The sequence below is a fragment of the Mytilus trossulus genome, chromosome 1, assembly GCF_036588685.1.
Source record: "Mytilus trossulus isolate FHL-02 chromosome 1, PNRI_Mtr1.1.1.hap1, whole genome shotgun sequence".
Lineage (NCBI taxonomy): Eukaryota > Metazoa > Mollusca > Bivalvia > Mytilida > Mytilidae > Mytilus > Mytilus trossulus.
Genome location: NC_086373.1, coordinates 108,922,547 through 109,066,725, shown reverse-complemented (window position 1 = coordinate 109,066,725; position 144,179 = coordinate 108,922,547). Strand labels below are relative to the sequence as shown.

Genomic DNA, 144,179 nt, shown 5'->3' with positions numbered 1-144,179 from the left:
CAATTTTGTGCAAATCAATAAATAAAATCCTCAATAATTATACATACTTTGCAATTCGAATTTAAACAAATTCTAATATGGTGCAAATTTAAGAACTTTTAATAAAAATGTATTTCTTTAAATGAGTGAATGTAAATAATATCCAACAACACAAGTTTGTAAAACAAAAAGCTAGCTCTGTTTTGGATAGATGATGTAGGATACAAATATATCTTGTATCATGTCAGTTTATGTAGTCATATCTGACCATTATTCCTTGTACTGTAAACCAACTAGTTTATGGTGAGGGATTTATTTTCGCATCTTCAATGAATATAAGTGGTTGCAAATATGTAAAACTTGAATTTTTCCTGTTCTATCTTCATCCAGTTAATTTTACAACAACAAAAATTACTGTGAAATGGGTTGGAAAGGATTTACAGTAACAAGCAATAACCAAAACAAGAGTTCAATAAATATTCAATAAAAACAAAACATGAAATCAGACAAAATATACTAAAGCTACATGTATGCATCAATACAAATATGCGTTATTGTTGACAATGGCTCTAGCTATACACAAAGCTGAACATTTAATCTCAAGAAATAAGAAACAGGTAGACATTATATCATAGTTTAGAATAATAAATGTTATAATGACTTTGACATGTTATAAGGTTTCCTTTTGTTTCCTCTGAGATAGTTCTTGGTTTATTATAAAATTGCAGTTTGACAAGAGAACATGGTTCATGATTTATACATGCGTGTAAAATTTTAAGCAAAGTTCTTTATTAATTTTTAAGTAGTAATGGGTCAAAGCATTATTTAAATAATATCACGATACACAAAAGACATACTCTGTTCCTAGAAATACAGTCGAACCTGCTGTTGTTTGCACCTGTATAAAGGATAGGAGTAACTTAAGTTTAGTCAAACATGTTTAGTTACACTGGTCACATGTAAAAAGTAAATCATGGTTTGTTAAGAAATTGTGAAAATATTCTTAAACAAAACTCTGTATAAACTTCTCAAAAAGGACAAATAATTTTTCTTCCTTTGGCTAGCCTATATATACAGATTTAGTTATATGAACATAGATGTCTAGGTGCATTTGATTTGCCTGTCACGGGATTGTAAGTTACTCCTGAAGGGTTGCATTGTTTATCCCTTATGCAACAATAAAATTTAACATTATTATGAAAAGTAATTCATACCGTCTTTTGAAAGATTTAAATAGAACACCTTATTTTGATATTTAGAAAGAAAAGAGCAATCACGTAAAAGTAGGTTTAGGCCTTGCTGTAGTTGATTAAGTATGTGTTAAACAAATCCTAGGAACACATATACAAAGAGAACTTTGATTTGTTTTTAAACAATATTCTATTCAAAGTTACAGGAAACACTGAACCAAACTTAATAAATACAAGGTAAACATACAGTATTTTCCAAGAAACCTTATTTCTATTACATCTGGTTTCTTGAAAAATCTTTCAAGAATATTAATTTAAAATATAAATATTGTATCAATGCATTAAAAATAAAATCCCACTTTCTGGCTTGTGTCATCACCAGGATGAATAGTCCATATCTTCATTCCCAAACACAAAGAAGTATCCCAGTATAGTCAGGAATACCACAAGGTCACCAGCTAACACCAAAGCACAGGCTCCCCAGTCAATCTGAAAAAAACCATAAATTTTTTTTTACATTTGTCATTTCAGTGTCTTCTATAGTTTACTGAGAGATGTGGGTTCCCCCATATGTTGACATATAGTTGTTGGGTTCTTAGTCATTTGGTATTTGATTGAGAGTTGTCTTATTGTCAATCATACCACATCTTCTTGTTTCTATATAAAGGGTCTTTTTTGGCCCTAAATTAGGTTCAAATTATTGAAGTAACCACAAAATAATACAAACCTGATAAAACAATATGAAGTAAAGGGGTATTCTGGCATTTAAGGTGGTATGGATGTCTTTTGCCATCTTGGATTGTAAAAAACAGAGAACCTAAGGTCCAGATTTTCTATCAAGTTAGCAAAATTAAATGCATGAATGCAGATATCTAATGTGAATTTTCATTTAAAAGAACCAATTTATAACAATATACCTTATAAATATTAATATTTTTACAAGTGTAGACTGTTTTTGGATGTTTTTAAATATTTTTAAATAGGCATTTTAAGGGGAGTTAACTCTAAAAACTGCATTTTTTTGAAGGAATCTACACAGAATTTTCCTATTTTGTATTTTTGCTGGAAAAAACATATGGTGACCTGATCTTTTCTTTTGATATTCTCAAAGCATTGTCTGAAAGCTATCTTTTCCTAATTTCTTTACAATTCTATCATTTTGTTTAGGTTCTAATCACATAATGGTTATTTTTCCTGTATAATCCTTACAAAATGTGTCATTTTGTCACAACCTGGTAGCTTGAGAAAATGTGTGGTGACCTATCATTTTTATTCTACTTTTGACCATTTATCAATAGATACTACACTTTGGCAAAGTATGAACAAACTATCATTTTTATTTTAGACTCCCATACCCCCTCAAGAAAACTTTTACGATCCATGAAGGTCTTTGATAGCTTCAGACTTAGGTTTCTGTCTCATTGACATATATTTCAATCTCCTTTATTAAAATCATTCTTTTTGTCACACAACAATATATATGATCAAGGATAAGCAATAAGGTTTAAAACAAATTTAAATTAAAATATCATTATAATAGAATTTTTCATATCAAACTTAAATACTTGTGTGCATGAAGATCAGTGGGTTCTACAAATTTAAATGAAATAGAGGTCAACTATCAGAATTGTACAATAATTCAGTGGGAAAAACTCTATTCAAACTGCAATTTGAAACATTGTTTAATCCACTGGTTCATAAGCCTTTAGCATAAGCTTCGCAATAAGTTATTTTATAGTGTATGTCTGTTTTTTTTTATTTTCTGCTCTCAGTGTATTGTGTAATTTTTTCATATTACTCTCTTGTTAAAATGCATTAATTAATAAATTAGATAATGTTTTTCAGCTGACAGTTTATAATAAACACACAATTCAGCAAATTCATTATTTAACTTAATAATGTAATAATATTTAGTTTATTAAGTTACTCACTGTATTTACATGTGCCAATACAAGAGGAAGTCCAATAGCTGATATTACAATGCCTGAAGTTAAGAATATTGCAAGTTCTACACAGGCACTACTTGCTGTGTCTAAACTGTCAGCCATACGCCTAGATATTACTGTAGGTAGTGGAGACAGGAAGTAAAAAATTAATACAAACATTGGCCACCAGTTACTGAAATGTAAAGAAAGTTAATACAAACATTGGCAACCAGTTACTGAAATGTATAGAAAGTTAATACAAACATTGGCCACCAGTTACTTAAATATATAGAAAATTAATACAAACATTGGCCACCAGTTACTTAAATATATAGAAAGTTAATACAAACATTGGCCACCAGTTACTTAAATATATAGAAAGTTAATACAAACATTGGCCACCAGTTATATTAATACTTAAATATATAGAAAGTTAATACAAACATTGGCCACCAGTTTAAATACTGAAATATATATATAGAAAATTTATACAAATATTGGCCACCTACAACTTGTTACTGAAATATAAAGGTTTCAATTAGAAGGTCTTCTATAATAAAAAAGTACAAACAGAATAGACTGCAAATTAGTTCATCTACTTACTCATATAAAGCACATCCTAGTACTAAGAATGTCACACCAACTGCTGCAGCAAAAGCCATAGCAATCAATCTGTAAATAGACATACATCGCTTATATGGTCATCTAAGGTCAAATCAATACATGTAGTAAATTAGATGGCGTCTAGACTATAAATGCACACGAAACAAACCTACATATTATCTACCCAATGCTCTGTAAACTGTTTATTTAAGACTTTCGGTAGTTTGGATTTTTTTTTTTACAGTATTATAAATCAAATATGAGAATCAGAATTTACCCGGTAAGTCAAATCGGTGACCACGAATAAGACAGCTAGTGCCCCTTTAAAAGCATACAAAAATTAACTCCAGTTATCCTGTAGATGCACAAATAGTTAAGTACATTTACATATTTTGGTAACATTGTACTGTCAACATGGACATTTTTTTATGAGCATAATGAGTATTAACCATTAAAAAGTCACATCTCAACAAAGCTGTAGTAAAATTTGATATGAAAAATTAAAAAAATAAATAATACTGATGATAAATGTATTAAATAGAGTACTAAAGTTTTATTTCTGTTATAAATACTTACGCTACAATTGGTTCCATGAACAACAAAAGGAAGGAAAGAACATGAAATAGAAAATAGCAATATGTAGGATTTAGATCATCATTAAACTTTATATATATTTTGTATACTTTATGACTTAGTAAACAAATTTTGTTTGCAATATAAGATAATGTTTTTTGTCCTGAATTGAAAATAAAATATTCATATGTTGTGCAGTAGCATCACTGTATATGGTAAGGGCAGAGCTGACCACTCAGAAATATGTTGAACAGCACCACATTTTTTGTGTTTCTGTCTCAAGGTCAAGAGCCTGTAGTTTAGTGGTTATAGTTGGTATGCCTGTTATATTTGAATTTTGAAAATTGTTGTAATAAAAAGTAAGACTTCATTTTCTCAGGTCATCATTTCAGTTTTTCTCATTAATATTGAAGGCTGTACAGTTGCCTTTAAATGCTTACATCCACTTTATCGTTGCATTTGTTTATTAGAACTTTGGTGGATTGTTGTCACATTGGCAATTATTCTACATTTCCTTATTTTTCTATAAGGCCAAATAAAAATATATGTGTGGTTCCATTTATCCGACCGTCCCTAGTTGAAACCCCCTGACCCTAGAACTTTTTGTTTCATTTCTGAAAAATAAATTTTTAAACGATCAAATTTTGAGGATTGTGAATTTAAATAATTAAATTCCAAGATTGCTGTCATCTGAATTTCCATCTGAAGTATCTGTTATGTGTAAATGCAACAACTTCATAACAGAATGAAACAAAATTGGCTACAAAAAGGAACATGACTGTTTAACAAACAAACTCATGTAAAATGGCAAACTTCCAGTTTGGGTGTATATAATTCAGGAATCAATTTTTGTTAACACACGATTTTTTTCTGGATTTTGACACTCAAAAATAAAAAAAATAATTTTAAATTGCCAACCTACCTATCCTTTAATGAAAAAGGATGTAACTGGAACCACACATATTATTATTTGGCCTTATTTGATTTTTACTCAAGTATAGCTGTTGATTTTGTATTTACCAAAGATCAGTTTGTTATGACCCTGCCAAACATGATTTCATTCTTTATAATGTAGATTAACATAATTTTTTGTGTATTATTATAAATCTTGCCATAACACTTTTAAACATTAGTAATTACAATGCATATATGATATGCATTTCATACTATCAGGACTTTACAACACAACATACTTAACAATAAGGGCAAACTGACTCAGACAAACATGAATCATATATGAAACCCAATGCCTGGCGTCATAAAACTTTTGAGCGAGATTTTTTCGAACTCAGACTCAACGATTCAACCAATCAAAATACTGGATTTGGTGTTTTGAGCACAAATCTTTTTTGTAAACTTTTATGACCTTAACAGGTGTGTGAGCAAATATAACTAGATTTGGTTGTCTCTTATATAACCTGCTTCAAAGAACCTTCACGTTAGTTGAACAACAACATCATCTTTCTTGTATGAATACATGTACTTTACAATAGACAACTTTTTTTTGTTCGATGCATATCCTTCAAAAACTTTGGTATAAGTGAACATCACTTGTGAGTTAAGGGGCTTTGTCACTTCCTTTCTCATGTTGAGCGAGTGATGGGAAAACTATGATGCTATATTGCACAAATTATTCGGCAAATGGAATTCTTATAATTGACAATCAGCACTTGTATCATTAGGAAATTGTGATTAAGTACCTATAGAATAAACATAATAATTGCTATTTTATCCTGCACACATACAACCACTGAGACGCTTGATGAATGTTAATAGTGCAGGGATACAGGCAATCCCCTCTATCTGGCAAATGACGTTTTAATGACGCAACTATAATTGACGAGTTTTATCAATGACGGTGGTCTATTAATACATGAGTATTTATTTTGACACAATTTAAGGTAAGTTAATGTTGGGTAGTTTTGTTTCAAACCATGATAACTTTAAATATAATCAAATAATAGCATGTCTGTTAAAGTGTATTTTATATTATTATTCATTTATCCTATGCTATAGAAAATGACTCATTGTCATAGCACCCTGACCCGCTGGTACTTAAGATACTAAAATCAAATTATGTTAACTTGAATGTCATTACATTCGTCTTTTAAATATGTCATTGTTTTTACTGGGAATTATTATTTAAGAGACGCAAAGGGATTTTGTTTCGAACCTCTTATTCCTGCCATTTTTCTTCCAGGTAATACGATGAATATGAAGGAGTTCCGAAAATTATTCCGAACGGCATAAAGGCTAAAATCCCGGACGGGCAATGAATAATCCGGATGTTAAAAAAATGTGAGGCCCCATATTATTTTTTTAATAAAAATAAAATGTTCTTACGAAGTGCCCATAGGCGGATCCAGAGGGGGGTCCTGGGGAGCCCGGGCTCTCCCTTTCGTGGGAAAAATTTGGTTGATTATATAGGGAATCACCAAAAAAGCATGACTGGAGCGCCCCCCCCCCCCTTTTTAGGAAAAGTTCTGCGGATCCGCCACTGGTGCCTGTGTGTTCTCCATATGAAAGGCACAGTATTAAAGGGGCACTAGCTGCCAAATTCTTGTTCACTGATTTGACTCAAATTCTAATATATTGTTTATAACAATGTAAATCATTTTCCCAAACTATCAAAAGTATAAAATAAACAATTTACTGGACATGGTCTCAATATTAAGATGTAGCTTCATTTCGTAAGTATTTTAGCCAAGACGCCATCTAATTAACTATCGAGCTGACCTTATATGACCATCATATAAGCAATGTAAACATAAACATAGATATAAATAGAGTTAAGCAGCTCGTGCAATTAGATTTTTATAGGTCTGTTAAATTTTGTTTTATAAATTATTAATTATGTTTATCGTCGTTTTTTTTTTAAATAGCCATACTCAGGCAATGCATTCGTATGCTATCCTCTTTCTACGCGGATTTGGAATTCACATCAATACGGATTTTATGAGGTCGAAATTTTTCACTTGCAAGTGAATAATTCATTATCAATGTTTATTCGCTTTATTTGACAAAATTAAACCATTTAAACTGATAAAAGCAAATAATAATTTCACTATATCACTTTCATTATGATTGAACCAAAAAAAAATCATACTTTAGATTATTTATATATTTCGTAGCTAGTGCCCCTTTAAGGCATTCACGCGGCGAGACATATTTTGCTCGATATAAATCTGGTACCGTTGATTATTCATTTTATGATGAATTGATTTGAAATTCAGGTATAATGTTTAAGATAGGTCGACTATACTTTTAATAAATGAATCAACTATATTTGGAGTGTAGACATTCCGGTTTTGGATGCAGTTTCAGAAGAAGAAAAATGCTTTTGATATCATAAATTCGGTTCTCCGTCAGTTTAACTTTTCGACTCTGTACACTGCACTATCACGAAATCTTATAAAAACAGATGATTTCCTATTTAATCATACGGTTGTTTGAACAATCTGAGTGCAAACTTCATTTGATGCATCTGTCACATTGAAAGAAAAATATAAATATGTTATTTGTATCTGCTTAGATATACTAACTTTATGATTGTATTATTAAAACTGTACATTTCTCCTACATTAAGATGATCTATATGCGTTTATATAGGCAATAATTCAAGTTAATCGAGAGTTGTACATAGGCATTCATGTGGGCAAAATTGATCTCCTTTAATAGCTCATTTGTTTCAGTATTGTTATAAATCAGGCACATTTTATGGCTAAAATGTACAAAAACGTGGTTGGAATTTGGCTGAAAACTCTTAGCAAGTGGGAGCCCGGACATCGCACCTATTTTTATATTATATATTTATTAACACAAGTTAGATAATCCTTTTTGATTTAAGGATGCATATATATACTTAGGTGAGGTGAGGTGAAAATTAACAAATTAAGAAGTTAAAATTGATACTACAAGCTGGTAGAGCATCAATTAAGGATACAAATAAGCTAAAAATATTGATAGTAAAATTGAGAATGGATAGAGATATGAAAGGTTGTATAGCTATAACTGCATGAGAAATACATTAATGGTTTATGATTTTTGACTAGTCCAAATAATTTTGACGTCTGTGTTGTAGGCTAAGAACACCTACACCCTTTTTTATCGTGGATTTTTACACAGATTGATATATGCTCAATGTAAATGTCGATCACAAAGAAGCATTTGTTTCTAGTTTTAAACATAATTTTTTTTAGTGGATTGGTTAACAAGTTTTGCAACTTATATTAATCCCTTTCCACTTTGCAGGTTATTGGTTTCTATGAACGTATACATAGAATAAATGTGAAAAGGGCGACTTATGTATTTATAGTATTTCGTCTTTTTTGACAACCTTTATGATTGAACTCGCTAAGAATGAAAATATAGATTGCCCAAGTTGCACCGCTATTCACAAACAGTGGCCTTGAAAAGAGTAATTGTACACTCATTAATAATCTGCCTACGATAATAATGTATACTCTATATATATATACTATTCTATTCTATTCTATTCTATTCTATTCTATTCTATTCTATTCTATTCTATTCTATTCTATTCTATTCTATTCTATTCTATTCTATTCTATTCTATTCTATTCTATTCTATTCTATTCTATTCTATTCTATTCTATTCTATTCTATTCTATTCTATTCTATTCTATTCTATTCTATTCTATTCTATTCTATTCTATTCTATTCTATTCTATTCTATTCTATTCTATTCTATTCTATTCTATTCTATTCTATTCTATTCTATTCTATTCTATTCTATACACAATAGACAGTCACCCAAAATAAACGTCATAAAATCTCTATCCAGGCAAAGACACAGAAACTTTCAGCAATAACATACAGGAAACAGAAACAAAATTTGAAATCTTTAATATATTTATTTATTTCCTTATTTCAAACGGAAACGAATTATTTCTTTCCTTCCGAAACAATGTTTTCATGGAAATCATATTCAAACAATTACTTTGGGATAAAACACCTGTCACAATCGCCAGAATGTTGAATTGCCAGTGCCTAAAACATACATCTAGCTAATTGCAACAAACCAATAAGCCTTTTAAAAATACATTTAATCACATCTAGCCAGAATACAGATAGCCAGGAATCTCTTAAGTTCATGCAGAGTTCGGAATCTCATTCTGCTGACGGCAGACTTTAAAAAACCCCGAAAAGGATAGCAAAGATGAGCTATCTGCTTAGTCTGCAATCAATATCATAACATCATATAAGAGTATCAATAATAGTAAACACTTCAAAATAGCCCGAATTACTTTAGAATACCGGAGCCCTACAAGATTATCCATCACACTGTAGCCCCTGTAACAACCCCTTTCCCGGGGGACCCTGGTACTCGTGTTGGGAGTGGGGTGCTCCTTGTCAAAGTTATACAGAAATTCCTGAAAATGGGTATCTATATTATAAGGAGATGTGATATAATATTGCAATAAAAATAACCACTAAAGTTCAAATTAAATGAATGTAAGCAATTATAGACAAACCCCACGCCGTATAGTCAGCAATAAAGATCTATGACATGAAAAATAAGAAAAAAATATATTGAGAAAACTAACGGCATAATTCATAACAAAACAATTTATGGAAAACAAAATGACAGACATGAACCAACAACAACCACCAAATTGCAGGCTCCTGAATTGGTACAGGCCTATATAGAATTTGGAGGGTTAAAAACTTTTTAAATGTTTATGAGCGCTCAACCCTCCGGCCCCTTATCTCAACAACATAAGGAGAACAAACAACACAAATCAGTGGAAAAATACTTAACTGATCAGCAAAAAAACATCAAACAAAACTTTGAACAGGGCATGATAGGGTATATATCAATTCCTCATCCCTAACAGCAACGACAAAATAAATGCAAAATATACATCTGAGAGAACTCGTAGTTACATGAAACTAGTCCAAAGCCCCCTTTTCCATGTATTACCTATCAGCCAACAAGGAAGGAAAACAGAAACAGGAACCAAAATCTAAAAACCCAAAACACGCCATGCATAATTAACAAAACAGGCATATTTTTAAAAACTTTTAAAATATTGTAAAAAATTAGTATCCATATCTTGATTTGTCATTGGTTCGAAACAACTACTGATTTAGAATATTCATATGCCTGAATTTTAACTTCTTGTTTTTTTTATTGTCAGAGGGTTTTCTAAAACATATGATTTGTGCTTGTTTGAATTTTGGACTAAAGTATGTGCGTCATGTCAAATACAGTACTGAAATATCGGTGCCTGTCCAGGGGCGGTTTCAGCCATTTTAAGGGTGGGTGGGTGTCCCAACCCAGGATATTTGGGGGTTCTAAACACATGTCCCCATTCAAATGCATTGATCTACTTTCTGTTAGAGATGAACAGTTTAGAATATAGTGAAATTCATCACCTATATCTCTTGAGAGTTACAAAGTACACAGCACCTGTTCCTGTCTAATAACTCTACGCCATCTACCGGTTTCTATAGGTATAACCGATGATTTCCAGTTCTAAACCTACATAACGTTATTTTATCTTTATAGGGTAATAGTTAAGCAGAGGCGAATTTAGCGGGGGGACAGGGGCCGCCCCTTTCTTTAAGAAAAAAATTTGGTTGGTTATAAAGGGAATCACTGAAGCGTGACGGGATCAGGCCCTCTCTTAGGCAGTTAGTGGGCCCCCACTTATGAAAATTTCTAGATCCGCCACTGATAAGTCTTAATATTCTTCAAACTCAAAGTTTTTTTTAACTTGTAACATAATGCTTTTGAAGAATTTTCCATTTCTGATTTCCAAGTCTGCTGAAATTAGTAAAAAATTCTTTGTTTAATGCTCAACTTCAACCATTTTGGATTAAAACTATAGTTACTCTGATTTAACCAAATATTTGAAAATCCGCATATTTATTCAAGATATTTTTTATTCAAATCAACCATTCGAAAGAAAATCCATGTAGCTATAAAGAATATTTGTCAATTTACTATCGGGACTGTTCACAATGTTAGACCAAAAAGATACCATACGGTGTTCTAGAATATTTCATGTTAAGGATATATTTGCTTGTCATGTCAAGTTTGGGATTTTTGTCAGATTTTCGAACTCCTCTGGATTTATCCATTTGAATGCCTTAAAAAAAATTGCCCATTGACACCCATTTTTCGTTTTATAAATCTTTTACACGTATAATTATAGGCCATTTGTAAAAGTCTTATAAAATCTTATTTATTTTTCAATTGTTTTTGAGAACTTTAACTGATCAATCATACAGCTATGATAAGTCAAGAGAGAACATTTTCCCGCCATAATACCAATGGTCATTATCTCGAAAACAAGCACATTGCCCCCTACATTTTTTTTCTTTTTTGATTCTTCAATTGATCCCCTATCAATATTTTCAAGTGTATTGGAAAGCTAGTTATGTTGAAACTGAGCAGCGGATTTCCTTAATAAAAAATGTGTAGTTTCTTGATAAATGTCATAAATACGTAAACTTTTATGATGAATATTTTGTCTGCAAGTATAATAAATAAATCCCAATTTCTTAACCTTAATATGGTATTTTTTTAAACGTTTATTAAAAATTGGGACACGCTACAAATCATTGTTTACAGATAATATTTGAATAGCACACGGAATATTATTGATCCGTGTTTAACCGGATATTATACACTTTATCCAATACGTCGCCATTTTAACGCAGAAGAAACCGGCACGCACGCACTTGTACAATTTGCTAGAATTTGAAAGCACAAGAAAAATATAATGGCTGACGGAGCAAAGTAAGTTTTATTAATGATTTTCTAAACGGTTGATTGTAAATTAAGAGGACTAATTGCTATGTCAACTCCCACAAACTGATTTGCTTTTCGAATATTTTTTTCGATGATCAAATTCACTTTGTCATTGTCTTTGTTCGATCGAAAAAAGCTAGAAACTTGTGAAAAAGTTGTTGTTTACTGTTTCAAATGGAAGAAAAGTAAAACGGTATGAATTGTTCATGACTTTTCTATCCAAAAGTAACTGTTATATAATTTTTTATAAAAAATATTTGATCATTATAATTTTTTTATCCCGGAAATTTATATTTGAAAAATGTAGTGTAAATTCATGTCAGAACATATATATTTCAAATTGAAATTGAAATTTATATTTATCATTTACATTTTTCTTAATTTCCTTGAAATAAATAAACCGAAAATAAGTTCTATTTATAGAAATTAAGTCATTCTGTTTATCCATTCTCTAAGCGTAACGTGTCATTGGTTGAGTTCATTCCATTATTTACATTCATGATATCAGGTTCAAAACTGCAATATCACTATGTATTATATAAAAAATAACCAAACCTAAATTTTGCCATTTCAAACAATTCAGCAGCACCTGAAACACTAAAATGGATAGGTAAAGCTATAATGTCAAAAGTTAATAATTACAATGTTCATTCAGATAACTGAGTCATAACTCTAAGGTCAATTATAAAAAGTTTAATTTTGAACTATGAAATGAATGGTGATGTTCAATTGTTTAAATTTCAGCCAGACAGCAACCCATCAAAATTTAGATAAAACGTGTTGAAATAAAAATTTACACATCACATGTTTTCAATGTTGTCAGTTTTAATCTTTTAAAAAACAAAGAGATCTTACACTGTCAACGTATATTTGTTCCACCTAACAGAAGCTCCAATGGAAACTTTATTATAAACAATGTCATAATACCTGTTCCTGTCGAACAAATATCCTATACCATATATTCTGTTAGGAACATTTACTGTAATATGTATTCCAGTGGAAATAATATTCCAGAATATTGTTTCCATTTGGAACTTATATTATGAAGGAACTTCTATTCCGTGACAACACAAATGTTTATGTACCAAAAAGATTTAAGAATTCAAATAAACTACAATGTGTACATGTAGATAATTTTTGATTTGTAGTGAGGACTTGCAAACTGCCATCCTTAAACGTAAAGACAGACCTAACAGGCTCCTTGTTGAAGAAGCTATCAATGAAGATAATTCAGTTGTCTCCCTTTCACAGGTACAGTATCTTTTACTTTATTACATTTTTTACATCATCAATAAATTAAAAAACTCAAATTTGAGTGAAAGTTTGTGATTTGGAATTTTGAAGGTTCATCATGTGTGCCTTATCCTTCGGGTCAAGTAAAGTCATACATTTTGGAGTTCTTGAACAAAATTTGGATAAGGCATTGTGTTAAATGTACCACTAATATTTGAATTGAAATTGGGTGAGTGAGAATAAAAAATATATCATTTTGTAAAGTTCAATTAATGTTCATATTGCAGTCTAAAAACAGATTTTTAAGAAGGAGATAGAGCTTTGTAAATGTTTTTAAGACGTTCCTCATACTTATGGCGTATGGGGTCTTCTCCTTTATTATGCCCTGTCAGCAGCAAAGGGGTAATTAACAGACCTCACGATAAACTTGAGCTAAAGCTTTTGGAAATTTTAATTACATGTAGATTATGTTGACATGTAGACATCATTTTTAAAGACCTGAAAGGGATTTTACAAGCCTAGCCTGCTGGGCCTGTGGTAAAGCGTGAAGACTATATTAAAGGTCATACATGTCTGTACATGCATCCCAATATTGGTTTCCTAATTATTTGATTTGAAAATTAACTTGTAATTTAAATTACAGGGAAAAATGGATGAGTTACAGTTATTCCGTGGTGACACAGTACTCCTTAAAGGAAAAAGACGAAGAGAAACTGTATGCATCGTCTTGTCTGATGACACATGTTCAGATGATAAAATCAGAATAAACAGATGTGTAAGGAACAATCTACGAGTGAGGATAGGAGACATAGTCAGGTTAGTTGATATGAATATTGGTCTATCACTAAGGATAGAAACTTACATTTGTAGTCAGATATAAAGGTTACAAAATTTTAGAAACAGTTTTACAAAAATATAGTAATATGATTAGGCCATGGGAAAATAATTCATGGTTTCCCCTAACCCGACCGGGTCACTGTTTTACCGCCGGGTCATTCAATTTTTTTGTGAAAAAAAAAAAAAAAAAAAAAAAAAAAATTTTTTTGCAGAGACATCTTAAAGTGTGTTGGAAGTATGCAAGTTTAAAGTTCCGCTGTAGAAACAATACATATAGATATAAAATTATGCATGGTTAAAAAAAAAAGAAAAAAGCCTGCCTGCCGGGTCTTTAAAATTTTCCCATGTTAGGGGAAACCAACAATTAATTTTCCATGGCCTTATGTTTTAGACCATTTTGGTGGTGGTATTTCTGAATAAGTGCCCATGAATAAACAAGGGAATTTAACTGATATACATTTTCCTTCTTCTTTGTATGTCCTGGATGACAAGTAAATGTTACACTATATTTGGCATTAGTTAGTTTGTTTTATGTATAATGTATTTGATATATATACATGTACACTGCAATGTCACATTATAAAAGACTGTCATTTGATTTGAATTTTATCTGGTCTATGTGTTATGTATATGTTTTCCAATTTGTAATGTTCATATTACATTTTCAGTATACAAGCTTGTCCAGATGTGAAGTATGGAAAGAGGATTCATGTTTTACCAATTGATGACACAATCGAAGGTTTAGCAGGGTAGGTAGTGTTGACAATATTTGTCTCCAATAATAGGGAGGCATTAAAAAAATTCAATTGTTTGTATTCAGTAACATTTCTGATAAACTTAAAATTCTAAACCACTTCATCTTCAGACTTTTCAATCTGTTAGTGGTTTACAAGTGCTATATATGCAGTGGAATTTACAAGTGCTATATATACACATGTTTCACAATTTAAAATCGTAAAGTTTTATTAATTTTTATGGGTATAAAACAAATTGTTAATGTGATGCATTCATAAAACACATTATATGTAGGATATTTGAAAAAGTTTTGGTTTAAACATGTTAAAGTGTCATTTATGTTGAAAAACTGAGTTTAGTTACCTTAACATGACCATTCTTGTCACTTCAGTCATTTAAACCATGGCATGATCACTGGATTAACTACCATGTATTTTTTCTGTAAATCTTTGATCATTTATCATTTCAGTTTAACAATAATGACTTAATGTTGCAATATATAATTTCATTTAATGAGCATTTAAATTTTGTCTTGTGTTAGACGTGTCCAATGTTTATAATTATTATTTTTGATAATTCAAAACAGGACTAACACCGGCTCAATAGAGTAAGAAACATGCATTGTATCAGCTGTTTTAACCCAGAGTCTCCTTCAATATGTTATCCATGTATGCAATCATTGCTACTTCATCCTTCAAAAAGATGGTTATTAAAAATGTTCTCAGTAGTGTCATTTCATTCAAAAATCATGATACATGTATTTCTTATACTTCATTCTGCTCACATGCTGCTGAAAATAGTTCTTTGGAAATCCATTTGAAATATATTTTACTTGAAGAAAACTGATTGTTGTTACAAATGTATATTAAAAACATATCTATACTACACTTGAACAAATTTTTCATGTGTATATGTTATTAGCTTGAATGATCCTTTCATTTTCATTAAAAAAATACAAAAAGACAAAATACAATATCCAAAGGTAGTAGATGCAGCAAACCGATAATAATGACAAGGAGGTACAGTGTAGAGAAAAGGTTTATTTATTTTAGATAAAGGATACATATTAAAGGTTCATCTTAAGTTTTCTTTATGCAAGATTTTGCAAAGCAGGCTATGTAAATATCTTTTATCAATGATTTTTAAACAAGAAGGTGTTTCTTAGCTGCAATCTTATCAAGGGACAATGGCTCCAAGATAAGATGTAACAGAAACAGCCTTGCAGATTTTGAGTTTGCACATATTTCTTACGTTCATTAAGTATTGCATAATCTCTATAAAAATTATTCCCCATGAAAGAATAGTACTTTGAAGCTACTTACTATAAGTCCACTACACTTAAAAAATGTACCATAATGTCATCACTGACTTCAATTATATATGTGTGTCAAGGTTACGATTATAGTGTTCAGTAACATTCATCATTCAAACCTTGAAAAACAGTTATGACCAAACAATTTAGTGTAAACAATATTTTTATTGTGAATAATACAAGTATATTTTATAAACATATATGGACCATAATTTGCTATTGGGCTCCGTTTCCTATAACTATAGAAAAGTGATAAAATGTGAATTACTGTAAGAAAAGTTGCAACTACATCTAAAGATGCCATTATTTTTATCAACATACAAGTGTATGCTACTCTTCCCTAGAATTTTTTTCCAAATATACGAATTTCAAAGATTCTACAACCGTATTTTTGTGTCGTTTCTCGCGTTACTTCTTGCTTCTGAAGAGCATAACGCTGACTGATTTATAGATAATCGTCACCGGCAAATTCGTAACTTTTGCTTTCAAATAACAAAGAACATCGACCAATAAGAATAGTGAGAAGAAAATGCAGAGAACTATAAGTATTTATGTAGCAGATGTAAGAACAGTGGCGTGATTTTTGTGTCCGATTTCGTAACGCAATTTTTAGATGATGTAATCTGCTTTGTTTTAATAGAATTCTTAAAAACAATATGCAAATATGAACTCTCGCGAGATGTTCAAACAGGTAAATCCGAGATGATTTACATTCTTGTTTTGATCTTCGTAGTAATTAAGTAAGAAAATTACGTTATCGTTATGCGTTACATTTCACACGAAACAGAAGTCCAGTTATTTATTAAAATTGTTTTTGTCCTTAAGTTCTAATCATTTCCGGTCATACGTGAAACATGTGACTAACATGTGATAACGCCATTACGGCCGGATGTACGAAATACTAGGTCTAAACATTGTTTTTGTTTCCAACGGGATGTTAGCAAACATAATCTGTAGACTTGTTTCATCTTGTTTTAAAGAGGAAAATACAATTGTCATAGAGATTGCGCCGGTGGTTTGTTATTTTTCCTATGTGCATAATGTTACATACCTTCCTGTGTGAAAATAAATGCCCAATGACTTGACAAAATCGATTTCATATTTGACAGACGTTAGAACACACTTCGTTTCCCGATAATGACGTGAAGAGTCCTTGGAAAAATCAATCGAAATTACGTCTCTTATCATTGTACCAATGCTGGTTGGATTGATTTAACTTCAGCGGTAAATATTACTGGATATTTTAGGTGAATAAATATAATTTAATAAAAAATACATGTTAATATACCGTTACACTTGGAATGTACAAAGTTGGAATCTTTGTCACAGTTTTTAATTAATATTTTTTATTCATGTTCTGCAAACACTTACCAGAAACGCAATAAACTTGTCAAAGGAGAAGTAAACTTTTACCATGCATGACTTGAAAGGAAGTACTTTATTGGTTTTAGCCCACTAAAGTAGGTTAAAATGTGGAAACCATGTAGATGGTGTACAGGTCACAAGTATCACATTGTGCCTATTTTAAAGATTTTAATTCCAAGTTAAAAGTTTTTTTCTTTATTGGATTTAAAGAATGTTACATTGCCAATGATTTGGAATAAATTGTATATAACTGGAATATCAAAACCAAATATAAATACATTTTTTTGGCTTAAACATCAAGATACAACGATTATGGTATCCTGTATCAATGAAGAAAATATGGAAAATTCTGAATAAATTGTACTAATTGTTTTCAAAACAAGCACATATTTAGGAGTTTTATAGTTCTGTTACATTTAAGATGGATTTTAAGAAAAAGTATACTGTTCAGATTATTTTAAGCAGATTTTGCAATAAAATAAAAGTAAAAAAATGCTTTCGGTTTCTTATGGTTTCCTGTCAGGTTTAAACAAAACTTTAATATAACATTGAAAATAGATTTTAAATATTAACATGAAGCAAGTAACACTAGTAATGGTGTTTATTTATGCCTTTTGAATTATATTGTGCAAAATAAAGAAAATAAAGATTGGTTTCCTGTTTGGTTTCATGTCACGTAAACGGTGAATCAAAATGTATTAATTTTTTCTCGAAAAACTCAATTGTTCCATTCATACTATTCTAACACCAACACAACCCACAAAATAAAAGTTTAAATTTTAGAACTTATAAAAAAGGATACAAAAAGAAACCAAAGGCCGAATACCAAATTATGGTCTATATATACAATATTAGGATTCAGAAACAAGCAACACATGCTTATATAAATCAAACAACTACAGCATGCTTTGTAAACATCTGTATTGATATGAATTGCTATTTACTGAGTGATGTTTACACATATTGTGCATGAAGTACTGTATATCTACTAACAGTAGATACAGTTTGTTTCCAGTCATAAAATCATCCATAGAGTTAGAAAATGATGGCATGCGGATGGTTTATATTCAGTCTGGCTACAACATTCATGAATCTTAATTTAACTGGTTAGCTCATCAGAAGTTGGATTAAAAGGTATTTTTTCTTATACTTTGTGTGCAGGTATCAAACCTTTGATGCTAAAAATCTGAATAATAATGGGTTGTCATATTTTGCTTCAAGTGTATCTACAATCTCTGTTATAAAACTAGTTCATTGTGAAATTCTTTTATTACAGAAACATCTTTGAAGTATTTCTTAAGCCATATTTTTTGGAAGCCTACAGACCCATTAAGAAAGGAGATATTTTCATAGTACGAGGTGGTATGCGTGCTGTAGAGTTCAAAGTGATAGAAACAGATCCAAGTCCATACTGTATTGTGGCACCAGATACTGTTATACACTGTGAAGGGGATCCAGTCAAAAGAGAGGTTAGTTTGTTAATATTAACTGTGTATTCAAGATTGGTTGGGGAATTGGGAAGTTGGACATGCATTACATTTTAGACTTTTTTCATCAGGATATTTATTTGGAAAAGAAAAGTTATGACAAGAGAAACAAGCTTTCAGTTCTCTTAGAGCTACTAAATGCTTTGATTTGAGAAGATAGATATGATAGAAATAAATCAAGAAACATATTTGACAATCTTTGACAAGGGGGGTGAGAATGTTTAAAAATCAGTAAGGATACTGTTACTTTTTATACCAAGTTTTTATGCCCCACCTACGATAGTAGAGGGGCATTATGTTTTCTGGTCTGTGCGTTCGTTCGTCTGTCTGTCCGTTCGTTTGTCTGTCTGTCCAGCTTCAGGTTAAAGTTTTTGGTCAAGGTAGTTTTTGATGAAGTTGAAGTCCAATTAACTTGAAACTTAATACACATGTTCCTTATGGTATGATCTTTCTAATTTTAAAGCCAAATTAAACTTTTGACCCCAATTGCATGGTCCACTGAACATAGAAAATTAAAGTGAATGTTTCAGGTTAAAGTTTTTGGTCAAGGTAGTTTTTGATGAAGTTGAAGTCCAATCAACTTGAAACTTAGTACACATGTTCCCTATGAAATGATCTTTCTAATTTTAATGCCTAATTATATTTTTTATCCAATTTCACAGTCCATTGAACATGGAAAATTATAGTGCGAGTGGGGCATCTGTGTACATGTACTTTGGACACAGTCTTGTTTATTTATGTTAAAAAATGTTTCTAAAAAACAAAAGAACATGTAAAATAGAGTAAATATTTGTATAGGAAGAAGAGGAGGCCCTGAATGAGGTTGGCTATGATGACATTGGTGGAGTTAGAAAACAGTTGGCACAGATTAAAGAAATGGTAGAACTACCTCTAAGACATCCACAACTGTTTAAAGCTATTGGTGTTAAGGTTGGTTCAATTCTTTAGTCTATAATATATCCAAATACATATGGATTTAGCTATCCCCAAACAATAAGGTATACTATTTCAGCAAGAGGACTCCATTTGAAACTCCAATACATACAAATGAACTAAAATAAAAGAAAAAAACACACAAAACTCAGCAAGAGAACCCAATTTTAAACTCCAATACATACAAATGAACTTAAATAAAAGTAAAAAACACACAAAACTCAGCAATATACAATTTTAAACTCAATACATATAAATAAACTTAAATTAAAAAAAAACACAACACAAGACTAACAATGGCTAGAGTTTCCTTACTAGAACATGTGAAAAAAATAGGGGTTAAACATCTCGACCCTCCCCTATCAACTCTAGCCATTGTGGAATAAACAAACACAGTGCACAGTAAAACTTAATTTTAGATAAAATTTGAATACGATACAAGAATAGGTTACAGAAGAAACTATAAAGCAAAATCACAAAGATCACCATGTTATGCAAGATTGTTGTTGAAGGAGACAGAAAATCAACATATCAACCTAGTTGTAAGGTTTAAACAGATAAAAAAAAAATCAAATTGAAAATAAAAGATTTGTTGCTATCGCTTTTGAAATTATACAGGTTTTTTTTAACACATTTATTTTGTTTATAAGACTATTGCAATATGAAGTTCAAAAATATTTTTGTATTTTAGCCACCACGTGGAATTTTGTTGTATGGTCCTCCTGGAACTGGTAAAACTTTGATAGCCAGAGCTGTTGCTAATGAGACTGGAGCTTTCTTTTTCCTAATCAATGGTAGGTATTAAAAACATTCTTAAGTTGCTAACATCGACCTCAGTTGGTCTCTATTGGATAATTGTCTCATAGGCCACATCTGACTTTTATCTTGACAAAACTATTGATTTTTCATTTATTGTTTCAAGTATTGAAGTCAGGAGCTATGAATCTAGTCTGTGATGTATAAAGAAAAAAAAACTATACACATGTATACAGTTTCCCACTAACAAAATGAGATACAAAAAATGTTTTTTGTAGATATTCATTACTTATTGAAAAAAAACATTAAATAAAAAAATGAAATTAAAATATGAAATATATGCATAACAAGATAACAATGTAAAAACAGGCTTTTACCCCTGTCTCGTGAAAGCAGAGATGTAAATAGTATGTGGATAATTATATGTTTGAATATATTACTTTTAAGGTCCTGAAATCATGAGTAAATTGGCTGGTGAATCAGAGAGTAACTTGAGGAAAGCCTTTGAAGAAGCGGAGAAAAATTCTCCAGCTATTATCTTCATTGATGAATTAGATGCTATTGCACCAAAAAGAGAAAAGGTATGTTTGTATTAATTTTTGTTGGGTTAATTCAATCTAGCTTTTGATACATTTAGGCATCAGCTTTGCAAGGAAAATCATTCTTTATCTATTTTATTAGTCTTCTGTAATCAGAAACCACTAGTAATTAAACTTTGTCAGGTGTTTAACAGAAGTGTGCACACACTAGTTGGATTTGATCCCCACCCGAGTATAACCAAACACTTGAAATTGGGTTTTGCTGCATAGTACATTCATGTTCTGGTTCAGAATAGAAGGATGACATGTTTTCTTGGGTACCATTTCTTATTATGCTTAATATTGACTCAAGTGGATAAGTCTTCAAGTGCAATGCAGGATATTCTGTGAGTTAATTATTATTCATTGGATCCCAATTTTTGGTGGTTAACTGGATACTGGTGAATGTTCAACGATTAACAAATTTTCTAACGCTCTGTAAGCAGAGATTAGAAAATCAAAGAAATTAAATATCCACAAAAATGCAAGTTTTCCTTAATCCATAAAAATTGATACCTAGGAAATTAAATGAATCCACAGTACTCCTTTCTCAAGTATGCATCATATTTTGCCTTTTGAACATTTAGCTGTCATTAATCAATCAATCAATCAATTAAATCATAGTATATTAACATGAATATCATTTATTTCATTGTTAGACACATGGTGAAGTTGAGAGAAGAATAGTGTCCCAGTTGTTGACCCTTATGGACGGTTTGAAGCAAAGAGCCCATGTGATTGTAATGGCAGCAACCAACAGGCCCAACAGTATTGATGGTGCACTCAGAAGATTTGGTAAGATGATACACATATTCAAACATTAAGTTGACTAGTAGTTTTAAATTTGTTAAGGAGAAGCATTCAATGTTAAAAAGGAAATGAAACATTGACTTTCATTGAATTAAACATTTACAGACAAAAAAAAATATACTGTTAATTTTTGCAGATTTATTGACACTATGTATATTAAATGACATAGCAGAAACCATTTCATCTCATCCCAAAAACACATTTCCTTGTAGGTCGTTTTGATAGAGAGGTAGATATTGGAATACCTGATGCCACTGGAAGATTAGAAATTCTTAGAATTCATACAAAGAACATGAAATTAGCTGATGATGTAGATTTAGAACAGGTAGCATCAGAAACACATGGACATGTAGGAGCTGATTTAGCTGCCTTGTGTTCAGAAGCTGCTCTTCAACAAATCCGAGAGAAGATGGATCTTATTGATCTGGAGGATGAATCTATTGACGCTGAAGTATTGGATGCTTTGGCTGTGACAATGGATGATTTCAGGGTAACTATACCTTTAAAGTCTAATTTTTATTCGTAAACTTTTGCTGTTAAATTAATTTATTTTGTACTATTTTTTTTAGGAAAAAATACAATAAATATTGAAAAAACCTGAAACTCAAAAATGAGGGAATATTTTATTTTTTATTCATCTGTCTATTCTGTATGTTTCCTGTTTCTTACAATTGTTGACATTTTATAGAATATGATTAATGAATAAAATAAGTTGTTGGTTATATATAGTTCTGAAACATATATAAAATTATCTATTTCTTCAGTGGGCTCTAAGCAAGAGTAATCCAAGTGCTCTAAGAGAAACATCAGTTGAAGTACCAAATGTTAGCTGGGAGGATGTTGGTGGTCTAGAAAACGTTAAGAAAGAATTACAGGAACTTGTACAGGTATGTTATAAATGTAATCAATCTCCTGTCCAACAGGTTTTTTTTGCCTTCCAGCTTAAAAAATATTGTATGGAAAACATTGCAAATTTCTGTTAACAAAACAAGAAAATCAAGACTTGTCCGATTTTATGAAATATAGATTTTTGATTTCAATGAAAACTGTGATTTATGATGAATTAAATCTTAGAATCTTTTTGCTAAAGATTTTATATGATCATCAAATTCATGGAAAGGTAGATGTGATTTGGCTTTGTACAGTGAACAAAAATTAAAAAAGAAATATAAATTGAAATTTAAATACATTAAATTTTCATAAGTTTGACAATCATCCTACCTGATCAAGGCTTATTTCAAAGAAGAGAATATTTATATCCCCACTACAAAAAAGGGGGGTATACTGTTTTACCTCTGTCTGTCCTTCCGACAGTCAGTCCGTTACATTTTTCTTAGGAACTACAATACAAGGATTTCTGAAATTTGGTTTCAGGTTTATCTAAGTCAGCTATACCGTGTGATGCGTTTTCAGATTGATCACTTGACAACTTCCTGTTTACCGAACACTTGTATGATTTTACACATGATAGCCAAGTTGAAAATTTTCGTCACATTTTTCTCAGGAACTAAAATACAAGGATTTCTGAAATTAGGTTTCAGGATTTATATAAGTCAGCTATACCGTGTGATGTGTTTTCAGATTCATCACTTGACAACTTCCTGTTTACCGAACACTTGCATATTTTTACACTATTATTTTAATATTATCCACTTGCAGCGGGGGTATCATCAGTAAGCAGTAGCTCGCAGTTTCACTTGTTTTTTTTAATCTAGTTCCCTGAATTGTTTTAATCTAATTCCCTGTAATTTTTATCTGTCAAATATACTCTTTTTTCATGTTTGTAATACAATGAGTAAGTTCCTTGATATTAATCTTTGTCCTAAATTAATATCATTGTAACATTTATAAATTGAATTATATTTATAGTATCCAGTTGAACATCCAGAAAAGTTTTTGAAGTTTGGTATGACCCCATCAAAAGGAGTATTGTTTTATGGACCTCCAGGTTGTGGTAAAACTTTACTAGCCAAAGCTATCGCTAATGAATGTCAGGCTAACTTCATCTCTATCAAAGGACCAGAATTATTAACCATGTGGTTTGGAGAATCGGAAGCTAATGTCAGAGAAATATTTGATAAGGTAAGAAGACATGAAATAATTAAACTTGTAATAAAACTATTACAGACAGTTACAACATTCATGCTTCAATATGTGTCTGCATTGTTTACTATACACACACTAGAAGTACTATTGAATAGGCAGTATTAATATTTGGGATACACTCGGATATACAGCTACTGATTGGTGAAATCTTGTGATGCTTACAATATGTTTCTATATAATTTGATTACTCATACTACAAAAAAAGTGTACATTAGAAATGATTTGTACCAGGACTGTATGTATTACATTTCATGTCATGAGAAAGAAAAATAACACAAGCTTCAATAAATAGGTTGTCAATCTCAACACACATTTTATGACATGCTGTTTAGATATATGTCACTTTCAGCAACAATATGTAAGAGTATGTCATTGAGTGTTTGCATAAACTAGTAATAAAACATGCAATGATACATTTTATTATTGAGTGTTTAATAAATGCCTTGTTTAATTACCACATGTCAGGCTCGACAGGCAGCACCATGTGTCCTGTTCTTTGATGAGTTAGACTCCATAGCTAAATCTCGAGGAGGCAATGCAGGAGATGGAGGTATGTAGCTTGGCTGTATTAGCCCTGCTGTATGTCCTTGCTTCGATGCATCCTGTATGTAAAGTTGCTTGCCAGAGGATGATGACTGTTATAATTACTACATTGTCAGTTGTTGACAATCTTTTATGATTTAATCAATCTAAAAGGTTCTGCAAACGCAAATTCAGACCAATTCTTTAGAAAGTCATGGGTTTTATCCACATATTTCTTATTTTATTTGGGGGGGGATGGGGTTTCCTCATGGAATTAACCCCTTTGACAGTTTTAAAATTACCATTCGCATATTTATTCATTCTCTAAAGGTATTGCAGTTTTTGTCAAATATAAAGAAAATCAAAAGACCAGTTCTGATTCAGTCATTATCCTCTTACTGTATATTAATGTTGGATCAAAACTGACTAACAGAGGGTATAATGTTATAATTTGATTGGAATTCAGGCAAGATCAGCGGCTCCTTGTGTTTTGTTCTTTGATGAATTAGACTCCATAGCTAAGGCTCGAGGTGGAAACAGTGGTGATGGAGGTAAGTTCCTGTAAAGCAGCACTGAATTGTCTCCCCTGGCACCAGCAGTTATCTCCCCTACTCTGTTATAATCACAGTGGAAATTTAGATCAAGAAATATTATTTGTGTATGTTATTGTACTACAATTGTTATGTTCATTACTTCATACTTTACATAAGGCCATACCAAATGATATTCCTATTCACCAAAACTAGGTAAAGTAGAATTATCCAACAGAAAAAAATCTTCAAAATGAACAGAGAAATGTTTGACCTATATTTCAGTGGAAACTCAGGTTTATAATTCAAAAAGAAAAAATTGTCAAATAAAAACCAATCCTTGCATTTAACCCTTTTATAGGTCATTTACTTAAATAAAAACAGTCCAGGTTTGTGCCTTTGTATGTTTGGACTTGACACCATCTTCTCTAGTTTTCTATAAAAGAATAATCCATTCAAACAAATTATTTACTGACTTTGATACTGCTTTTTCATAACATATATTTCAAATGTTTAACCACAAATATTTACTTTCATGTACACTAATACATAGCATGTTTACTGAACATTCATGAAATTCATGTTACTGCATATTAATATGAAGCCTATTTTGCCTGCTTCTGGAAAATATAGTAACCAAATATAAATGAGATTATCTTTAACACTGATCAGGTGCTAAAACTGAATTGTGGATTTGAAGAATGTTGATTTATTTTTCCCTGTTGATTATAGGTGGAGCTGCAGACAGAGTTATTAATCAGCTTTTGACAGAAATGGATGGTATGAGTGCAAAGAAAAATGTCTTTATTATTGGTGCAACTAACAGGTAAATAGACTTAATGAACAAAAACCACACGTTGTTTTATGTTGGGCTTAGTTTTGATTAATTCATAAAAGGAGCTGACTTTTGTTGGGTTTGGCACTTCCTTTTTGACTCATTTTGTTAGAATATGGGTCTCTCATAAAGAAAAGTCTAAATTAGTTCATCATCTGTCTGTCATTTTGGAAAGCATCATATGTATTATAATACAGCTCATTTATTTAAGGAGTGTTTCAAAAACTAGAACTCCTATTAATTGGATTTTGTTTGGTTTTACCTCTTCTTTTTACTCTCTTTCTAACCTTTAAACATGCAGTTGATTAGACCAATACTTAATATAAAGATACATAATATAGTTATTATTGAAAAATGGCATTTATTATCCAATTTTATTTGATGGCAACAAAAAGAAAAAATAGATATTATAGAGAGTTGATGTGTGAATGAAGTTAGATGAGAAAAATAAAATCCTAGATAAATACTTCAAAAATAATTTACCTGAAAAAAAAATTCTCAAATTTATGGATTTTTCTTTCTTCAGACCAGACATCATAGATCCTGCCATACTCCGACCTGGACGTCTTGACCAGCTGATCTATATTCCCTTACCAGATCTTAAATCAAGAATTCAGATTCTTAAAGCAAACTTGAGAAAGTCACCAATTTCTAGGGTAAATACATAAAGTTAATACATAGGCTATATAGTCAGTAGTTGTACTCTAGAATACTTACAGTTCATAATATTACTCTTCTTTGATTATTTATTGTTGTTTAATGTTCCAAGCAATAACATTTATATGATTGAAAAGCTAAATTAGTTGTCAATCAAAAATGTAGTTTGTATAAATTTTAATGTAAAAAGTATGCAAATCAGTGATCCCTTGATTTTTTTTTACTGGTACGATATGCCTAGATAGTTGTTGATTTGTATAAGATTAAGAGACTTTAAATCCTTTTGCTTATATATGGTGATTTTTTTTTTCAGGATATTGATTTAGACTACTTAGCAAAGGTAACAGAAGGTTTCAGTGGTGCTGATTTAACAGAAATTTGTCAGAGAGCATGTAAATTAGCCATCAGACAGTGCATTGAAGCTGAAATCAGAAACGAGAGAGAGAGACAAGCTAATCCTGATGCAGATATGGTAAGTTAGTGACAATAGATAAGGGCAGCATTTCAGCTCGACTGCTCTTGAAATTGATTTTAAGTGGTAAATAACGAAATATCCAATTTTAATTACTGTCTTACAAGAATTATAAGTATTAATTGAAAGTCTGAAGTGAAAAGAAGTGAAGCCAATAAAATTGAGTATTATATAAATAAAATGTGGTATGATTGCTGATCAGACAGCCCTCCACCAGAGACAAATGATGTAGAAGATTAGAAACTAAACGTCATTGTACAGCCTTCAAGATTGAGCAAACACCTACTGCATAGCAAGTAATATTGTTTTTTTTATCTCATTGAATAGTGTTGCTAGCTGTTAGTTGGTGTAGTATTTTCTGTTAAACTTTCTGAAAACTAAGTGAGCACATTATAAAACTTATTTAATTTGGAATAAATCTTCCTTTCTAGGAAACAGAAGATTATGATCCAGTTCCAGAAATTACAAGAGCTCATTTTGAAGAGGCCATGAAATTTGCAAGAAGATCTGTTAGTGATAATGATATCAGAAAATATGAAATGTTTGCCCAGACACTTCAACAGAGTCGAGGATTCGGTGGCAATTTCAGGTAGGATTGTAAAGGTTCAAAAGACCATTTAGGTATCATTTACTAGAATATGGGGATGACCTATACCAGAATGATTGCCATATATCATAAGAACAATGTTTTATTAATGTTATTCATCGTTGAAAGTTGTAGATATATATGATATAAAGTGAGCTGTAGAGTTATACTTTACATTCAGAAATTATTGTTTCAATGATCAGAAGGTGTGTTTGCATTATTTCGATACCCACCCATTAGCATTATTTGTATAAATAAAAACTTGCAGTAATTTCTGAATTTACAGTAATTGGTTGTTTTGGTAGGTTGTACTTCTCAAAAGTGGGAAAATTCTAAAATTACAATTAAAAATGGCCAATTTTGTCTTCGATATACAGTTTAGAAACTTGAGTTTGTTAGAAACTGGTGCAAAGTTCTCCATAGAATATTTTTGGCTCGAAGACCAGTTTTGTGGAGAAAAGGAGGATTACAAAAAATCATTAAACTTGAGCTCTCCTTATGGAACACTGTTTATGATTGTCCATAAATGATTTAATTGAATTTATATTACAGCTTCCCTGGAAGTGGAGGATCAAGTCAGCCAAACCAAGGTGGATCAGGGGGAGGTAACTTCCAGGACGATGGTGATGATGACCTATACAGTTAAACGTTGTTAGACATTTCATGTTACATAATTTATTCTCAAAGTTGTTAATATTTTGGTGACAAAACAATAGAAACCATTTATCATTCATTCTGTGGAGAAACATGTCATCCTAAAACATTTATCCTGCTAAGAATGCACAATATTTTTAGTTGTTTTCTGTTTTAAGTTTTTGTAAATTTAAAAGTTAATATATGCTTTAGTTATATACTGAGAACTGGTCAAAGTGAATGTCAGGTTGCATGAAAGATATGAATGGGAATCATAAAAACAAAGAATTGGTGCAGAACATAATATTTGTAATGTGCATTTGTCGTTTTTTCATGAACAAATTCATTGTGAAAATATATTTATGTCTGAATATTTTTGTGAAATATAGAAAGCCAAGTACATGTCAGTTATCTTATATATTTTGACATAACTGAAGCAGGGTGAAGAACTGTGTCAATTGTCATCACCAGAAGAGGTTTTTTTCTAAATAAAAATACAACATCACATTTTTCATTGTTTATGTTGAAAAGAATTGAAAAATATGTCCTAAACTTGATGATCAGAATTGTATTCTGATCCAAAGTGTTCATAAGAAATCATCAAGAATGTTTAAATTGTACAATAAACTTTTCATCTGTTCGATTTTAAAATCAGCAGGTAGAATCAGTGACTGGGTCAAATAGTTATATGGTATGTTCTTGTAAGAACACATTTTGACAGTTGAATGACTAGGGAATGACTTATTTTGGTGATAAAAACCCTCACATTTGTCATGGTTGTTACCAGAGTCCTTTTCAAAAACAAAAAATCAATTATATAATTTATTTCATGTAGTGGGATTGATCATACTACAATTGCATAATACGTAATGGTCATCATTTTATTATGTATGTGTGATTTGTCTATATTTTTTCTGCCTACTGTATATGTGTATACTTACCTGTATGTTGGGAATGCAGACTGTTTTCAGAATACAGTTTAGCATCCATATAAATCTGTATTACTGTGACTTTTCTTGAAGTGTTTCACTGTCTGCTTAGCTTTTTATTAAAAAAAAATCCTACCAAATTGTACATTGTATCATAAAACTTATCTTTCCAAGTACTGTAAGAGTTTGTTTGTCATAAAAAGTTTTGAAATGAACTTAAATTAATTGGATTTTATAGTCATGAGTTCTTTGCTGGAAAAAAATACAGTCATGAAACTAGTGAAAACACATCTATATTTATGAATATGTTGGCCTAATGGAAATGTTGGTTTATGGTTGAATTTATTTTTATGGTCCTTAAAACATCTGTTGTGGGTTTTATGTTCCCAATTTTGTTAACCACTAATCAGTGAAGAGATACTGTCTAAAAAATGTGATTTTAACACTTGAGTATTTTGTATTATGTATCACAATAAATCCACCTGTGGCATATTGTCATTATTGACCTGCTTAATTTAGATGTTAGTGTTACTCCCCTTTAATAACATTTGTAAAGTGGTATTATTTGATACTAAGACTGTTCTACCTCAGGAATAGATTACCGTAGCTGTGTTTGGCAAAACTTTTAGGAATTTTTTATTCTCAATTCTCTTCAACTTTGCACTTTATTCAGCCTTTTTAACATTGTTTGATTCTAGCACTGTCAAGTCTTTCTTTTAAGTATAAAGTTGCTTCTGAGATGTATCATTTTCTCAAGATGGGAATTTGTCCTTATTTAGTTTCATAAATTGCAGAGGAAGTTAAAATTAATCTCTGTTGTTTTGGTGTTTCTTGCAGAGCCAGTTAGACTGAGTGGGATTTAATGTAATATATTAAATAGATGGATGTGTCTTAAATGTGTATTCTATGAATGTATATTACTCTTGACACAATTGAGTTCTTATATATGTGTCTTTACTTTATGTCAGCATCAAACACACAAAAGAATCCTACAATCATAACACCTTGACAATTTTCTTTATTATAGTTAGATAAATAGAAATTAACACTTGAACAGTCAACAATGTTCTTAATTTTGTATTTTGTTCTCCGTCCAAATCTACTCTAAAATTGAAATGAAAGCTTTTTGAAGAAACAAATTACATGATTGCGTTTGTTTTTACTGCAACCACTCAAATTCCGCAGTAAATCTGCATATTCAGTTCTATTAAAAGATGGGAAATCATGCATTCTGTTTATGAAAATATAAAGGTGACCAAATTATTATTTTCACTTGTTATAATGACAAAGGATGAAGGCAATATCTTTTTTGCCTGTGAATCCTTTCATTATTATGGAATTTCCCAAGCTGGAGTAGTCTTGTTGTATCTTCTGAATGACAATTAAAAATAGAGAATTATTCCATGAATATTTAAAAAAAACCAATATCAAAGTAATTGATAACTGCTTCCATTCCTGAATGGAGTTTAATGATACAACCAAGAATCTAAAATGTGTTGAGTAACTACAAAAAACATTGAAATATACAGATGAATAAAACAAGGTAAGATATCATGTTCTGCATGTTCATTGTTCTTCGTTTTACACAATTTTATTTCAAATTTCTTTGCATGCAGTTCTTCACAATTGTTTTAATACTGATATATAAACGATATATGTGGCAATATTTTCATGTGTTGTACAACTATATCCTAGATGTGTCTAGATATCACACTAACTTATGTATGGAATACTAAATTACTAAATCCATGGGAAGTAGGTTTTCTGAAATCAAAACAATTGATTCAATCTGAAGACCATTATTTTATACCGAATGAACCAAAATAAAGCCCAATAACTATTGACATAATGTATAAGTATTTTTATTTTCTCAATCCATTGTGTGAAATTTGTGAACTATAAGTTATCTATAATACTAAAATTACGAGGTCCAATTTATCAGCCGGATCACGTTAAAACGATGAATCAAAGAATTCAACTTTTTTTATAATTAATAAAGTACAATGGTGTAGATTAAAAATTACACCACTCCAGACCCTTTTGTTTTCCAGATAATTAATATTGCCAATAATTAACAAGTTCCGGGTCGAACCCGATACCGATACCAATTTAGTATATTCACCTGTTACTTTAACCTTATATGTACGTTCCGCATCTGACAGGCGCACCACCAAATGGTGTATTTGATTTTGCTTTAAACACGGGTCATAATCACAGGGGCGACACAACTAAATTCAATCATTGTCAAATTGTTCCCTATTGTAGTTTTTTAATTAGTAAGACTTTCTAAGATAACAATACGAATACTAAAAATTTGGACTTAACTTGAAATAAGGCGTATAGGTACAGTTTTCAATTTGTTAGCGGGCATGACGTAAAACAGGGAATCAAAGAATTGAACTTTATTGGACAATGCTGTTGATTAAAAATACTCAATTCAAGGACCTGAATATTACCAATAATTGAAGAGTTCTAGGTCAACGGGTTCAAACAGAAAGATTTGAAAGCAGAGAAACTGTATCTTATAATCGGCACGACTTTTATCAGATGATAATACCAATACTAAAATAAGGCTTACGCATAGTTATATACTTTAATTCAGTCACGGACCCGCGAAATCACGGGTGTGTTCTAGTCCAGTATAAAATGTAATCTAGATTCAAATTCGCCATTATTTAGTAAATGAACCAAAATCTGTTGAAAGTACAATTTAAAAGACCAAATAAAATGCCAAGTTTAAGAGCATTAAGGACCAAAATTCCAAGAAGGGGTTGCCAAAAACAGCTATTAAAGGTTATCTTTTCCTATAAACTTGGTTCTATAAATATAGTATTTTAAGCAAAATAGTCTTATTTTTTACGCAATTTTAGTTCTTGCATTCAGATCGTCCAAATGAAAATATATTAGTTTTCAGTGTTGGTATAACGTACTCTTTTACAAAGATGCATAACTTTTTATCAAATTACATACATGTAATTACTTATCAACGTTTAATTCTGAAAATCAGAGACAGTTAAAAAAAAGGGTCAAAATTGAAAACAAATCGTATCTTATCCATTCATATTGTGGCCTCATTTTTATGTTAAAATACTTGAACCCTCCATTTTTATTTTTTTCTCTCTTCCTTTAGAAATCGATCTGATCTGTTGTTGTGAATGTACTGATTTTGTCCCCCATATCCTTTGTTTTTCTATTCTTACCCATTTTATTTTCAGTCGTTTTTATCCGATCATGTACAATAATCTTTGGATAATAGAGCTCGTTTAACCTTAAATGATTTATCATCCCAGATAAATGCAAACATGTTATTTGTTGATTACATAACATATTCTAATCTGGACAAGGAAAAGACAAAATAAATGGTTTAAATAGGATGTAATCACTTATTTGAGGATGTTATATTTTCTAAGAGGGGTGAGAGACTGTATTTGCTATCTTTATAAAGTATGAACTATAAAATTTATGGAAGGCTTGTACTTTTTAAGGGTTATTCTATCAAGATCCATCAAAACGTAATTTTTAGAATTTAAACGTACTGTAGCCCAATTTCCGATTCCACTTGACACCATTTTCTTGAATAATTTTTAAGTTCCGGATTTCAGTTTAGATTTGAAAAATCATTCAGTAAGGATTTGAAAACTGTTACAGGGAATAGTGAACCTTTCTCTTTACGCGCCTGGCGCACAGTGACACAATGTTAATACTGGTATCTATGATGAGTTTATTTACAGTAATAAAATTATTCAGTATTGGATGTTATAATTTCATTAAATCGGAGACGCAAAGCTAGTAAAAGATGGAATATCAATTTATTAATGAAAACAAACATTAATCGCGAAAAAATCCCAGATCAGCTAAACGAATATTCAATTGAATTCTTCCAATTCTTTGAGGTTTGAATATCAAACAATTTGGAGATGTTTTAATATACGTTGGGTCAGATTCGTATTCCAAATATCCCCCTTTGTTTTAAGATATTTAGTCTTCTGATGTCAGAGGCTATCTAACTAAACGGACAGATGATTATAAACACCTTGAACATAAAATTCAAACAAGAGGATACCACTGATAATGCGTCTAATTTATGAGATTTTCTTTAAATTTTATACACAGTGGATTATTTTGAAAGGGATAATTTGCGCTGTACCACATGGGCGACATTTAATCTCAAATGATTTGATTTTGATACTCGGTATGTATTGTTATTAATCTCTGGACGGCGGTTAACTACATATATCTAGATAACTGTATTTTCGAATTTCATCAAAGTTCAACCATTTACAGAAATAAAGGATAGTATTTTGTTTGACTATATGGTAATGTTTTATGGACTCTGTTACAACAAACATACGGCATCCCTACTCACCGAAGGTTGATCCCAATAAAGCGAGAACCCTTAATTCCACCTTCTAAAAAATGTTGATGATAAAACACTGGTATAGGGTTCAAATTTTTACAATATCATCAACAGGCGAGACATAACTCTGTGATAACATGTTAAAAATACGGAGACAATCTAAGTTTAAATGTCTTAATACCCACCTCCCCCCCCCCCCCCCCCCCCCCCCCCAAAAAAATGACCTTTCCAACTTTTCTCGAAATTTCTTCGCTTTTCAGTCTTTTAACTCACGACTAGCCGATTGTTTATACCGGTTATATTGTCATTTCGCCATATTAGCGAAATGACTACAGAAAAAATTCGATAGATTAAGTACTTAAGATTGTTGTTACCTGTATTCTACATTGCAGGAAGGTACTATACCAAACATAGTTTTCCCATATTGATTACTAGAAAACTGAAAATAATTGGAAATAACCAATAGTCCATATTTTTTGCCTAAACTTGAGCATATTTTGAGTTAATAAATTTCGACAAGAAAGAACATTCCATATATATTTTCAACAAAACAGTAATGCATGTATAAACAAAGCATTTGCTTCAATGAGGATCAATTGAAACTTCGATTATGGAAAACTCTGTAGCAAGAAAACTTTCAAGACAATTTTTGTCTCGAAGATATTTGATTTTATTGCACTTATATATTCAAATATGTATGACTTGATTGTAAATAAAAAAAGGAAGGACTAATTTGTGCACATGGACATCTTATTCATTATGTTCCTTGGTACTTCTAGTCGGGTCATTTTAAATGATATAATGATTCCTTTTGAAAAAGACACGAGGATAATTTGCCAATAATGTTAATATTTCACAAGCACTGCTGATCTATTTAAATGCAAGTCACCTATCTCGGATATTAGCATCAAAGCACTTTCAGATCTGTTGGGATTGAAAGAGATGACTCCGATAATGCTTCTTCCTTAAATGTCCTTCATCCATCAATGGCATTGACTTGGGCAATATATTTTCGTCAATCACTCATGTTTGAAACTTCAAGTCTATACACCTCGATTGAATCTATACGGGTTCCAATTTATGTCTTTAAATAATGCTATTGCAGTCAACATTCCGAAATGTGTTATTGTTGGCCAAAGTACCATTATAATGCTTTGAGTCTAAATCAACCATTTAGAACTTTGAATGATAATGCATTCTCCCTAGGATTGTGTCACACGATTGCCAAAACGTGATACAGAATACGGTGGTACACTCTGCTATGTGATTTAGTCCTTGAGTTCGTTCATACAAATCATACTAAAAGACTGAAACTGAATGGATCTATGAACACCCATGTTAATCTAAATATTGCTCATTATTATTCTCCCAATTTATTTCTAGAAATACCATTTTGTAATAGTCAGTTATTGGGAACCGAGTATATTTAATATAAGGTCAGTTGGGCGTGTTTATTGTAGTGCACAGTCAGTGGGATTAGTTTATTTCAAATACACGATCAATGGGCGTAGCTATATATATACAGTCCGCCAAAAGGTAAGCACCACCTATTTTTATTGCATAGATTTTTTTTCAAATTCAAAAAATCAATTATTCCACGAAAAAAAGAAAACAATCAAATAGCAATTTTATGTATACCATAAACAAACCAGAAATGTAATTTTAGTGACTTATGAAGGTTCTATGCATGTAGGTTTTCCGTTCATAGAAATAGTGTAAATTACACAATTCAGAAACATAATTTAAGTTTCACTGTGATTTTATTTTTTTACAACAATTGATCATCCAATATTATTAAAATTTTCTACACATAAACTTTGGTATGTTCGACAAATTTAATGTCAATATTTGAGTCAATAGCATGTAAAACAACCTCACTTCCGGTACATTTTCATAACACGACGTATCATTCTCGATGCAAGCCTTCAAGCTTTAGTTTAGGAAAATCTGTTGCATTAAACAACAAATACCACTTTTAAATCGACAAAATATTGTGAAGGTGGATCTCTGTGATTGAGATTTCCGCCAATGGCATCTCAGACATATTTGATAGGGTTTATGTATGGGGACGTGGAAGGCTAAAAAATAGTGTAAATGGCTTGTTGCTCTTTGGACTCGGTAAAAATCCTTGCCCTTTGTGTTCTAGCATTGTCGTCCATGTACAAGGGTCTTGGCAATGTAGACGCAATTGGGGGATTATTAAAATGAGGGACTACAATGTTTTAAGGCACCAAATCTCTGAAAGTCTGTTCGTTTATGTTACCCTGCAGAATATGCGTACCCAGCTTATAAGGGTGTAATAAGCAACCCCCGTACTGGAACACCACCAGTACTGAATGCAGTCCTTGTGCAAACATTGTTTTTGGTCATAGGTCGTTTTGTTTCCCCGCGAAATTTGTATTATGGCGTCTACTGGCAGTAAAAGAAACTGACTACCATCTGAACAATGAGTGTTTTCTCAGCTTCTTATATTCAAGCATAGATAGTCATTATCCCATTAAAACCTGACGGTAGAATGCCTACCTGTAAATACAGGTCTCTATACAAGAAGACTTGCTCTTCGGTTGCCTCTGAGAAGTCGACTGACCAATGAACGAACACAAACACGACCAGCTGGCGAAACAGTGTATTTGTAAACGCGCAGATGACCTTTGATAAGAGGTTGTTTGACTGCTTTATCGGAGTTCAATCTTTTTGGTCGTAATGGATTTTCTAAGGGTATGTTGAAGGTAATTCATAACACCAAACATTAATATTTTTTTCGCAATAGTTATAAAAATATTGCCAGTTATATTTCGGTGGTGCTTAACTTTTGGCGGACTGTATATATAGTTTATTGTAAATACACGGTCAGTGGGCGTAGTTTATTTTTAAATACAATGAGTGGTTGTAATTCATTATAAATACATGGTCCGTGGGAGTAGTTTATTTAAATTTTACAGTCAGTGTGTGTAGTTTATTTTAAATACACGGTCAATGGGCGTAGTTTATTTAAAATAAACAATTTTGTTCTTGAAATAAAATACTACTGGTACACGGTAAACATACATATTTTGAATTGTTTCATGCTCTTAGACAAAATCAGGTCTTGAATACTCCCTTTCTCTCTTTGAATAATTGTATGTTGTGTTGGATTTATGATGTCCAGGCCTACAATTACGTTTTGATTTTCCATACTAAGATAACCATTGTTTTAGCTTCGTTATATAATATGCTAGTGACATGATACGACATAAACGTGGTCAGTAATTAAATATGGGGCATTGGCACCAAATTTACAGACTGTATCTTATGATGCCATATTGAGCGCTGTTATCCAATTGAATTTGAAATAAAGCATACAGTATAAATACAGATATAGGTTTCAATCAATGTTTACTTGTATATAGAAATTTACAGTTAGACCTTACTTTTCCTAGTGGGAACATTCCATTTCTCAACAGTATTCGATATGGTGTTCAAAAGTATGCATCATATGCTACGTATATATTTGTACATATGGAATTGCTTTCATACACATTTTTGTTTTCGAAAATCTGAATATGGAGTATATATCTTTCAGGTGCCCCGATATTCAAGGTTCTTCGTTTCATATCATAAATTCTCTGAAAGAGGATTGCTGTTAGCCTGTTACAGAGAAAGCTATTTGACCAAGGTTTCCCATGGCAAAGTCATAATCTTCTTTATGGATGACATTGTGCAGAAGCATATATGCTTGTGGTAAATTACACCCTGACTGAGCAAATTATAGTTCGGCTGTTGTTGATTTTACTGCGGATGAACCCTGGTTATTGGTAGGATTCGTGTTGCTCAGTTTTAGTTTTCTGTGATGTGTTTTACATACTTTTGTCTGTCTTTTGGTCGTTTGTTTTTGGCAGTGCATTGTCAGTTTGTTTTTTGAATTTTGAGTTTAATCATCCCTTAAGTCCATTCGCCTCACAATTAGATGTGACGAAAGGGGATAATGACAACTCCTACACAAAAACGAATGTAGAAGAAAGTAAACAAGATACAACATAAAAAACTGAAGACTGAGCAACACGAAAATATGAGATTCCCGGGAAGGCAGATCCGTATCACGAGTGATTGTCAGTACAGCGATGATATCTAAGTATCTCACAATCGGGGATGTTTTATATTTTTGGCATACATGTTTTATTTGAAAAAAGTAAAAAAAATATAAAAAATAAGGAACTTCAAACCGGAAAGTCTCTAATCAAATCCTTACATACCCTAAGATAGATGTTCTTTAATGGTCAAAAAGTCGAAAAGGCGCCAGTATAACATTTGAATAGACGTCATTAACGCTGGCACTTCGAATGCATGGTTATTAGACCGTTGGTTTTCCCGTTTGAATGTTTTGACACTAGTAATTTTGAGGCCCTGAATAGGTTGTTCGGTGTGAGCCATGGCTCCGTGTTAAGGGACGTACATTGACCCATAATGGTTTACTTTAATAAAATTAAAATTGTTATTTGGATGGAGAGTTGTCTCCTTTGCACTTATACCACATCTTCCTATATCTTTTTAACAACTTCTTTACTACCAGTGCTATCAAGTAAATCCTGTTTGGAGATGCAAGTTCTTCAATAACATAGCAACTGTGAGATATGTAGACGCTGTTGAAATGTTGCAATATTGGAAAAAGAAAGATAATCATTATGAAGCTGAAATCAGGCCGTAGCCAGGAATTTCAGTTTCGATGGTACCGCAATCAAGTGTTTCTGTTGTTCCAGGGTTTTCCTCTTATAGTTGAGGTGTTTATCTTGATTCTAGTTTGAACTCGCATTTATTTTAATGCCCCACCTACGATAGAAGAGGGGCATTATGTTTTCTGGTCTGTGCGTCCTTCCATCCGTTTGTCAGTTCGTCTGTCCGTTCGTCCCACTTCAGGTTGAAGTTTTTGGTCAATGTAGTTTTTGATGAAGCTGAAGTCCAATCAACTTGAACCTAAGTACACATGTTCCTTATGATATAATCTTTCTTATTTTAAAACAATTAGACTTTTGATCCCATTTTCATGGTCCACTGAACATAGAAATTAAAAGTGTGAGTTTCAGGTTAAAGTGTTTGGTCAAGGTAGTTTTTGATGAAGGCTCAAGCTGAAGTCCAATCAACTTGAAACTTAGTACACATGTTCCTTATGATATGATCTTTCTTATTTTAAAACAAAATTAGACGTTTGACCCCATTTTTTTGGTCCACTGAACATAGAAATTAAAAATGTGAGTTTCAGGTTAAAGTTTTTGGTCAAGGTAGTTTTTGATGAAGCTGAAGTCCAATCAACTTGAACCTTAGTACACATGTTCCTTATGATATGATCTGTCTTATTTTAAAACAAAATTAGACTTTTGATCCTATTCTTGGTCCACTGAACATAGAAATTAAAAGTGTGAGTTTCAGGTTAAAGTTTTTGGTCAAGGTAGTTTTGATGAAGTTAAAGTCCAATCAACTAGAAACTAAGAACACATGTTCCCCATTGGTTGATCTTTTTATACGACCGCAAAATTTGAAAAATTTTTCGTCGTATATTGCTATCACGTTGGCGTCGTCGTCGTCGTCGTCGTCGTCGTCGTCGTCCGAATACTTTTAGTTTTCGCACTCTAACTTTAGTAAAAGTGAATATTAATCTATAAAATTTTAACACAAGGTTTATGACCACAAAAGGAAGGTTGGTATTGATTTTGGGAGTTTTGGTCCCAACATTTTAGGAATTAGGGGCCAAAAAGGGCCCAAATAAGCATTTTCTTGGTTTTCGCACTATAACTTTAGTTTAAGTTAATAGAAATCTATGAAATTTTGACACAAGGTTTATGACCACAAAAGAAAGGTTGGGATTGATTTTGGGAGTTTTGGTTTCAACAGTTTAGGAATTAGGGGCCACAAAAGGGCCCAAATAGCATTATTCTTGGTTTTCGCACAATAACTTTAGTTTAAGTAAATAGAAAATAATGAAATTTAAACACAATGTTTATGACCATTAAAGGAAGGTTTGTATTGAATTTGGGAGTTAAGGTCCCAATAGTTAAGAATAAAGGGCCAAAAAGGGACCCAAATAAGCATTTTTCTTGATTTTCGCACCAAACCTTTAGTATAAGTAAATAGAAATCTTTGAAATTTAAACACAAGGTTTATGATCATAAAAGGAAGGTTGGTATTGATTTTTGGAGTTTTGGTCCCAACAGTTTAGGAATAAGGGGCCCAAAGGGTCCAAAATTAAACTTTGTTTGATGTCATCAAAATTGAGTAATTGGGGTTTTTTGATATGCCGAATCTAACTGTGTATGTAGATTTTAATTTTTTGGTCCCGTTTTCAAATTGGTCTACATTAAGGTCCAAAGGGTCCAAAATTAAACTTAGTTTGATTTTGACAAAAAATAAATCAGTTGGGTTATTTGATATGCTGAATCTAAAAATGTACTTAGATTCTTGATTATTGGCCCAGTTTTCAAGTTGGTCCAAATCGGGGTCCAAAATTAAACTTTGTTTGATTTCATCAAAAATTGAATAAATGAGGTTCTTTGATATGCCAAATCTAACTGTGTATGTAGATTCCTCTTTTTTGGTCTTGTTTTCAAATTGGTCTACATTAAAGTCCAAAGGGTCCAAAATTAAACTTAGTTTGATTTTAACAAAAATTGAAATTTTGGGTTTTTTTGATATGCTGAATCCAAACATGTACTTAGATTTTTGATTATGGGCCCAGTTTTCAAGTTGGTCCAAATCAGGATCTAAAATTATTATATTAAGTATTGTGCAATAGCAAGTCTTTTCAATTGCACAGTATTGCACAATGGCAAGAAATATCTTATTGCACAATATTGTGAAATAGCAATTTTTTTTAATTAGAGTTATCTTTCTTTGTCCAGAATAATAAGCAAGAAATATCTAATTACAATTGTAAGAATTTTTTTTATTTGGAGTTATCTTTCTTTGTCCAGAATCAACTTAAATCTTTGTTATATACAATATACAATGTATATTCACTTTTTACTACCAACTGATAAATTGTAAGATAATCTTTACCATTCAGTGATAACCAGCAGTTTTTTTACATCTTAATATTTTATGATGTAATTAAATGAGTAGTTATTGTTGCAAACTCCATAAGAAATTTTAATTGAGATTAGTTTTGAAATAAGGGAAAGGGGATGTGATTAAAAAAATTGGGTTCAATTTTCTCATTTGAAATTTCATAAATAAAAAGAAAATTTCTTCAAACATTTTTTTGAGAGGATTAATATTCAACAGCATAGTGAATTGCTCAAAGAGAAAACAAAAAATTTAAGTTCATTAGAACACATTCATTCTGTGTCAGAAACCTATGCTGTGTCAACTATTTAATCACAATCCAAATTTAGAGCTGAATCCAGCTTGAATGTTGTGTCCATACTTGCCCCAACCGTTCAGGGTTCAACCTCTGCGGTCGTATAAAGCTACGCCCTGCGGAGCATCTGGTTACTTTTAAGGCCAAATTATGTTTTTTACCCAATATGTCCATTGAACATAGAAAATGATAATGCGAGTGTGGATGTCGTGTACTTTGGACACATTCTTGTTTGTCGATCGATTTATAACTTTTTAACAGCGGTATAATACTGTTGCTTTTATGTATCGATGCATTCAACATAGGTATCAAACTTTTGAATTTTAATGAGAAGACATCATGCAAAAAGTGAAGCTACTTTTTCATTTTTTCTTTGAAGCCACTGTATAAAGTCTGTCTCGTTTGAATTATACAAGTGGGCAAAAAAACAGAACACCGTTGATTCTCATACTGTTTTAAACTACTGTTTTCAAATTGAAAATATTAAAGTTTGGTATGGAGAATAAAAGTGTAAAAGATACTCCTAAAGGTCTTTGGAATCATTTAGTATCTTTTTCTGATTGACGCCTTCTCTAGAGTCGGTAGTTTCACAGTTATTTTATAATGATGAGTACATTGATGTTGATAGTTTTGAAAGAGGTTGTGTAGCACAATTGTCAGACCAAGAAACGTAAGGTTGTTTAAAAGACAATACATGTAATGTTGGCATCCAGTATAGTGAAGGAAGATCCAGTTTTTCAACTTCGACAGAATTATTTAGTAATAGTATAACCAGGAAGATTTGGACTATTTGCGATTACAAATAAATTAAGATCAGACATTATATTTTAAGTGCTAAAGTGACAATTTGTTAATCCGTCTATCTAACCTTTTATATTTCTTTGTGTGTAATTAATTCTATTGTTAAATATATGTTTGTCGTGATGGAAATCACTCTGACCATGACAAGTTAATCCGTTGGACACTAATTCTTTGCTATAGAAACTGTTTTTATATATGCTTTTGTATGTCATTTTGTAGTCAGTTTAGGTCTTAGGTCTGGTACTGTCCGGACCTTGCTAACAAAGTTTAAAGTATTGGTATTCCGTCTTTGAATCACTATAACACGGAAAACGCCCGGTTATATATTGGTTGAGGTACCCGCGGCACGATCTTGAGCTAGTTCCCCCAAACTAGTAAATGGATACCTTCAGAATCAACAGAATGGAAGGAACCTGGAATTACCAGCCTTGCAGAAATGGACATCCGTTTCCGATAAGAAAAGAAAATACCTGTTTGGACTTTCTGTGCAAATATTGCGGTAAGACATTGAACATTTTCACCTACCATCGATGTTATGCAGCTAACGCTCATTGTTACAAGTGCAGACATCATGGACATTTTGCCCGTATGTGTAGTTTTCACGTGAAGTCATATGAAAACCCAAAACCGAAGAAGAAATCAAAGTCGAAATCCAAAATTCAGAGAGACCGTGACCGTATGAGAACGTTTATCGAGAAGAAACAAATGTCTCAATTTCCGTTTCAAGGACTCGAGGACAAGGAACTCTCCGTTTTTACGTGCTCCATACAAGACGAATCCGCTAAACAGAACCTAAAGAAGTTAAAAGTTTCTCACAGTAACTCGTTGAAAGAAATAGCTGTACTCAAAGGTGAAAATTCAAAATTGGATACCGTAAGAAAAGAAAATGTTATTTTAAAGAACAGTTTGGACAAAGTAAATTTGGAACGTTTAGAACATGGCCGGATAATTCAAACGATAGAACATGAGTTAGCCGATCATAGAAGTAGAACTGAGCATTTGGAAAGAGTAGTAGTTCAACTGGAAGAGGAAAACCTAAATTTAACGAACTCTAGACAACGCTTAACAATGGAGTTTAAAAATACTGACTTGCAGTACAATCGCATCTTAAATGATATGGAAGACGAAATTCAGAGACTTAAGGCAGAGAACGTAAACAGTAGACACGAGATTCAACATCTAGATATAAAACATTCAAACCGAGGTGCGCTTTCGACCTATGCAATTTGCTCGCGTGGCAATTCGCAGCAACGTCATCGGCGAGGAGGAGGATACCCACGACGATAACAAAATTCATTCGGCAAACTCGGAGACCGAGTTTAGGTGGAGTAGTGGCGAATATAACCAGGAAGATTTGGACTATTTGCGATTACAAATAAATTAAGATCAGACATTATATTTTAAGTGCTAAAGTGACAATTTGTTAATCCGTCTATCTAACCTTTTATATTTCTTTGTGTGTAATTAATTCTATTGTTAAATATATGTTTGTCGTGATGGAAATCACTCTGACCATGACAAGTTAATCCGTTGGACACTAATTCTTTGCTATAGAAACTGTTTTTATATATACTTTTGTATGTCATTTTGTAGTCAGTTTAGGTCTTAGATCTGGTACTGTCCGGACCTTGCTAACAAAGTTTAAAGTATTGGTATTCCGTCTTTGAATTACTATAACACGGAAAACGCCCGGTTATAATAGTACTAAAAAGATGCGTAACCAAATATTGATCGAGTCTGTGAACACTGTTTTGAAGTTATCAAAAAAGATTTGTTTGTTTCGTCTCCATAATTATGTTCCTTGTCATTGACTCGGTATAAGGAGAAATATTAATTGCTGAATGAAATAGTTTAAGTTTGGCAGTAAAATAATTGAAATAATTTATTAGTTTTTTTAACTATTTTTGCTCGGTTCATTGATAAACGGAACTTTTTCGTATTACACGATATACTAAGATATTGGTCCCATATATGCTCAAAGTGTTCAGTAATAATCAGTTCATTAGACATTGTAGCATGTCTCCTTTTCCAATTTTCTATTATTCGTCCTATCTGGTGGTTCAATGGATGTTGAAAATGCTAACTTACATTGCTGTTGAAATATTTCTCCGGGAGATTATTTGCTTTTGAACTCTCATATTATCGGCTTTGTTTTTGTGAACTTTCCGTTTCTATATAGCATGCCAGTTGCGCCTGTATATGGAGTATATATCTCCTATGACAGTTATAGCCACGAGATTCCAGAGTTTTCATTTTTTATTTCGTTTTTTATGGAGGTTTGTTGCTTACCATGAAGCATTTATACAAATGGTTCTTAGTGGTGAAGTTGAAGTATCCCTTTTATTCATGGCGTTGCCAGCTCGTCTTCAATTAATCAGTTTGAATGTCCGTTTGTAATCTTCTGTCTCTCTATTGGCATACATATAGTTTCCTTTGTCTGACAACACCTTGCTCATTTTAAAGTTGTATTGATTGGAGACTTATTTCTTTTTGACTTGGTCGAAATGTTCAAGTGATATGTAAATGGATCTGCACCTTGCTTAACCAAATTATGTCGTAGCCTTGGTCGAGTATTTTAGAGATGAAGACATGAAAATAACAAATTCGAAAGTTATTTATTTTGGTCGGTCGGATCAAATGTATTGTGTTATCATGTTAAAATGTTGCAATTTGTAGTTGTGGGTTCAGAGGAATGTATCATGGTTGATTGTTAAGAAATATATTCAATATGTTGACTGTTGAACCATAGCGACATGAGCCAGTGTTTTCTTGCAATAAATGGTCCACTTTCCTACGACAAAAACGCTTTAAACGCTTGATTTAATTTTACAACTAGTTTAGTAATGAGTGAAAAGTGCATATTACTTTAACTGCAGATAATACGGTATGACAAATCAATCGTTATATCAACGAGTCAACCGGTTTTCAGTATGGCTTTGTATCATGTTTATCGTCGAAAATTGTATTTTGAAATCTAGGTGTTATTTTTTTTTCAACTGGTGGTAATGGATTTCTGTCTTGTCATGGTTTTTATTCATAAATCTGTAATCTATGCAATTACAGGACGATCTGCTTAGATAACCTACATAGAGCATCATTTTAACTTGCTTTCTGGTTTGTTGAATGCACGACGCTTTTCCTAACCGTAAATTGCTTCGGTGTACGGTATATTGCAATATAACTATTTATAGAGACTGATTTTTTTTTAAATATCTATTTTCATTTACTTGAGTTTTGAAATCTAGGTGTTATTTTTTGTTCAACTGGTGGTAATGGATTGCTGTCTTGTCATATTTTTTATTCATAAATCTTTAATCTATGCAATTACAGGACGATCTGCTTAGATAACCTACATAGAGCATCATTTTAACTTGCTTTCTGGTTTGTTGAATGCATGACGCTTTTCCTAACCGTAAATTGCTTTGGTGTACAGTATATTGCAACATAACTATTTTTAGAGACTGATTTTTTTTAAATATCTATTTTCGTTAACTTGAGTTGTTAGGTTGTTGTCTCTTTAACATCCATCTCGCATGTCCCGAAATCATGTAACATTTTACATGCTTAAAACTTGTACCTTGTTTTTAGTTGTATCAAATTATTATTTAGTTACCCATTCTCTTTTACAGACGCAAAAATCAGTAAGTAAAATTGTTGAAGAATTTCTACCTTACTTCAGTTGATTTTTGTAACTTTTTTGTGTTCACTTGTGCTTTACCTTAATTTTCTTATAATTCTCATGTCCATAAAGAGCAAATATTTTAATAGCAAATAAAACAATTCACGTATTTACATTTGGAGATTTTCGTACAAGACCACTTCAGTTTTATACGGTCTTTTATAATCAATCTCTACAAAAACTAAGGGTTTGTTGTTTTCACGAGGTATTTAAAGATACGTCAGCGTGACAGCCCGCCCAGGTTGTACGGCAATACGACGTGTAATTTATTAGCATCTGTCATTTTAATTACATTAGTTTTAATGTAATATAGAAGGTCTCTGAATTAATTCGCAATATTGAACTAGAAGATCAACTGTAACACATTAGACAATTACACAATAGTTGATATGATTTGTAAAATTAAAAATAAAAAGTCTGCCTTTTCATAAGAAATCTATTTGCTTTATATATCCGGTGGGCTTGATAATCACGATAATTCAGTAAGCAAAGATTTAGTTCATTAAACTACAAGTTTCTCTTTGTGTGACAAACTCACTGGCTTGTGACATTTGTAGTCGGTCTTACACAGCAATTAAGTACGGGATTCCTTCAGAAAATATGCCGTTTATTTAACGCTGTGGTAGTTCTCGCATCTTGTGTGGTCCGCGCACTGTGGTGAACTGTTGCTTAGCAACTAATGTAAGCTGCTGTTACTTGAGCAATCCTATTTAAATCTGGCCAATCCGATAACAGACAAACACGATATCATCTTGTCAGTCATTACGAGGAGGCGGAGCTTAACGCAAAATCGGGAGTCTTGAAGTTCGCAAAGAATGATATCGGATGTATGGAGCTTACAGTGTTTTGTTTGGATTTTATCTTCTATGAGGACTTCAGAATTATGAAGAAATTTTCTAATATAAAGATGTACTTACATGCATTTCAAACTGTGTGATAATAACATCGATGTTAATTAATAGTGTATAAACCGAACAACATTCCACGTGGGTTCGAATAGCATTCAAATGACATAGTTTATTTTGTGAATTCCCCCTTCAAAAACGGGAAATCATGAGTATTCGAAGGAGGGGCACTAATTCACAAATTGATGAGGATTTGTTAACGAGGACTAGTTTTGTGGATGCCAGGATAGCGTATAAACAAGTCAAAAAGGTATGTGAAGCGAGGCATCTCCATGACCTCATTTCTATCACAACTCTCTGTGAGTTCTTTTTCTGTAATAACATAACATGTTGTGTAGTTCATTATATTAGTGGAGAAAAATTACATTTGTTAGAAGAAATTCCATGTATATTAAAACATTGTGAATTGATGTGTGTTTTAGCCTTAGGGTAATGTCATCTATTACAACATCACATAATAATAAAGTTAGATTTATCCATACTTTTTGGCATACTTTTTTGATGGCAAATAAATCTTAGTTCCAGATTTGTAACTGTAATTTAATATGGTCCATAATTTGTATGACAGAAAAATGTGCTTATCTTCATCCACTTTCAATATGCTTTTGTTTTCCCAATATTGTGTAGTTTGAAGTTATAATGTAACCATCAGTAAAGTGTGCGTCTACATTTTCTTTTTATATTTGCAGGGTAAAGCAGATGGGAATAAATGTGCGTTGTGGGTACGATGGCATCTGCAAAATTATATGTTCAGTATTGGTTGTTTCATACAATTACATTGTGGGAAAGTTTTGTTTATGGGATTACTATTGTTGTCGTTGTGTTGCATCGGATTCAAACTGGTCAAATTTGAAACTGATGTTGAAGCTCTTTGGGTAGAAGGTAAGTTATCGTGTTAAATGTGTATTTTCATCTTCATACATTCGTTAGGTATAATGTGAGCCAGTATATTCATTCACAAACAGCGCTTGAATTGATAAAAGCAAGTAAGCCGCCATCTTGTTTTGTGACCTAGAAATTTGATCTTGACTGTGTGTGGTCTCGTCTGTTATATTAGGAACGCTGAAATCATCAGAGATTGTTGACGGTTATAGTCGAACAATCGCACACTCACTGGTCATAAGTTTGATTATTCCCGCTCATTAAAGTCATTAGATTGGTTGTGATAAAATCGATAAACAAAGGACGTGATTACATCTACCTTGCAAATTATCAATATTCTCTAAACTGACTTTGGAGCATTTGTGTAATATCAGATTGGCACTCCTTTTTCAACAAGATTTGGTAACAAAAAAGTCAAATATTAATTACAAAAATAACAATAGTGCATTATCAGTTCATCTTAATCAGATATTTTGGTAACGAGATTACCGTTTTCTTGGGAGGTCTTGTGCATACGGGTTCTTTAGGCAAACCTCTAACCAAAGCAATTTCTTCATGGGAAAAATTGTAGTGTACATCTAATTTTGTATGCTTAAAACTTTTATATGCTAACATTTTTTTTTCTTGATTAAGGTTGATTGATTGATTGCTGGTTGCTTTTTTTAAGTAATATCTGGGAATATAAAGAAAAATCTGATTTACGTCACCTTTAGGGTCATACGTACTTTACTTAATGAAGTCCGAGATTGTGGTATGCTCAGAAAACAACTGGCTGTTTAGGAAAAGTTTTAAAGTTTTAAATAAATACAGTTGGAAAGAAACTTTAATGTCATTCAGTATATTAAATTCCTGGTGGTCTATCACACATGGTTAAGAACATTTTAATAAGAGAATCTAAAAGGCAGTTATATTTTTGTGTGTTTTATTCAATGGAGAAGAAGGACTGTCGTTACCTTTTCAGTCTAAAACTGGTTTTGTTGTAAAACATTTAACAGCATGCAAAGAAAGATTTTTTGCTGATAGTAATATTTTACAACTGTTTTATGTTGAACACATCTTTCTAGTTAATAATAAAATCATAAAGCCAAAACGCATATAATAATTATATAGTAGTATACTTTGTAAACAACATATCCAGTGCATTATTTAGTGTTATACACAAAGTCTGTTCTTGCAATCTTTTTGATTAAAATTTTGATGGCTTGGGCATGTGTGAGATATAAATTCTGCTTCAGTTGGAATACAAATATTTTTGTGTTATCATCTACAAATGAATTTTACACCAGAAATCAGAAATAACTTCAGAATTTCTTACATAATGTATCATCTACAATAAAATTTCTGAATTAAAGCATACATTTTATTATGTTGGCTCGGCACCCGTTGGCTCATAGAGGAGTAGGTAAGAATTGTATGGTTTGAATGTTACATTTTATCAGAGGTATATTAATTATTTTAATTTTCTCCAGGTTTCATTTATTCAATTAACTTTTTTTTATTTTGCTAGTAACTTTGGCGGATTAATTTAGCATGAATCCTTATTAGGTTTATATTGAAGTGTTTTTGTACTTCATTGTAACTTTTTGTTATATGTATATGTTAATTGTAGATCTCATATTGAAAAGACATGAAATATTTGATTCTAGACATTAATCCACCAACAATCAATCAATTAAAATGGAGATCAACCAGAAATTGGGGACATCTTTGAGCCAAAAATTTTAAAAGTATGAATAAAAGAGTTTCTGTTGTGGTTTTGCATTCCCAAATTACTTTTTTCTATCTCCCCTGTCAAGATCAGATATTAAAGTGAAATAAGGTTTTAAGATCATCTAAAGTGATATAAATAGTGAATATAATGTTGTATGACCTGGATTCCACTGATAATTTGACAATTGTAATTTGTGTACTAGTATTACACTTGATGGAGGTTTTTATGGCTGAATGAATCAAATACTTTGTATTCTACCTAGGTCATTGATAGTGTGACCAACTTTTGATAATGAATACCAATTTTCTTTCCAAGGGATGAAATCTTAACTTTAAATGAAAGAGGAGATATTATTTGTGTCATGTTGAATAGGCTTATAGACTCGTGGAGGGAAAAGATTTCCCGTAATTACACATAATAAAGGTGTCTTAAATACACAGTTTATTTTATATAAAATTTATTTTAGTAAAAATTGTCCCTGTTTATATAGAAATTGTTGTTTACATTCGGTTCATCTTTTATAATTTTTATAGTCAAAAAAGAAAGTTTTGTTCAGTACAATTTTTTATAAAATAATGTTTCAATTTCCATAATAAGGTCAATTTTTTAAAATGATAACTGATTTGCCCAGTATCAGCTAGTATTGATAGAAAACTAATAAGATTTTGATTTGAGTATTGGTCAGAAATATCTCTAAGAGCTAGATTGGTTGTAACAAAAGTCCTCAAACTAGAAGGGTTGTTACAAAAGCAATGAAAAGGTACACACCAATATGTTCAATGATTTTTTTTTGTAAGAAATGTTAAAAAGAAAAGATATGTTTTCTTTTTGTTTTGAATGGTCTTCATTTCTGTATATATAAGTGTGCATGATGCAAATTCATGTCATGCCCACTAAATTGACAGAAAGCCTGAAGTAAACCAGGAAAATGAATGAATTCCTATGCAACAAATGTTTATGAATGGGCTTTCTTCAAATTGGGACTTATAGATTATCCCTTTTTTCTTGGTCTTTCTTAAGGTATTGTCCATTAAACATTTATGCATAAAATCTCATTGTGGAATCCAAGGGGCATAGAGGTTGTACTCCCCCATTCGTCAAATTTGGCTTTTATATAACTCTTTGTTTTCATTATATATACATTTTTTATACAACCACAAAAATTGAAAAAATTTTGGTCGTATATTGGTATGACGTTGGCGTCGTTGTCGTCCGAAGACATTTGGTTTTCAGACTCTTACTTAAGTACAAGTGAATAGAAATCTATGAAATTTAAACACAAGGTTTATGACCATAAAAGGAAGGTTGGGATTGATTTTAGGAGTTTTGGTCCCAACAGTTTATTTTATTGTGAAATGTTCACAAATCTTCAATTATCAGGAATTACACCTCCTCCCCCTTTCAAAAATTCCTATATTCCCCCCTGTAATCCTACTTTTAGATGATTCTGTCTGTTATACATCTACACATTATCCTGATTTGCTGGTGTAGATAATTATTTGGGCTTCTTCTAATGATAAACACAAACTTTAAGGTTAATATTACTTTCAGAGAAATTTTTTATCATTAGTTTTAAGTGATTGCCAACAATGTGGTTTCTACTGATTATTCTGTTAAGAAATGACAGAAAAACATTTCAATTCTGGTATATACATTCTTTTCATTAAGACAGATATACACTGAGTTCACAAAAAAATGTACTATGAAAATATCTGACGGATTTGTTATAATCATTAGGAGGTAGCTCTCATTACACACTACTAGATAACCATTATGTGTATGACCTTCTACCATTAAAATTCTACAACGTGTCGACAGATCATTCAAATTCTGGACAATGTAAATAATTAATGAAATTGTAAAGAATTTGTATTTATTTCTAACTTTCTTTTAATCTGCATCTCCCGTTGCTTGAGTTATAATGGGATAATTTTGATAAGTAGTAAAAGTGCTGTGCAATTTTCATTAAATTCTGTTGGAATTTAGTAGATTTTATGCTTAACACACAGAATGATGTTTACAATACTAGGTAAATCAGAAATAGGTTAATCTGTCATAAATATGGTATATTAAAGGGAGATAATTTTGATGTTTTGAAAGAACCTATTTTTTTATCTTTTTTTTTTAGCTTTGTTTTAGCATTTTATCACTTTTTATGAATATAAGGAGATTTTTTATTAAATGGTGAGTTCCTATAAAGCATGGTATAACAAGTTTCCCAATTTCAGATCGAAAGCAAGGTGTAATTTGAACATAAATGGCCTTAGGTTGTAAATGTGTACCTTTTAGTGTTCTGTTCATAAACAAACACAAAAAACACAACTCCCAAAGAAAGAAAAGAAAGCCACGAGGTTGTTTATAGTGAACTGTCCACATTATTTGGTCCTTAGATTTCTCTTCCATGACATGTGTCGTTGACTTAGAGGTTCTACATCTATTTTAGCCATTAAGTTTCCACATAGATAAGTTTGTTGTAGGTTTTAATTTGTTTATAGATGATAATTTCCTAGGACATTATCCTCAGTCTAAGTAATGAACTGACAAAGAATTATTTTGAAGATTTTGTAAAAAAAAAATGTCCATCCCTTTGTGAACATTTTCATATTTCAATACATTTGTTTTGGAAATGAGGTCATCTTAATTTCTGATGATTCTTTGTCTTATTTCAACTTTTCTCATAGTCCTTGAAAATCATTTCAAAAGAAAAGTAAGTTCATGTTTTGGAAACATGGAAATTTTAAATAAGATTTGTTTTGTATATTTTGAAGTGTCACTCTTTTATGAATTAGTTTAATTTATCTAAATTTCTGCATGTCTATATCTTAAGAATAATCCTACATATGATAATTGTCAATCTCAAGCTAATATTTTGTGGATGAGAATCGCCTATATTGGTCTGTCAACTGCATGTCATTAAGACATTAATTTATATACCCAGGAGGGGGATACATGATGATCTATATAACCTGGAGGGGGAATTTATGATGATCTTGGTTGTTGTCTTCTCATTTTGATACAGATAGGTACATGTATGTTAAAATGGTAATTTTCTGTTTTCCTCCCGTCATCAAAGTAATGATAAATGTAGAATTAATTTTGAATGATGCTTTTGATTTATTATTACTGTTAACTTTATTTTGATGAAGCTTTGTGACTTGAAAATAGGTAAAAAATGTTATTACTAATGTATGTACCAGCTTTTACTAAACAATTTTTAAACTGTTTAACCAAAAAGGAAAAGACAAAATCAGAAAGATACTAATTAATCAGTTAATAATTCTTAAACCTGAAGCTCAAGTAAAAATCTTAACATTTCATTGAAAATATTATAAATTTTCCCATTAATCAGTACATGGTGACCAGTGGAGCATGTACAACTGGTCACATTCTTTGTCCTGTCTTAGTTGTATGACAGATATTTCACATTAGCCATGATGACAATAGATATAAGAAGATGTGGTATGAGTGTCAATGATACAACTCTCCATCCATGTCACATTTTATAAAAGTAAACCATTATAGGTCAAAGTGCAGTCTTCAATGCTGAGCCTTGGCTCGCACCAAACAGCAAGCTATAAAGGGCCCAAAACAATTACTAGTGTAAAACCATTCAAAGGGTCCAAACACCATATATACTTAGTTAATGTTCTCCAGGTTAAAATCTTACCAATTTATTTAAGTTTTACACCACAGACCACCCGTGTAGGAATATTGTTTAGTTATTTAGATAACAATTAGACATTTACAGTGAACTTGTATATCCCTTGTGTTGGTGTTCCTATGTAATTTCATATCTTACTTTTGTCTTGTTGAGATTTGCAGATAATACTTTTGTGCATTTAGTAGGAATGGTGGTATGCTAAGGAATTTTTTTGCTCTTCAATTTTTGGCCAAAGGCCATGATCTTTTTTAACCATTATACCATTGATTCTGTGCTCGACTAGTATCTCAAGTAAGATGGAATATAATTAATGGGTAATAAATGTTATTTATTACTATTAGAATGAAATCAGGTATAATTACACAAAGCATGTAAAAAGTTTTAAAATGAGGTGGATTTTGATTCAACCCTATCAAGTATTGTTGTGAAATGTTACAAGTTCTTTTTGGATGATAGCATGCATGGATGTAATTTCCCCCTTTTTTTAAATGAAAAATTTATAGTTTCTCTCTAAGTTTGTGGTAGAAGTAGGTCTTATCATTGTATAGAACTTAAGCTTTATAATTTTGTAAACGTTGGTGTTTATACCTTTGGAGTATAAGCTGGCAAGCTGATAGCTTTTGAGAGACTTGTATGAATGATGTTGTGTTGTAGACAGGTGAGACTTAGTCATTAGTCAGATGATAGCTAAAAGGAAGAGTATCACACATGAATCTTGACAGTTCAAAATTTAACATGACAACACCAACATTTCGCAAAAACTTGTTAAAATAAGAAATCCCAAATAATTATATAAAGCTCTTTAGCAAGTATACTAAGTAAAATTCTTATATTAAAAAGCAGGAGTATTTATAGATCAAAATGAGTTGTTTGTTTTTAAACAGAAGTTTTGAGAAATTATCAAACCTTTTGCATCCTGATTTTGTTGATTTTGAGAGTCTGTGTGTGTTTTGAAAAAAAGTCACAATGGCAAACCCACAAAATAAGAAGAAAATACACAAGTGTTAGGCATTGTTAAGGGGTACCACCCTCATGGTAGCATGTACACAGAAACATGATGTGAGATCTTACTGCCTGACTAAACAGAATCAATGTGTTGCATGCCAAATCTCCAATTACTGCCAAACATTCCGAACAACAAAACTTCTCCATTCAATAAAGTCTGTCAACTTTCTTTGTCAGAACTTTAAAAATTTAAATTTGAATAAAATGTATTTTGCATGTGGATTGATCTATCAATTAGTCATAGTAAATGGTTGTACTTCGGTAGAGGTGAATGAATGAAATTTTCCTTGAGAAATGGTATTTTTGAATAATGCTTAGCTTTCTTGCATGACAATGTCAATTTAAACATTGCTGTTAAAATATTTAATTAAATTTTTTGAAGGTTTTCATACTTCACTTATTCCAAAAAAACATAAAGTTTATTGTTTGTAAGAAAGTTGAAAGAGGGCAAGTTGTACAATAAATAGGTTAAGAGGGTAAAAACAAATAATAATTTAAAATGGTTGCACCAAGAACCACTAGTTAAACACCTTTTTAGCGGACAACTTTTTTAAAGTTAGTTTGACCAGGAAATCTGAGTTATTAAAAATTCAAGAATATTCCAAAAAATTTAAATGTGAAATTATAAGAGAAATTATAAGAAGTTATTTAATGAGCTGAGTGAAGGAGAAGAAAGTTTATAATTGGACTAGATTCAACATACCAAGGTTTACTTCTATTTGTTTTTCTGTTGTAAAAAGGGATTTGTGTAAAATGCACTTACTATGTACAAGGTACATACAAAACATATGACATTTTAGTCTACATCAAACACTGGGCCACACACAGCTAGTTCTGTCATCCAATCATATTAGAGGCAGTCATCCAAAACTTTACCGAGGTCATTGTCATAATATTTTCGCTATTGTACTCTTTCTTAACTAAATATTGGTTCTGTGCTATGTGTATAAAGTAAATATTTTAGAATTCAATGACATTCACAATTTTTTAAATAATTTCTCTCTGTACCTAGTATTTGAAAGACTAAATATAAATAACGTGCAATTCTCCTGTAAAATCATAACCAGTTAACAAACAGATTGTAGAAAAACAGGCAAAATTTGATCATTTACTAATACAACAATTTTCATGGTGATCTTATAATTAAATATATTATTAATTTCTTTCTTTTGGAATGCCTGCTTGTAAGGAGTTGATGTGAGTATATAATCAGTATTAAATTGATCTGACTCCTGATGGCCAGGAAGAGGGGGATATCTCAGAATGTCTTTGTTTCTCTTTAACAGGTATTGCTCTCAAAACTTAATTTGATAGAAACAATGCCACAATGGTATTGTTTATTCCGTACCTTTTAATTGAGTCCGTTTTTTGTGTCAGGAAAAGAAATTATTTGAAAAAAATGAAAGAGAATATGTCATAATTATTTTAGGACGTACTACCTACAAACTTTTAATATCAGTGATCAAACATGGTGTTTATGAATGTTTGGTCATCTTTGAAGTCAGATTGTTAAAGTATGGTATGTGAGGAATATTAAAAAGTGTACTGTCAAGGAAGTTCCTCTCCCCTTGTGTACTGTAAACAATGGTGCATGCACTCTAGATTCCACAATTTATTCTAACATTTTTAGGTTGCATGTGGATTATAAGTAAATTTGGAAATCAATACGCTATAAGATCCTGTCTTAATATGATATTTATTTGATGTAAAATTTTGACCAAACTATATTATTTTACAGCGGGTGGCAGATTAGAGGAAGAATTAGCTTATACAAAGGCCACTGTAGGTGTTGGTAGTGGTACCACCAGTGAACTTGTTATTCAAACACCAAAAGAAGGATCAAATATCTTAACACAAAAATCTTTATTGCTACATTTAGAAACATTACTCAGAGTTACAGAGATAGAAGTAGACCTGTTTGAAACGTAAGTAGACACACAACCTCAAATACATGTATTTATATTGAGAAAAAACTAAGTTAATGGAATTCATATGTTTATTTTTTGTAAAACATTTCAAGAACAAACAATCTAATTGGAGGATTGTATAATCTATCCACTGCTGTTCAAATAATGATAGTTTTTTTCATTTTAAGACTAGGAATATCATATGGTAAAATGAGTAAAAATAACATTCTGGAGTTCAGAATCTAAATAATAGGATCATTTTCATATCATTTTAAATATATAATAAAACAAATGAAATTTTCTATTTCAGGACATGGAAATTTAATGATATATGTTATTTAGCTGAATTCCCTATTTTTGATGACCCATTTATTGATGGAGTAAGTATTATACTTTTTATTTCATGAGTTATCTCCCTTTATTTAGAATTTTCTAGTTTACATTCACTTTTTTATGTGAAACTGCTCTGATTTTGTAGGGAATTAAGTTTGTTTGTTAAAACAACCAAAGGAATAAATGAATACTGACCTATATTAGAAGCTTTCATTTCAGTCCCTCAAACTAGGAATCATTTGATTTATCAAAACTTGCATGCCTATATGTATTGATGGTCAAGTACAAAATTTTCTAATCCTGAAATGAGGTTGTTAATTCTAAAGAAGATAACTACTGTATACTGTTTAAAGCTTTGTGAAGGGTCAATATAGATTTGAGTTTTCTAAGTGATGTGTGTTTTGTCTGTAACACTAGGGTGTAACTACTTTTATAATTTCCCCACTCTTTTTTAAATGAGAGCAAATATATATGCAAAAATGACTTTTTTCATATTTCATGTTCTGTTTATTTTTTATATTTATTTTTTATCTTCTTCAGATCATCCAAAAGATAACACCTTGTGTGATTATAACACCATTGGATTGTTTCTGGGACGGTGCTAAAGTTCTTGGTCCCCATAATTCAGTCTGGACTACTTTGTAAGTATACCTATAAAGTCTGTGTTCACCTGCATCTGAAATTTCAGGCTTGTTTCAAATGCTCAAAATAGCCAGATGTATTTGGAGTTTGTTTAACGTTGTTAAATTATTTCAAGGTTTTATTGTTAGTACAAGTTAATAAAGTTCCCTGTATATCTCTTTTTTAAATCAGCAAAATCTTTTATTGTAATAGACAAATATGACAAAGTAAAAGAGAACTTGTTGACAAATAAATACAACAGTTTTAAGTGTTGAGTAAAATCTCATTTTGAGCAGTTGTTGGAGCTTAGGTATCAGTTGAAATATATGTTGGCACCCCTATTATTGATAAAGAACTACTTTCTGAAGGAGCACCTGCACAATTGTTTACAAATGTGAATTGTGAATATTTTGTGAAACAATTCTCTTGTACAGAGTGATGATTTTACAAAGCACTTGCTGATGAAAACTGTGTTACATATGCGAGCTTGTTAACCTTATGTAACATTAAGGAAAGCTTGGTTAATTATCCCTCCTGGCATCTGTCGAATGATTAAATCTGACATTGGTACTCCTCTGTCCTGAATTCCTGGCACGATATTTACCATCCTGGGTGGTCATCTGGGGGTACAGGCCTTCCAAAATGTGTGATCAACAATTGAAGGCTTCATAACATTAATTTAGTAGGTAGAAATAAAATGTTTGTGGAATTTTTAATTGAACTTCAGGTAGGGCAAGTTTCCAAAGAAATGATTAAACTTGCAGTATATGTAGTGTATTATGACAGTAAAGTAGTTTTCCATTATGTTCTTGTAAGATTCAGAAAGGTTTACATTCTATAATGTGCATTTTTTTTACCCATCGTGTCCAGTTGATTATAAGTTTATATTTTAGAAAAGAAACACATTTAAAAATAGATAGGTTAAGGTTAATTAGGTCTTGAATATTAAATTTTGAAAATGAACCTCATGAACAAAAAAATACACAACAAACCATGCAATGAATAAGATAAATTTCTGCACTAAGAACATCTATATTTTAGTGGTACATAAGTTATTAAATACAAATTATTCCAAGAAAAGAAATTTTGTTGTATTTAATGGATAAAGATGATGAGGATTCACCTTAAAAGTTTTTACATAGAATTGAAATATTCTGATATTAAAATGAGAGAGAGAGAGAAAACTTAGAACCATCCTTTCTTCGTAAGATGAAAGAATTTTATAATTTTTGTACAAGTTGCTTGTATATATCAGGCACATTAAGTCAAATTCTAATGAAACAATATAAGTTATTTAAACTATGATTTTTTTTTCAATCTGTATAAATAAGATGAATGTGAACAAAGGCAGTATATTATGAAAGTTAAATTAGATTTTGACAAACAACAACCTGCTTGTGTTTACTTTAGAAGTCAGCTGTAAATTTCCTCCATCCCTTGATGTTCTTTGATTATATCTCTATAGAATCATTAAAGTTCTGGAGATAGAGATTTAACTGTAGGTAATGAATGAAACATGGTAAACTAGGAAAAGTTTGGAAGGAAATATCTTGTATTATGCTGTAGGCATAAATGATAACACCAAGTGGGTGGTCTAATATACACCTGTGATTTTGGTCAGACTTAAAACATTTGTTGTTGTTTTTCGAATGAAGGTGATTTATTGTTCTGCTCAAAATAAAATACCTGATTATGACACATATTTCTTTGACTTTTATCAATAAAGATTTGTTTCTTTATGGCAGAATGAATTCATTTTTTACTGTTTTAGTCTTCTTTGAAGTTCTTTTCTAAGCTCTAAACAAGATAGCTGAGATTTTACATTAGTTTAAATCTAACACCATCTTTCCAAACTTTACAAGAAGTGATGAAAAATATTTTTGTTAAAAAAAACTCAGACAAAAGAACGAGATTTCCTTCAATCAAATTAGAAATACAAAATTAAGATAAAATATTTCAGTAATATTTAGCCATTAATCTGTTAGAATTTCTGTCTCTTGTAAAATTTGCCTTTCTACCCCACCAAAGATTCACCCAAGGACTTCATTATTTTAATAATTGCAAACCTTAATATTTACATTGCATTTCACTTAATCTAAATCTTCCCATAAATTTAAATCCATGGGAGGGCTTATATCTGTATATAAATCATTTTTTTGTATTTCAAACTTGAATAAATAAATTTATCTCTTATCTGATTACTAAAATATCCAAAAGGGATTTAACAAAAATATTATTTCAGATGTTATATACTACTATTATGATGTAAACGGAATATTATAGCTCAACCATAATAGGAAATCTATTGTGACATCATCATGTATCAGATTCATACAGTCGGTGATCAGGAAAATTTAAGAGATGTATTTCATCAAAAAAAGTCTACCTCCCATTATCAGTAGACTTAATGATCAATGTACTAAGTTGTTTGGAATTTTAATAAGGAAAAAAGAGTAGTGGAAAGATATAGCACTGGCATTGGAAAAAATGTGAAAAAATCTTAAATTGAGAAAGGGATATATGAGTCAAAAAGGCAAAAATCAAAAGACATTCATTCTTCATCAATATATTTCGTAAAAAAAAATTTGAATGGTAACTTTGTATGTTATCACAACTGTACAAAATACAGTTTCCTTTCTGTAAATATTTGTAATATATATTTAATTTCCCTGAAACAAGAAAATGTGATTTAAGTATGGCAGTTAACCACTTAACTCCAAATAATCAGTTATAGGAAAACACTTGTGTTAATTTTTGGCTTGCTGCTTAAATTATTCAATTTTCTCATTTTTGCAGTGCTTGAATATTACGTGATGTATTCTACTAGAAATCATTTGAGGAAATTTAGTTTATAGCATTAAAATTCCCAGTTTCAAAACTTGCCAAATACACAGCTTCCTTGCAGATTATTTTGAAGTTATTTGGGAGAAAACATATGAAGTTGGTTTTATGCACTAATTGTTAATAGATTTCTCTTCATAATTTTTTCAGACCTATTCCACTTCTAAAATGGAAGAGTTCAGACTCTTTTTATACACTAATTGTTAATAGATTTCTCTTCATAATTTTTTCAGACCTATTCCACTTCTAAAATGGAAGAGTTTAGACCCTTTTTATACACTAATTGTTCATAGATTTCAGTTGATAATTTTTTCAGACCTTTTCGGAATTTCTTCTCTAAAATGGATGATTGTTAATGTTTTCCCTGGAAATCTTTTTCAACTGATTCCACCTCTAAAATGGAAGAGTTTACACTACAAGTTAATAAATTTCTCTTGATATTTTTTTCAGACCTATTCCACCTCTGAAATGGAAGAGTTTAGACCCTCAGAGTCTTATAGAATACATAGAGAACAATTATTCAGAAAGGATTCCAAAGGTGGAATTGATGAAGGAAATAATGAAAGAGGTAACAACAAGTACAAACTTTAATATATATTATGCTAATTAGATATTGACATCCTTATATCTTCGTTCATGCTGTCATTTACCTCTTTAATATGTTTGATCTGAATAAAGAGTCTCAATTCGTGCATTTTATTAATAAATTTTATTATTGATATGTTTTTGTACTATGTTACTGTGGGGTAACAAATTACCAACATTTAAAGTCAGTTTGTTACATAATGTGGAAGCTATGACAAATCGCTTGTGAAAACTTATCAATCAACCACACACATAGAATTGCATACTGTAAATTGTGGTCACCTTAATGTCACTTTTTCATACTTTTGTACTTCAAAGATTTCATTTATTTTAATAGTAGTACAAGCTACATGCATGCCCTAATCAACATTCTGCAAGGTAAAAAAAATGACAGAATAGATAAGATAAAATTATGAACAAAACAAGTTTAATCTTCAACAGTTCTTCAGTTAAAGATAATCTTTAATGTAGTTCATCTTATTTGCAATATTTTTTATCAGTAGCCCTTTAGGATATTTAAAATTCAATGCATCTCAAACACTAGTTATTGGTAAAATAATTGTGTTTCACATTTAAGTAACATACATGTTGTCAGATCTTAACAAAAAGGTTGAATATTTATTGTAGGCTGGTATTACCACAGGATACCAGGAGAGACCATGCTTAGATCCGACAGAAACCCAGTGCCCAGATTCAGCTCCCAACAAACACTCTGGCTTGGTAAATATACTTTTCATTTTGTTAACTTAATTGGAAAAAAGGTAAATTATTTCACATCTAGTTCAAGTTAACAGATGAGATTGGTCAAGGTCAGTTATTCTAGAACAACCACTTATACTTAAGAATATATTCATCAAATATTACAGTTGAGGAATGTTCTGTGTCCCTTCAAGCACAAATAGGTCTGACAAAATGCCTGTATTCCAACATGACATATGCAGATATATACCACCCTCACACCAGATTTACTAAGACATACACTGACATGGAAGAGTATGTTTATGCAGTCAATTCTCCAAGAGGATTTCCATTCATGTGTATGTGTTAGTATCACTGACTATAAAGTAACTGATGGTAGTTAATGCAATGACCTCTACGACCTTGTGACATATTTAGGGTATACCAGACATTTTAATTTGAAATATGATGAACAGGCAGTGCAAAGGAAAACATTTATCAAAAAGATATTTTAGACAATGTTGAATTTTGTCTTTAATAAGGACTTGTGCTTTGTAAAGGATCTCCAGTTAATTAGACAAAGTTATCGAGACTACTTTACAATAGGGCTTTAATTTCCACGTTTTTATGGTTAAAGTCTTTGAACATTGAACCGACCCTTGGTTTATAGATGATCATGGTGACTTTTTTATGTTCATTCAACACCCACCATGTTTTTTAAAGGGTGAACAATTGTATAAGGTTGGAATGTTTAGAAGTTATTGACTCTGGTATTATGTTACCCTTGGTGTAATTAAGATGGTCAAACCTACCACTATGTTTTATCTCCTAGTTAAATCACGAAACTTACACCCAAAAAATTTACTCATCAAAATTACTATACAATGGATATGTGAACAAAGGATGAACAAATCTTAGATGAAAAGCTCTCTTTTTATGAAAGACAAATTCATAATCTTATAAAAAGATTTTTTTTGGTGTCAATTTTAATAAGCTCAATATCAACTTTTTAAATAGAACTATAATTTTTAATATTTTTCAAATTGCAAGTCACGCTAAGTTTCTTGAATGAACTAATGTAATTGATAGTGCATTTAGTAAGTTTAATTTTTAATGTCATACCATGAAAAATGGAAAAGAAATGGCTTAACATATCACAAAAACAAAACCCTCATGTGGTCTCTTAATGTATTTTTTTCTTAAATAAAATGATCCTAGTGGTACAATTTAATGATAAAACTGAAATATGGTATGATTGAAATGTAAAGAATGTTATTTTAGATCCCAGACATTGGAGCTGAATTAACAAATGGATGCAATGGATTTGCTGAAAATTTAATGCAATGGCACGAAGATTTAATAGTTGGAGGGGCAAAGAAAAATAAAACTGGCCATATTGTCAGGTAGGTCAAGATAGATAAAAGAGGCCAACAGTTTTGTTGGTTTTGGCAAAAAAATATAACTTGTTGTTACAAAAAACAATGAATATCCTTGCCAAAAATTGTAAGTGTTTTAAAAAGAAAAACCATGTTATGAAAATATCTGTTTGATTTTAGTGTGCATTGTTTACATCAACAATGTAGATTGATGGTCTCTTTGCCCTTACACTGAAAATATATGTAAATATTTCACTGTGGAATATTTTTGTTGAAAAGAAATTTTTTAAATAAATTTATATATCGGGTCAGAAAGTTGAAAATGATTTAAGTGATTATGTTTGTCAGTAGGTTGATGGTCTGTAGCGAGTCACATTGTATAGGTGACAGTTTCTATAAAGGATGAGTTTTCTCTATTGGGTAATCAGTACAATCGACTCTTGCCAACTCTCTATACAAATTCATTCTATAGTATACCCTGAATTATTTTACATTGACCCACTCTATCAATTTATTACTTTTTATCAAAATACTATTCATCAGTATTATGAATTGAAAAAAATCCTACTTGAATAGAAAGTATTACATATATTATATGTGAGCAACAGATAAAAAAGATGAACACAAAATAAAAGTATTCGGTTTTATAATCCATTTATATACCCGTCATGGATTTATTACTTAAAAAATAAATCTCATACACATGGTAATTCAAAGTAGGTCAGAATATGAGACCAAAGCATGTTGACTTGGTGGTCTTCTGACAGATGATAATTTCTTTGGATGAGAAACTATAAATATTGTGATATGTAATCTATGCTGTGTTGCAGTGCTGAGGCAATGTGCTCTGTTGTCTAAGTCAAATTTCAATATGTACTTTATATGGCCTTTGTCTGTTATCTGCTCTTTGGTCGGGTTGTTGTCTCTTTGACATATCCCCCATTTCCATTGTCAATTTTATTTATGTTACAGAGCTGAAGCAATGCAGTCAGTTGTGCAGCTGATGGCAGAGAAATCTCTGTACGAGTTCTGGCAGGACGACTACAAAGTACACAGCATTGAATGGAGCCAAGATAAAGCCAAGCAGGTCTTGGAAACTTGGCAAAGAAAGTTCATAGAAGTAGGTACCACTCCTTCAATTAGCTTACCACTAAATAATAAAATAATCATTTGAAAAAATTGAATGTTGATATTGTTTTAAAGGATTGATAAAGTTTTGGTCTTCTGTAATAATTTTGAATGAAGACAAAAATATAGTGTATAAATTTGTCATTAGGTTTCACAAATTCCTCCTGTTTAATTACTTCCTTTATGGGAAATGTTAAATTTGTATTTGTGTGTATACACAACAATACAATGATTTTTTCACTGAGTTTTACATGTTGAAGATGACTTTTAGTACTATAATTTTTCACATATGCAGTTTCACCAAAATTTAAAATAAAACTTAACATCGTATGATTTGTTTTGTTTTTAGGTTGTATCTGGAATGACTGGTACATGTATGATTTGTTTTGTTTTTAGGTTGTATCTGGAATGACTGGTGCCCAGAACACTTCTGATTCTGTGCATGCCTTTGCTACTACCTCGTTACTTGACATGATGACAGAGTTTTCTGGTATAAGTGTTGTCAGAGTGGCATTTGGTTACATACTTATGGTAAGTTTCTGGTATAAGTGTTGTCAGAGTGGCATTTGGTTACATACTTATGGTAAGTTTCTGGTATAAGTGTTGTCAGAGTGGCATTTGGTTACATACTTATGGTAAGTTTCTGGTATAAGTGTTGTCAGAGTGGCATTTGGTTACATACTTATGGTAAGTTTCTGGTATAAGTGTTGTCAGAGTGGCATTTGGTTACATACTTATGGTAAGTTTCTGGTATAAGTGTTGTCAGAGTGGCATTTGGTTACATACTTATGGTAAGTTTCTGGTATAAGTGTTGTCAGAGTGGCATTTGGTTACATACTTATGGTAAGTTTCTGGTATAAGTGTTGTCAGAGTGGCATTTGGTTACATACTTATGGTAAGTTTCTGGTATAAGTGTTGTCAGAGTGGCATTTGGTTACATACTTATGGTTAGTCTTATACACAGAAAATGTATAAAAAACTTACCAATGATTAATACTATATAGGGAATGTATTCATAAAAAACAGATTGAGTCAATTATTTCTGGTTATATCAGAGGAAAACAAAGGAGTTAATATTGGTTCCTTGAAGGTAACATTTTCTCAGAAGTCAATGTTGTTTTATCTACTTAATTTTTTCAATTCTATAACACATGTAAGAAAAGAAATAAATTTGTATTTTGAACGAATGGTAAAATTTCTGTTAGACATGTACAGTATCTGTAAACATATTAATGATATCCTGACCAGCAACATGTTTATATTACAGATTATATATGCATGTGTATCATTGTTGAAATGGAACAATGCTGTCCAATCACAGAGTGGTATAGGGATTGCAGGGGTACTGTTGATTGCTTTATCTGTAGCGGCAGGGCTTGGAATCTGTTGTGTTCTAGGGATACCATTCAATGCAGCTACTACACAGATCATACCATTTCTAGCATTAGGATTAGGAGTGGATGATATGTTCCTCATTGCTCATACATATTCTGAAAACTCGGAAAAGAAAAATATTCCATTAAGTGTAAGTATAAGATATGTGTAGAGTGATTACTAGTGATTGTTGAAGGTTTACACCTAGTGTAAATTTAAATAGCTTTGATTCTTAAATGTGGCTCATATCAAAGTTATCCTTTCAAACCATTTCAAGAAATATTATTTTGACTTTGAATATGTTTGTCCCAGTATAATTATGTATTTTGCTTCATTTAAATATTTCTATTTGTAGGAGCAAACAGGTGAATGTTTAAAAAGAACTGGTGTGACAATTCTATTGACATCCGTCAACAATATGCTGGCTTTCTTTACAGCAGCTATCATACCAATTCCTGCCTTGAGGGCATTCTCTTTACAGGTAGGTCCACAAATACAGTCAATTATAGAATCTTTATTTCTTTATCAAGAAATGTGTGATTGAAAATACCCTTGTTAGTTGTTGTGATTAAAACAGATAAAAAAATTAGACTTCTGATAACAAAATATTTGAAGTTGATTTGATTTTATTCCATCCACTCCTACTCTATTTCAGTGTCTGGATAATTTTTGAACCCACGAAATTACTAGTAGTAGATTTATTAATGAACAATGGATAGGTACCTAGCCAATTACATAGGTCGTATGTTAATCTGTGTTGATGTCATTTTGACTATCAAACAACTATGATTTTTATTATCCTGTCTAAAGTAAACATTTATCAATATTCTCCAATGATATTATTTTGTATTTTAGGCAGCTATTTTGATCCTGTTTAATTTAGCCTCAATAGTTCTAGTCTACCCTGCTATATGTAGCATGGATCTCCAAAGAAAAGATGACAAAAGAATAGACATCTTCTGTTGCTTTCAAAGGTAAGTTTAGTATATATATTCTGTGTTATACCCAAACAGTCAATTCAATTTTGATTTTCACTGATTTAACCATCCTAAAATCTTACTAGAATTTTAACACTGACTTAAAACAAAGTCACAGTATTACAAATGAAAAATAGTAAGAAGAAGAATATAATACTAAAAAAATTATAGGATTTTTGTGGTGCTTCTTCAAACAACATCAGTTATATTTCACTTTGTTTAATTAATCAAAAACTTCTATGACATGTAAATTGATTTTGAACTTTTATTTTAGTTTTGCTGATACCAGAAACCTTGTGATGCAGTTACAGCCCCAGCATGACTTCCAGTCCCGGGACCAGAGTCCACCACCAAGTTATAGTCCACCTCAGTATAGTCCTAGTCCTCCTCCTAGTTATGCTTCATCAGCACTTCACAACACTGTTACCCAGACTGCTCCTGATGGGGTACATACAGTCACAAGTCTAGCTCCTAATGAAGGGGTCTTTGTACCTAGAGGACAACTAGCTACAGGTATGTTTATGTACAGTCATCCTTAGTCCTCTTATAAAAACATAACTAGTATATACAGTCACAAGTCTAGCCCCTGATGAAGGGGTCTTTGCACCTAGAGGACAACTGGCTACAGGTATGTTTATGTACAGTCATCCTTAGTCCTCTTATAAAAACATAACTAGTATATACAGTCACAAGTCTAGCCCCTAATGAAGGGGTCTTTGCACCTAGAGGACAACTAGCTACAGGTATGTTTATGAACAGTCATCCTTAGTCCTTTTATAAAAACATAACTAGTAATCAATGCATACCTGTACATGTGAGATCTTTACTCGTGTAGTCTAGTAATGTTAATAGTACAACTGTCAGCTGGAACTTGTCAGGTTATAAAAGTACACCTTACAAACAAGATATAATTAACATGACAGAAGAAATGATTCATTTATACCTCCATTGTTTTATTAACAATTTATGATTATGGTTATTTTAATATTTCACACAGAAGTACACTATTACAATATGCACTTTAATCTAAATTAATGAAATATACATAAATACATTAGTTATTAACATACAAATATGTCTTGGTGTTCTGTTTAATTTCAATCTTAACCATGAAAGTAAATATAATTATAGATACTGCCAGTTCATCATCGAGACAATGTCTTACTCCAGAAGAGGGGATCTCCTGTCATCAAACATTTGCAATGGCTCAGAAGAAATGTCTGACAGCAACCTTTACCTCACTGGCAAAACAACATTATATTCCATTTTTACAGAAGAAATGGGTCAAGGTAAGTGTTGATATAAAAAGTCAGGCAGTTTAAGTTAGAGTGTAATACAGGCAACTTACAAAACCTGTATAAATTTATAAATAGGGAGAAATATTCCTTCATTTCTAATCTATTTATAGGAACTGCATGAACCACAAAAAGCAGTACATTGTGTGTAAATATACAGTTTTTCCTTGATTGTTTCTTGGCAATTAGATTTTCTTCGAAATCCAATCCACTTGCAACATGTGGCTTTTTAAATCTAAATGTGCCGGTATTGTGCTTTCTGTAAATCTATACTCCCAATGTGCAGATATTACATTTTCTTTAAAGAAACATAAAATCTGTAAAAACATGAAAACCCTAGAAAATGTTTACATTAAATGCCTTATAAAGTATGCCGACCCTAGAAAATGTTTACATTAAATGCCTTATAAAGTATGCTCTGTTTCAAACTTTCATTTTGAAATTCATTGATGCATGATTTTATCTTTTAATTTATGTTTATGTCTGCTAAATGAACTTGTGATTATCAACAGATAGTTTTTAAGAGGATGTATAAAAGCAGTTCCTTTGAAATATCCAGGCTTTTTGCAAAACATAAAAGTTTTAATACTGTCTGCAGATTTTTATGGTTAATTTCATAAGATATGGGACAAAAAATGTATAAAAATTCCTTTCTTTTGTTTCAGGTTTTCACAATTGTTGGATTCTTGGTACTTTTATTCATTGGTATTTATGGAACAGCCCAAGTTAAGGATGGACTAGACCTGACAGATGTTGTACCAAAAGATACAAATGAATACAAATTTCTAAAAGCACAATCTAAATACTTTGGTTTCTACAATGTATATATGGTTACAAAGGTTAGTATAGTTTTTATTCATTCTACATGACACATAAAGATAATAGTATTTAGGAAGGTTCAAACTTAAACAGTTAAGTTTTGAAAAACACAGAATATGTCACATTTACTATTATTTCATTTGTGTTTTTATGCTTCTTAAAGAGTGAAAGATTTTTGATTCTGTCAAACTATTTTAAGATATCTTGTCAAAAAACAATATATATCTACTCTCAATTTTGAAAATGTTCATCATGATTTGTTTTAGGATGGTTTTGATTATCCAAACAACCAACATCTACTGAGAGATTACCATCGAGCTTTCCAAACAGTTGATAATATTATCAAGAAAAAAGACAACTCAATGCCTGATTTCTGGCTTGATATGTTCAGAGACTGGCTTAGAGGTATGTAATTCTTTACATCATCACTGGGTTCATAATTTATTGCAGTGTGTATTGTTGTGAAATATTATTTTAAAAGACATGATTAATTTTAACAGTTGTTAACATTAAAATTATAAATTGAATGCTACCTTATTCCACTCATCCTGAACATGCATGAAATAGTTGCCACTGCTTATTAAGCAACCAATAATCAACCAATCTGTCCAAAATCCAAAAATGTTGAATAAGTATTGAAAAACTTTATTCATATCAATCAATACCAATCTAATTACAGATATCCAGGTAGTTTTTGAGAGAGAGGTGTCTGAGAGGAGGATACATGAGGATGGTTGGTACTACAATGCCTCTGACATAGCTATACTGGGTTACAAACTGATGTTACAGACAGGAGATCTAGATAATCCTACTGATAAAACAAAGGTAACTAAAATCATATTTATTCTAATATTTATTCTGATATTTACCAGTATACTTCTCTTTTAAGTTTGAGTATAATAACACCTTAAAATAGTATAGAATATTGAAAAAGTTTTAAACACTGAACAGTTTCGAGAATTAATATTAAAAAAAACTAACTCAGAAAAATAAGTTATCTGTTAGTTTATAATACAAATTTATTTTGACTGTAGGTGTTCCAGAACAAACTTGTGAATGATGATGGTGTGATCAACACTGAAGCATTCTATAATTATCTGACAGCTTGGGTATCTAACGATGCTATGACATATGCTGCTTCAATGGCAGACTTCCACCCGATACCGTCCCAGTGGGTCCATGATTCTTATGATATATATGATCATAAAAGTGAGTTACTGTTTTATGTATTAACCTTTTTGATAACAATGGTTTGAATACACACTAAGCAATGTATTAATTAATTTTTGTTTGTTTTTGACAAGCATTCTGCATATTGAATATATAAAATGTACTGTTAAAGGAGGATTACTAAATTTAGGATTTCCAAGTTTTACAGCTTTTTTATGAAGATAACAGAATCTCACACTCTATTCTTTATTGTTTCAGTACCAAAAGCTCAGCCATTGATCTATGCCCAGATTCCATTTTATTTGAGTAACTTATCAACAACGGAAGCAATTCTGGAGACAATTAAAGCAATGCGAGAAATATGTGATACTTATACAGATCGTGGATTACCTAACTATCCTAATGGAATACCGTTCACATTCTGGGAGCAGTATATCAAACTTCGTCTGTACCTCTCTCTCGCTATCCTGTGTATCTTAGTTGTTACATTCATCGTACTCACCGTCGTTCTCATGAACCCATGGCTGGCCAGTATTGTTGTAAGTACAATCATCTTTTATTTCATTTATTTTAATTAGTTAAACAATCAAATTATGGGAGTATTATTATTTCATTCTGTTGAACTTTTTTGGGAGGATAAACATTGTTTTATTCAGTCAAACTTTGAGTTTGGAGAGGAAAATTGGGATGTTTAGAAAAAAGGGGAAGTGTTATGGAAGCAGTTTCTGCTTTATTTATGATATTGTCTGATTTTTCTTCTTTTGGTAATGACCTTGATATATAGGGACAGAATTAAATGTTTGGACAACTGAAATTGTCATTTTGAAATAAAGTAATTAAGTCTTATCACAAATTTGTAAAATTGACAAAGTTTGAAATGTTGTTTTTGTTGTAAAATCCTAATTTATTGTTGTTTGTATACAGGTTGTGGTCCTGACAGTGATTATTGTGGAATTATTTGGATTAATGGGATTATGTGATATAAAACTCAGTGCTGTTCCTGCCGTTATTCTTATCATTGCTGCTGGAATCGGAGTGGAGTTTACAGTCCATATTTCTGTGGTAAGTTCAACTCTCTGTACATCATTTTAAATGACCTTAGTTAGATGTCATTTCCATATTAATTCTTGATTTTAAACTATAATCAAACCAATGAAAAATATCTCAATATATTTTCATTTTAAGAAGAGAATCTTTGAATTTTAGAATACATGTATCTGTTTTTGTATAAAAATATTGAATTTTGCAACTGAATGAAATATTTTCAAACCCCTTATAATATATTTTCTGTTGTTTCAGGGATTTTTAACTGCCATTGGATCTCGAGACAAGCGAATGGGAATGTCATTAGAACACACACTTGCTCCAGTTATACATGGAGCTATATCTACTTTCATGGGAATTATTATGCTTGTCGGAGCAGAATTTGAATTCATTGTAAAGTAAGTTTTCATTTTCATTTATCTAATTTAGTTTTTAGAAAAGAATACCCTGTTTTAACTATTTGAATGTATCATCCACATATATAAACAGGTCAGCCAGAAAATTAGGATTGAAATGCTGAAATAATTTAAATCAGATTTGAAAGTTTGTTTCTTGTGATATTCTTGGTCAAAATGAGATGACACAAAAAGAAAAATGAAGTGGTGCAGAATCAAATGTAAAATGGTGGTGTTACAATTCTTACTTGATAAAGATATTTGTGCTGCTTCAATGGGAAAAATTGATGAAAATTTGAATGTTCTAGATATGTACAAAACATATAATCACATAGTTGAAAAAGTTTGAGTATATTTTACCTGATATAAATGGTATTTGTGTTTTGCGGTTTGAAATCAGTCAAAATGCTTTCATGACTTGGGTGTTCTATAACTGTCTTTAAGTAAATAGGAAAATGTCTCTTTTCTGCGAATTAATGAATAAATGCTCAATGAAATACAAATTAAAGTTACCCATTACCATGAAACTGATACATAATCTATCAAATTTATTCACAGTGTAGGAAGGTTATGCAGTTTCTAATTAGAGTTAATTAATTTCCAAAAAAATATGAACAATTACGCTTGAGGATTCAAGATAATCATTTGTTAGTATTGAATATTGTGTCTTTGCCATCTTGAAAAAGAATTTAGAAAACTGGGTCTATTTTGTTATTTTTTTCCAAAAGTCAACGTTTATTAGTGATAATAAAAGGTTAAATGTATTTTAGCTTAATTGGTCATACATCAAATTCTAATACATAAATCTGTTCTGACTATTTTTTAAAACTTTTTTCAATTTAAGGGGAGTTATTTTGATGAAAATGCTTCAATGATAACTTAAAAAAGATTACTGACAAATACCAAATATTTGCAAAAATCTTGGTTTGTTCTTGTTCAATTTATTCAATTTTTAGACTCAAAACGACTTTTAGCTTAACATAATGTATGAACATGTGTTTATTGTTACATGTTAACCTCTAGATGTTGTCTTTGTGTTTGTTCATTGGGTTGCCATCTTGTGAAGAAAAAAACAACATTTGCATTTTTTAACCAGATTTTTCATATTTGAATTGTCATTTTTGAGGTGTTAACCGGTTTTAATATATTGTAAAATAATATGATTGCTTCTTGATGGTCAGCTTCCAAATCTATATGATTGTTTGCTTTTATTTTTGGAATTATTCATTTCTGGATGATCAGAAAAACTAGAACAAGGGAACTAGTGTAAGTGAAATGGGACTTCTGTCTTTTCTATAAACATGATAAATGTAGGATATGTAAGGTTGCACTTTATATTCATAATATGTGACAAATATTGTCAGTGACTGTATGTGAGGTCTCCTAATACTTAATATTAAAAAAGACTTTTTATTTTTACATGTTCATATTAACAGATTTTTTGTGACATTTTATATTGGAATCTAATAAATTTCAATTGAGAAGTTTTTTTTGTGTAATAAAATTTTGATGATGGGATAAATTTTACCTTTTCCTTTGTTGAATGATCACAGGTAATTTGATGGATCAAAGACACCTTTCATATGGTCTTATTATTTGAATTCGGTTTCAACCCTCTCTCTGAGAAAAGGAAAAAGTAATGCACCTTGTATTAAAGTTTCTTATATTAGGAAATCATACAAGCTTTATTAAGATGTTTGAAGGCTTATGTGATTAATTAAAATTTTCTCTATTGGACTAATCATTTGTGAAGGAAGTATAGCTCGACAAAGGGACAATTGTGACAAAATCGGCCAAGCATGTAACATCAAACTTGTCCTTGGCTATTTTGCTCAGTGGTAATTACTTATAGACCACCCAAAACCTCTTTACAAACTTTCTCAACCATATAGACTTTATTCTGGAGCTATAAAACTTTAAACCATTTAACCTGATAACTCTGCCAAAAATTTCCTAATCCATATGTTACATCTTTTCATTTTATACTTTTTTCGTCACTTTATTAAATAAAGTTAAGATTTGATTGAAATACAGTAAGAATGAATATTTGTTGTCAGTACGCAAAGCTGAGTGGCGCTAGTATTTGATAGGAACACCCGATTTGGTTAACTTTCATGAATGGCGTATAATAAATTCAGTGTTCGCCTGATATTTTCTTCACTATAATATGAAATACCTTATCTCCATATGTCATGACTCAGCTTGTTAATTTTTTATTGAATTAAAATCATCAAAAAGTTGAATGGAGGAATATTAATCCAGTATAATTACGTACAATGTACATACATCTGTATTCATCTACAGATTTCTATAGTATTCTCACAAAAGTTCTATATTAAGTTATCTTCAATTTTCATGGTGGTGTTATCCTAAATAAAAAAAAAGTTAAGCCTAAAAAGAGGAATCACTTGTTATAACTTTTGAAAAGGTGGATTTTTAAGTTAAACTGAACCTATAAAACAAGGTCAATCTCTATAAATTTTCAATACTAAAATTATTTTTAATGAAGGCAATGAAGAAAACTATTTTGTCCAAAAAACCTTCTTTTTCCTTTGAAGTAAGTACTTTGTGATTTTTATGTGTACTTAAACTTCTACCAAATGTTTTATATTACCCTGTAGTCAAATGTTACTGTTTATTTTTTATTGGGGAAATCAAGAAGATATAAAAAAAAGTTATGTTTTTAGCTGGACCATGTTAAGATATGGACTGAATAGGACCACACACAAACATAAATTGTTAGGAAAGGTTAAAATGGAAATGAAATTAGCAGAAATTTACATTGCATTTAAACAGATGGGAGTAGCTTCATCAAATCTAAAAAGTAATTTGTTTATTCAACATCTGCAGAAGTTGCACGTACGGTTTTGATGATAAAGTATGTGATGGCTTATCCTGTTTCTACCTGCTGAACATAAGCCTATACCTGGAGGTCTAAACTTTTATTAAATTAATGTTTTCTCAATTACTGCAGACTACAATTATTAACCAGGTTTCTGGCGAAGGGTCGGGTTTAGTAGATCTTAGTACAGATGATCAACTTTTAATTTTATCAAAATTAACCAGTACATGTTGAATGATAATATAAGCAGGTCTTATTATAAAAAATAAATTAAGCAAATGCAGATTTCTCTAAATTCAATAATTGAAATTATTTACTAGAACTTTAATCTGATTTGGAATATATTTTTTTTCTAAATTAGAAAAGTTTGAATTATGAATGCTGTTATTACAATTTCTCTTTGAACTTTCTAATATATCTAATTTGATGCAATTCCCATATATAAGTTTGGACTGTGAACTTTTTAGTATAAATGTTATATATTGAGAAACTGAAGTATTTTTTCTGGCATAGATGCTTCTTGCCTAACATTAATATATTTTGACACAGGAATGTATGTTAGGTCTCTTAACAAGTTCATGTTATAAATATGATAATCATAGTCTGACAGTCCTAATATTTTATATCTTCAACATTTTCACCTGCATTATAAAGGTCATAAAATCAAGGTGGTCACTTTGTGACAACTGTTCCACAGGTGATCAGTGGCCTGAAGGGTCACGCCGGATATACATCCTTCACATTAATTATGGAGAATACTTGTTTTACAATGGTCGCATTAAAAGCCATTTCGTCTACTACTCCCATTGTCAGACAGAGACAGGCTTGACCCATATACAAGCTTTTATAACTTGCACAGAAAAAAAACATTTAGTTTTCAAAATAGATTTTTAACCGAAAAGAAAAACTTCAAATAGGTGAATTATTTAGGTAAATCACGATTATGTCATACAAGTGTTTAACCTGTCTGTAATTGCAGTTTTTAGATAGTTGCAAGATTTTTTCTTTTTAAGAATAAAAATACTGCTAAATGACAATAAAAAAAAGGCATAAAGATTTTTAAGGTTTATTTAATGCAAAAAATTCTGACAGGTGCAGAAGAAATAAGTATAGAATTTTATTTCATAAAAAAGTAATTCTAAGATAAGGAAAACAAGTGTTGCCATTTATATCCTACCACATTCCCCCCTTTTTTCATAGACATAATTGTTTAAATGGTTTCCACTAGATGTCTTCAAATTAAGAAAAATGTTAGAGCTGATAATATTTATGCAATGTAATTTGCAGTGATTTAGATTGAGTAGTGCATTGACTAGGGTGGTCTACTGATCATAAGTATTTTCATAATCTGTAGTTGAATTATTCAGTTTAATCAACAATCAGATAGAGGGCGTTTGGCAATGTGCCATGATATGATGCGATTTGGATGGCATTTAATATTGTACTGTGTAGAAAACTGTGTGGTCTGTTTATACTAGATACCTTCATGGTCTCTATCAATGTCAAAACTACCTCTTAACACACTTTTTAATGTCTTAAAAATGTTGCCTTCAAATTCTGATGGAATAGAGGCACTATATGGGTTAATTTTCTATTTAACAAGAATTTGGGGTTGTCAAACATATGATTTAGTTGCTGGTAATAAATTTCTCTTTCATTGAGTGAATATGCCTCCAGTGTTTATTGTAAACATTTGTATGTAGATTTGATGTGTTCTCGCTGCATTAACCCTTAGTACACTGTTACTCTATACTGGTGACCTTGGCTTACCAAACGGAAACATAAAATCAAATGGAAAAAAACATTAAATATCAGATCCAGTTCTCTTGCAGTAGGTCATGTATTTACTGTCAGTGTGTACACATGTGAAGGAATTTGAATATGTTAGTTTATTTTTAAAACAAACTGCTTTGAACTAAATTTGTTAGTTTTATTTTTATATGTGTACCATGTAATTAAAATCAATTTCAATTTGAAGGATTGAGAAATAACTTTGTTATATGCACATCAATGTGGTTCATGTTAGAACATCAGCTGGGTGAAGATGTTGATACATTCCGTTGTTGCAGGAGATACCCTGTTTGATATGTTCACAAATTTCAAATTATTGTTTTTATTTCAGATATTTCTTCAATGTTTTGGCTGGTCTTGTTGTGATTGGTCTTTTGAATGGACTGGTGCTGCTTCCTGTGTTGCTGTCTATTTTGGGACCAAAAGGGGAGGTAAGCACAAATAAATGACATTACCTTATTTTAGGCATAATACTATAACTCTTTTTGATATTTTTTGACTGTTCAAAGTGTAGGTGATGATTACATAAGCTAGGACAAAAAATAATTTTAATAGGTCTGTTGGCATATTCTAATTTATGGGCAGTTTCTTGTTTTTTTATTCTTTTTTCTTTTAAATAAATTATCAAGAAAAGATCCTTTAAATAGAAAAAAATATGTATGTTGTTTCACAGACTTGTCATAAATCATTTGAAAATGTAGAGAATAAACAGGTAAATATCACATTTAAAAAAAAATCATAGAAAAAATTCTCACTTTTTGGAAAAAGTTGTGAATTCTTCACTTTGATATTTTTTACATTAATCACACATAATCTGTTGTTTATAGGTTCGACCAAAAGATGATGGCGATCGTATACCAACACCATCTCCAGAACCTTCACCTAAACCAATCAAAAAGTCCAGAAAGAGTAGACCTAGCAGACGACTGTATCCAAGGATACCATCTGATATTTCTCTGACCACAATATCAGAAGAACCTACACAGTATTCATCACATGAAATAATCGTAGAACCTGAAGTAGTGGTAGAAACAACAACAGTTCCTATGACTCACAGCAGTAGTAACAGTAGTAGACATGTAAGTATAGCAGTGGATTAGATTACAAGGTCCCTTAATGTCATGACAATAAATATACCCAATACAACCAGTTTGAAAAGAAAGTGGGGGTATTCTCAGTTTCTCTGGCTCAGTAAGCAGATTCTGCTCTACTAATGGCACATGTTGTGTGGCAACTTGATGATATGTTTCATTGTTGGTATTTATTTATTTTTTATGAATGAGCATTAATTCCAATGATATTCCTATATCATCCAGAAAAAAACAACTAGTGTTAGGTCCATGTATTCAATGAATTGTACAAGTAATAATTCTCCTAGTTGTACTGGGTTGGGATATGGTCTGAGCATTGTACTAAGATCTTAGAGTTATATTATGATTTGGAACTTTTTTTATATGTAATTAAGCTCCAGCATCGAAGGATTTATTTGTCAAATGTTCATTAATTTTTTCCATATCCATGATAATGTTTTGAAATTTTGTTTAATTTTGTTTTTTTATTTATTTCAGACTACACCAACAGCCTCTGTATCATCAACACCTCAATCAACACATATTACCAGGGTAACAGCTCATGCAACAGTTAAAGTAGAAGTTCATACTGGTATTCCAGGTAAATATAACATTATCAAAGGGAGATAAGTAGTGGTTGTCAACAAAGTTCCACTGTCTTTCATGCTTGTTCACTTTCAAACCAATTATTACAGAACAAATGACGTGACAAAATGTGTATGGCAAAGTAAAACTATTCAAACTGATACTATTTGATCTGAAAGCCATTTCTTACAACAAGTTACACAATTTATTACATACTTTATGTTGTGATTCTTATTATTTATTTTTTGCATTTTTAGGTTCAGTTCAAAATGTAGATCATGATCATGTTTACAAAAGTAAACGGCGGAAAGAATTGGACAGTTCAGACTCAGATTCTTGTTCAAATTCCTAGCAGGTAGGCATTCTATTAGATAACTTAGTTATAACATTTTAAACTTTGCAGGTATAATGAGGAAACATATCTGAATGTTTATGTATACTAGATTTATTTTTATAGAGAATATTTTTAACAATTTATGTATAAAATGTTGCAATATTATACTCTTTCACGTTTTTTCTGCAAAGTTTAACATTGCACTTTAATACAGATAATACGTGATAAACACTGAAATTTCATTTTTTTAAAAACTGTCAAGGTAGATAATTTTGGATAGTATGATTAAACTTTTTCAGTCAGTTCCAGCTATGTTAGCTCAAACTGCAGATGTCCTGAGATTTTTTGTTTTGATTTATTAAATCTTTTAAATAAACAAAAGCACATTTTGTATTTAATTTTTTTTAAAGAAATAAAGTATATACATTTTAAACATTTTGTATTCAGTACTGCATTAAACACTTTCACTCCTGAATTATTATTTTTTCATGATTAATGATTGTCAATACATGTATTTCAAAACTTTTTTTATTTTTTTATTTCAGACTTAAATTCTTCTAGAAATGTGATGGTGCTATTTATTATTTATACAGTATTTTATGGTTGTGCGTATGGCTGCCTGTGTGTGAGTGTTTGATCATCCATGACACAAAACATTTGTAAATGGCGGCTAAAGGCCAGTTATCACTCAGGAACAATGTTTGTATCAATCAGAAGATGGAACGGCTGACTACGGGTATTATCTCACGGGACTTATTCTTCATCCTCTTCAGGGCCGAGTTGTGATTTAGTATTTATTTGTATTGAACAAGGGGAAGTAACTCTTGTTTATTTAAATGTTAAGCATTGTTTTTATGTTACTGATGTACAGATTTCTTGTTTTGTAAGATATTGTAATTAGCTAATTATTATAATTTGTAAATATGTTAATGATGTAAAATAATTGTTGAATATCTGTTGATTGTTGAATGTTTACCATCATTTACATTAATGAGATTAAATCTCGTAACATTTTATTGTTATTCATTGTATATCATTTGAATGGAGAAGAACAGCGTTAGTATTAGAAATTATTCAGCATTATTTCCATACCTCAAGCTGTAGATGAGCTCAGGGTACATTATTTGTAGAACTTTGAAGTTTTATCTGTAGATGGGTTAGTCCATTAAAGCCTGATGTTCTTCCATTGTACATATCATATTCTGTTGTTGTAGATGATGGTCAAAACAATTTCCAAAGTTGTCCAAAACTCATATAATGCCATGTGAAAATTTGTCATATATTTTAAATTCTTCAAACAGCAAATGTATATTCAGTTTTTTTTATTTGTATATTAAAGGCTAGCCTATGAAACTTATTCAATTTTTGGATTAAAGGGGAGATAATTTTCTATTCGTATTTAAATTTTTTGGTGAGCAGAAATTCGCTTTAGCAGATATTGAAGACAAGTTTTTAAAATGAATGTATTTAGAATTGATTATTTTTTATTTTTACAAAAAACGTTCCACAGTTCATTTCTTTAAAATGTTTACTCAGAATTAATAGTAAAATAGTAATTAAATGGATGACATAATTTCCACATGGCATTGTTTTGTTTTTTTGTTGTTAGAAAGCCAAAGATGATTTGTAACTCAGGCACTTGTTAGTCCCCATCAGGGTAGATATATGAAATCCTTCTGTAAATCCTTCACTTACTAACTTGGAATAAAATAGATTTCGTAATGCACATGTATATGTAACTTTCAAATTCATAAATGAAATTATTCGTGTTTTAAGAAGCTTTAAAGCATTAAAAAAAATTAAATACTGATGTGAAATTTAATTTATAGACCTTTTTTTTCGCGGGGGGGGGGATTGGACAAAACAAAAGTATTTGTATCACATGTAACAAATTAAAATTAAAAATGTTGAATATTTGACTCTGATCACTGGTTTGATAATCATTTTCAAAGCACAGTGTGCATCCTAAATCAATTTTGTTGACTTAGATAAGTTTTTATAAAAATTAAGTGCTATATGATATTGGTCAGACTTTTACCTATGAATGAAGTGCTATGAAATTGGTCAAATTTTTACATATAAATTAAGTGCTAAGATATCGGTCAAACTTTTACATATAAATTAAGTGCTAAGATATCGGTCAAACTTTTACATATGAATTAAGTGCTATGATATTGGTCAAATTTTTACATATAAATTAAGTGCTAAGATATCGGTCAAACTTTTACATATGAATTAAGTGCTAAGATATTGGTCAGTTTCATTCTTATGTTTAGTGCTACAATAAGTTACCATGGTGCAAAAGCTTTAAACATATTTATTTGTACTGAAATGTATTGTTATCATAAGTTTTGATGTGTATAAATGATGTGATAGTGTATATGGGTTTTGTGTAAGTGTGTGCAAATGGTGTTTTGGTGCTGTTAGTGGAAGTTAGTAATACATGTGAACATTCTATTTTTTGCAAGTAAAGAATGACAAATATTGTTATTCTTAAACAATTTACATTTATTAATGAGGTGAAAAAAATAAGAAATAGTATTGTTTTTACTCTAAATTGGGTGAAGATAGAATTCCTTTATTAGTTTAACCAAACATCTTCATTTGGGTGGCAAGCTTATTGTTCAACATTCAAAATATTAGAAAATGACAAATATTACAAGTAATTTTTCTTGTTTGTATATTGTTCTCCTATACTACATACATCCCTTTAATCAGGGATGATTTATCCATCTATTTTCCTGAATTTCAAATGAATGAATGATTTAAACATTGAATGTATGCATTTAAATCTACAAGGCAGACTTACATAGGACGATATATATAGTTTCTTGCATTTTTTCCCATTTTAAATGATAAAAAATCAGGAATTTTCATAAAACTGAAAAAAACAGAATACATTTACATTTGTTATTAAAAATAATTAAATAGGTGTGATTTATAAGCCTTACCCATCAATACTAAAGTTTTGGACAGTAATAAATAGATGATTTAAGACAAATACACCTGGTGACCTCATTTACCTGTAAAATCATGACATTATATTTGGTGCAACAGGTGACACTGCCAGTATCAGTTTATTATTTTTTTTATGACAACCCCTCCTGAGCCTCATATTCTGTCATGTTATATGGAGACATTACACTCAAATCCTTACCAAATCATAATCATTTTTACCTCATAGGGTGTGGTGCTGAGGTTCAGGAGGGGTGAATTGTCTGTGATAGGTCGATATCGACTTATATAAATATTATATATATTATGATATATATATGTGGTAGTACTTGTGTTCAGATCTTCTGACGAAGGTTGAATCGTTATCACATGAAATGATGAAAATAAAAGTTAAATAAATTTTAATGTCTTTGTTTTTATTTTAGAATATAGAATATATAGGTTATTGTACATTCATATTGACAGGTGAACTTATTAACCCTTAGTCAAAGATTTTATCTTGGAGGTAATCAAGTACATCTAGCTGAACATTAAAACACAACAATTTTCTTTTTATGTTTACCTATGAATATAAAGAGAAGTGTGCTATACATCAATGAGACAGCAACCAAACAACAAAAAAACAAAAGACAGAAGATAAATTAGGCTTTCCCATCATCAAACTTTACTTTGTACTTGAGAGGACAAAATTTGTGCTAGAAACATAAACTCCTGGCTTTGAAGGCATAAAACTTTGCTCAGTGCTCTGAGTACAAAAATCATGCTAGAAACATGAAATCCAGCAATTTGATTAGTTGATTTTCGAGTCTTGAGTTCAAAAATCATGCTCGAAAGTTTTATGACCGTGAGGCCTGGCCTACCAGTCATAATTCATTTTAACATGATAGTTTTACTAAGACTAAGAAATCAACTTTGATGTTTTTATCAAAATTTTTGTACTCCAATTACTGAGTCAAGTTTGTGGCCAACAGCCCAGTGGTCTCCTCCATAAGTTCATAGTACGCAGAATACACAAGTTGTGCTAGTAGACATAATTCAGTATTTCGATTGGTTGATTACTGAGTCAGAGTACGATAATACAAATGAAATTCATACTTGATACAATACATTGGTAGTCCAGCCTTTACGCACATGCCTAAATCTGGAAATTGGACTTTTTTGTAGGTCAAAGTACCACCATCAAAACAGATTTTTTGGCTAACACTGAACAGCAAGGTATAACAGCCCTTAAAAATAACAAGTGTAAAGCCATTCAAACAGGAAAACCAACTGACATATACATATAAAAAAACAGGAAACAAGAAACACTTATAAACCACATCAACAAGCAACAACCATTGAACATAGGACAGGTTCAAAGAAATACAGCAGGTTTTATCATTTTAATAGGCAATAAATAAATTTGGTGTATTAACTGTCTTCTGATTGGTTAAAAGTATTAGTTTTATTTTCAATGTTATCAATTTTTATGGAGACACGCCCATTCTGATGTTGTGTATTCATACGCCAACATGTGTGTATGTTGTTATTGTTTTAATATAAATAGTATTAACAGTTCTTTGAGCCTATTTTTTTCATAGAAATTTATTTATAATGAATGGCAATAATTTATTTTGACTTTATTGAACCATAAAACTAATTTTTGACTCTTCACATTTTACATAATCCGCTTCGCGGATTATTCAATGTGAAGAGTCAGAAATTAGTTTTATGGTTCAATAAAGTCAAAATAAATGAAAGCCATTCATAAATTAACCTTCACCCAATCTGAAATAATAGTGTAAAATCATCACATATATATGGATCTTCTCGACAATGCTAATTACCACAAAACACAGACTAAGTTTGAAATTGGTTTGTATCACTTTTACCATTATAGTGTAATGCCTCTTTACAAATGGAAAACATGCGATAGTGATCAGTAGGAATCTGAAACCATTGTCACAGAACTATAGAGGGCTTTTTATAAAATGATCAGTGGAAATCTTTATCATTTATCTTGAAACTCTATAGAGGCCATTCAATAAAAAGTTCATTTGAAATCTGGAATATTTTTCTAAGAACTCATGATGGAAAGCATAAGATAAGGAATCTGAAACACTTACGTCAGAACTGTGAGAAGAAGTAGCTAAGGTTTTCTGTAGAAATCTGGATCAATTATGTGAGAAAAATGAGAAGCAATAGAAATAAGGTATCTTGTAGAAATCTGGATCAGTTATCTGAAAACTATGGGAAACTGTAGATAAGTGTTCTGTAGAAATCTGAATCAGTTATCTGAGAACCATGAGAAGAAGTAGATAAAGTGTTCTGTAGAAACTTGGATCAGTTATCTGTGAACTATGAGAAGCAGTAGATAAGGTCTTCTGTAGAAACCTGGAATGATCAGTTATCTGAGAACTATAGGAGACTATAGATAAGGTATTCAGTAGAAACCTGGATCAGTTACCTCAGAACTATGGGAAGCAGTAGATAAAATGTTCTGTAGAAATCTGAATCAGTTATCTGAGAACCATGAGAAGAAGTAGATAAAGTGTTCTGTAGAAACTTGGATCAGTTATCTGTGAACTATGAGAAGCAGTAGATAAGGTCTTCTGTAGAACCCTGGAATGATCAGTTATCTGAGAACTATAGGAGACTATAGATAAGGTATTCTGTAGAAACCTGGATCAGTTACCTCAGAACTATGGGAAGCAGTAGATAAAATGTTCTGTAGAAATCTAGATCAGTTATCTCAGAACTATATGTATCAGTTGATTAAGTTGTTCTGTAGAAATCTGGATCAGTTATCTCAGAACTATATGAAGCAGTAGATAAAGTGTTTTGTAGAAATCTGGATCAGTTATATCAGAACTATGGGAAGCAGTAGATAAGGTGTTCTGTAGAAACCTGGATCAGTTATCTCAGAACTATGGGAAGCAGTAGATAAAGTGTTCTGTAGAAATTTGGATCAGTTATCTCAGAACTATGGGAAGCAGTAGATAAAGTGTTCTGTAGAAACCTGGATCAGTTATCTCAGAACTATATGAAGCAGTAGATAAGGTGTTTTGTAGAAATCTGGATCAGTTATCTGAGAACTATAAGAAGCAGTAGATAAGGTGTTCTCTAGAAACCTGACTCAGATTTCTCAGAACTATGGGAAGCAGTAATTAACATATTGTTCTGTAGAAATCTGGATCAGTTATCTGACGGAACTTTGGGAAGCAGTAGATAAGTTTTGTAGAAACCTGGATCAGTTATCTCAACAGAATTGGAGACTGTAGATAAAGTGTTCTGTAGAAATCTAGATCAGTTATCTCAGAACTATGGGAAGCAGTAGATAAAGTGTTCTGTAGAAACCTGAATCAGTTATCTCAGAACTATGGGAAGCAGTAGATAAGTTATGTAGAAACCTGGATCAGTTATCTCAACAGAATTGGAGACTGTAGATAAAATGTTCTGTAGAAATCTAGATCAGTTATCTCAGAACTATGGGAAGCAATAGATAAAGTGTTCTGTAGAAACCTGGATCAGTTATCTCAACAGAATTGGAGACTGTAGATAAAATGTTCTGTAGAAATCTAGATCAGTTATCTCAGAACTATGGGAAGCAGTAGATAAAGTGTTCTGTAGAAATCTGGATCAGTTATCTAAGAACTATGGGAAGCAGTAGATAAAGTGTTCTGTAGAAATCTGGATCAGTTATCTGAGAACTATGAGAAGCAATTAATAAAGTATTCTGTAGAAACCTGGATCAGTTATCTGAGAACTATGGGAAGCAGTAGATAAAGTGTTCTGTAGAAATCTGGATCAGTTATCTGAGAACTATAGGAAGCAGTAGATTAAGTGTTCTGTAGACATCTGAATCAGTTTTCTAAGAACTATGGGAAGCAGTAGATAAAGTGTTCTGTAGAAACCTGGATCAGTTATCTGAGAACTATGGGAAGCAGTAGATAAAGTGTTCTGTAGAAATCTGGATCAGTTATCTGAGAACTATAGGAAGCAGTAGATTAAGTGTTCTGTAGAAATCTGAAACAGTTTTCTAAGAACTATGGGAAGCAGTAGATAAAGTGTTCTGTAGAAATCTGGATCAGTTATCTGAGAACTATGGGAAGCAGTAGATAAAGTGTTCTGTAGAAATCTGGATCAGTTATCTTAGAACTATAGGAAGCAGTAGATTGAGTGTTCTGTAGAAATCTGAATCAGTTTTCTAAGAACAATGGGAAGCAGTAGATAAAGTGTTCTGTAGAAATCTGGATCAGTTATCTGAGAACTATGGGAAGCAATAGATAAAGTGTTCTGTAGAAATCTGGATCAGTTATCTCAGAACTATGGGAAGCAGTAGATAAAGTGTTCTGTAGAAATCTGGATCAGTTATCTGAGAACTATGGGAAGCAATAGATAAAGTGTTCTGTAGAAACCTGAATCAGTTTTCTAAGAACTATGGGAAGCAGTAGATGAGGTGTTCTCTAGAAACCTGACTCAGATTTCTCAGAACTATGGGAAGCAGTAATTAAAAAAATGTTCTGTAGAAATCTGGATCAGTTATCTGAAGAAACTATGGGAAGCAGTAGATAAGGTGTTCTGTAGAAACCTGGATCAGTTATCTGAGAACTATGAGAAGCAGTAAATAAAGTATTCTGTAGAAACCTGGATCAGTTATCTGAGAACTAGGGGAAGCAGTAGATAAAGTGTTCTGTAGAAATCTGGATCAGTTATCTGAGAACTATGGGAAGCAGTAGATAAAGTGTTCTGTAGAAACCTGAATCAGTTATATGAGAACTATGGGAAGCAGTATATTTAAGTGTTCAGTAAAAATTCGAATCACTTATATGAGAAATATAGAAAGCAGTAGATAGAGCGTAATATTGAAATCTGAATTACTTATTTGAGAACTATGGAAAGAATTACACAAGGAGAGCATTCTATAATTATATGGACCACTATTGTCAAAACTTCGGAGAATAGTAAAAAAAAGAAGGAAATTTTCAGTATTTATACAAATCACTTGTATCAGAACTGTGAAGAGTAGTAGATATATGAATCACTTGTGTCAGAACTGTGTAGAGTAGTGGATCACTTGTGTCAGAACTGTGTAGAGTAGTGGATCACTTGTGTCAGAACTGTGTAGAGTAGTGGATCACTTTTGTCAGAACTGTGGAGAGTAGTGAATCACTTGTGTCAATAGATATAGGAAGATGTGGTGTCAGTGCCAATGAGACAACTCTACATCCAAATAACAATTTAAAAAAGTAAACCATTATAGGTCGATGTACGGCCTTCAACACGGAGCCTTGGTTCACACCGAACAACAAGCTATATAAAGTACCCCAAAATTACTAGTGTAAAACCATTCAAAAGAACTGTTAATAGTAGTGAATCACTTGTGTCAGAACTGTGGAGAGTAGTGAATCACTTGTGTCAGAACTGTGGAGAGAAGTGAATCGCTTGTGTCAGAACTGATGAGAGAAGTGAATCACTTGTGTCAGAACTGTGAAGAGTAGTGAATCACTTGTGTCAGAACTGTGGAAAGTAGTGAATCACTTGGGTCAGAACTGTGGAGAGAAGTGAATCGCTTATGTCAGAACTGATGAGAGAAGTGAATCACTTGTGTCAGAACTGTGGAGAGTTGTGAATCACTTGTGTCAGAACTGTGGAGAGTAGTGAATCACTTGTGTCAGAACTGTGGAAAGTAATAAATCACTCTGTTTATAATCCAGGTACTTTGGATAACTATTGTATGCACATTGAACGACAAATTTATGTGACGTATATAATTTTTCTGACGTCAGACACTCAAATCAATCCATGTGTTCGTAGATAGTAGATGTTGTTGTGTCCTGTTAAATTGTTATACGATGATGACTGATGTTCCCATATTTTGACTATTTTATTGATTGTGACTGTTTATTTAACGCATCATGTAAATGTAACGGAATTTGATGAGACTGTTATTAAAGTGAGAGGGTTAGCGCTATAGAACCAGGTTTAATCCACCATTTTCTACATTTGAAAATGCCTGTACCAAGTCAGGAATATGACAGTTCTTGTCCATTCGTTTTTGATGCGTTTTGTTTTTTTATTTTGCCATGTGATTATGGACTTTCCAAATTGATTTTCCTCTGAGTTCAGTATTTTTGTGATTTTACTTTTCACTTGTGTCAGAACTGTGGAGGGAAGTGAATCACTTGTGTCAGAACTGTGAAAAGTAATAAATCACTTGTGTCAGAACTGTTGAGAGTAATGAATGACTTGTCAGAACTGTGAAGAGTAGTAGATATATGAATCACTTGTGTCAGAACTGTGAAAAGTAATAAATCACTTGTGTCAGAACTGCTGAGAGTAGTGAATCATTTGTGTCAGAACTGTGGAGAGTAGTGAATCACTTGTGTCAGAACTGTGGAGAGTAGTGAATCACTTGTGTCAGAACTGTGGAGGGAAGGGAATCACTTGTGTCAGAACTGTGTAGAGTAGTGAATCACTTGGGTCAGAACTGTGGAGAGAAGTGAATCGCTTGTGTCAGAACTGATGAGAGAAGTGAATCACTTGTGTCAGAACTGTGGAGAGTTGTGAATCACTTGTGTCAGAACTGTGGAGAGTAGTGAATCACTTGTGTCAGAACTGTGGAAAGTAATAAATCACTTGTGTCAGAACTGCTGAGAGTAGTGAATCATTTGTGTCAGAACTGTGGAGAGTAGTGAATCACTTGTGTCAGAACTGTGGAGAGTAGTGAATCACTTGTGTCAGAACTGTGGAGGGAAGGGAATCACTTGTGTCAGAACTGTGTAGAGTAGTGAATCACTTGGGTCAGAACTGTGGAGAGAAGTGAATCGCTTGTGTCAGAACTGTGGAGAGTAGTGAATCACTTGTGTCAGAACTGTGGAGGGAAGGGAATCACTTGTGTCAGAACTGTGTAGAGTAGTGAATCACTTGGGTCAGAACTGTGGAGAGAAGTGAATCGCTTGTGTCAGAACTGATGAGAGAAGTGAATCACTTGTGTCAGAACTGTGGAGAGTTGTGAATCACTTGTGTCAGAACTGTGGAGAGTAGTGAATCACTTGTGTCAGAACTGTGGAAAGTAATAAATCACTTGTGTCAGAACTGTGGAGGGAGGTGAATCACTTGTGTCAGAACTGTGAAAAGTAATAAATCACTTGTGTCAGAACTGTTGAGAGTAATGAATGACTTGTCAGAACTGTGAAGAGTAGTAGATAAATGAATCACTTTTGTCAGAACTGTGAAAAGTAATAAATCACTTGTGTCAGAACTGCTGAGAGTAGTGAATCATTTGTGTCAGAACTGTGGAGAGTAGTGAATCACTTGTGTCAGAACTGTGGAGAGTAGTGAATCACTTGTGTCAGAACTGTGGAAAGTAATAAATCACTTGTGTCAGAACTGTGGAGGGAAGGGAATCACTTGTGTCAGTACTGTGAAAAGTAATAAATCACTTGTGTCAGAACTGTGGAGAGTAGTGAATCACTTGTGTCAGAACTGTTGAGAGTAGTGAATCACTTGTGTCAGAACTGTGGAAAGTAATAAATCACTTGTGTCAGAACTGTGGAGGGAAGGGAATCACTTGTGTCAGAACTGTGAAAAGTAATAAATCACTTGTGTCAGAACTGCTGAGAGTAGTGAATCACTTGTGTCAGAACTGTGGAAAGTAATAAATCACTTGTGTCAGAACTGTGGAGGGAAGGGAATCACTTGTGTCAGAACTGTGAAAAGTAATAAATCACTTGTGTCAGAACTGCTGAGAGTAGTGAATCATTTGTGTCAGAACTGTGGAGAGTAGTGAATAACTTGTGTCAGAACTGTTGAGAGTAGTGAATCATTTGTGTCAGAACTATGGAGAGTAGTGAATAACTTGTGTCAGAACTGTGGAGAGTAGTGAATCACGTGTGTCAGAACTGTGGAAAGTAATAAATCACTTGTGTCAGAACTGCTGAGAGTAGTGAATCATTTGTGTCAGAACTGTGGAGAGTAGTGAATCACTTGTGTCAGAACTGCTGAGAGTAGTGAATCATTTGTGTCAGAACTATGGAGAGTAGTGAATAACTTGTGTCAGAACTGTGGAGAGTAGTGAATCACGTGTGTCAGAACTGTGGAAAGTAATAAATCACTTGTGTCAGAACTGTGGAGAGTAGTGAATAACTTGTGTCAGAACTGTTGAGAGTAGTGAATCACTTGTGTCAGAACTGCTGAGAGTAGTGAATCATTTGTGTCAGAACTGTGGAGAGTAGTGAATAACTTGTGTCAGAACTGCTGAGAGTAGTGAATCGCTTGTGTCAGAACTGTTAAGAGTAGTGAATCACTTGTGTCAGAACTGGTGAGATTATCGAATCACTTGTGTCAGAACTGTGGAAAGTAATAAATCACTTGTGTCAGAACTGTGGAGGGAAGTGAATCACTTGTGTCAGAACTGTGAAAAGTAATAAATCACTTGTGTCAGAACTGCTGAGAGTAGTGAATCATTTGTGTCAGAACTGTGGAAAGTAATTAATCACTTGTGTCAGAACTGTGGAGGGAAGTGAATCACTTGTGTCAGAACTGTGGAGAGTAGTGAATCACTTGTGTCAAAACTATGGAGAGTAGTGAATCACTTGTCGGAACTGTGGAAAGTAGTGAATCACTTGTGTCAGAACTTTGGACAGTAGTGAATCACTTGTGTCAGAACTGTGGAGAGTAGTGAATCACTTGTGTCGGAACTGTGGAAAGTAGTGAATCACTTGTGTCGGAACTGTGGAGAGTAGTGAATCATTTGTGTCGGAACTGTTGAGAGTAGTGAACCATTTGTGTCGGAACTGTTGAGAGTAGTGAACCATTTGTGTCGGAACTGTGGAAAGTAGTGAATCACTTGTGTCGGAACTGTGGAGAGTAGTGAATCACTTGTGTCAGAACTGTGGAGAGTAGTGAATCACTTCTGTCAGAACTGTGGAGAGTAGTGAATCGCTTGTGTCAGAACTGTGGAGAGTAGCGAATCACTTCTGTCAGAACTGTGGAGAGTAGTGAATCGCTTGTGTCAGAACTGTTAAGAGTAGTGAATCACTTGTGTCAGAACTGGTGAGATTATCGAATCACTTGTGTCGGAACTGTGGAAAGTAGTGAATCACTTGTGTCGGAACTGTGGAGAGTAGTGAATCATTTGTGTCAGAACTGTGGAGAGTAGTGAATCACTTGTGTCAGAACTGTGGAGTGTAGTGAATCACTTGTGTCAGAACTGTGGAGAGTAGCGAATCACTTGTGTCAGAACTGTGAAGAATAGTGAATCACTTGTGTCGGAACTGTGGAGAGTAGTGAATCGCTTGTGTCAGAACTGTTAAGAGTAGTGAATCGCTTGTGTCAGAACTGTTAAGAGTAGTGAATCACTTGTGTCAGAACTGTTAAGAGTAGTGAATCACTTGGGTCAGAACTGTGGAGAGTAGTGAATCACTTGGGTCAGAACTGAGGCCATTCAGTCAGGCTCTTGTTACACACCTTACACGTCACCCAATTTCCCCGGTGACAGATGGATCACTTGTGTCATAACTGTGAAGGCACAGTAGTAAAGTTTTCAGTATATATATTGATCACTTGTGTCAAATGTAGAGAGTACAGTAGATAAGTGAGTAGATATATTGATCACTTGTCTCAGAACTGTGGAGAGTAGTCGAATTCAGTAGGTTCATGGGTCACTTATGTCAGAATTGAGGAGAACAGTAGATAAAGTACCCAGTTTTAGTTTGTAACCCGGATTTGTTTTCTCTCGATCGATTTGGTTTGTTTGAGTCAGACCGATAAAAAGTAGTAGAAAAGTATTCATTGGTTATATGGATCACGTGTTTAAGATCTCAGGAGGGTAGTAAAAAAGTATTCGGTAAATCTGTATCTATATTTGACCGTGCGAGGGCTGAATAGCCAGTCAAGGTCGTTTTTTCCTCTCCGTAAGACAGTTTTACGCTTGACGAAAGCAAGCTTGATAACGTCTCCTCTCGCATTGTGACGTCGCTGATAACTTCTTCTCTCACATTGTGACGTCGCTGATAATGACTGGTCTCGTTTTGAAGTCTCGAAACGAGAATTACTGAGCGACAGAGCAGGGTGATATAGGCGTAGGGAAGGACGATAAATATATCTATATTTGTATTGTTACGTCGAAGGTACCAATATCATGGCTTAGATTAGCGCACACTCTATCTTTTTTCGGTTGGTTCCAATGGATCACACTCTTAACGGATAATGAGTATTTAAAGTGTTCTGTTTTGCACTATGTTGTTTCGATTGCCTTTGAGTTTTTTTTTTACCTTATTAGCGCTTTTAAAGTTTACAAATCGTTTCGGCTTGATAATCCTTTTGGTTTTGCTTTACATAACAAAAAATTGTCAGGTTTGTTAGCTGGGACCAAACCTTCAACCACATTGTACAGAAATACCAGTCTTCGGCTTGTTCTTTTAGATAGCAGCTTTTCTAGTTCCAGTACGATAATCATTTTTAGTGACCGATCCTTCTTCTCTCATCAGAGTGGCTTTGACAATTATAACATATTCGTGGACTGGTTATCTGGGAACGAGACTTTTCATAACGGTCAACCGACATATGGTGGTGTCCGTAAAACTTTCGAAGTGAAGCGGTAGATTGCTAGAATAAAACTCATCCGTTAGAGGTTCGAAAAAGTAAACAATTCAGAGGGAAATTTTCGCTTCTGTGAATATCATTGCTTTCACAATGCAGTTAATGAATAAAGTTTTCAGATAATCCAGGCGATACTTTAGGTCAACATAATGCACTATTATCAGTAATTGATTGTTTTAAATAGTTTGCCTAATGTCTAACTGCAAGCATGTAATCTATAATTGTTATTTATTTAAAGTATAATCTTGGGTGGCTGATCTGTATACCGTAAACATTCTGTAATATAAATAAATATCTTAAAGTTGAAATCACAAATTAAAAAACAAGAAATTCTTTTATGCCATCAACTGTAAAATTATAATAATGTGAACTATTGATTTGATTATTTAAACAAGACTATTTGAAATTATGTTAAACTATATCTGTCACATTTCTTTAACATACTAAACCACACACCAGACGTCTTATTTTATTAGAAAACAATTAAGGTAATATACAGCGACACGGCTATCAGATTAACTTGGGTGGTCTCGATTTAGTTCCATTGATGAACCAATAAAAGCTTGTGTCTTGTTTGTTTTATGACAACTTTGATGAAGCTGATTGACCAAACGATACAAAACACACACGAAGTTTTCTCTAAATGATCAACTATGGAAATTTAGAAATACTAATTTGTTATACACACAAATATTCACGTTTGAAAAATAAATAGAAATAATTGTAAGTAACTCAATAAATACACAAACAAATAAATACATGAAATGAATAAAATGATATATATCTAGATTTATAAATAATAAATAAATTTAATCAATTTTGCACATACTGTACTGATACTTGAAGAAATTTTAGAATCAGATGATTAAAGGAGAATCGAGATTACAATATTCGTGAGGCAACAACTGTAATTGTATCAAGCACTATTTACATGGTACAACGTAACTGAATAACAAATAAAAAACTATTTACGGTTTGTATATTCTTTAAAAGATTCAGTTATTCGATAAACGGAAATACTTATAAAAAAACTAAGCGTTAAGTTCGTCTGAATTTACAATCTTAAAAAAAATCGTCTCCCTACCCAAACAAATGATCTGTTAATGAACTCGTTGCCACTATTGTTAAGCACCGTTAAGGTAAAACATATTACTCTATACGCAACTCCTTCTTCAAAGATATGGATGACAAGAAAACATATATATTCACCAAATTTTGAATAGCAGGACATAGTGGATTTACAAATTATTCAAAAACAAATACGTTAGAACACGTCGAGGAATCTTCAACAATTGCATTATGATTCTTAATTGAGATTTTGTTGGTTTGTACAACCTGACAAAAATTAAAATTTCACCAGAGTATCAAAAAATAATCGTGCATCTCACAAAAAAATCTTTATCAAAAATAATTGATGAATAAAATACAAATAATGTCATTTGAGGACTTTTTCCCTTATCAATCAATCAATCAATCAATCAATCAATCAATCAATCAATCAATCAATCAATCAATCTACTTATCAATCAATCAATCTACTAATCAATCAATCGGTGACCGGTATCTATTCATACAAATGATATGTAAAAAATATTGTATAAGGTGATTTAAGAACACAATATCTACATTGTTATGGAGGAAAATTCACTCAATCTTGGTGAAATTCGCGCAATTGGGCTCATTAGTGAAAGCTGTTCATGTGAGATTCATTTGCTCTCACTCGAAATTCACATCATTTATTTTTGATAAAGTTTATATTTCGAAAAACAACGAAACTTTCAAATTTGATTAAAATTATTAAAAAAACACTTTTGTGTTGTCGTAAAGTTAATGTGTGATTCATGTTTAATTATAAAAAAAGAAGATGTGGTATTTATACAACTCAAGTGAATATATATCATATGTCTCTGGAAATAATGAAATATCCTTTTCATCGGATCACTCACTTTTTTTAATTTTCAGAATTTTATTGATTAGTTAATGTGTATTTATTTATAAACATAGGATCCATGTATTAAATGTTTCTGTAAAAATGGAAAAAAGTAAAAACACAACTAGTATCTCAATTGTTTGTAAAACAATTGAAAGGTCTTTCCTGTAAAAGTGATGTTTTCGTAATGTTCTTTGTACGACCTTTCGTTCGATATACGACAAGCATACCTTTTGTAACTTTTCGCTTTTTACACTTAATGACCTCATCCGCCTACATTTTTTTAGATCGGAAGTATGATATATGTAACACAGGGTAGATGAGCTTTCATTTGATATGCGACAACGCCATGTTTTAAAAAGTTTGATTTTTGCACTTAATAACCTCATCCAACCAATTTTTCGAGGTTGGGAATTTGATATTTCAAATGTATACATCATGACCTTTCATTTGATATACAACAACCCTATCGTAAAAGAAAATTTATTTTTTGCACTCAATGACCCCATCCAACCAATTTTTGGGGGACGTCAATTTGAAATTTGAAATGTACGCTTTATGTTCTTTCATTTGATATGCGACAACCTTACCATCTGAGAAATTTGAATGTTTGCACTAAATGACCCCACCCTTCCCCCTGGGATGAAAAGGGGGTTTAAAATTTTCATTTTTTAAGTAGAGTTTATTAAGACCTTCAATTTGATATATCAGATGACCCCATTTGACAAAGTGCAAATAATGATGCAATATCAACTATATAAATAGAAGTTATGAAACTTACGAAGTCAATGCAAAACATGAAAATTTCAAATTGATTTTTTGGTGTTTTTTTCCATGGAATGTTTTTGGTATTTGGTCAAACACATAACTATGTCAACCTCTTCAATTTCTAAAACATTTTTCGTGGTAAGCTCTTGATGATTCAGAAATACATGCCTCCGCTCGCAAAACTTCAAACTGCATTATCTCTAAAACGACAATAGATATCTCAAATCTGTTAAATGATAAATGATCTACAGTTGAAGGACAACATTATAGAAAAAGAAAGTGGACAATTTCAAAGTTCACCAAGGTCACAATTAATCATCAAATATATGATGCAATACAAAACTTGAGAACCGGAAGTCGTAGAGACATGGGACTATCACCATTCAACTCAGGACCACTTGACCTTTCAAATGTCACAAGGTCAAGGTCATAGTATAATGTGAAGGTCAAGGTGAAATTTCATCATGACCTGACATTGACCTCAAATTGAAGGTCTTGAACTACTGATCATCTTTGCAGTTTATAGTAGGTTGATATCTGTTACCTTTAAAAAGATATACACACAATACTATACTTTTAAGAATCATCCCGTCGTAACTTTTGAACAGACAGTCGGAATCTTTTGAGCTCAGTGTATAAAATGTAGAGCTCGTCGAGAGGAACATTTTATACACTGTAAGTATGCAGCAAACTCTTATCGTTTTCTTAATATGCAAGCTTGAAATTGCAGCGTAATTTTTTTTTGCACTTGGTGACCTTTGACCTTGGGTGCAAATTAAAGGTCACATGAACTTAAGATTATTGGTGTAGGTCCCAAGTCTTTACGACTTCCGGTTCTCGAGATACAATTTTAAAAAAATTGTGTATATTTTTTCAAGGGAAATAACTCCTTATAAGGGTTAACAACAAAATTATTGTATATGTTTATTATCATTGCCATTTGGTCTTGTACATGTTGCCGTTTTCAAATCGATTCTATCTTGAATACTTTTTGAGAAAAATGTAAAAGAAAGAAATTGCTTCAAGGGGACGTAACTCTCATAGGGAATGATGAAATCCTTAGCAGCCTCATATGGTAACACATCATGATGAGATATAACTTTTGTCCAAATAAGGTCATGATATCTTTTAAAACATTTAAGGGGGGCCATGTTGAAAAAAATCAATAAAAGGGAGATAACTTCTAAAGGGGATGATGAAATCCTACAACAGTTCATCTGGTAAAAGTTCATGATGAGGTCTATCAATGATCCATATTTGGTCTTGATAACTTCAACAGAAAGGGCCTGGGGATGAGGCCTTGTCAAACAAATGTTGGAAGAAAAAAAAGAAAAAGAAAAAAAACTAGTATCTCAATTGTTTGTAAAACAATTGAAAGGTCTTTCCTGTAAAAGTGATGTTTTCGTAATGTTCTTTGTACGACCTTTCGTTCGATATACGACAAGCATACCTTCTGTAACTTTTCGCTTTTTACACTTAATGACCTCATCCGCCTACATTTTTTAGATCGGAAGTATGATATATGTAACACAGGGTAGATGAGCTTTCATTTGATATGCGACAACGCCATGTTTTAAAAAGTTAGATTTTTGCACTAAATAACCCCATCCAACCAATTTTTGGAGGTTGGGAATTTGATATTTCAAATGTATACATCATGACCTTTCATTTGATATACAACAACCCTATCGTAAAAGAAAATTTATTTTTTGCACTCAATGACCCCATCCAACCAATTTTTGGGGGACGTCAATTTGAAATTTGAAATGTACGCTTTATGTTCTTTCATTTGATATGCGACAACCTTACCATCTGAGAAATTTGAATGTTTGCACTAAATGACCCCACCCTTCCCCCTGGGATGAAAAGGGGGTTTAAAATTTTCATTTTTTAAGTAGAGTTTATTAAGACCTTCAATTTGATATATCAGATGACCCCATTTGACAAAGTGCAAATAATGATGCAATATCAACTATATAAATAGAAGTTATGAAACTTACAAAGTCAATGCAAAACATGAAAATTTCAAATTGAATTTTGGGTGTTTTTTTCCATGGAATGTTTTTGGTATTTGGTCAAACACATAACTATGTCAACCTCTTCAATTTCTAAAACATTTTTCGTTGTAAGCTCTTGATGATTCAGAAATACATGCCTCCGCTCGCAAAACTTCAAACTGCATTATCTCTAAAACGACAATAGATATCTTAAATCTGTTAAATGAAAAATGATCTACAGTTGAAGGACAACATTATAGAAAAAGAATGTGGACAATTTCAAAGTTCACCAAGGTCACAATTAATCATCAATTATATGATGCAATACAAAACTTGAGAACCGGAAGTCGTAGAGACATGGGACTATCACCATTCAACTCAGGACCACTTGACCTTTCAAATGTCACAAGGTCAAGGTCATAGTATAATGTGAAGGTCAAGGTAAAATTTCATCATGACGTGACATTGACCTCAAATTGAAGGTCTTGAACTACTGATCATCTTTGCAGTTTAAAGTAGGTTGATATCTGATACCTTTAAAAAGATATACACACAATACTATACTTTTAAGAATCATCCCGTCGTAACTTTTGAACAGACGGTCGGACATTTTTGGGCTTATTATATAAAATGTAGAGTTCGTCGAGAGGAACATTTTATACGCTGTATGTAGGCAGCAAAGTCTTATCGTTTTCCTAATATGTAAGCTTGAAATTGCAGCGTAATTTTTTTTTGCACTCTGTGACCTTTGACTTTGGGTGCATATTGAAGGTCACATGAATTAAAGATTATTGGTGAAGGTCCCAAGTCTCTACGACTTCCAGTTCTCGAAATAGATTTTTTCTAAAATTGTATACAATTTTTCAAGGGGAATAACTCCTTATAAGGGTTAATAACAAAATGATTGTATATTTTCATTAACATTGCCATCTGTTCCTGTACATGTTGCCGTTTTCAAATCGATTCTATCTCTAACATTTTTTGAGAAATGAGCAAAGGAAAGAAATTGTTTCAAGGGGAAATAACTCTCAAAGGGTATGATGAAATTCTATGCAGCCTCATATGGTAATACATCATGATGAGATGTATCAATTGTCCAAATAAGATCATGATATCTTCAAAAACAACGAGGGGGGGCCATGTTGAAAAAAATCAATAAAAGGGAGATAACTTCTAAAGGGGATGATGAAATCCTACACAGCCTCATCTGGTAATACTTCATAATGAGGTCTACCGATGGTCCATATTTGGGTTTGATAACTCCAATAGAAACGAGGGGAGGCCATGTCAAACAAATGCTGGATGAAAAAAAAAAAAAAAAAACATGCGAAAAACAATAAGGTCTTTCCTCGCGGAGAGGAAAGACCTTAAATACATGCATTTGGGTTAGACAAGTACCGTGACACGTTATATCGCAAAAGTGAATTTACACTAAAAAATAAGAGAAAACAAACGACGCAACGTTAAAATGTAACACACATGGAAACGAGCAATAATATAACAATGGCCATCTTCCTGACTTGGTTCATGATATTTTTAAAGGAAAAAATGGTGGGTGGAACCTGGTTTTGTGGCATGCCAAACCTCGCACTTTATTGGCAATGCAAAACATAACATTGAAATGACAACATAATATAACAGGACTACAATACAAATAAATATAAGAAACTAGTATCTCAATTGTTTGTAAAACAATTGAAAGGTCTTTCCTGTAAAAGTGATGCTTTCATAATGTACTTTGTACGACCTTTCGTTTGATATACGACAAGCATACCTTCTGAAACTTTTTACTTTTATCACTTAATGACCTCATCCGCCTACATTTTTGAGATCGGAATTATTATATATGTAACATAGAGTAGATGAGCTTTCATTTGATATGCGACAACGCCATATTCTAGAAAGTTTGATTTTTGCACTCAATAACCCTATCTTACTAATTTTTGAAGGTCAGGAATTTGCTATTTGAAATGTACACATCATGACCTTTCATTTGATATACAACAACCCTACCTTAAAAGAACATTTATTTTTTGCACTCAATGACCCCATCCAACTCATTTTTGGGAGACGTCAATTAGAAATTTGAAATGTTCGCTTTATGTTCTTTCATTTGATATGCGACAACCTTACCATCTGAGAAATTTGAATGTTTGCACTAAATGACCCCACCCGTCTCCCTTGGATGAAAAGGGGGTTTCAAATTTTCATTTTTAAGAAGAGTTTATTAAGACCTTCAATTTGATATATCAGATGACCCCATTTGACAAAGTGCAAATAATGATGCAATATCAACTATATAAATAGAAATTATGAAACTTACAAAGTCAATGCAAAACATGAAAATTTCAAATTGAATTTTTTAGTGTTTTTTTAAATGGAATGTTTTTGGTATTTTGTCAAACATATAACTATGTCAACCTCTTCAATTTCTTAAACATTTTAAGTGGTAAGCTCTTGATGATTCAGAAATACATGCCTCCGCTCGCAAAACTTAAAACTGCATTATCTCTAAAACGACAATAGATATCTCAAATCTGTTAAATGATAAATGATCTACAGTTAAAGGACAACATTATAGAAAAAGAATTAAGACAATTTTAAAGTTCACTAAGGTCACAATTAATCATCAAATATATGATGCAATACAAAACTTGAGAACCGGAAGTCGTAAAGACATGGGACTATCACCATTCAACTCAGGACCACTTGACCTTTTAAATATCACAAGGTCAAGGTCATAGTATAATGTGAAGGTCAAGGTGAAATTTCATCATGACCTGACATTGACCTCAAATTGAAGGTCTTGAACTACTGATCATCTTTTAAGTTTATAGTAGGTTGATATCTGTTACCTTTAAAAAGATATACACAAAATACTATACTTTTAATAATCATCCCGTTGTAACTTTTGAACAGACGGTCGGACATTTTTGGGCTTATTATATAAATTGTAGAGTTCGTCGAGAGGAACATTTTATACGCTGTATGTAGGCAGCAAAGTCTTATCGTTTTCCTAATATGTAAGCTTGAAATTGCAGCGTAATTTTTTTTTGCACTCTGTGACCTTTGACCTTGGGTGCATATTGAAGGTCACATGAATTAAAGATTATTGGTGAAGGTCCCAAGTCTCTACGACTTCCAGTTCTTGCAATAGATTTTTTCTAAAATTGTATACAATTTTTCAAGGGGAATAACTCCTTATAAGGGTTAATAACAAAATGATTGTATTTGTTCATTAACATTGCCATCTGTTCCTGTACATGTTGCCGTTTTCAAATCGATTCTATCTCTAACATTTTTTGAGAAATGAGCAAAGGAAAGAAATTGTTTCAAGGGGAAATAACTCTCAAAGGGGATGATGAAATTCTATGCAGCCTCATATGGTAATACATCATGATGAGATGTACCTATTGTCCAAATAAGATCATGATATCTTTAAAAACAACGAGGGGGGGTCATGTTGAAAAAAATCAATAAAAGGGAGATAACTTCTAAAGGGGATGATGAAATCCTACACAGCCTCATCTGGTAATACTTCATAATGAGGTCTACCGATGGTCCATATTTGGTTTTGATAACTCCAATAGAAAAGAGGGGAGGCCATGTCAAACAAATGCTGGATGAAAAAAAAAAAAAAAAAAAAAAAAAAAAAAAAAAAAAAAACATGCGAAAAACAATAAGGTCTTTCCTCACGGAGAGGAAAGACCTTAAACATTAGAAAAACAATAAGGTCTTTCCTCACGTAGGGGAAAGACCTTAAAAATACTAAACTCCGAGGAAAATTCAAAAAGGAAAATCAAAAATCAAAAGCCGAACAGATTTGAAGGTAATAAGCTGAATATTAGTCCGTAGTTCTGTAATTACACTTGCTGGTATTTAGACGTATACATGAAACTGGTTCCCTGTTACCAAAATATTAAGAGGCAGTAACAGAAGAGGTGCACATGAAAACTCTCTGGACTGGGCTAAAAGTTTTGCAAAGAATACCCGCTTTACTGTCTGGAAATTTGGTCGAAAAAATTAAACCAAGCAATTTGTTTGATTTTCAACATCGTTCGTTTTCTGTAACATCCCACTGCAGTCTAAACTTTAAGGTGATCACTTGGACTACCGGCTGGGTCTTGTCTAAAAAAAATATTTCCGATTTACCTTAAATCATATAACAATAGATAATTAACTGCAGTTTTTTGAAAGATGTCGGCAAGTCATGATCTTTTTTATTTAATATTATTTAGATTTCTGTGTTGTCTTTCTCACTTTCTCTTTAGCATGCTATGCTACATCTTCGCTAGCCAAGGGTTACGATCCACTCCCGCTCTCTTCACGGGAGAGCGGGAGTGGATTGTAACCCTTGGCTAGCGAAGATGGCTATGCTATAACAGATTGGATTTTTCTACATGTTGGGTTAGTCCAAATAACTATGTTTCCATACCCTTGACTGGACACCATAAGGCATATCCAGAAATCCCTATCAAGCTTGCAAAGAAAACAGCAACTTCCAACAACCTGGAGACCAATATGCACAGGGTTTCACTTTGTGGATCAACTCCAAAAAAGCTGTTGCTTCCGCTGCTTCTTCTATACCTACACCCAGTACAAGCACAGAAAACTTCTGTCTGACCCAAGGCAGGGACACAGTCTATACTCCCTCCAAACCTAGAAGTTAGTGTTGTAGGATAGATTCCATAGAGGATTTCATTGACATGGATTGCCCTTCCTACTTCACAAACCATCTCATACATCTACGGTATCTTGGCCAGATCCAAAGTCTATTGGTTTTGCCCTACAAGAACGCACAGTCACTCCCTAACAAACTCAACCATCAAATTCGAGTAAGAAAAAAGAGAAGAGAACAGGAGATTCTTCACTGCAAGAATATGTCCTTGAAGTCTGCAATACCTTAGTAACCTACCCTAACACTAAAACCCAACATCACCATCACATGACAAGAATATGTCCTTGAAGTCTGCAATACCTTAGTAACCTACCCTAACACTAAAACCCACATGACAAGAGAAACAGCTTATTACTAAAAAAAAATTAACATGTTTCCAAAATATTTTGAATATTTTGTTTTAAAAATGATTTAATCCTTTTATATTTTTGTTTAGAATTTGGTAGTGACAGCATCATCAACATATGAAATGTTAACAAATACACTCATTGTAACTTGATTTTTAATCTTAAATTTTACTGTTTTATATGATTTTGATAGACATTTGTTATATACACCTACACACATATATAAATATATATATAAGCTTTGATCAGTTACATTTGTAAGTGTATTCTGACCCAGGAGCTCATTGATTTGGATTTCGACATGTTCAAGTCCATTACATGGAACTTGGGAATTATCGAAATTTAGATAATTAGACAAGTAGCATATTCATGATATTGGGTTTCCTAAAAAATGAGCAATTTAAATTATTTTTGTAGTTACAAGACACAATGGCAGCTACCCCAGGAAATAAATTAACATGGAAAGTTGATCAGGCCATGATTACTAAAACTGTTGAAGATCTGAAGAAGTCATCATTACATGCTTATGAATCTGTGGGAAAACTTTCTCCAGAACAAATTAATTATGATAATGTGATAAAGGTTAGTTATTTAATTTTGTTTTAAATGTAGTTCATTGGAAATGTTTTTAAATTTCTAAAAAAACTATTCAAATAGAAAAGAATTGTTCTCTAATTTCTATACAATTTTCACATTTCTTGAGCGGTGTGAGAAAACATTTCTCCTTGCTCGTGAAATATCTGTAAAGTGGAAATTTTATTATGACGTCCAAATTTTTTTATTTCTTCTCAAATTCGAAGTCATGAAAAAAGTCATGAAAAAAGGCGACAAGGCCTGATGACATCCCATATACAGAACACAACTTTCTGAAAATCTTGGAAAAAGAAGGAAAAAAATCATTAGAGAAACAGAATCCTACACTATAACTTGTGTATAACAATATTCTCCACTCTCAACAGTTAAATTTTAAATAATATAAAAAGCTCTGCAAGCCTCATGATTTAGATGATGAAATTCAACTGTCTCGAGTGGAGAAATATCATAACAGACTTGTTGCAGTGGAGGAATCTATCTTTCCATTATTTATTTAGATCATGTGAATACATTCTTCAACACTGTTGAAAAACCTTTTGTCTGATTCAAAAGTTAGGATTCTTTAATCAAAAGATGATATTCTTAAAATCTGTTTAAAATCTGATATTTCAGTCTCCTCCATTAGATCTGTTTAATTCCAAGTGTAAACTATGAAGAAATTCTATAAAAGTGATGCTTAGATCACCTTTTATGTATTTTTTTATCAAACATTTATTAAACCTTTTCCACTATTGACACCAAAATGAATTGGACTAAAAATAATTGCATTAGATAATTCTCAACTCTAGATGTTTCGTATTTTTTGTCATTTGGTTATTGTGTCATTGACATTCATGTATGCCAGGACATGTTCTTAGATTTATTTCCTTGATTCCCTAGGCTTTAGCAGACAATGATTGTGTGTATGCAGTAAACAGAAACAATGTAGATTTCTTACAACATGTATCATCTGACAAGGACCTGAGAGATGCCAGTGTAACGGCTGATAAAGAACTATCAGAATTTGATGTAGAAATGAGGTAAGTATCTGTTCAAAGGGATACAACTCTAGTTCAGATGTTGTATGCTAAGAACAATGTTTTCCTGTAACCTACCTTTTCAGTGTATTCCTTTTAAAAAATAATGGAAAATATTTTTTTTTTAATATTTTATAATAAATAAATGATATGATAACAACACCCCTTTTCATATTCTTCCAATATTCAAAAGAATTTTAACATTTTATAATGAATAATACCTTGACAAGTATTTATTTGAGAACTACTAGTACTGTAACACTCTAGCCCCCTACAGCTATTACAATTAAGTTTACAAAGTTTGTTATAAGAGATTTTACAAAGAAATATTGGACTCACTTACAAGTCATTACCGATTATATAGATTACATCAGTATACTAAAATGGGTGCCTATGATTTAGAAACTTTTTTAAACGATAAGAAGTTAAAACTTGGTAGCTTTTGTGTATAAATAATGTATGCCGACTTCACATTCTATTTGTTTATTTACAGCATGAGACAGGACGTGTTTGACACATTGGTTGCCACGGAGAAAAAACTGTCAGGTCAACTAAAGCCAGAGGCAACAAGATATTTGGAGAGAATGATTAAATATGGCAAAAGAAATGGTATACCTTTCATTATTTATTGGTATATTTTCTATAGGTTTAATTCTGTATATTACATGTATTATTGACTTTTGAAATTGATCCACCAATTTTCCTTATTTTACAAATTCATTTTTATTTCAAAAATTGTCTCGACACAAAAGATCCAACCAAATTGAAGAAAAATATAACTTCTACAATGTTGACATATTTTTTGACAGAAAGAGAATGCCTTAATTAATGACCTTATCAACTCTGATATATACATGGGAGAGAAAGTTGTAAGACAGGGGAGATAATTAGCTGTTGTTGGTAACTTCTCCATTGCTTTATATTGAAAATTGTTAATGTGATTGTAGGGTTACATTTGCCAAAGGAAAAACAAGATAAAATTAAAGAAATAAAGAAGAGAATGAGTGATTTAAGTATTGACTTCAGTAAAAACCTGAACGAAGAAAACACAGTACTGGAGTTTACAGAAAAAGATTTAGGTTTGTTAATATCTATTATCAAAATACACAAATATACATATTGCAAACTTTCATTATAAACCTTATCTTTTATTACTCTTAGCAGAAGATAGAATCCCCTTAGGCATTTTATTTTTCTGTTTTTGTTTGTGAGGAATTCATCACATTGAAATTATAAACAAAATCTGTATGAAGTTTTGCATGTTCTTTGTTAAGAACTTTTTAATTGTATTACCAAATATAATCGGCTACAAAGTCAATAACATTTGTGTATATTTCAGATGGTGTTTCTGAAGACTTCATTAAATCATTGGATAAGGTAAGATAATAGAATATTTAAATGGGTGATCTCTCATATTGCTCAAACTTTACATGCAAGTAGGCAATATTAAACATAATTAATTGAAACTTATTTTGTCCCTTGGTTAGGTGGAGCAGAAGCCTTTTAAATCAAAGACATCTGTCCAACTTTTGAACTTTCACTTTATTTTTTATTTGTTTTTGAATTTTGTGCAAATGATTTACAAAGAAAACTGCCTTTGTAATGCTCTTGTGTTTACAATATAAAGATTATCATAATGTGACCTTTTTGTGAGTTAATTTACCTTAGTTATGTCCCATTATGTTTTAATTAGCTTTCTTCATTAGTCAGTTAGCATTTTACACATATTGTATGTCCAATTCCTACATTAACCAATGGGGAACATTTTTGTCTAAAAATATATATTTTCAGAAAGATTTTATTATCATGTGGTCCTCAGTAATACATTGTTGATTGGTTAACTTTTGAACTTTTAGAAACTGAAAAATTGGTTTAAAAAGTTGCCCAAGCTGTATAATATTTTATTTCTAATTTCTATTGATGCAGACTGATGATGGAAAACTAAAGGTGACCTTGAAATATCCTCATTACTTCCCTTGTATGAAGAAAGCTAGAAACCCCAACACTAGGAAACAATTGGAAATAGCATTTAACTCTAGGTAACATTTACATACTAACATAGTATTACTAACTTCAATTTTGAGTGGATGCAGTTAACAGATTTCATATCATCAGTTTTATGATGGATTCAGTGTATTCCGTCTGTACTTATAAACAAGAATATGATTGCCAATGAGACAACTCTTCATGAAAGACCAAAATGACACCGAAATTAACAGCTGTAGGTCACTGTATGACCCTCAACAATGAGCAAAACCCATACCACATAGTCACCTTTAAAATGATATGTATTTATTTTGTTAAATTTATAATCCACAAATTTTTCATATTAGGTTTTAAGTTGCGCTAAAATGGAGTACTGTAATGAATACTGTTATTTTGCTAATTAAGTTATAGCCTATGTTTGATAAAGTAAATGATAAGGCAGAGAGCATCCAGATAAGTTTACAAGGGCTTGAGTGTTTTTTCTATGCCTATGTTTTTGATAAAGTAAATGATAAGGCAGAGGACATCCAGATAAGTTTACAAGGGCTTGAGTCTTTTTTCTATGCCTATGTTTGATAAAGTAAATGATAAGGCAGAGGACATCCAGATAAGTTTACAAGGGCTTGAATGTTTTTTCTATGCCTATGTTTGATGAAGTAAATGATAAGGCAGAGGGCATCCAGATAAGTTTACAAGGGCTTGAGTGTTTTTTCTATGCCTATGTTTGATAAAGTAAATGATAAGGCAGAGGACATCCAGATAAGTTTACAAGGGCTTGAGTGTTTTTTCTATGCCTATGTTTGATAAAGTAAATGATAAGGCAGAGGGCATCCAGATAAGTTTACAAGGGCTTGAGTGTTTTTTCTATGCCTATGTTTGATGAAGTAAATGATAAGGTAGAGGGCATCCAGATAAGTTTACAAGGGCTTGAGTCTTTTTTCCATGTCAATGTTTGATGAAGTAAATGATAAGGCAGAGGGCATCCAGATAATCAAGAATAGTCAACAGTCAAAATAGATTGGTGAATAAAAAACATATCTTTCTTTTCTAGATGTGTAAAAGAAAATACTGCTATCTTAGAAGAATTAATAAAACTCAGACATGAGGTATGTAAAATTAATTAAAAACATTTAGTGAACATGCTCACATATACCATGCTCCCTATATGAAAGTGAAAAGCTTTAGGTGACATAGTTGCCTCATTATATGTGACATATGTCCAAGTAAAATACCATCTGGGAGATAGACTGGTCGAAAGCTATATCTCTCAGCTTTTGTAGCATGGTGGATTATTACCCCTGTGTATGGAGTAAAAATAAGATGCATACATTTATTAAATCTAATATCAATTTTACTAATTAAAATTTGAAAAAATGTAATCAGTAGAAATGTTAATCTATTTTGTATTATAGAGTTTTATAAGAAAATAATGATTTCAGCACTCCAAATTTTAAAATGAAAATTGAAAAGTAGAAAAATTGTATAGTCATTAGAACAGCATTATTTAATTATTTTTTTCAGAAAGCACAGATTCTAGGCTTCCCTTCACATTCTGCTTTTGTATTAGATATGAGGATGGCTAAGACTCCTGAAGCTGTCACTTCATTCCTCTCAGGCCTATCAAAGAAGTTACAGGCTCTAAAGCAATCAGAGATGTCGCTGTTCTTAGAGTATAAGAAGGAAGAGGTGATTTATATCTTAAAATTGTATATTAAGGTAGCACTACAGTCAGAATTTTCTGACTCCAATCAACAGTATTTAAATATCAATTTCTCCAAAACTACTTAATGGATTTTTAAAATCTTTAACTCATTTCAAAGCTGAAATATAACTCTTTCTTAATTTATATATAAATTTATTTTTGGTTTGATTAGTCTCAAAATATAGCTCATTAATGGCCAAAAAAGTGGTCTTCCAACTTGAATGAAAATGGCACATTCATGTCAAATGGTAGTAAAAATTTGTTTTCATCCCTGTAATCAACCATATACAATCTCCAAAAACGTGTCTCAGATTTTTGATATATGCCTCCAGTAAGAAGATATATTGATTTAACTGCTGGGTGCCAAACTTCATTTCACCTTTCATCTTTGGAAACCCATAAATTCATTTAGAAACAAATTATCCAAAAACTGGGACACGGTATTGTAGAAAATACACACTTCAATCATATATATCAAAGTCAAGCCAAAGGGGGTACCCATAAAGTTTCTATTGTCATTTTTTCCTTACAATTTTCATGAAAAATTGTTCTGAGAAATGACCTAAAAACTGAATTTTCCCCTTAGAACCCCTATAAAGTCAATATAAATACAGACGTTCCACTGGGAACACCCCAGGAGTGTTCTGCTACCATTACTATATCAATAGAACCACACACTTTGTGTCTTTAATGCTCTAATGCTGTAAATTTTGCATTATATGTGAACTGTCCAACACTAACTTGGCATTGGCGGGAGTTTGACGTCACAGATCTGACCAACATCAGTGATAAAGTAATTTTAAAATATAGACAAAGCTCCGCCTCTTTCCAGACAGTCTCAGATAAGAGAAAAACATGATTGACCAGCTGCATTAATCAATGTTAAATTAACAACATTATTCTCTATATATGAAGAATAATTTTCATTTGAATTTTAAAAAAGAAATAAAGTAAAACTATGTCTGAAATTAGCTAATACATTAAAATTGTGCATCAAAAAACATGTTGATAAAAAGATCAACCCACCCTTTTCTTGAAAATACATTTAATTTAATGGGACTGAAAAAATACACATTAACTGAAAATTAGTTAAAATTCATAAAACTGTATTAATAAATGAAGAAGACCAAAGAGAAGAAATGTATACAGGCAGTCAGAGGCTTTCAAAACTACTTCCCCACTCTTTTCCATAGTACTTTTTTCCTTTTTGATAGATTTTTTCCCTTTAGTTTTTTTTTCTTTTTCTTTGTTCACTTCCATGTTATATAAATATTTTTTGTTTCAAAACAATGAGATAAGACTACATTATTTATCTTATGGTCAGAGATTAACAGCTGGACACTGGTATCAACAGATGATTGACATATTAGCCCCTCCCAAATGCCTATATATTTAGATTAATTACCATGTGCTTTTATTTACATAAATGCATTATCAATTTACTCCCTGTTGTGATATGATAATGACTTTGGGATTTTTACAAACTGTGCAGAATAATACTTTCTTCAGAATTATGTGATAAAAAAAATATGACAAAAAAATCATTGTTAGACTGTAGTGCTACCTTAAATGATCTTTTCTAGGTTATAGTTTATATATCTCTTTAATAATCTTGACTTAATAATTCACTTCTATTTTATACTTTTAAAAAGGTTTATACTAAAGTAAATTGAAACAAAAATCGATTGATTTTGGATAAAAAGAAATCTGCATAGTTTCGGAATTGGGATACAACTTGTTGTTATTGACATCAAATTTAGAGTTAATAGAAATCCATACCAGAGTTCAGTCCTAAATGTAATCTGATCTTTCATGGAAATTATCACTATCAAATGTTTGTGGATAGTCATGTTGAGCCAAAATTATAGATGAGACTTATAATATCCACTGATCATTCATTTCGATTTCTAATTCAAGAGCAAAACACAACATGTTAGCAATTCCTAATTTTTTATAATGATAGTTAAAGTAATTCTGAAAAAAAATAATGTATATTAAATGTGATGTTTATTTTTCAGTGTGATAAATATGGTTATGAGTTTGATGGAAAGATAAACTTTTGGGATTTCCGTTATTACATGAGTATGGCAGAAGAGAAAAAATATGCTGTTGACCATGAGAAGCTTAAAGAATATTTCCCCATGAAGGTTGTAACTAAAGGCTTACTGGATATATACCAGGTAATCTTATGTCATCTTAACTTGTTGAGAACACATCCATATGTATCTATCAAAGAGCACATAGTTCAGGCTCATAGCTAATGTTAAAAATTATTTTAAAGACTAGCTCATCAGCCAGAATCCAATTCTTTTGTTACTAAAGGCCTATTGTATTTTTACCAATAAAATTGAGAATGGAAATAGTGAATGTGTCAAAGAGACAACAACCGACTTAAGAGCAAGTATATAGATAGGAAGAATCAAAGTTGTTATAATTTCTTTAAAATTACTTTAACAATAGGATTGTTTATTTTAAAATGTTTACTGAAAGATATCTTTGTGTACATCAATATTATCAACATTATCAATATTCAATATAATCTATCATTATTATTTCTAGGAGTTACTCAGTTTAGAATTCAAGTTAATAGAAGGAGCCCAGGTGTACCATCCTGATGTGACTATGGTTAGTATAATTTGTGAAATGTTGAAGAATTACTAAGAAATGAATAACTATCAGAAATCTAACATCGACATTGTGTCAATATGTAATTATTAAATCAAAATAAAACATACAGATTGTGCTGGATTTGAAGGGCTTTCTTTTCTAGCCAACCATTGAGAAATATATGGGTGCTTTGCAACCAAAATTGGTGGTTAAGGAAAACTACTTGATAAGGCAAGATTGTCCTTTACTGATGTATTTAAAATTGTGATTATTGTGAAACTATTATAAAATGTATCAACAAATGATGGATCAAAAAGAATCCAGTAAATCATGAGATGAGTGCATACTTAATTACATAAAACAAATATTTTGAGTTGTCTTTCTTTATACAGTAATGCCCCCTCATGTTGATTTTCATTCTTGACTTGCTATAAAATAGAAATTTGTTGATCATCTTGAAATTCCTTAGCTAACCATGACGGTCATTAATTGTGCAACTTGTGCTGGTTGAAAAAAGAAATACTGTGTTATGACTGATTTGCATGATTGGTTTTCAGTTCGTCAATATAAACAAATTTTTGAAAAAATTGAGGTTTTGAGTGTTTCGATTTTCCATGTCCCCAACTTCACCAGCAATTATTTTTTTATTCAACCATCTTTTTTGAAAATTTCAAGTTTCAGTATAAACTAAATTATATAATGCACCAACCCCTGACAATTAAACACTCATTCTTATATTTCTTCCAATAAAATTTTGTAATTTAAATGTTCAACCCCCCCTAAAATCATGTTGTCCCCTGTGTTTTTTGGAAAACTAAATCATTCAAATAATATCCAAATTAATTAAACAGGCGTCCGATTCTCACATATATGATAAATTATATAACAAACTTGCCCTTTATTTGTCTTTTTATATTACAACTATAGCATCATTAGCATGTAATAAAATTTTGAAAATTTTAAGACAAAAAAAAAGTTGTCCCCAGAGGTGATTTCCCTCCTGTTACCACTGAGTTTTTTTACCTGTGGAAACGTTTACAAGACCAATAGTTATTTTCCCATTATGTATTGTGAAGAGCATCATTTCCTGAATGCATTAGTACAAAAAAATAGTTGAAAAGGCGGCCAGGTTTGAACATTCAAGCCCATCCAAGGTAAGAATTTATAGAAAAATACTTATTGGTGTTCCATCCTGTTATAGCCTTTTCTTCCACTTTCTGAGAATATTTTTAAGTGTGCACCACAATATTAAGTGTGTTTTTATATCATCTTTTTAAAAGTTATAGGACACAGGAAATACACTTACATTTAATGTGATAAAAAGGACAAAAACTATCGCGTAATTCCTTTCTGTTACGTTCTGTCATTTTACCTGATAAAAAGTAACAGCATAACCATCATTAGTAACAGGAAGGATATTCAAGACATTTTCACTGAAGAATCGTTCATCTACTATATGTCAACCATTTCATTTAATATAAGTTATCACGACCATATCAAATAAATTTCAAAATAATATACAGTATATTGAATAACAAAATAGGTTTTTTGCTTTTGATAACAGCAGAGAACATTGTGCAATTTAAGTATAGTAGATAGTAACAGAAAGGAATTTATTTTAGAATTTTTCATTACCTAGGCAGATTTTTCATCTTGCAAATACAGTTTCAAAGACTAAATGACATTGTTTGCTGTTATCTTCCAATTGTGACCAATCTAAAATGATGTATTTTTCTTAAACTTTAAAATAAAGCAGAAAAATCCTTTCTGTTACCAACTCTGTCCTGTTACCGTTGTCCTGTTACTCAAGATTCTTTCATGTTACCGACATACCGAACTATATTATTTCTAAACCTTTTGTATTGCAAATGTTAAAATCAATAATTGGCATTTGATAAACTATTGCAGGATATACTAGTAAACCACAAATAACGTCTTAAACTTATTCCTTATTCCCATTAGAAACTTTTTAAAATTGATTCCCTTTGGTAACAGTAAAGAACTGGATTTTTTTGTACCATTTTTAAAATTGCCATTGTTTCCTTATTAAACAATTGTTTGAATTACAGACAACAGTTCCTAGATCCCAAATGTGTGTTCTTCGATTTGTGCTATTGAAATACCGGGTTTAAAGAATTTTTTTTTGGTTTTTTCTTATTGCCAAAAATCGACTTTTTCAGATATTGTCTCATATAAGCATTTTTCAGAACTGTTATGCAGGAACTTCTTGCTAACAGTTTGAATTTTACCTTACCCTTTAAATGACTTATTATCTCATAATGACTAAAATCAATATAAAAGTTCACAAGTTTTCTATTAGTAAAAAAAGGAGCTACACATAAGGTTTAGCTATTTATCAAAAATAAAAATGGCTGAACTAATCGGTGATTATTGTAACCTTCTGGTTACTTTTAGAATGAGTAGTGGTTTTATATTGTGTGTCAACTTGTGCGAAGAATATTTTGTAATTGCCACGGTAATAATGTGAATACTATAAGATATTATAAAAAGATTTTGTTGTTTGCAGTACAGTGTGACAGACAAAGAATCAAGTCAGCTTTTGGGATATTTCTACTTGGACCTTCACCCCAGGGAAGGAAAGTATGGCCATGCTGCTTGTTTTGGTCTACAGGTAAGAACATTTAGACTTACACCCCAGGGAAGGAAAGTATGGCCATGCTGCTTGTTTTGGTCTACAGGTAAGAACATTTAGACTTACACCCCAGGGAAGGAAAGTATGGCCATGCTGCTTGTTTTGGTCTACAGGTAAGAACATTTAGACTTACACCCCAGGGAAGGAAAGTATGGCCATGCTGCTTGTTTTGGTCTACAGGTAAGAACATTTAGACTTACACCCCAGGGAGGGAAAGTATGGCCATGCTGCTTGTTTTGGTCTACAGGTAAGAACATTTAGACTTACACTCCAGGGAGGGAAAGTATGGCCATGCTGCTTGTTTTGGTCTACAGGTAAGAACATTTAGACTTACACTCCAGGGAGGGAAAGTATGGCCATGCTGCTTGTTTTGGTCTACAGGTAAGTACATTTAGACTTACACCCCAGGGAGGGAAAGTATGGCCATGCTGCTTGTTTTGGTCTACAGGTAAGAACATTTAGACTTACACTCCAGGGAGGGAAAGTATGGCCATGCTGCTTGTTTTGGTCTACAGGTAAGTACATTTAGACTTACACCCCAGGGAGGGAAAGTATGGCCATGCTGCTTGTTTTGGTCTACAGGTAAGAACATTTAGACTTACACTCCAGGGAGGGAAAGTATGGCCATGCTGCTTGTTTTGGTCTACAGGTAAGAACATTTAGACTAACACCCCAGGGAAGGAAAGTATTGCCGTGCTGCTTGTTTTGGTCTACAGGTAAGAACATTTAGACTAACACCCCAGGGAAGGAAAGTATTGCCGTGCTGCTTGTTTTGGTCTACAGGTAAGAACATTTAGACTTACACCCCAGGGAAGGAAAGTATTGCCATGCTGCTTGTTTTGGTCTACAGGTAAGAACATTTAGACTTACACCCCAGGGAAGGAAAGTATGGCCATGCTGCTTGTTTTGGTCTACAGGTAAGAACATTTAGACTTACACCCCAGGGAAGGAAAGTATTGCCATGCTGCTTGTTTTGGTCTACAGGTAAGAACATTTAGACTAACACCCCAGGGAAGGAAAGTATTGCCGTGCTGCTTGTTTTGGTCTACAGGTAAGAACATTTAGACTTACACCCCAGGGAAGGAAAGTATTGCCATGCTGCTTGTTTTGGTCTACAGGTAAGAACATTTAGACTTACACCCCAGGGAAGGAAAGTATGGCCATGCTGCTTGTTTTGGTCTACAGGTAAGAACATTTAGACTTACACCCCAGGGAAGGAAAGTATGGCCATGCTGCTTGTTTTGGTCTACAGGTAAGAACATTTAGACTTACACCCCAGGGAAGGAAAGTATGGCCATGCTGCTTGTTTTGGTCTACAGGTAAGAACATTTAGACTTACACCCCAGGGAAGGAAAGTATGGACATGCTGCTTGTTTTGGTCTACAGGTAAGAACATTTAGACTTACGCCCCAGGGAAGGAAAGTATGGACATGCTGCTTGTTTTGGTCTACAGGTAAGAACATTTAGACTAACACCCCAGGGAAGGAAAGTATGGACATGCTGCTTGTTTTGGTCTACAGATGAGAACATTTAGACTTACACCCCAGGGAAGGAAAGTATGGCCATGCTGCTTGTTTTGGTCTACAGGTTAGAACATTTAGACTAACACCCCAGGGAAGGAAAGTATTGCCGTGCTGCTTTTTTTGGTCTTCAGGTAAGAACATTTAGACTTACACCCCAGGGAAGGAAAGTATGGCCATGCTGCTTGTTTTGGTCTACAGGTAAGAACATTTAGACTTACACCCTAGGGAAGAAAAGTATGGCCATGCTGCTTGTTTTGGTCTACAGGTAAGAACATTTAGACTTAAACCCCAGGGAAGGACAGTATGGACATGCTGCTTGTTTTGGTCTACTGGTAAACACATTTTATAAAAAGCATCATTGAACTACTTTTCATTTCATTTAATTTTTAATATCTTTTAATCATTACATGTATTTTAAAACATGTTGTTTGAATGATCCCTAATTTTCCATTTTCCTTGCTTTTTTTCTTGAAATTTTGGTCCAGTCTAATGATTTTGTGGAGAGTTATTGTCCTTGGACTTAGAAAATTCACTGTAAATTTTAATTTTCTACATTTTATTTTGTCATGCTTGAATATATTTACTTCATATTTGCTAGTTTACACCTAGGCAAGTTATAGATCAAGTTAGCATTTTGTGCCGGTACAATGAATATTTTAAATGATAGGGGATTATGTGTTGCAAGGCAAGACCCACAGAATGCTTGCTTATTTTATATTACAGCCAGGTTGTATAGGACCTGATGGTAAAAGACAGATTTCAGTATCTGTTATGATTACATATTTTATATTACAGCCAGGTTGTATAGGACCTGATGGTAAAAGACAGATTTCAGTAGCTGCTATGGAGGCTAACTTTACAAAACCAACTGAAGATAAACCATCACTACTAACTCACGATGAGGTACAAATTAAACATTTAAATCCCAATCCTAATACCAAAGGTGGTGTATAGTAATCACCAGTTATTGATAAGACACTATTTGACCACTTCTCTGCAGGAATCGCTGATTGAATATCAGCCTTAGTGAACTCTAGACTAATGAACATTATCAAGTCTAACTTCAAATTAATATTCCTTGGATGGTGTTTTAAAAATGTTTTTCTATCCCTACAAATCCATCCCAACCACCTTCCATACATGAATCTCCAAGATGAAGTATAATGTAATTCTACAATATGTTTTCAGTATCTTTTACACATTTAAATATATGAACCAAATTGTTACGCTTGATCATTATATACAAGGGGAAGTTACTGTTGTTGCCATCATATAGAAAATAATTACAGTTACTTCCCCTTTACAAGAAATGCATCTTGAAGTTTGTCTTGTCTTTTATGTCAAACACTGCATATAATATTGCAGAAAGTTAATAAAAGCATAATCAGAGTTTTATGTACATTGCACTCGTCTACTCTTACTTACTTCATTTGAATACTTTTGAATATATATATAGTTAATTTAAAAATAAGGAGATGTGGTATGATTGACTATGAGACAACTTTAACCAAGTTCTAATGAAGTGGATGTAGGCAACCATACAGTCTTCAACAATGAGAAAAACCCATACCATATGGTTGGCTCTAAAAGGTTTTTGATATGAAAAACATGAAACAATTCAATTGAGAAAACTAAGGGCTTAATTAATAACAAAACAGCTTACAAAAACAAGCATGACAAACCAATGACAGCAACTGAACTACAGCCTCCTGACTTGGGACAGGCACATAAAGGATGTGGTGGGTGAAATATTGGTGACTACTACCCTCCCATAACCTGGGACAGTGGATATAACAGTGCAACTTAAGAACAAACTAAAAAGGCTGACTCATTAGGTGAATACAAATATAAATACATCTAACAAAAACACAAGGTAACACAAAGTTGATGTGAATGTATCTACTTTTAAATTGTATGAAACATGATACTTTATTTTGTTTGATGACAGTAACACAATGATTATTATTTAGGTAGAGACGTACTTCCACGAGTTTGGACATGTTATGCACCAGATCTGTGCACAAGCTGATTTTGCATTGTTTAGGTTTGTATTTAAGAATTGAATGCTTCTTTTTGTAACTTCATCGGGGTGTAAAAGGGTTGACTGAAGTACATTTTGTATGAAGTGCAGAAGCGCTTCATTCTAAAAATGTGCACGGTCAATGCTTTTACAACCCTATGAAGTTACAAAAAGAAGCATTCAATACTTTTAATTACATTTTTTAGCTAGGATCATGAAAACACAATTTTATCAAGTTTTTATTTAATTTACCTGTGCACTTTATTGTGGGACCTCGTGTCATCATGAATGATAAATTTATTGTGTAATGCAATTGCTTAAGGAATAACGTGAGATGTGCAGTTAGCCAATCAGAATAAGGTATTTTAATGAAGCATACATCTAATGTAATTATTTGTAAATAAGAAGATATAAAAAATAAATGAACAAATTTTTAATTACCCCATCGGAGATTAGAAACAGATTTATATTATGTGTATGAAAAGAAACTAGAATTTCAATCAAATACTAGAAAATAGTCACATACAAGTATATCACTGCTCTTCTTCATCTAGATAGTTACTGGAAGGTCTTCAATGATGAGCAGAAGTACTAGCAACTGACAATAAAGTCACAATGCCACTCTTAGTTTAGTCAGTCACAATGCCACTGTCACAATGCCACTCTTAGTATAGTCAGTCTCAATGCCACTCTTAGTATAGTCAGTCACAATGCCACTCTTAGTAAAGTCAGTCACAATGCCACTCTTAGTATAGTCAGTCACAATGCCACTCTTAGTAAAGTCAGTCACAATGCCACTCTTAGTATAGTCAGTCTCAATGCCACTCTTAGTATAGTTAGTCACAATGCCACTCTTAGTATAGTCAGTCTGAATGCCACTCTTAGTATAGTCAGTCACAATGCCACTCTTAGTATAGTCAGTCACAATGCCACTCTTAGTATAGTCAGTCTCAATGCCACTCTTAGTATAGTCAGTCACAATGCCACTCTTAGTATAGTCTTGAAGTCTCAATGCCACTCTTAGTATAGTCAGTCACAATGCCACTCTTAGTATAGTCAGTCACAATGCCACTCTTAGTATAGTCAGTCACAATGCCACTCTTAGTATAGTCTTGAAGTCTCAATGCCACTCTTAGTATAGTCAGTCACAATGCCACTCTTAGTATAGTCAGTTACAATGCCACTCTAAGTATAGTCTTGAAACAGTTGTTTGATCTTTTGATGTATTTAATTTCTAAACAATATATGTCATGGTCATATTAAGAATTACTTTTAAAATTGTTGTTCATTTATGAATAATTTGTTTTTGGAGGTACACAAATATTGACAGTCATTATGAACTCTTTCATCACTTGGTCTTAGATTGAGAGTTGTCTCATTGGCAATCATACCAAATCTACTTATTTTCATATTCTACACTAATTGATATAGATATTGGATGAATACATGGAGCACGCATCCTAAAAAAGTATTATTATGTTGATTGGGATGAGTTACATTAATTTCCCAGTGAAATAAAAATCGATAATTTCACATGTGAAATAAACATGGTTATTTCATTCCTGAGACATCATACCAAAATAATAGGTGTTCTCAAGACATTGATAACGTCAGATCAAAACAAATTGTGAATGCGTAGAAAAAGATATAGTTCCTTACATTTTCTACTTAAATTTCATAAAAAATATCCATTTGCAATGTAATAAAAAGAATAACTAATCAAAGAATTCAAATATAGAAAAATATTCAACTTGTGAACGAACAATATTGATAATTAACTAATAGCACATTCCTGTATCAATGTGTTGTTCAGTCACTCGTTGAATCTTTTTCTCTATCTGAATTCTTCAACTAATTATTCTTTAAATAAGAAATATACTTTGAGTTTCTATTATTTTAACAGTGGTACACATGTATATTATTTTACCAGTGGTACACATGTGGAGAGAGATTTTCTATTATTTTAACATTGGAGAGAGATTTTCTATTATTTTAACATTGGAGAGAATTTTCTATTATTTAAACACTGGTACACATGTAGAGAGAGATTTTCTATTATTTTAACAGTGGTACACATGTGGAGAGAGATTTCGTTGAAGCTCCCTCTCAGATGTTAGAGAATTGGTGTTGGGAGAAGGAACCACTCAGTAGAATGTCAGCACACTATAAAGATGGAACAGCCATACCTGATGATCTGTTACAGAAACTGTTAGATAGCAGGAAGGCCAATGCTGGAGTGTTTAATCTTAGACAAATATTACTAGGCACTTTTGATCAGACCATTCACAGAATGGATCAGGTAAAGAACTTTTGATCTACAAGATTTCAGTATTTATAGAATATGCAGTTTGATGAGATCTTTTAAAATATTGATTAATTTGTGGAAAGCAGTTAAAAGTTGCATTTAGTAGATATTCAATGGTTAAACAAACACTCAAGACTATTGAAATTTAAAAGGAAAGACCTCCCAAATCTCTGTATCCTCTTGTCGTCTTGATTGAGGCACCCTCAATGGATTAATTTCATTTGCATTTTCTAAAAACAGTTCTTGTTCAATGACAGGGATAGGATATATACGCATAAGCACACAAATCAGACTTGATTATTTTAAATCAGATGTAGAGAAGTTAATGGAATACCCTTACAGTTCATTAGCAGTGTCCTACTTTCTTTTTCACTATAAAGGAATGTTATAAGTTGGTTATTTTCTGTAAGATAGGAAACTGGTACTATTTTCACTTTATAGTTATGAGTATATCAATATTGACCTACTCATTTGTCATGTTCATGTTTAGGTGTATTTTATTTTTCATACTTAATTGTTTTTATTTCTAGGCTGACACAGCATCTATATTTTCCAAGTTGTCAGAGGAGACTTTAGGATTTCCAGCAACACCAGGGACCAACATGCCAGCCTCCTTTGGACATATAGCTGGAGGTTATGATTCTCAATACTATGGATATCTGGTAGGTAATCCTCACAGCAATGCATTAAAGCTCTGAGGAATTAGCAATCAAAATAAATGTTACAAATGCTGTTGCAGTAGATTTGCCACTCAGAACCAAGAAGACCCTTCATAGTCTTCACATCTTCCCAATCTGAAAAAAAGGAGAAATTGATTGCCATACTCTGATCGATAAAATATCAAATACTTTCTACTATCAAACCAAAAATTTGTTAAACATGAAAGAAACTGATCTGTAGACTTACTAAACTGTGGTTACAGAATTTTGTAGTAGTGAACATGCATGTTTTATCATTGTAGTTTTTTATAAGTATTTGTATGTAATTATGAGCCTTTTACACACAATTGATAACCGATGTTGTTGTTTTCCAGTGGAGTGAAGTGTTCTGTATGGATATGTTCTATTCACGGTTCAGGAAGGAAGGTATAATGAGTCCTAAAGTTGGTGCTGATTATAGAAAGTACATCTTACAACCCGGTGGATCATTGGTGAGTTAACAATAGTTCTTACATTATTTTCTAGTTTGTTCAAGGTTTTTTTATTAGTTTGTGAAATAAACATTTTTTTACATTTGATTAAAGAAAAAGAGAGAAAATACAAGTAGCCAATAAAAAAGTCCAATAAAAACAGAACACAATGGCCAAAAAGAAAAACTTTAGATTGTGCAATAAAAACCACATGAAATCTAGTTTGGAATTTTAAGTTTTCTGAAAGGGTAAGGTGTCAGATTCATTATTTATTGTTAAATCCTATATGTTATATTTTTCTGGTCTAGTAACATAGTAGGATAGAGTAGAGATGATTTTGTAGGCTTTTAACTGTACATGTGGAGTTTTTAACATACACCAGTACCATGTTTTCACTTCTGGTTAACCTCAGGTTATGTTTTATACTAAAGGGTGTTATAATCTACATATGAACATAAAATTATATTAACAGTGATGATAATTGATATTTTTCTTTTCTTTTACAGGACGCCAGTGATATGCTTAAAAATTTCCTTGGACGTGATCCTGAACAGGAGCCGTTCCTTATCAGTAAAGGACTATCAACACTGAAATTGTAAAACAATTGTAATACACTACCTTCTGACACTAGCCAGGAATAATTCCTAATCAGTAATTGACTATCAACACTGAAATTGTAAAACAATTGTAATACACTACCCAAGAATTATTCTATTGGTTGCAATCAGAAATAAATTATTTTTTTATTAATACTTGTTTATTTTTAAGACTTGATCTATATTGTTATAACTGATTCTAAATTTTATTTTATTTTGCATTGGAAACTTAAGTTATCATTTTTCTTGTATTAAAATAACTGAATGAAATTTTTGTAAAGTTGATATCCCAATTGGAGGACATTTACTTTATGTAAATAGCTGTGGGAAACAATAGCAAATAGCAACAGTTTGTTATAACATTGACAAATGTCAATTGTTAGTGAATCCAGAAAAAAATAATATTCTTATTTGTTGTTGGTTGATTTTCTAGATTTTTGAGGACTATTCTTTGCTAGATGATATAAATGACATAGTCAATGATGTCACACTGTTTCCCTCAGTATTGACTATGAATGTGGAGAACTTTTTTTATTTATTCATTGACATACCAACAGTCAATGATTCAAAAGAACATGGATGTCACACAATCTCCCTCAGAATGTCATAGGATAAATCCCTTTTTTTCCTTTTTCTGCATTTGACTTTCTCAGATTTAAGAGACACTACATACAGTTGACTGAAAGTAACAGTATTAAATGTCTCCATCCATTCATATGTTCTGTCATTCTGTTATAAGGGGAGTGGGATTTTGGACAACCTGTTGGCACAAATATCTACATAGACAGCCTGTACTAGTAGTAAGATCTGTTAAATTTGTGTTTTGTTAAAGGTATAGGGTCAATTTACTAATTCATACATTGATGTGAGTTTGGACAAATCCTGTGTAAATACCTGTCTATTATAAAGTGTTGATTGTAGATGTCTGAAGTTACTCATGGGTTGCTATTTCATACACATATATAACACACATCTTATTTATTTGATATGTAAAGGGAATACCATAGATGAAAAGTCCTTCTTATTTCATATGCAGCTGCCTTTATGTCTAGATTTTCTGTCTTGTCCTTTGTATCAGTGACATTTCTTTATCAGTCAACTTAAACCCCTTTCTACCTTCACAGTCTGCATGTATGATAATGAACACCTTTGGGTCTATTATAGAGTTACCTTATCTCTTCAATTGTCTTGTATGTTTGAAAACAGAGGAATAATTACCAAAAGATGCCTTCATTAATTGGTAATTAGCTGCTTATAACAACATTAAAAGGATGCACTTGATAAGTTCTATTTGTTTTCTGACGAGACTAAGGATTTTTAGAAATTGTATTCATACTGTTCTTTGACCTTGTACTTGTAACACAATCTCAATCTAGTCACTTGTATTTCAAACATTCATATTTCTGAATTGGAAAGGCCTCTTTTTGATTCCCACTGTTGACGAAACAAACAGACATATATGAAAGGGAAATTGAATTATATTATCCTATGTTTTCTGTTAGGAGTGGTTTCACGATTGCCATGTGGAGACCTATAGTGGACTCATTGAAGGGGATGTGTTATGTTCATTGTTGAATGAAGCCGTACGAGGACATGTATTTGCTTTTAACTCGAATGGCTACTTGTCCCGTTTGCAATCCTACCAATTCTGGTTAATTTTCTCTTTTATTTCATGCAACTGTAAAATAAGTAATTTTGCTTCGTTAAGACAATAACAATCAAAACCAAGGAGTAAACAAAGACTCACAAAACCAAGGGACATTTACATCAACAGTTATAAATAAGAAACAACACAAACTCCACTAAAAACCGGGAGTGAAATCAGGTGCTCCGGAAGGGGAAGCATTTCCTGCACCGTATACGCACCTGGTGTGTTATTTCTTTGTTCAGTTTGGTAATGATGTAAGGTTATTATGACTAAGGAAGAAGATCAGATATGATTTCTGACACTTTTGTCATAATGGCCAATCAGCTCATGATGGCGACTGTAAAATTTTTTGAGTGATGACTTTTATTGATTGATTCATAGCCCTGTCTTAGCAACTCATGAGAAAGCAGTATTCCTCATTCAACAAAATCAACGTAGTTTGAGCTAGCTCTAGAGTAACGTTTCAGTTGAGACACATATACTCCATATGCTAGTGCCGCTAGGAAGTTGCTACACAGAAAGGGAAAAATGGCTATAGGAAATCATCGTGTATGTCATAAATTTTGGAATTAAACATACCATCAGTAGTCATTTCGAGAAGGTCTAAATATGAAGCAGATTTATCTGCGTCGGTAGTATCTTTAATTTCAAGTTCACTTGGATATATCAAATGTTAAGTGATCTCTGAATCTATTATCATTAAAAAGACAGTACATCATCAATATACCAAAAAGTGAAATTAAAAGACTGGGCTAATTTCAATTCTCATTTCTTTACGCAATTAAAAAGGCCAGCATGGCAGTGATATCCTCTCCGGTGTATTTTTTTGCTTGTTTGACTTGATTTTTCACAAAGTAAGCTAAATTCCTGCCCAAAACTAGGTATTTAAAATGTCTAGTGCCCTTTTTGTTAAAGAAACATAAGCTGATGAGTTCTTTCAATCGAGCTTTAAGTTTAGTATGTGGAATAGTGGCATAAAGAGATGTAAGATCAAAGATTTTAATGTTGGTACAATGTTTTAATGATTGCGATTGTAAATTCACCAATAACTTTTGAATTTTTCAGTATCCACATCTGATGTGTAAATGATGTTTTTTGTAGTTTCTTATCAAAATAGAACATATGAAGCCCAAAAAAGTCAATTTGGCAACTATCACTGTATCACCTTCTGCATGATTCTTAGGTGGAGCCATACTTAACACCACTTCTTGAATATGCCATTTTGGAATATTTCTGAAATCCTTTTTTAACTGCAATGTGTATGGCAGTAAGAACTTTAGAAATGGGTTTAGTGGAACACTTGTGAGAATCTGCTATATACCTTTCCTTATAAAGATTCTTGTGAAGCTTAGGAATCCAATATAAGGAATTTTTGGATGGAAGATCCTGATCTTTATCCTTTTAAGGATAAGATTTGAATATTGGCAAGGATTATATTACTAATAACGTTCGATTTCGTTCTTGCATATACAAACTGTTTTTTTTTAATTTAAAGCAGTTAACAAATACAAGATATACCACACATCTTATTTGTTTCATGGGTTGCTATTTCATACACATATATACAACACATCTTATTTGTTTCATGGATTGCTATTTCATACACATATACCACACATCTTATTTATTTGATGGGTTGCTATTTCATACACATATATACCACACATCTTATTTGTTTCATGGGTTGCTATTTCATTCTCATATATACCACACATCTTATTTGTTTGATGGGTTGCTATTTCATACACATATATACCACACATCTTATTTGTTTCATGGGTTGCTATTTCATACACATATATATCACACATCTTATTTATTTAATATGTAAAGGGAATACCATAGATGAATAGTCCTTCTTATTTCATATGCAGCTGCCTTTATGTCTAGATTTTCTGTCTTGTCCTTTGTATCAGCGACATTTCTTTTGCAGTCAACTTAAACCCCTTTCTACCTTTCACAGTCTGCATGTTTGATAATGAACACCTTTGTGTATATTATAGAGTTACCTTATCTCTTCAATTGTCTTGTTTGTTTGAAAACAGAGGAATAATCGCCAAAAGATGCCTTCATTAATTGGTAATTAGCTGCTTATAACAACATTAAAAGGATGCACTTGATAAGTTCTATTTGTTTTCTGACGAGACTAAGGATTTTTAGAAATTGTATTCATACTGTTCTTTGACCTTGTACTTGTAACACAATCTCTATCTAGTCACTTGTATTTCAAACATTCATATTTCTGAATTGGAAAGGCCTCTTTTTGATTCCCACTGTTGACGAAACAAACAGACATATATGAAAGGGAAATTGAATTATATTATCCTATGTTTTCTGTTAGGAGTGGTTTCACGATTGCCATGTGGAGACCTATAGTGGACTCATTGAAGGGGATGTGTTATGTTCATTGTTGAATGAAGCCGTACGAGGACATGTATTTGCTTTTAACTCGAATGGCTACTTGTCCCGTTTGCAATCCTACCAATTCTGGTTAATTTTCTCTTTTATTTCATGCAACTGTAAAATAAGTAATTTTGCTTCGTTAAGACAATAACAATCAAAACCAAGGAGTAAATAAAGACTCACAAAACCCAAACACATTTACAGCAACAGTTATAAATAAGAAACAACACGAACTCCACTAAAAACCAGGAGTGAAATCAGGTGCCCCGGAAGGGTAAGTGTTTCCTGTACCGTATACGGCACCTGTAGTGTTATTTCTTTGTTCAGTTCGGTAATGATGGAAGGTTATTATGACTGAGGAAGAATATCAGATATGATTTCTGACACACTTTTGTCATAATGGCCAATCAGCTCATGATGGCGACTGTAAAATTTTTTGAGTGATGACATTAATTCGATTGATTCATTGCCCTGTCTTAGCAACTTTTGAGAAAGCAGTATTCCTCGTTCAACAAAATCAACGTACTTTGAGCTTGCTCTAGAGTAACGTATCAATTGAGACACATATACTCCATATGCTAGTGCCGCTAGGAAGTTGCTACACAGAAATGGAAAGTTGGCTATAGGAAATCATCGTGTGTGTCATAAATTTTGGTATTTAACCTACCATCAGTAGTCATTTCGAGAAAAAGGTCTAAATAAGAAGCAGATTTATCTGCGTCAGTAGTATCTTTAATTTCAAGTTCACTTGAATATATTTAATGTAAGTGATTTCTGAATCTATTATTATTAAAAAGACAGTACATCATCAATATACCGAAAGGTGAAATTAAAAGACTGGGCTAATTTCAATTCTCATTTCTTTACGCAGTTAAAAAGTCCAGCATGACAGTGATATCCTCTCCGGTGTATTTTTTGCTTGACTCTGTATGATTTTTTACGAAGTAAGCTAAATTCCTGCCCAAAACTAGGTATTTAAAAGTCTAATGCCCTTTTTGTTGAAGAAACATAAGCTGATGAGTTCTTTCAATCGAGCTTTAAGTTTAGTATGTGGAATAGTGGCATAAAGAGTTGAAACATCAAATGGTGTTACAATGTTTTAATGATTGAATATGCCGTTTTGGAATATTTTCGAAATCCTTCTTTAACTGCAATGAGTATGGTAGTAAGAACTTTAGAAAGGGGTTTAGTTGAACACTTGTAATAACCTGCTATATAACTTTCCTTATAAGGATTCTTGTGAAGCTTAGGAATCCAATATAAGGAATTTTTGGATGGAAGATTTGAATTTGACAAGGATTATATAACTAATAACGTTCGATTTCGTTCTTGCATACTAGTATACAAACCTTTTTTTTTAAATTTAAAACAGTTTATAACAAATACAAACTTACTCAATTCTCTTCATGTTCTTAATTATACGAGGCACCAAAAAGATACCTCCAACTCGTTCTATCTTTCTCTTTTTTCTCTATCTGATTCCAGGTGTAGCCACTTCTGCTATATCTCGTCTTTCCATGTTCCTTTAAGTATTCCCGGCTTTCTTGTTCCTTGCGGTGTTCATGTCAGCACTTTTTTCATACGTCGGTTGTTATTCATTATTAATAATATGTCCAATATATTTCCACCGCCTTCTCATGATCTCATTTACTATGTTATTTCCTCCTGTTCTTTCTGAAAGTTTACTGCTTGGAATTACATTGGACAGTTTGATGTTAACAATTCGTCTCAAGCAGCGTCCTTCAAACCGGCAATGCACTTTCTATTTTTAGTTGTTTTCCATGTTTCTCTTGAACTGAATTTTAATGTGCGTATTGTTATGCGTTTCATTTTCAACATTGGCTAGAGGTATAGGGGAGGGTTGAGATCTCACAAACATGTTTAACTCCGCCGCATTTTTGCGCCTGTCCCAAGTCAGGAGCCTCTGGCCTTTGTTAGTCTTGTATTATATTAATTTTAGTTTCTTGTGTACAATTTGGAAATTAGTATGGCGTTCATTATCACTGAACTAGTATATATTTGTTTAGGGGCCAGCTGAAGGGCGCCATCGGATGAGGGAATTTCTCGCTACATTGAAGACCTGTTGGTGACCTGCTGGTTTTTTTTCTACGGTCGGATTGTTGTCTCTTTGACACATTCCTCATTTCCATTCTCAATTTTATTCTGATCCGAAGAACTGACCTAAGTCCCAGTCACACTGTCACGTTTCAAGAGCTACGTGTTACTACGTTTTGAAAGCGTAGCGAAACGGGAATATACGTAACGAAGAGTATCGAAACGTAGTGATTCTTTGTTTAAAACGGGACCTGCCTCGTATGTTTTGAAAATTCAACAACAAAGGTAGCGAAACGAAGCAGAAACCTAGTAAATACGTGTCAAAGCTTAGCGGAACGTATCAAAACGTGGTTAGAACGTAGCACACACCTAGTAAAACATTGCTTTCAAAATAACGGGACATTTTTATTCAAAACTTAGTTGAAACGTAGCATTTTAAACCGTAGTAAAATGTGACAGTGTGACAGGCTTACATTGTTCACAAAAAAAAGCCCAATATATGGTATATGGATGATCTCCATTTTAGTTCCTGTTCTATAATATTTCTCAGTATTAGGATGCTATCAATACATGCACGGTTTGTTCTAAATCCACTTTGTTCTTCCTGTAAAATAGAATCGATCCTGTCTTTGATTCGTTCTAGAATTAGCCTACAAAGGCACTGATATTAAAATTATACCACGCCAGTTCTTAAAATCTGTAATTTTGCCTTCTTTGGAAATTTGGTAGTATTTCTATTTCTCATATTTCATTCAATAAATCACATTGAGATTTTTGTCTGCTTTAGTACTTCTGCTGGTATGCCATCTGACACAGGAGAGTCTTTGTTTTTAAGTTTTCGTCATCTGTAATGGCTACCATTTCTAGTTCTATTGTAGGTGGATCTTCCTCTTACCTATCAACTGAGATTTCTGGTTCAGGTATATTTAACACCTGTTCAAACTGCTCTTTCAAATCTATCCAATTGTTTCTCACATTTGCATATTATCCGACCATCTTTATCTTTGATGTTAGAACTACTAGTAATGGTATTTTATTTGCCACTAAGTTGTCTTGTGATGTTGTATAACTTTCTCATATCTCCAACTTTAGATGATTTTCAGCTTTATCGGCAATGTTATCTATACACATATATATATATATATATATATATAGATTCTTACATTGATACCAGTGGATTATCGGATTTATCCAATCGAGATAGTTAAATTATAAATTTTAAAGTCCAAGCCGCCTCGGCGAGGACTTTAAAATTTATAATTTAACTATCGAGATTGGATAAATCCGATAATCCACGAGTAACTATGTAAGAATCTGTTTCTCTAATGATTAAACAATACATTTTCTTTTTTTGTTAATCGAAAATCCCCTTGGAGTGCCTTTTACATTGCACGAAGTTGTCAATTTCATCAACACCTGTTGGCATATTTTGATTCATCCAGTTGGCTAAAAAGGTTATGCCCCTAAAAATCATTCAATGATCTTTTGAGATCACCAGCAACCACACGTTGATTAAATGTTTTTATACAATGGGTTCGGAAAGGGATAAATTTCCGTAGAATTAGAGAAATATATATATATGGCTGTCTGTCTGATTTTTGCTGATCGGTTGGTTTTTGATTTCAATGCTTCTCTTTCCATAACAAGAGTCCAGGTTATTCAGATGTCCACACAAATACATACATTACTACTTTGTTTTCGATTTTTCAAGTGGTTTTAGGGTGATGAAAATTTCACTTAAAATATTGTTTCTCGGTAAATTTGAATATTGTTAGAATTATCAATCAACCAATCAAGTCGACCAATCAATTAATCTTAAGGAAATTTCGATTTTTTTTCCTCCCCAAATTTATGTATGTATATCCTTTTGAAATCGTTATTTATACTGAGTATCCATATAATGTATTAATATATATTATATAACATATCCAAAGTCATATGCATTGCCTATTTTGGTAAGAGATGTGGCGGATCTAGGATTTCTGAAAAGGGGGAGCATTGACTGAAAAAGGTTTTACTCCCGTCTATCTTCAGTCATTTCCTAGTAAACAACTAATTTTTTCTTCCAAAACGCCCCTCTCCTATAAATACGCCCCTGGTTCCTTAGTTAAAGATATTTAGTAATTTGGTGTTTATGTCCGTCTACCTCGTGCCATGTGAATCTCATTTCTTTGCAAGTGACCTCATTAAAAAATAGTTGACATTATAGACATTATTACTTAATAGATCTGGACGCAGCGAGCCATTATTGTCTGATTGTCCGTTTTAAAACTGGGTCATTTGCAAAATGGCATGTGAAGTTAATTTTAATATACTTTGTTAGTATTTGTTTCTTTCCATGGATCCTCTAGATGTATGATATTTAAAAGTAACCTACTGACACAAATAACCGTCTTCAACTATGTACAGGGTGTTATATCAAATTTGTCAAACTCTATATAAATCTGAGTCTTAAAACAGCTGTGTATAAATTAGACTAAATAAGTATGTTTCAACATTTAACGGTTACCATATGGGCTCATTATCATGCTTTTTATAGTATGTTGTTACAAACTGGTCATTTAGTACAATTTTTATTATGTTATATTTAGATCAGTAGTTTTCCCAACCTTTTTATAGTACATTCTACTATTGTTACTGAATAAATGTACTTTTTTAAAACAGATTCAAACAACAGCGTCGCAGCAGAGGACACAGAAACGGGAGTATGGCTTCGTTTCTCAATAGCATTTGTGTGATTTTTGTCGAGCCTTCGACTTTTGTCAAAAAGCGAGACATATTGCGATCCTACATTCCGTCGATGTCGGCGTCGGCGGTGGCGTCCTCAAATATTCAATCTGTGGTTAAAGTTTTTGAAACTTTAATGAATTTGTTAACCCATCCTGGATTTCTACCAAACTTGGACAGAAGCTTGTTTATGATTATAAGATAGTATCCAGAAGTAATTTTTGTAAAAAAAAAAAATCGTATTTTTTCCGTTTTTTACTTATAAATAAACTCATCATAGATACCAGGACTAAATTTAGTATATACGCCAGACGCACGTTTCGTCTACAAAAAACTCATCAGTGACGCTCGAATCCAAAAAAGTTAAATAAATGGACTTAGTTTTTCTGCCGGAAAATATAACATTCACTCAGTGGTTAAAATTTTTAAAATATTTATATCTTTCTTAAACTATCGTGGATTTCTACCAAACTTGAATAGAAGCTTGTTTATGATCATAAGATAGCATTTTTGCTTATAAATGGACTTATTTTTTCTGCCAGAAAATATAACATTCACTCAGTGGTTAAATTTAAAAAAAAATGATATTGTAACGTTTTCGCTAACCGGTGAGAGAACCTTTCTAACTAACCAAACCAACCAACAGACCAGACAGACACCAACAACAAACCAAAAGAAATAAACAGGAAATATGAATGCTCAGAATTACTACTGCTACCGCTACTGCATACTGCATATCACACAAATATAGTTTCTAGGTCGGCAAACGGTCTCCTTTTTATGTGTGTGTGTAAAACGATGGTATTTTTATATGTATTGTAATTAAGTATCAGATCAGTCTTAGTTTGATGTTCTGAATGTAAACACAAAGTCGCTTCAAATGTATAACAAGTTTTATTTACCAGACATAATATCAATAACAACAGGAACAAGAATGGACAGATATAAATCTCTTAAAGCAGCGATCAATAATTAACAATATTTCGTATAGATTAGACAAACAGAGAATTCTTTAAAACAGTTACACCAAAATCAGCATTCAAGAAACACAGATACTATCAGCAACTCTCCATATAAATACATGTAAAATACTACACAAACAAATAAGTCACAATTTTCCTAACACTCTATATGATAAAGATATATCAACAGCAATCCTGACTATTTAAAACAAACGGACACTTGCCGACTTTACGCACCTTTCTCCTATTTAAAGTTAAAATTCATAATCAAACTGTATTCTCTTATAAACTATTAAATTTCTGCCTCCGTTAAAAACTGGAAACTGGAACAATTAAATGAACTGCATAAATAATTATATTGCATAAATATTGCAATATTCTGGAACTTAAAAGATATTAAAACTTCTGCTTTAGAAAGTCAACTGTACCTTGAAATTTATGACAAAGTAAATAAAGCTGCTAGCCGGCGGCAGGGACAAACTGGAACTAACGTAAAATACTATAAATCTTACGCTAGTGTTGTTATTTCGCGTGAGAAATATTCCAAATATGGGGTGAAATCAATGACCTAATAAGGAGACTTCCTTATAAGGTACATATCTTTGCACTTGACGTTACGCACGATACTGGTGTCACTTCTTACTTTGACGTGTATTAACATTTGGATGGCGAATATGTACTTCAGTTAGTAAAACAAAACTGTATCATTATATACCAAAATATTCCGTTTTAAATTGTATTTTATAATTATTAAATTAGATAGTCGTTTTATAAAATGTGTGTTTGTCAATCCGCCTGTTTAAACCAAAATTGTTATGAAAATAACTTGTAACATGTAACAAAATTTTACCGTAATCACTCTAGTAATCTCTTAAAAATATTGCAAACATTGCATAAATTCCGCCAAATTTCACTCAGTAATGTCATAACTAACAAATTAACTGTGACGTCTTTTTTGGCGAAAAAGTCATGTCAATAGGCAAAATGGTGGCGAAAAACAATAAAGGTAGGCATTGTAATCATTTGATTTTAACGTCAATAGATTTGCATATAAAAGTTTCTTCTCTAAAAAATTGCAATATTTTAAATGACTAACACTATTTAAAAATATAGAAAAACGGCTCATAAACTATACTTCAACGTATAAAAGTTTGCTCAAAATCGTGTTTGTTTTGAAAACCAAACAAGCCATATGTCTCAGTCTTACAAAATGTCCTCTTATTCTACATTCAACGTTTCCTTACACGTTTTCTTAGATTGTGTCATCTCAGTTCAGAATGCGAAGCTTTCACACTTTGTACTTTATGCTTATCAGATTGCTCATTGATTAAGTTTTAAAATGGTTCCCATTGTATTGGTATAGCCGTTTAGTTAATTAATAATATTTCTAACTTTCTAAGACTTCCAAAATGTCCCCTACGTCTTTTTTCGTATTTCAAGGTAAATTTATCTTTTTTTAACGTCACCTTTCTATGATCCGAAAATGAAGTTTAGTTGCCTTATATACAGACAATGAAGGAAAGACTTTTATCTAATGAAGGCAGGATCATGTCAAGAAAAACTGAAAAGTTCGGAAACTGACGATTGGTGGATTATATTACAGAAAAACAGGACCTTTATCGTACAGTTTAATTAAACGTAAAAATGTAATTGTGAGTGTCAAATCTGTCTTATATGTAACATATGATATTTTGACGGACTCCGTAATTGATTTGTCCTTGGCCATTCACGAAGATATAATTGGACTGGCAGAGCAAAGCAGTTTAGACTATTCGGAATAAAATTGAACCAGTTATTTTGTCTTTGAATTGCTCTTATATTTTGTATATTTCTTAAAAAGTAAACAAACAAACATTAAAAAAAGACAAACTAAAGAAACAATTAACGTAAACTGAAAGGGAAATAAACAAAACAAACATACAATCGAATTAAAAAACATCAAATTTAGTCTTTCAATGCCGTCGTTTTTCAACGTTTCATTTTTCCATGTAGAAAACGTCGTAATTCGACGTTACGTTTGGTGACACCAGTATCGTGCGTAACGTCACTTAACGTCTGATCAAATGACGTCGATACAGCCCAATAACTACGAAAAGGTGCGCAACGTCGGTGCAAAAATAGTTCATAAGAACTTATTACAATAATCGAAATAAAGCTCTCTTCTAAATAAACTTTACATAAAATACTCTAACATGTGTTCCTAATTTGAAAAACATACAAAACTATAACTACAACATGTTCAGGACAGTCTACATATTATACGATTTCTAGGGTCACTATATTTATAATAATACTCGTGACTTCCGGTAACAATGAAAGTGAAAGTAACGTAAAATTAATCAAAAGATGCCGGTAAGAAAACAGACGTTTTCTATCGTTCTGGAACATACAATATTAAAACGATTACACAATATATAGGTAATAATGAAATAGAATACACACATTTACTGCTTTAATAAAATAATACAAAGTACGGTTGGCAGAAATATAGAGAAAACTATGTAGACAATATCAATAAAAACCAAGGCACTGCTATCTGTCAAAAACGTCACATTACCCCCTCCTTACAAAAAGAGATCGCCCCGACCGCGGGTTATACACAACCAAATACGGTAACTGTCGCTACCTGATTTTACATATATAATTGGTTCCAAGTTATATATACATATAGTAGCTATAACATTATGACAATATCCATAGATAATAAAACAACACTATTTGAGCTTTAAAGTTGTAATGGTGTCCAATATAAATTGTACCCACACATTTACCCGTAATCATTTTAAAAACCCATATACATGTAAACTACAATTTTCTTTCTTATTCCCTCCCCTGTTTTAAATTTAGTTTTACAATTCCGAACAATAAATAATAAGTATACATTAAGTCCATAGTGGTTTCATGATAACATATCACTACTAGAGAGTCCACTAAATATCTTCTTCGTTGCCGGTCATCAGGATTATCTATGTAGACGAGATCTTGAAAGTTCTTGTGACTGACTTACATACATTAAACATAATGTACTAGTATACAAATAAAATATTACATGTACCTATACTGTTCCACTTGCATATTTTCAAATTTGGATAAGGTTAATACTTAAACAATTACAATTTTATAATATGAACTATACTTAAAAGAAAAACATTTGAATTCTAAATTCTAAACATCTATTTTAAAAATACCATTAAAAAAAAACCGTACTTCTTATCGTATACTTGGCATACAACCAACACCAATCTCACATGTACAGGTGAGCAAGATACAGACCAAACGGGAGACATGGCAGGAACTAAACAGGATGCAGTCGGCACTAGAGATGACAGGAACTAAACAGGAAATATACATGACAGGAACAAAACAGGATACAGTCGACACAAGAGAAATGCCAGGAACTTAACAAGATACATACATGACAGGAACTAAACAGGATACAGACGGAACATCGTCAAAATAACAAATTTTATTTATTTCACCTTCATGGGAGTAAATAGAACTTACATATACTCGTACACAGCTGCAAGCACATTGTTTTCTGTAAAACTTGCTTACTTATATATCAATAAGTCTCAGAGAAACAAAAACATTTTTTTTTTGATTTAGCTATATAAAAATAGTACAAGCCAACAAAAGACCTTGTTCTATGGGAACAAGACAATTATTAAATGAGTCCGTCTCTTAAAAAGATTTAAAAACAATCATTTTCAGAATCCGCTGGAACAAAAACATATTCAGCAACTCAGATTCTGCAAACTTACTGCTCTGCACATTCGCTATTAGATTTAATTGACTTGCTTCCCACAGGTAAAACTTTCCTATCCAAGTCTAAACTACATTTACGCTTGGACAAAATAGTATAAAAATCAAATCTTAACATAACTTGAGAATCAATATCAGCCACAATCATCTCATGTTTTATAATTTAAAACCAATATCAAAAATAAATTCAGCCTTTCCAAGGGGCGTATAATACTACCATTGGCCATTTTTCACCGGCCGACTTGTATATATTCAGGTCTATCTGTCTCAGGAATCTGATGAAATTTCCAAGAGTTACAATTAATATAGTAGGATCTGTATCAATCCCACAAGTAGGAGAATACTTGCCGCCCCCCAGCATATAAAAATAGAAAACATTATAAAATTTATTACTTTTCTTTAAAAAACATTGTTAAAGTTGTTATATTCATTAAAATGAGGAGGAGGTTCACAATTCGGCACTGATGTAAATTCACTGCCACCGCTGACAAAATCTGGTACCTGCCCCGTAGGCCCGCCGGCTCCTGCAGAAGCGTGGTCGAAGTCTCACCCCTTGGATGCACAGGCCCAGGTACACTCCCGGTTGATTGGAACCCCTCTGTGGACCCCTCAGCAGCATTAGCACAACCCTGATCTAAGTAGGGTCCAAAGATCAGTACTACTAATGTGGTGTAGCCCCTTGTTGCCCGATGCCGCCAGTTCGCGATTATTCCGCCCCTGCACCTGCCTAGGATGTGAAGGCGGATATAGAATATCCACAGAGTCCGAACCATCTGTCTCTACCCTAAACTCCTCGCTCAGCATTTAAATATCTGACGTAAGTCTGCATTGTCCCTTAATTGAATATCCCCTTAATCTCATGAGAGGGGTTGAGTTCCAGTCGTCCCTACCACCAGCACCGGTATTTCTTTAAAGCCGATGAGGTGTTCTGCTAGTCATCTCTCTACCGCACTGTCACTGCCCTCTCACCAATTAAATCACAAAAATAAAAATAAAACAACATATTTATAAAGGATCTTTTTATTCCACTTTGAAACTGTAGAATCCTGTCGACGACGCCAAATGTAACGTTTTCGCTAACCGGTGAGAGAACCTTTCTAACTAACCAAACCAACCAACAGACCAGACAGACACCAACAACAAACCAAAAGAAATAAACAGGAAATATGAATGCTCAGAATTACTACTGCTACCGCTACTGCATACTGCATATCACACAAATATAGTTTCTAGGTCGGCAAACGGTCTCCTTTTTATGTGTGTGTGTAAAACGATGGTATTTTTATATGTATTGTAATTAAGTATCAGATCAGTCTTAGTTTGATGTTCTGAATGTAAACACAAAGTCGCTTCAAATGTATAACAAGTTTTATTTACCAGACATAATATCAATAACAACAGGAACAAGAATGGACAGATATAAATCTCTTAAAGCAGCGATCAATAATTAACAATATTTCGTATAGATTAGACAAACAGAGAATTCTTTAAAACAGTTACACCAAAATCAGCATTCAAGAAACACAGATACTATCAGCAACTCTCCATATAAATACATGTAAAATACTACACAAACAAATAAGTCACAATTTTCCTAACACTCTATATGATAAAGATATATCAACAGCAATCCTGACTATTTAAAACAAACGGACACTTGCCGACTTTACGCACCTTTCTCCTATTTAAAGTTAAAATTCATAATCAAACTGTATTCTCTTATAAACTATTAAATTTCTGCCTCCGTTAAAAACTGGAAACTGGAACAATTAAATGAACTGCATAAATAATTATATTGCATAAATATTGCAATATTCTGGAACTTAAAAGATATTAAAACTTCTGCTTTAGAAAGTCAACTGTACCTTGAAATTTATGACAAAGTAAATAAAGCTGCTAGCCGGCGGCAGGGACAAACTGGAACTAACGTAAAATACTATAAATCTTACGCTAGTGTTGTTATTTCGCGTGAGAAATATTCCAAATATGGGGTGAAATCAATGACCTAATAAGGAGACTTCCTTATAAGGTACATATCTTTGCACTTAACATTCTGATCAAATGACGTCGATACAGCCCAATAACTACGAAAAGGTGCGCAACGTCGGTGCAAAAATAGTTCATAAGAACTTATTACAATAATCGAAATAAAGCTCTCTTCTAAATAAACTTTACATAAAATACTCTAACATGTGTTCCTAATTTGAAAAACATACAAAACTATAACTACAACATGTTCAGGACAGTCTACATATTATACGATTTCTAGGGTCACTATATTTATAATAATACTCGTGATTTCCGGTAACAATGAAAGTGAAAGTAACGTAAAATTAATCAAAAGATGCCGGTAAGAAAACAGACGTTTTCTATCGTTCTGGAACATACAATATTAAAACGATTACACAATATATAGGTAATAATGAAATAGAATACACACATTTACTGCTTTAATAAAATAATACAAAGTACGGTTGGCAGAAATATAGAGAAAACTATGTAGACAATATCAATAAAAACCAAGGCACTGCTATCTGTCAAAAACGTCACAATATCTTTCTTAAACTAGACTGTTTTCTACCAAACTAGAATAGAATCTCTGTTTATGATCATAAGATAGTAACCAGAAGTAAATTTTTAAAAACTAAATCCTTTTTCTTTTTCTAAGATAATTTAAGCAATGTTCACTTTAGAAACGAACAACGTTTATTTTTCCCCTGCTTCTTATTCATTGGTCAGTAGTTTACCTAATATGATTGGTTGATTAAGCAATCAAACTTGAAAGTAATTCAAGCAGCAAAAGTCACTCAAATATCAAGTAATACGGCGGCTGTACGCTCTTAATCACTAATACACAGTGGCGGATCCAGAGGGGGGGGGGGGGGGGGGGGGGGTTCCGGGGGGGGGCGCACCCCCCCTTTATTTTTGCCGATCAATGCATTTGTATCGGGACATATGTTTTGCACCCCCCCCCCCCCTTTTGCCCTGGGTTAGCACCTCCCCCCCTTTTGCCCTGGGTTAGCACCCCCCCCCCCCCCCTTTCGAAAATTCCTGCATCCGCCCCTGAATACAAATAGTTAAACAATGCGATGGAAGGTTGTTACACTTGTAAAAAAGTATATATGGTAGTGGTATGCTGTTATCACCTATTTACGATAGTTACACATTTCGGTGGAAGGCTTGTTGTCAATTGTAGTAAATGGTGGATTAAACCAGGTTTTAAAGCTAGCTTAACCTCTCACTTGAAAAACAGTCGCACAAAAATCCATCATGTTGTCTCCATTCTATTAATATAAATGAGTGTAATGCCTACGGCCATCGTATTTAACTATTCCTATTAATTACTAACAAACTACTGCCACCTCATATTTCTATAAAATATAAATGATGTAAATAGTTATCAAAGATACTAGGATTATAATTTAATACGTCAGACGCGCATTTCATCTACATGAGACGCACCAGTGACGCTCAGGTCAAAATAGTTATAAAGCCTAAACGATACCACGTTGAAGAGCATTCAGGACCCAAAATTCCAAAAAAGTTGTGCCGAATAAGGCTAAAGTAATCTATGTAAAGCCTACCGTCATCAGAATTTACTATTCATATTAATGACCTACACCCTATATCGCCACCGTATATTTCTATTAATATAGATGATGATCAGCTTACCGCGGCCGTATTTTACTATTCATATAAATGACTCAAAACCAACCGCCACCGTACATTTCTAGTATTATAATCGACTATCAGTCTACCTATATCGAATTTCACTATTCATAGTAATGACGTTAAAACAAGGGAAGAGTGGCAAAAGATACCAAGGGAACAGTCAAACTTTTAAATCGAAAATAAACTGTAAACGCTATGGCTTAAAATGAAAAAGACAGACAGACAAATAATAGTACACAAGAACAACATAGAAAACAATAGACTGAGCAATATGAACCCCACCTAAACTGGGTGTGATCTCAGGTGCTCAGGAAGGGTTAGCAGATCCTGCACCACATGTGGCATGCGTCGTGTTGCCCATGTTATTACTAACCTTGTAAATAGTTAATTCGGTAATCAACTGCCAACTAATGTTTCTTTTAATATAAATGACTATCAACTTTTACTGTTCATATTAATGACTAACAATCTATCGCCACCGTATATTTATAGTAATATAAATGAATATCTGCCTACCGCCTTCGTATTTTACTATTCATATCAATGACTTTCAGCCTACCGCCATCGTATTTTACAATTAATATTAATGACTAACAACATACCGCCACCGTATGTTTTTTACCTATCTAAGTGATATTTCAATTATTAAACAATGATTATAAAAAGCGGAATACGGCTTAAATCCATATGTCTTATAGAATTAATATAGCATTGGGAGCATTGTCATTTAGTTAATTTTTTTTTAGCTACATCTTCATTAATATATGCCGAAGTACATCAGGTGCTTTGAGATTATGCTTGACAATCTTTTTTTTTTAATTAAACAGATATGACCTCTATGTCAGCATTGATACGCAATCATTATTCTATAGATACAAACTCTCACCAAAGCTGACATATTCTGTACAAACTCTCAGCAAACCTGACATATTCTTTTTTAATATTAATTAAATTAAATTCTTTGGATATAAAAAGCAAAGTTTTGTCATACAACCATTTGTCATTTGAAAGCGTTAATTTTTCAGTACCTGACACCACTTCCTTGTAAATGTGTGTCACATCAAGTGGACATTGTCAGAATTCCTACCACAAACATGCCATGAAAGTTAAACTTTGTTTGACAATCTCCCACAACTAGATATTTATTACTGTGGTAGTTACATTTCAACAGATATAAATGAGCAAAACATTTAATTTTTTGTCATCTATCGCTGTAAGCAATAAGATGTGGTGTTTACATTTTTATATAATTCTTTTAAAAAAATCCTCAAATGAAAAAAAAAACTTTAAAAAAACATTACCGCTTTGATCCATTTTTTTTTCGTTCGAGCATTGCGCTTCATATCAGGAATCCATACCAAGACTATTGTTGCAAACATTATTATTTTACTACGGTTGCTTGCCTGTATACATACATTTCGAAATTTTTACAAATCCCATATGCCATCACAGAATCCGTTTTTTTTCAATTTTTTTCAAGACGGGTGTCACAAAAAAAGATGAATTGCTTACCCTTCTGGAGAACCTGATTTTGACCCGGTATTTTTGGTATGTACATGCTGCTTAATTTTGTTTTGTGTAGAGTTTTATGAGTCTTCTGTTTGTCCTTTTTATGGGGCTGGCGATGTCACCTGTCCTTTTCACCCTTTTTATTGCCTCCTGAGTATATTCTTACAATTTGAAAAGTATTTATATATAGCATGCTTAAAATTCATAAATATTGAAGTGCTATTTGAAAATCGTTCTGTTGTGAAATAAATCAAGGGAAGATTATTACTGCCTCTGACGTCTTAGCATTTATGTCAGAGGATATGACAAAGAAAAAGAAAACACAAATCGAGAGTATACTACCAAGAAACCCAAAGGTTAGGCAGCACAAACCCCACTAAACAAACTTAAGAAAATCACATGTTTATCATGGTAAAATAAAAATTCACAAATTATAAATCTAAAGTGAAATAATATTCAAAGACAACTCCAGAAATATCATAAAACCGGCATTAAGATATATGTGTATATATGTATGCATTTTTGCGCCTGTCCCAAGTCAGGAGCCTCTGGCCTTTGTTAGTCTTGTATTATTTAAATTTTAGTTTCTTGTGTACAATTTGGAAATTAGTATGGCGTTCATTATCACTGTACTAGTGTATGTTTGTTTGGGGGCCAGCTGAAGGACGCCTCCGGGTGCGGGAATTTCTCGCTACATTGAAGACCTGTTGGTGACCTTCTGCTGTTGTGTTTTTTTATTTTGGTCGGGTTGTTGTCTCTTTGACACATTCCCCATTTCCATTCTCAATTTTATCTTTTTTTTACTTCATGTCTTAAACCTTATGTACTTTGAGAAACTTATCCCAGTCTCCTACTCATATACTATAGTTTTAAAATATAATTATTATTTTACCGAAAACTTTTATTGTAAATTCATCAAACATACATTTTGACAATGTATTTTGCCAAATCGCTGTTATAACAAAAAATGTTTATTACTGATTTTCTGAATTTATACAGTAAATCAGAATTTTTTATAATCATAATTAATACTTTTTCCTGAATCTTTGGAATTTCTTTCCAATAGATGTTATTAAAAACCTGCTCTAAAAAATGAGGTAAACTTTATAAACGCATACAATAGAAAATCACATTTAGTCAGTTTGAATGTGATTGTGTTAGTATTCTGCAAATATTTTCTTTGCGTAACGATTTACTAATAATAAAGACAACAGAGCAACTGAAGCTGTGCTTAATCAGAATAATTTGGGGATGGGGGCTCTTAACTGGATACTAGAGGCCATTTTGATCTTGCAAACATGTGTTTAAACACACACTGAAACAAAAAAAGGTTAATACAGTAATATATAAGACTGTAAAAGCTTGTTTAATTCTATATTGTATTACATTAAGGAATGTATCTCTCTCATGCATAGCTCTGATTCCTTTCCCGGATTTGGCTATACTTTTTGGACCTTTTGGATTAAAGCTCTTCATTTTTTTTATAAAAGCTTTGGATTTCAAATATTTTGGCCACGAGCATCACTGAAGAGATATGTATTGTCGAAATGCGCATCTGGTGCAGGAAAATTGGTACCATTGATGTTATTGTATCCTCTCTAACTTTCCATTATAACTTTATATTAAAAGATACGGCCGCGGTAAGCTGATCATCATGTATAAAACGTATACGTGCTAGTAAAAACACTGTCGCATATGTAAACCAACAGATTTAATTTCTGTGGGAAGGTTGATTTATATGATTCATATCCCGTCGTCAAAGAATTAAATTATCTGTCATTTGTATTGGAGAAACAAGACTTTTTTTTATGAATGTCGAAGAACTAAGTCAGAGAGGGCACTTATGGAACTCATAGATGTGTCTGGTTTTAACCTCAAATAAAAAAAAACATATTGTAGGGTAATTTTCTAAAGTAATGTAGCAGGTCATCGACCAACATAGTATGCGTGGACGTGTCCTAAGCGTAACTATATACTCAGTACATGAAGTTAATAAAATTATAATATGTCATAACATGTCACTCTATTTTATCCTGAGACATCAAACGCATAAACCATCGTGTCAAATCTACAACTCTTATACAACACGGAAAAGTGAAGATAGAGAATAACATGATACAGACAGGAAGACAAAAAGAAACTCGATTTCGACTTTAAAACTAGAATGAACGCACATGGCTCAATGGTTCCAAAAACTAAGGTAAATTCACTTAGTCCTAAGTGTTTGAGGTTCGAGTTAGCACAAATAGTGGTACACGTCTTGTTGCTCAAGCCGAATCAATGTAGTCGTGTTTTCTGGTAATCTCCAATTATTGCAATAAAAAATGGTACAAATAAAAGCCGTTTTAGCAACAAGTAAATTATTGCATCTAAAAAAAAATCCAACGTCGTTGAAAATTCAAGTTATTTATTTATAACTTCTTTTATATATGCATTTGGAATTTTCTTCATTTTTCTCGCGAAGCTGCTACGAGTTATCAGGAAAGTAGAAAAATATGATTGCCAATGGGCCAACCATTCATCGAAGATAAAAAAAGACGGGTATATATGCAACTTTAGGTCACCGTTCTGGTTTCAACCATGAGCAATACCATACAGTATAGTTGCTGGTAAATGTACATTTAACACAATCAATGAAAAACAAAAATGACAAAAAGCAAATAACAACACACTGACTAATATGCATATGACTTTGGCCATGCATATACAGAATGTGGCAGGGTTAAGGAAATATGTTTTATGAGCGCCTAATCGTCCGCTTACCTGGGACAATGGTGTAACAGAACATACAGTAATGGGAACAAACTGTAAAAAAAACAATTGAAAAGGGCTTGACTCATCAAATTGCACGAAACAACACTCACATTAATTTTAGAAAAAGAACCGATTAAACAGTATTCGCTATTACGGAAAGCTATTTGAAAGCCTGATTTCAACCAATAGATAAATAATGTTTTCTTAGATCAATATATCAATCATGTTCGATACAAAAAAATCTGATCAAAAGTTTAAAAAAATCAATTGAAAATGTCATGATAATAATTATATTAGGCGTGTAATGTAGGACTGGCTACGTTTTGTCTAACAGACATACACTGTGTGATTCATTTGATTAAAAACAAATATTTAATAAGAGTGGCATTCATGAATGAATCATATTTATTTTGATTTCAAATGATTTTTGGGTTATGTTGTCCACGAATAGTAAAAATTTGGCGTTCCCGGTGCGTCTTTTTAGGAAAAGTGTTTTTGTTTTAATGAAATTCGTAATAACGATTTTCGTTTATTTCTTAACCACATAGAGCAACCATATACTAGTACAATGAATCTTTAAAAAACGTTATGAAACGAAATATTTAAATGAAACAATTAATTTTAAAATGATGTGTGCCATATTTTGGTTATTTTGCAGAAAGAGTCTTAGAACTGTTTTTTTAAGATATGTATCCAGCAACCATTATTTGGAAGATATGTATCCAGCAACCATTGTTGTAAACAAATTGTCCAAAGATCTAATATGGAACATTTACTTGAGATTCCAATTTTAGTTAATGAAACACTCTCAGACCCACAATTTTTCAAGACTCTATAAAAATCCGTCTGGATAATTTTAAATCTCGATCTTTTTCATAAATGAGTTCTATCAAAACTTTAGGTTTTTCAACACTGTATACCACCGTTCCGATGAGAAATTTAAAAACGTCTCACAGAAATAATCCTCAATAATTTTCAACATAAAAATGGTAACATTCGCTATAGATTTATACCATACGGCTTATTTTGTTATAAATAGTGAGCAAAAAGGTAAAACATGTTTCACAGAGAAACAAGTGATCAGTTTACTGGAGTTTTTTTTATTGACAAAGTATTTGTTGAGTTTGGAGGTAGACTTTTTTTTTAACAAATTGTCGGCATTCCTGTGGGAACGAACAGTGTGCCTCTCCTTGCCGACCTTGTTTATATGAGTAGGTGTTCCTTCGGACACTGGTCAAAAATAATAAAATCTAAGAAGCCAATCATTTAATTTTATATTCAATGTGTATTGATGATGTCCTGTACATTAACAATCCAATTTTTTCTGATTGGGTTCCATTAAAATATTCACCTAAAAAACAGACCCGACTTTTTCCTCCTCATATTTAGACTCATACCTCGAATTTTCCATACACAGACAACTCATTACCAGAATCTGTGGCAAACGAGACGCTTTTGATTTTGATATTATCAATTTCCATTACCTTATCAGCAATACACCAACTTCACCTGCAATTTGGATACGTGTAAATATTTCACAACTTATTCGTCGCTATACTCAAGAGGTTGTAGCTGATACTAAGACATTATAAAACATCATCAATATCTGGGTAGAAAGTTGATGATTCAGGGATATTTCAAAGAACGTCTTGTCCTTTTCTGAAAAAGATAATCGGAATGTACAAGGCCTTGTTGATAAATATTCCGTATCAACTTAACAATTAATACACGATGGTCTTGATATATAGATCATTGGTACTGACGGTGTTTATCATCGTAATAACGTGTTATAGTATTCTAGTTGTCTTTATGAATATCAATTTTACTTTTTTTAGTCTGTTGTTGGTGATATCTATATGACGTTGCAATGTATACATCCTGTCATTGTGTTGTTGTGCTATGGTAAATTTTCGTATTCTTGTTTTTTTATTTTTGCTAATGTGCTAATGTGCTTATTGTATATGCCTCTTTGTGTTTCTTTGTTACATTATGTGTTATATGTTTAAAATGTAACTTACATACGACGTAGCTCTGTACTTCCCGTCATTGTGTTATTGAGCTATGGTAAATTATTGTATTCTTGTCTTTCATTTGAACTTATGTGCCTTGTCTTTATAGTTATCAAAGGTACCAGGATTATAATTCCGTACGACATAAGCGCGTTTCGTCTACATTAGACTCGTCAGTGACGCTCATATCAAACTATTTATAAAGCCAAACAAGTACAAAGTTAAAGATCATTAAGATTCCAAAACTCCAAATACGGCTATATATATATATTTATGCCTTTTTGTGTTTCTTTGTTTTTATAGTGATTCAGGTTATAAAACAATGTTGACTGCTGTACCCAAATTATTTGACATTTGAACCTATTATGTCTGTTTGCTTTGTTTAAATATCGTTGTCAATATAATGGAAGTTATGCGACTGTCATACAAGAGAAAGGTTTTGCTTGCTAAAAAAACAGATTAAATTCAAAATATTCTACAAAATAATTGTCAGAACAAAAGTAAAACGTATAAAATACATAACAACCATATATTTTGGGAAAACCCAATGATACAAACTACTGAATTCAAAATAATGTTTTCCATTTCTTGGTAGATTTACCGAATGTACATTCCTCGCATTTGCAGGCTATAACTCTATCTTGTTTATAAGTACAGTAAATAGGAATACATGAGTAGAATCTGGTATTACCAATTACACACATGCTTGGAGCCATACTGCCAGTAATACTTTATATCAAAATACACAGGATTTATTTGTATGTAAGTGCCGTTGTTGTACATTGCAGCTTTTTTTCTTCTATATTTTGTCTTTCTGTCTACAAAATGGCCGCAGGTAATTTCTTGAACGTCTCTTTTTGTCATTTTGAACAATGAAATATGTTTAAACTAAAAAAAAATGCCTAATGTAAAAACTTGTCTCAGTTTAAACATTATTTTGGCATATATATTTACCCGGAGATTACTCTCTGTATTTGGTGGAGTCTGTGTTGATAAGAAGACATATTTGTGCTATGTTTTATTTTCTGTTTGATGTTTTACCTTTTGTAGATTACAAAACTGCACTTGAACTTTCGCTAGATTACATTTTTATTGGCTATGAGATTCTGTGTATCGTCAAGTTATCGGAATCCAATGGAGACTACTTTGAACTGTGCACACTTATTGAAAACATGTTTCTGTTTTGTTACGAGTTACCATTTATGACTTAAATCAGCAAAGACCCACCAAAACAACATCTGGTTTACAAATTTAACAAACATTTTAGTAGTAATTGCAGGAATAGAGTATGTTAAGTAATGTATGGAATACCTTTATATTATTAGTTGCCTATAAAGGCAACAGTAGCACACTGGTGTTCAAAAGTCATTGCTTATTGTTATTAAGAAAACGTCATCAACATACATCACAGATAATTTCTTATTTGTGCTGATATTGGTAATCGTTTTCACACGTGTTTACCAGATAACCTTTTTTTTTTAATAAAAGGCACTAATAACCATAAAAACAGTTGAGTAATTTTTAAGCAAGTATAAATGCATTTATCTCAGTTGTATTTCCTTAAATATAGTTAGTTTCGTCATGCTTATAGGTCAGTAATCTAGGCGATCTGAGCTTCCATATTAATTGTCAGATGCCGGTATTTAAAAAAAATATACACCCCATTCAATCAGCATTTAAAAAGTTAGAATACGAATAATTGTTTACGTGTGCACTCTTTTCTGTCATTTTATTTAAGGTACAACAAACAAAACTATGTCAACTGGACCGGACCTGCTATCATCCGATAACTTGAATTTTTTACTAGATTATTCCTTTCCCGAATTTCGATATCATTATCATTGACAGGTAGCATAATAATAAATTTTTGGAGTAAAATGATGATTTTAAGATTTCTTTGTTATCGTTATTTATTCTTTATTTTAGATGGAGACGTCCATTTGTCACCATCGTTTGGTGTTTATATATCTCAAGGGGTTCTATTCCTTCGTGTATTTATAATTAGTTATCAAAAGTATTACCATTGTTATTTCAACTGATCGGGCGGAGCTTACGTTTTAATTTGCATAAGGACAGTTTATTTGAAGATGTCTGTGATAAGGCTGAATGCCTTTATAATCTTAATTGATTTGTAATCACCTATCACATTGTATCAGTGTCCCATGAACTGAGTATATGACAATGGACGAATAACTGTACACTTTATTGATGAGTATCCCGACACATCAGGTGGACTGGTCCAAAATAATAAACTGGTTAACCCGCGCCCAGTCAAGTGAAATACATCAAATAATACCAGGCTTATAATTTTATACGTCAGACGCGCGTTTTGTCCTTATAAGACTCATTAGTGACGCTCAGATCACAATATTTAGAAAGCCAAACAAGTACAAAGTTGAAGAGCATTGAGGACTCAAAATTTCCAAAAA

The 144,179-nt window shown here is 32.1% G+C and overlaps 4 protein-coding genes across 5 annotated transcripts; 3 read left to right on the top strand and 1 right to left on the bottom strand.

Moving 5' to 3' along the window:
- Nucleotides 1-80: 80 nt before the first annotated feature.
- LOC134697095 (leptin receptor overlapping transcript-like 1) lies at nt 81-4,305 on the bottom strand. Its single transcript, XM_063559138.1, has 4 exons — nt 4,274-4,305; nt 3,698-3,766; nt 3,101-3,287; nt 81-1,658 (listed from the first exon to the last, which is right to left on the bottom strand). The coding sequence occupies exons 1-4, from the start codon at nt 4,288-4,290 to the stop codon at nt 1,545-1,547; spliced, it is 387 nt and encodes a 128-aa protein (XP_063415208.1). The 5' UTR covers nt 4,291-4,305; the 3' UTR covers nt 81-1,544.
- Nucleotides 4,306-11,889: 7,584 nt separating this feature from the next.
- On the top strand, nt 11,890-28,942 carry LOC134697084 (transitional endoplasmic reticulum ATPase). Of its 2 annotated transcripts, none has more exons than XM_063559119.1 (18): nt 11,890-12,038; nt 13,199-13,301; nt 13,927-14,099; nt 14,789-14,869; nt 18,809-19,001; nt 19,818-19,949; nt 20,644-20,746; nt 21,156-21,289; nt 21,946-22,081; nt 22,309-22,586; nt 22,861-22,983; nt 23,966-24,178; nt 25,191-25,275; nt 25,987-26,080; nt 26,616-26,745; nt 27,060-27,218; nt 27,650-27,807; nt 28,357-28,942. In XM_063559119.1, exons 1-18 carry the CDS (start codon nt 12,022-12,024, stop codon nt 28,448-28,450), a joined length of 2,406 nt encoding a protein of 801 aa, XP_063415189.1. In that variant the 5' UTR covers nt 11,890-12,021; the 3' UTR covers nt 28,451-28,942. The 2 variants fall into 2 exon arrangements, with proteins under 2 accessions (XP_063415189.1, XP_063415197.1); XM_063559127.1 differs by lacking the exon at nt 25,191-25,275 and adding an exon at nt 24,668-24,752.
- Nucleotides 28,943-45,660: 16,718 nt separating this feature from the next.
- LOC134697067 (protein patched homolog 1-like) lies at nt 45,661-80,213 on the top strand. Its single transcript, XM_063559097.1, has 27 exons — nt 45,661-46,685; nt 47,125-47,317; nt 55,433-55,619; nt 55,912-55,981; nt 56,475-56,575; nt 59,847-59,964; nt 60,609-60,701; nt 61,941-62,062; nt 63,008-63,155; nt 63,560-63,694; nt 64,431-64,688; nt 64,893-65,018; nt 65,393-65,511; nt 65,789-66,027; nt 66,646-66,803; nt 67,475-67,648; nt 67,895-68,033; nt 68,308-68,453; nt 68,663-68,837; nt 69,057-69,337; nt 69,723-69,860; nt 70,098-70,240; nt 75,202-75,301; nt 75,698-75,949; nt 76,439-76,541; nt 76,783-76,880; nt 77,405-80,213. Exons 1-26 carry the CDS (start codon nt 46,584-46,586, stop codon nt 76,875-76,877), a joined length of 3,915 nt encoding a protein of 1,304 aa, XP_063415167.1. The 5' UTR covers nt 45,661-46,583; the 3' UTR covers nt 76,878-76,880; nt 77,405-80,213.
- An 18,779-nt stretch (nt 80,214-98,992) lies between these two features.
- Nucleotides 98,993-118,403, top strand: LOC134697061 (thimet oligopeptidase-like). Its single transcript, XM_063559083.1, has 18 exons — nt 98,993-99,190; nt 100,536-100,700; nt 101,592-101,731; nt 102,222-102,337; nt 102,676-102,807; nt 103,068-103,105; nt 103,655-103,767; nt 104,766-104,820; nt 105,236-105,400; nt 107,435-107,596; nt 107,976-108,041; nt 110,551-110,655; nt 112,995-113,102; nt 114,170-114,243; nt 116,287-116,518; nt 117,055-117,186; nt 117,558-117,674; nt 118,160-118,403. The coding sequence occupies exons 1-18, from the start codon at nt 99,041-99,043 to the stop codon at nt 118,250-118,252; spliced, it is 2,163 nt and encodes a 720-aa protein (XP_063415153.1). The 5' UTR covers nt 98,993-99,040; the 3' UTR covers nt 118,253-118,403.
- Nucleotides 118,404-144,179: the final 25,776 nt, after the last annotated feature.

What these genes read in the sequence shown, in the direction of transcription:
- LOC134697095 (XM_063559138.1), bottom strand. An exon ending in CTAGGATGTGCTTTATATGA is followed by an intron (nt 3,288 to 3,697) that starts GTAAGTAGATGA and finishes TTTACATTTCAG; the next exon opens with TAACTGGTGGCCAATGTTTG. An exon ending in TATTGGCACATGTAAATACA is followed by an intron (nt 1,659 to 3,100) that starts GTGAGTAACTTA and finishes GGTTTTTTTCAG; the next exon opens with ATTGACTGGGGAGCCTGTGC.
- LOC134697084 (XM_063559119.1), top strand. An exon ending in TTAAAGCTATTGGTGTTAAG is followed by an intron (nt 19,950 to 20,643) that starts GTTGGTTCAATT and finishes TTTGTATTTTAG; the next exon opens with CCACCACGTGGAATTTTGTT. An exon ending in GAAAGTCACCAATTTCTAGG is followed by an intron (nt 26,746 to 27,059) that starts GTAAATACATAA and finishes TTTTTTTTTCAG; the next exon opens with GATATTGATTTAGACTACTT.
- LOC134697067 (XM_063559097.1), top strand. Translation starts at nt 46,584, where the DNA reads ATGAGTATTCGAAGGAGGGGCACTAATTCACAAATTGATGAGGATTTG. An exon ending in AAAACTGGCCATATTGTCAG is followed by an intron (nt 62,063 to 63,007) that starts GTAGGTCAAGAT and finishes TTTATGTTACAG; the next exon opens with AGCTGAAGCAATGCAGTCAG. An exon ending in ATCTTCTGTTGCTTTCAAAG is followed by an intron (nt 65,512 to 65,788) that starts GTAAGTTTAGTA and finishes CTTTTATTTTAG; the next exon opens with TTTTGCTGATACCAGAAACC.
- LOC134697061 (XM_063559083.1), top strand. Translation starts at nt 99,041, where the DNA reads ATGAAAACTCTCTGGACTGGGCTAAAAGTTTTGCAAAGAATACCCGCT. An exon ending in GTTTACAGAAAAAGATTTAG is followed by an intron (nt 102,808 to 103,067) that starts GTTTGTTAATAT and finishes TGTATATTTCAG; the next exon opens with ATGGTGTTTCTGAAGACTTC. An exon ending in CACTACTAACTCACGATGAG is followed by an intron (nt 113,103 to 114,169) that starts GTACAAATTAAA and finishes ATTATTATTTAG; the next exon opens with GTAGAGACGTACTTCCACGA.